This window comes from Panulirus ornatus, chromosome 23 (genome assembly GCF_036320965.1).
Source record: "Panulirus ornatus isolate Po-2019 chromosome 23, ASM3632096v1, whole genome shotgun sequence".
NCBI lineage: Eukaryota > Metazoa > Arthropoda > Malacostraca > Decapoda > Palinuridae > Panulirus > Panulirus ornatus.
The window spans coordinates 22,229,737-22,373,915 of NC_092246.1; the positions used below are offsets into that span (position 1 = coordinate 22,229,737).

Consider the following 144,179-nt stretch of genomic DNA (forward strand, 5'->3'; position numbering starts at 1 on the left):
AAGAGGCATTTCAAATTATGTCAAAAGAATTACTGGTAATTATGTGCATTAGGGAAATCCTGTTTGGGATGGCACAGGTGTGTATGGCAATATTTGTCTCATGAAATATCAACGCACTGTGCACAATTAAAATCAAGAATTACTAATTTGTACATACACAATGTGTGTGTGAATCAACCCAGAAGCTGTATGGATTCCAGCCATCTCATGCACTGTAAATGGGAAGAGTTAAAGATAAAAGAAAGCATTTTAAAAGAATATGATTTTATGAAGAGGTGATATTCAGGGCATTACTACATTAAAAGGGTACAGTTATATAAATACATCTACTGATCGAAAAATGAATAATCTAAAGATAGCCCCAGATGGACATCTGCTACTTTAGATACAACAAAAACCTTCTTTTCAAGTAATGCAGAGAGTGTTGGTGTCAGGTGACATGTATGTATGTACAGTAATGTCTAACTTAATTATCGGGCACTCCATGAAATTTTTTTTTGGATAATGGGAGCAGTGCTATGCCTCAAAAACCACATAAAAAAGTTGAAAACCTGATAGTGTACACATTTACAAGATCCTGCACCACCATCCACCATTTTCTTCTTCATCCTTGCTTTGTGAGGAACCTCTTCTAACAGACATTAACTGCTGCACATCTTCATCATCACTGGAAGATGCCCAGTCAGTGTCATCCTCTGAGGCTGAGTCAAATGCTGACCTTGACATTTTGTGAAGAACATTTGGACGAATAATTTCACCAGCCATTTTTTTCCCTTTTTTGGCTGGTTTACTGAAAGAAAAAAATAATTGATCTTACACTATGAAATTGACACTCTTTACCTAAAAGTGCCTTAAAAAGCCCAAAGGATTTTTATCACAGTGCTATGTTTTGTATTATTCAAGGTTCTTTGAAAACACTGGCAAGAAACTAGTGATGGTAAGAAATTTTTCCTTCCATGTTGTGGTAGTAGGTAACCTACAAAGACTAGTCTTTACCAAGAACTGCTTGATGCCAATTTCATTCAAAAGACTGAAAATCCTGCATTTTTGAATAACTACAAAACCATTCAGCAAATGGCCTCAGCCAATCATAATGCTCGTGTAAAACTGCATATGTAATGTGATTACAGTATTTCCTTACCCTTTATCCATCTGCACCCACACCTTCAGCAAGTGACCTCCTGTCACAATGATACCGGGTGATGTGCTCATGGTAAGGAAGCGCCCCTCATCCTTGTCAATGAGAGTGCATATATATCTGTCGCCCGATACATCCCGAACTGTGGAAAAGACAGTGCCTACAATGGAATGCTTGGAAAACTTAGATACTACTTCATTAAGTCTTTGGGTTCTAAAGATAACAGATATGTAATGATAAACTTTATGGAGCCTTGACCCATCAGGGAACATAAGGCCCGGATAACTTAATTTATCATTTTAGAAAAAAAAAATCATACAGTAGGCCTAAATATTATTGTACAGTGATCAGTACAATTATTTCATCACTGGGTATTTACTACACATAAGGAAAGGATAATATCTGTTCTTATAAGTAAAAATAATTTTCTTTCATTATAGCTTCAAAGAATCATACTCACAACTGAAAATACAGTGCAATGTGCAGTAACATATTAAAAAGAATCATTCTACTTCATTCTCTTCCATAAAATTCCATGCTTGTTTATATTCAGCATTCATGGTTTTTCTTCTTATTCTTTTTCTTACTGGTTATTATTGCTGAGGGACTCTTCTCTCCTAACTTTACCTCTCTTTGAGTAGAAACTTGTAGGTAACAGCATCAAAGGCTAACAGGCCTTCAGTTGTCTGTACCTCTTATATACTCTTTCCACACTTTCCACCACTTCCAACCACAGTTAAAACTCTCATTCACTATCTATGTACATTTATGTGATAAAAAAGAAACATCTGGTTTGCAAGGCTTTGTAAAAATGATAAAAGACTATAATGAAAATATTTTCAAAAAACTTAAGGAGACAACTGAATATCAAATCCACATACCATTGATGGAGGGGCAACCAGAATCTACGAAGTAAGATGCTGCTAGAAGGCATCCATCTGACGAAATTGCCAGACTATCTGTCATGCCAATGTCTCCCACATGGTTAACCAATCGAGACACATGGCCTGAATCAAAAACACAAAAGTATTTATTGCATTTTCAATTGTTTGTTTACCTCATGTCAACAATCACAACAAAAGTGCATAATTCATTAATAATACCTTTTTTTCTTTTTTTTTTTTCAAACTATTCGCCATTTCCCGCGTTAGTGAGGTAGCGTTAAGAACAGAGGACTGGGCCATTGAGGGAATATCATGACCTGGCCCCCTTCTCTGTTCCTTCTTTTGGAAAATTAAAAAAAATTGAGAGGGGAGGATTTCCAGCCCCCCACTCCCTCCCCTTTTAGTCGCCTTCTACGACATGCAGGGAATACGTGGGAAGTATTCTTTCTCCCCTATCCCCAGGGATATTAATATTAATAATACCTATAGTTCATTTTTTCAGTTCTCTTCCAACAGATGTATACTACATGAACAAATAACTGATGAAAGCATATCGGGATAGGAAGAACAACCAGGTGGTATCTCCATGAAAATTAGTTTTAAAGATGCAACAAAGTACCAACACAAATGCATCATGGAAAACTAGGAATTCAAGACATGGATACCTATCAAATGTCTCTGAAGGCTACAACCAGAAGTAAAGATAATGCAATCATATATCAAGCAAAGCTCAACAGGTCCAACGAATGCCAAAACAAGCAAGTGAAAGAGTGATGTCGCATGTCATTTGGCACTATTTCACCTTTTCACCATGACTACAAACCAGGGTGGAATGCTACATGGTTGTTTAGTTCCGATGAACAAGCATATACAAGTCTCATATGTCTTACAATGATTGAAAGGGTTAAATCCATTTGGAAAACACCTTATTTTAGGAGGCATGATGGTTTTCACCCTTACACTGATTGAAAACCATTACACTTGGTAAGTGCTTGCTCAATGGTTGTAAGCCTCTGTCCACTGGTGAGAAACAGTTAATATATGTGATGAAGGTGAAATCATGAATAAATGTGTTAAGTCTGTAGCTGCAGTGTTTTAAGACAATTCTATGCAAACAAACTTATTTTGAAAGACAGCTAATGAACTGATACCATGTTCCTTTCACTTACCCTTTCTCCAGTCCAAGATTTTAACATTTGGGCCACTGTCTCCTAAATAACATTTTCCATTACATGTTACCAAGGTAGCTAAATGTCTAAGTGGAACATAAGATGAGGATCCAGGTTCCATAATGAAAACAACTCTCAGGGCCTTGGTGGCTGTATTGAACCTCCATATCCCAAGCTCTCCATCAGCACTCCCAGCATATATCTTGTCAACCTCAATCTAGAAAGGATATATAGTATAAATATACACATTAAGGATATATATATATATATATACTGAAATATAGGATTACATACTCTGTATACAAATGCTATAACCAAATGCAATTTCTAATGATTACAGAAAGAGAAACAAGGTAACTGAAAAAGCAGATAAAAGGGTATTAAAAAGAATGGGGGAGAGGTTATGGGAAATATTTAAATTCATATGGATTTGAACGTTTATGAGAAAATATGACTCTCTATATCTGTTCTTTCAAGCCTGTTTTATTTTTTGTCTTGAAGAAAAAAAAAAAGCCCTACTACAAAAAAATAAAAAAAAACTAAATACACCTTTATTAATCAAGATCTGCTATATCTAAAAAGAAGGTAACAAAGCAGGAGTATGCATCACAAAATTTAATATATAAATACAGACTAAAAAACATATTAACGGCATAAACTCTAAATACACAAATGTCACTGATTCAAAATTGAACTTACACATAAGCCAGTGACTTGATTCTGGAAAGCATTAACAAAAGCAAGTCGCTGACCACTAGCAACACACCAGACCTCCAGCTTTCCTCCTTCTGTTCCTGTCACCACTCCCCATGTTCCACACCTGATACATGTGATGCCATTATATGTATAGACTGAACCAAGTTCTTTCCCTGAAATAAACAGAAACCATTTACAGTACAATGTATTTTTTCAATGACTGATTTTAGTGCAGTCCAAGACTGATCATAGTCTACCGTACACCAGCGAAAAACAGGCTTAACTTAAATTCAGAATTTGAGCAGCATGGAGTACCTGAACTACATCCTGAAAAGCTCAAATTCACATTGTTCCTATCATGCCAAGAGACTGTTTCTAGAACAGCTTGCATCATTTCCCTAAAATCTAATACAGAATTGAGTCCAGAAATATCAGTCACACAATCAGACCAGGGTGTGTATACTGCAGATGGAACTAGGGGAGCTAAAGTTATCCCCAAAGGGTAGATGGGGAGCACTAAGGAGTGTGTGGAAAGAGAAGTCAGTCTGAGATGACAAACACGGGTGTGTGTGATGATACAGTTGTCCCAACAGTGTTGTTTAAAAGTTAGGCATAAACCATATATTAAAAAAAAAGTTAAGATGAGGGTTGATGTATTGGAAATAAAACATTTAGGAAATTATTTGATGTGAGGAATGTTGATCATATAAGAAATGATAAGGTAAGGGAAAGGTGTCATTTTGAGAAGAGTATGGTTGAAAGTACTAAGAAGGTGTTCTGAAATAGTTTTGACATAAAGAGTAAGTGAGGAGTGTAACACTCCTTTCACATATAGCACTAACAGGTAATTACAGAGAAGTAATTAAATACATGTTAATGCAAATGCACACTACTGTAAAGCACCCAAAATAATAAAAAGATTATTCTAATACCAAGTTTTCCTGAGTGGACACTATTGTAAAGCAGCCAAAATAATGACAAGATTATTTAATGAAAACTTTTCCGAAGTAGACACTTTACTGTTAAGTAGCGACAACAACTGCCCTTGAAGCTAATCATTCATGAACATTAAATACTCCAACATATCTACAATGAAATGTCTTTGAAACACCAGACAAAAAAGTAAACGAACCTGACAGAATATCCCAAATCTTCAGTGTACAATCCAGACCCCCAGAAACAGCTAAAACACTGGAGTCCGATAAAATTCTTCTCTGGAAGGATGGTAATTCATCATAATCTGCCTGTTAAAAGAAAGGAAAAATGAAATATGCAACCACATCTAACATAAAATATACTGCTGTCCTGCAATACTACCTATATAGGATCTCCTCCAAGCAGTCCTAACTTTACAGTTTCATACACTCCATGTTTATGCCCCTTTCAGCCACAAACTCCCTTGGCATGTGCTTCAAAATGAATATGAGGCTCTTCATCTCCAGCTTTCCCCTCTCATATTCACTGTTTCAGTCTCCTATTCACATCTACCCCTTCCATGTCTAAATAAGCATTCTAAATATCAGTTTTCATTACTACTTCTTTCTTAATTCTATTCTACATCCTGACATTCTTATTTATCTTTCTATCTGCTCTTAATCAACAGCTCTGTCTTAAGAAATTAACCTCCACAGATTAATGCTTTTACATGGGTACTATAAAATCTTCTTTCTCTTGTGTTGCCAACTCCAGTCACACAAAAGTCCACTTTGAAACTGGGACTTATATGGAATATAGAAGAGGGCAACAGAGCAACCTCTCTTTCATTCCTATAAATCAAGATGGGCTAGACTATGCCTTTCACAAAATTTGCCTCACCACCAAACTTATATCCTTACAACTTATTCAAATAGCTGGTAACTTGTTCAAGCCTTAATATAAATACTATCTTATATGATACACATTTATCATAACATTTCCAAATATGAAAAGATCCTATACTAACAAATTTTCAAGAACTGGATGCATATCTAAGTACCTTTTAATAACTTTAAGTTGCAGTATACCAAAAGTCATTTGATCTAATCCTTCTAACCACAAGAAATATTCCTACCTCAAATTTAGCTAAAACAGCAGTAGCAATAGATACAGGCAAAAATGAAACTGAAGTAACTGCTGATGTGTGTCCACGCAGACTCCTTTCTTCCACTGTGTTACCCACCCGCCAAACACGTACAGTTGTGTCGCGACTGTCAAAACATAAAATTATCCACATCAGTCAAATATAACATCATCTCCTTACAATTTGGCTTTGATCTATGTCAGAACATCTAATCCATTCCCTCTTCAAAAATCAGATAGTCCATGTCAATTTCTTTCCAAAATATTTGAGGTCCTTAATATGAAATTTTCCCCTACACATCTTATGTCAACAGATTTCTTCTTGGTGCCATTTCACCCATCACTTTTCCTAAAGTAATTACAATCTATTCCCTGTCTGTGTCTGCTTATCATATCTACTGGAACATTTATCAAATTCATCAGGAACTCCTACCAAAGCTCTTTAAAAAACCTAAGATTTAATTCCTCAGACTGAAAAAAGTTCACTGAGCAAGCGGATGACAAAACCAACAAAAAAATAATACATACGTTGTATGTGATTTTCATAAACATATGTAGACTTAATACACCATAAATACATTCAAAGACGAGAAATAAACACAACTATTTCTCATACAATACAAATCAATCCTAAGAGGCAAAGCACCGAAAGAATCATTGTAAGATTCAATACACAGGTTCTCCCTACAAACAGCAAACATGTACACAAATGAGACATATAAAAAAGGGTCCTGGTTAAAAAAAGAGCAGACTGACTTGAAAGGAGATAGAAATGTGCAGCAGACTATCTCATGTGGCTGCAGTTCACTCTGTAATATTGGGAAAAAAAGATATGGAAGATACTGACTTTGCACTGAAAAGATCATACAAAACAAGAACAAAGGACCATTAATAATTGGAAGAGTAACTATTTCATGTGCACAATCCAAATCATGGACCTCAAGTAGTGCATGCCTGAAAAAAAAAAGTATGACAAGAGCAAATATTATACAAATTGAATGAATCTGAGTTCAGTAAGCCATAAATTGTCATAAAAATAAGTGATCAAAATAACTTCATAACAGTGATACCCATTCTTCATACTGCACAGATGGCCACTACACTAAACTTCAACATAGATTTAAATGCATTCCCATGCATTCTGTTCCAAGAATACAGTACTGGAACTCTTGTCTTGAAAGAATTGTACAACATTACCAAGGTCACTAAATATATGGGTAAAAGCTTTTGCTTTCAGTCTTTCTTGCTGGCTTTTAACATTTGCCACTAAATAAACATTCTAAATTGAGATAGCCTGGACTCTGGTGTACTCCCTGAAAGTCTACAGCAGAATTAGAGAACCTTATTCACACAAGGACAAGCAAATCAGTTCTAAAACATTACCGACCAAGGGCATTAACATCACACACGATCAAAATATTTATGAGTCCTTAGATGTAAACTGACTGACTTCTGGAGATCTAACAATATTTACAAAAAAGAAAACACACAGCTTCAAGGTACTGAATATCAGGACTTTTTCAGCAGTTGATCACTACGGTAAAATTAAACAACCAATAAGGATTATATAAAGTCCAAATGCAGAACACACAAACTTTGCAAAATCCTTTAAAGACAAATATGAGCATGGTGCTATAAAATAATATGAAAGAGGAATAACTGGCAAAGTGGGATTATGGGCCTATAACTTCATAACAAAATGCAAAATGCTCACAACATACTGTTATAAATTTTGGGATTTTAATGCTGCTACAAAAAAAACCCTCTCTTCCTCAAGAAATTGTACATGCACCTCTCCTGTTCTGAACACTCATACCTGACATGAAAACATAAACCACAGCTTCCTATCAATTTCTAGAAATGAAACCATATCAACTAAGAAAATTCTGACTGCAGGAGACACTTACAAATTACATACAATCATCAAGCAGTCATTCAGAACACACTCTATACTTGCTACATACAAATAGATCTATTTTTCTAAGTATTTCTCACACATTCTTTAGAGCAAACACCAGATCCACACATCCTCTAACACTTTTGAAACCACACTGCACTCCCCCAATCTGATGTTCTGTACATGCCTTCACCCTTTCAATCAATACCCTCCCATATAATTTCCCATGAATACTCAACAAACTTATGCCTCTGTAGTTTGAACACTCATCTTTATCCCCTTTGCCTTTGTGCAGTGGCACTAAGCATGCATTCCCTTTGGCAAATCCATGTGTGACTCAACATCCTTGCTGAATTCAATCGTCATTATGCCTATATCTGATTTACTCTCTTCCACTTATTCCTTATATACATGTTCATTTCCCTCCCTCTCATCCATCAGTATTTGTATACATCCATATATATATGTGTGTGTGTGTGTGTGTGTGTGTGTGTGTGTGTAATTATGCCTACTTACCTTGCAGATAACACAAAGTCAGCCATACAATCAACTGATAAAATTATGTCATTATGTCCCTCGAGAATAAAGACTTCATATGAACTTTCCTTCCAACGGGACTTTTTTCTTTTTTCAGTCTCATCAAGGTATGATTCTTTACAATTTTTCTTTAGATTCTGGGGCTGTGCTTGCACTTGTTGTGGGCTTCCAATAACTGAATATTTTTGTTGAGTTTCAGAAGTTGATGTCTCCACAGTAATATCAGAGGCTACAAAAATGTCTTGGTCAGTGTGTGACTCAATCTGAGAGGAAACAGAAGCAGGTCCAGTGGGAATGGTTACTGGGTTAGGCGGGGAAATATAAGCAGATGATGCACTATTTAAGTTTTCTTTCTGCTTCTGTTCTGTTCCTGAGGTACTATTCAGCAGATCTATTTCCTGTGATTCTGCCTCTGTAAATTCTTCTTTCAAAGTAGATGTAGCAACACTTCTGGCTTTCTTTACATCACTTTCTTTCTTATTCAGATGGGCCCTGCACAAGGTGAAAAAACAAAAAATCAGGATACTAAGTATATGTTAACAGACAACTGTATCAGAAATGCAAATTTGACAAAAAGAATTCCATGCATGAAATATTTCTAATGTACTGTATTGTCACTATAGATAACAAGAAAAGTCTTAGTTCAACAATATTTTGAAAATACATAATCTTCTATTCAAGTTTGCACATCTACATTTCTATGTGCACTATCGCACTATCACATAATGTCTTCCTCAGTTTTGCATATTTCTGTTTCTATGTACACCAGTATAAATATTCCTCATCACCAGCTGACAGATACCACATCAAGCCTATCTGAGCTCATAAAGAATATTAGCAACAACAACCATTTCTATACCATCTTGAAGATCATCAATATCCAATAAACTGTTACCCCAGTATCTGTGTAAAGATTGTCTGTAATTTCCCCATCCCTTTTCTGCACCCTCTCTGTTTACACCGTGTATCTTCCATGTACATTTCAGAATTTGGCTGTAATCAATTCATTAAGCAATTATTCATTAAATACTAAAACTCTGTGAACACATATAAATGATTTCTGAAGTCAATTTGCTTTAGTCCTCAACTTTCAGCTAATGGCTCCACCCTTCTCATGCAGACTCCTTCCTTTTCACCTGTATACCACAAATCTCCCTCTCACAAAATTCCAACCACCACCTTCCAAAGTGAATATAACACCACAGTACCATTTCAAATGCTTCTCAGAAAGTTTAAGACTGCCAATGATAAGCAGCAAACTTGTCAGTCTCAATCATCCTCTTATTCAATGGGAATACATTACATTAAGTCAAATATTCATTCTTAAAATAGCTAACACATTTATTTAAATGCAAAGTAAAGTAAAGGTAACATGACTAAAATAAAGGTCCTTGAAAAGACTAAATTACATGTGTCACTGAAATTGGATAAATTGATACAAAGATCTATTTGTGCCTTCAAAGTTCATCTGGACTTATCACTCTTACCCAGAAAATAAATCATATTCCAATCATCTTTCAACTGAATTCTAAAAAAACCATTCTTGTAACTAAACAGAAAACAAGTGAATTAAATCTAAATCTGCAGTCCTACCCCATCCGTTTCATGACATCGGTTTCATCTGGATGATGTTCTTCCAGCAATCTGCGAAGCTCCTTTCGAAGATTAGTCTTCTGCTTAACCTGAAACACATTTTGCAAATTTAAGAATGTGTGAGACATAATGAGATGTTGTGATACAAAAGTCCTCCTGACTATCTCCAATAATCACCTACATCTCACTTGAAAGCTCAGAAAAAAGCTACTGCACCACCCTTGGCAACCTTGCCATCATTACCTCCAGATATCAAATAGTTCTTTTCACTGGGTTGTGGTGAATCACCATAACTGTTATCAAGCGGACAATGTCTGAGCTTAAACACACTACTACAGAGTAGCCCCATCCCAAACACTCTGTAAATCAAGAAACAATAGACTACCACCATACTGTCTGCATTAAGAATGTCTAATTACTTCAGTGTTTTCCATCACTCAATGTCTACACTGTGTGTATTTTTCCCTTACTTTTAACTTCTGGATGCAGCCAAGTAAGATTTCTAAATAACTTTAGAGATGTGGTACTGTATGCAGATTACAAAAAATACAACTTGGAAAACATCTGTCATCTTAAGTGAATTTCAGAAACATGGGATAGAACAGGTGCACATAGAATCATATGAATAAAAACAAGTTAGAAATAATGAATGGGAAATAACTGATAATTACACAAACTAATCAAACAAATAAATCAAAGAGAAATTGTCATAAAATCAAAAATATTTTCTTACGTAATGTGAAATACATTAAATCAAGACTTCTACATCTAATTATACTTCATGTATGCTGATTCACTATAGATACTTACATATGCCCTGATTAAATGAAGGCACAGTGTTAATATTCTCTACCACGCATATTTGAGTTCCATAGCTGCAGTACACGGACAAAAAACTTCTCTGGTGGAATTTATCTATTTGTTTATCTATCCACATCTTGTGTTGCCTATTTTTCCCTCTCCAGATCATAATTGTGATTTCATAAATCTCCACTAACCCCTCTGCCATCTTGCATGTAATGCATATATCATAAGCATATTTTCATTTCGGCAAAACACTCATGACTTTCCTACCCAATCTACCTTTTTCATAATTTTAACCTCTGAATAATACAACATATAATTTCAATCAACTAATTTTACTTCTACAATTGATGTGGAAACCTTACAGGTTATGTGCGCACAAAAGAGCTAAAATGAGAATTCCTAGGTGTAGGTTTCCTTCACATTCCAACAGCAAGGTTCCTACGATGACTTCAACTCTTCTTTCTATTAAGAAACACTCAAGTACTACCTTTACAACACTCAAATACTACCTTTACAACACTCAAGTACTACCTTTAAAAAAGACTCTTCCCTAATATATAAATAATTCCATAATTTTCATATATTTTTTTTTTTTATTATTATACTTTGTCGCTGTCTCCCGCGTTTGCAAGGTAGCGCAAGGAAACAGACGAAAGAAATGGCCCAACCCCCCCTCATACACATGTATATACATACATCCACACACGCAAATATACATACCTACACAGCTTTCCATGGTTTACCCCAGACGCTTCACATGCCTTGATTCAATCCACTGACAGCACGTAAACCCCGGTATACCACATCGCTCCAATTCACTCTATTCCTTGCCCTCCTTTCACCCTCCTGCATATTCAGGCCCCGATCACACAAAATCTTTTTCACTCCATCTTTCCACCTCCAATTTGGTCTCCCTCTTCTCCTCGTTCCCTCCACCTCCGACACATATATCCTCTTGGTCAATCTTTCCTCACTCATTCTCTCCATATGCCCAAACCACTTCAAAACACCCTCTTCTGCTCTCTCAACCACGCTCTTTTTATTTCCACACATCTCTCTTACCCTTACGTTACTCACTCGATCAAACCACCTCACACCGCACATTGTCCTCAAACATCTCATTTCCAGCACATCCATCCTCCTGTGCACAACTCTATCCATAGCCCACGCCTCGCAACCATACAACATTGTTGGAACCACTATTCCTTCAAATATACCCATTTTTGCTTTCTGAGATAATGTTCTCAACTTCCACACATTCTTCAAGGCCCCCAGAATTTTCGCCCCCTCCCCCACCCTATGATCCACTTCCGCTTCCATGGTTCCATCCGCCGCCAGATCCACTCCCAGATATCTAAAACACTTCACTTCCTCCAGTTTTTCTCCATTCAAACTCACCTCCCAATTGACTTGACCCTCAACCCTACTGTACCTAATAACCTTGCTCTTATTCACATTTACTCTTAACTTTCTTCTTTCACACACTTTACCAAACTCAGTCACCAGCTTCTGCAGTTTCTCACATGAATCAGCCACCAGCGCTGTATCATCAGCGAACAACAACTGACTCACTTCCCAAGCTCTCTCATCCCCAACAGACTTCATACTTGCCCCTCTTTCCAAAACTCTTGCATTTACCTCCCTAACAACCCCATCCATAAACAAATTAAACAACCACGGAGACATCACACACCCCTGCCGCAAACCTACATTCACTGAGAACCAATCACTTTCCTCTCTTCCTACACGTACACATGCCTTACATCCTCGATAAAAACTTTTCACTGCTTCTAACAACTTTCCTCCCACACCATATATTCTTAATACCTTCCACAGAGCATCTCTATCAACTCTATCATATGCCTTCTCCAGATCCATAAATGCTACATACAAATCCATTTGCTTTTCTAAGTATTTCTCACATACATTCTTCAAAGCAAACACCTGATCCACACATCCTCTACCACTTCTGAAACCACACTGCTCTTCCCCAATCTGATGCTCTGTACATGCCTTCACCCTCTCAATCAACACCCTTCCATATAATTTACCAGGAATACTCAACAAACTTATACCTCTGTAATTTGAGCACTCACTCTTATCCCCTTTGCCTTTGTACAATGGCACTATGCACGCATTCCGCCAATCCTCAGGCACCTCACCATGAGTCATACATACATTAAATAACCTTACCAACCAGTCAACAATACAGTCACCCCCTTTTTTAATAAATTCCACTGCAATACCATCCAAACCTGCTGCCTTGCCGGCTTTCATCTTCCGCAAAGCTTTCACTACCTCTTCTCTGTTTACCAAATCATTTTCCCTAACCCTCTCACTTTGCACACCACCTCGACCAAAACACCCTATATCTGCCACTCTATCATCAAACACATTCAACAAACCTTCAAAATACTCACTCCATCTCCTTCTCACATCACCACTACTTGTTATCACCTCCCCATTTGCTCCCTTCTCTTACGCACTTTATTTACCTCCTTCCAGAACATCTTTTTATTCTCCCTAAAATTTAATGATACTCTCTCACCCCAACTCTCATTTGCCCTTTTTTTTCACCTCTTGCACCTTTCTCTTGACCTCCTGTCTCTTTCTTTTATACATCTTCCACTCATTGAGTGGGATATATTTCTTACAGACGTATTATCTACTTTCACATTTACTGACACCAGTGGTCATTTTCCTTGATCTTATTAACCCTGGTCATTATCATCTTGGCAATTGTCATATACTGCAAAAAATCACTCATTTTCCAAAACCATTAAAGATTATGGGAGTTGAACTGATAAATCATCCAGATGGCCATTATGGAATATCCTAGATATATAACAATCTTGAGAAAATAAGGATGATAACGTCTACTTCTGTTAACTGGTCCTAAAACAACCTTCAGAAACATATGAGATGTATCTAATGACTTATTTGTGCAGCAGGTTTGAAAATCTCACCATTTTGGGAAATACAGAAAAAAAAAACCCAATTGGCATGCATAATTCATGCAATTGGCATGCATCATTCATGTTCATGGAAGTAGCAGGTTTCCATAAAGAAAATTAAACTTTTTCAAAAACTTATTACAAAGTTATATTTGAACTAAAAAAAAAAAACAGACACAAAACATATCTTACCTTTGAGAGTTCCTCTTCATTCAAATCTCTGTCCACAAGATTTAAGTGCTCAATTTGTCGTAATTTCTTCCGAATTTTACGAATGGTCTTCTCTACTGGGGACAACAGCCGCCCCTCCATCGCGTTTGTTTATTTACACGTCTGCTCGCCAGCGCCGTGACGTCATGGAGAGAACAGACAACAAAAAATTCAGAAATGAAAAAAATAATACCTAAACAAATTAATATATACATAGACTAAAAGTTCTTTCTAAAGGTGCTTTAAGAAAGTAGTCGAACATCTTATTTCTTCTCTCCCCTAAATAAAGAATTTCAATGAAAAGTTTCAGGTTCCTCACTGTTTCTGAGAGACATGCTTTCGTTTGTTGACCTGTTCCTTCATGTAATCATATCTCACTGCGTATTCAATTCAGTCAAATACTTTCTGGAGTAAATATATGCATCACTCATATTTTCCTTGTTCCATCACTCTTTTACTTTTTCCTTATGTCCCACTCCATCACATGAGCGCTTGATGTACAATTTGGCAGGATGATTCTAAGAGGAAAGTACGTTTGCCAAGTAATCTAATAAAGTAGAACTGTGTTTAACCTGAATCACAGTGTTAAGCACTGCAACACTTTGGCTTACGATGAATTGCATCAATTCGTAAGAAATGTATCAAAAAACATATAAATGTAGGATGGCGTGTGGCTTGAATCATAAGTTCACACTTTATCCTCTTCGTGAAAATAATGCTATCCCATTTAGTTTTGTATTCTATAGTGCAATTGTTTTCAGGAATGGTTGTCTACCTTCCCTCGGAATGGGAAGGATGGAGAGAGAAATGAAATATCGTTACCAGACCAATGCCGTAGTAATTGTTATAAGGGAAGTGGCTCATGGGCGAGATGCTGCGGCTGATGCACGACCAAAGAAGTAAGGCAAGAGACAATGCCAAGGTCCCGCAGTAAAAAAGGAGACTGTCCATTTCGTGATTGCGATGCAGCAATAAGTGATGCTGAGATCGTACATGAGCCACAGGAGGGAGAAGGCGTTGCCGAGGTCCATGGCTGTGCTGCAAGAAGGAGACAGTGCCGATTTCCCACAGCGGTGCAACATGAAGGGAGAGCCATTGCTGAGGTTCCTGTCAAAGGTCATACGGCTAGATATGTTCACAAGAAGTTTCTGTACCTGCCACGGTACCTGTAACTAATCTACTGACGACCAAGGTGACATTTAGGTCTCGTTGCACTGTATATAATTATAATCAAAATAAATTTTTTAGTTGCTTTATGTGAAAGGACGAAGGTTTACCTATACTGAAACCCAATAGAGAAGATTTAAACCCTATAGAGATTTATAATATCAATTTTAAGTGGATCACTGTCGTGTATATTTGATGGTAGAAATTTACTTCTTGCTCTATTTTTTTTCTGGTGTCTGGCAATGTCCTTTCTACAAATATGTATGTATGCACAAACAGGTGAGGCGACTATAGTGCCACATGCAAAACCAGAGGGTAACTTGAATAAATAGTGCTGCTATTACGGAAAATGTAGCAACAGCAGATTGCATTGTCTGGGGAGTGCACTCCTGCGTCGGATTATCACTCGCTTCCATAAAGCCTTGAAGCGGAGTAACTCCAGTGCTTGCGCACTTTAAGCCCTAGCTCCGTTGGTTGGTTGTCCAGTACATACCAGCCAACAGCTGAGAGTCGGAAGTTGTCCAGCTACGTTTACTGGGATAGTAGGGCAACTATTATTTGCTTTGTCGCTGTCTCCCGCGTTTGCGAGGTAGCGCAAGGAAACAGACGAAAGAAATGGCCCAACCTACCCCCATACACATGTATATACATACACGTCCACACTCGCAAATATACATACCCATACATCTCAATGTACACATATATATACACACACAGACACATACATATATACACATGCACACAATTCACACTGTCTGCCTTTATTCATTCCCATCGCCACCTCGCCACACATGGAATAACATCCACCTCCCCCCTCATGTGTGCGAGGTAGCGCTAGGAAAAGACAACAAAGGCCCCATTCGTTCACACTCAGTCTCTAGCTGTCATGCAATAATGCCCGAAACCACAGCTCCCTTTCCTCATCCAGGCCCCACAGAACTCTCCATGGTTTGCCCCAGACGCTTCACATGCCCTGATTCAATCCATTGACAGCACGTCGACCCCTGTATACCATATCGATCCAATTCACTCTATTCCTTGCCCTCCTTTCACCTTCCTGAATGTTCAGGCCCCGATCACTCAAAATCTTTTCCACTCCATCTTTCCACCTGCAATTTGGTCTCCCACTTCTCCTCGTTCCCTCCACCTCTGACACATATATCCTCTTGGTCAATCTTTCCTCACTCATTCTCTCCATGTGCCCAAACCATTTCAAAACACCCTCTTCTGCTCTCTCAACCATGCTCTTTTTATTTCCACACGTCTCTCTTACCCTTACATTACTTACTCGATCAAACCACCTCACACCACATATTGTCCTCAAACATCTCATTTCCAGCACATCCACCCTCCTGCGCACAACTCTATCCATAGCCCACGCCTCACAACCATACAACATTGTTGGAACCACTATTCCTTCAAACATACCCATTTTTGCTTTCCGAGATAATGTTCTCGACTTCCACACATTCTTCAAGGTTCCCAGGATTTTCGCCCCCTCCCCCTCCCTATGATTCACTTCCACTTCCATGGTTCCATCCGCTGCCAGATCCACTCCCAGATATCTAAAACACTTTACTTCCTCCAGTTTTTCTCCATTCAAACTTACCTCCCAATTGACTTGACCCTCAACCCTACTGTACCTAATAACTTGCTCTTATTCACATTTACTCTTAACTTTCTTCTTTCACACACTTTACCACACTCAGTCACCAGCTTCTGCAGTTTCTCACATGAATCAGCCACCAGTGCTGCATCATCAGCGGACAACAACTGACTCACTTCCCAAGCTCTGTCATCCCCAACAGACTTCATACTTGCCCCTCTTTCCAAAACTCTTGCATTCACCTCCCTAACAACCCCATCCATAAACAAATTAAACAACCATGGAGACATCACACACCCCTGCCGCAAACCTACATTCACTGAGAACCAATCACTTTCCTCTCTTCCTACACGTACACATGCCTTACATCCTCAATAAAAACTTTTCACTGCTTCTAACAACTTGCCTCCCACACCTTATGTTCTTAGTACCTTCCACAGAGCATCTCTATCAACTCTATCATATGCCTTCTCCAGATCCATAAATGCTACATACAAATCCATTTGCTTTTCTAAGTATTTCTCACATACATTCTTCAAAGCAAACACCTAATCCACACATCCTCTACCACTTCTGAAACCACACTGCTCTTCCCCAGTCTGATGCTTTGTACATGCCTTCACCCTCTCAATCAATACTCTCCCATATAATTTACCAGGAATACACAACAAACTTATACCTCTGTAATTTGAGCACTCACTCTTATCTCCTTTGCCTTTGTACAATGGCACTATGCACGCATTCCGCCAATCCTCAGGCACCTCACCACGAATCATACATACATTAAATAACCTTACCAGCCAGTCAACAATACAGTCACCCCTTTTTTAATAAATTCCACTGCAGTACCATCCAAACCTGCTGCCTTGCCGGCTTTCATCTTCCGCAAAGCTTTTACTACCTCTTCTCTGTTTACCAAATCATTTTCCCTAGCCCTCTCACTTTGCACACCACCTCGACCAAAACCCTATATCTGCCACTCTATTATCAAACACATTCAACAAACCTCCAAAATACTCACTCCATCTCTTTCTAACATCACCACTACTTGTTATCACCTCCCCATTAGCCCCCTTCACTGAAGTTCCCATTTGCTCCCTTGTCTTACGCACTTTATTTACCTCCTTCCAGAGCATCTTTTTATTCTCCCTAAAATTTAATGATACTCTCTCACCCCAACTCTCATATGCCCTCTTTTTCACCTCTTGCACCTTTCTCTTGACCTCCTGTCTCTTTCTTTTAAACATCTCCCTCTCATTTGCATTTTTTCCCTGCAAAAATCATCCAAATGCCTCTCTCTTCTCTTTCACTAATAATCTTACTTCTTCATCCCACCACTCACTACCCTTTCTAATCAACCCACCTCCCACGCTTCTCATGCCACAAGCATCTTTTGCGCAAGCCATCACTGCTTCCCTAAATACATCCCATTCCTCCCCCACTCCCCTTACCTCCTTTGTTCTCACCTTTTTCCATTCTGTACTCAGTCTCTCCTGGTACTTCCTCACACAAGTCTCCTTCCCAAGCTCACTTACTCTCACCAACCTCTTCACCCCAACATTCTCTCTTCTTTTCTGACAACCCATACAAATCTTCACCTTCGCCTCCACAAGATAATGATCAGACATCCCTCCAGTTGCACCTCTCAGCACATTAACATTCAAAAGTCTCTCTCGCGTGCCTGTCAATTAACACGTAATCCAATAACGCTCTCTGGCCATCTCTCCTACTTACAGACCAAAGGGAAATCCCCAGGACTGAAGCAGTGTCCATCATCTGACTGCAGTCCTCTGCTTCCTTCGGGCGGCAGCACTGTGCGACCAAAGCCGAAGCGTCTACCCTTGTCACGGGTTTTCACTATCAACATGTAGTTAGGTCGGTTTGCCGACAAACATCCCAGCACAGCACCTGTAGATAGACCTTCCCTCACTTCACACTACTAACTGGCAATAGGAAAAAAAAAAAATGGTGATGCACTTCCCCATAACTCCACTTACTATTTGGAGTAATTGTCGATGTAGAGTTCCCATGATGCCAGAAACACTGGTGTTTATAGCCTAGCATGAAAGGTCTGGGTACTTCCAGGAGTCTTTTTCCTAATGTTCCTTCACACTCCTTGCCTGTGGTCATCATTCATACCCCATAGTGTGAATAATTTTCGTGCCTGGCACAACTTAAGGGTTGCTCCACAGCCCATCTAACCTAGTTCTATTTCATATCGAAAATGGGTATCCCAAAAGGCCTAAACACTTCACACCATCAGTATATCAAAAACAACAGACATCAAGGCAGACACTTCCTTCTGAACACATCCCAAGCCATTATAAGAGTTTGGCCCCATGCCTCATCCCTACTAGAGCACTCCATGGAGCCCCAGCAACTGCCAATAACTCACGCAACAGTAGCACTAAGAGAACTCATCAATAACCCATCCCTCCTGCAACACAGCCATAGACCCTCAGCACGGCTTCTTCCTTTTTGTAATATACCTATGGGACTTCGGCTAACCTCCTTCAGCATAAGTATGAAAATTTGGCCTTGCTTCCCCCTTCCACCAGCATGACCATGGGGCCTTGGACCTTCTCCTACAACATGGGGCTGTTTAGGGAATGCCTCTATCCTCCTGCAGCAGCATTACAGGACCAAGACAACACTTCTCTCATGCAGTACAACAATGGGACCTCATCAATGCTTCCTTTCTCTTACAGTTCAAGGATGGAACAACCATAGCAATGCCTCTACCCTTCTATAGCAGCTCCACAGGACCATGGCTACCCTCCCACACCTGCACCGAAGGACCATGGCAATGCTTCTCCCTTCCTACAGCAGCACAACGGGGCTATGGCAATGCCTCTACTCCTACAGCAGCACCATGGAACAGTGGCAATGCCTCCTCCCTTCTGCAGCACAACCAAATGATCTTGGTAATGCCTGCATCCTCCACTAGCACCAGCACCATCCAGTGGATTTCAGTAGTCCTACTCACCCTCCTGCAAGATAATCACAGTGCCTCAGCAATGTCTCCAACCCCCTGCAGCAGTACTACAAAATCATAAAACTATTTGCTTCTGTAGCAGCACCTTGGGACTCCTTTCTCATGTCTCCTCTTCCTGCACCAATATTGGCTATTGACTAAGTATCTCGTCTAATCACTGCACACCCTTGTACATATCACAAAAGCATTAATGTGTGACGACTTTTTCTGTGCCCCTTTCTCGATCATCACATAAAAAAGAGAGTTTAGAATAACACCACACAGGAAGTAAAGGCAACAAATGAAAAAATATCACAAAATGATCAGAGTCAGATGGGACTAAAACATATGAAATACACAGTAAGAGGTCAATAACAATTGATAATAAGTGGTGCAATCTATGGTATGTTGAAGATACTAATACAGTGACAAGTCAGCAAAGGGAGATAATCCATAGGGTATTGTGGTATAGGTTGATTTGGGTTGAGAAAAAAGGTAAGTACAATTTCACACATTTATTCCTGTTTCTACTGAAAATTAATTTTAAAATTAAGAGGTCTGTTACATTTCTACATGAATAAGAAACCCTAAAAATGAAAAAAACAAATGAAGAAGTTTTTGAACTTATATTTTCCATGTGAAGTGACAACAAAATCTGGTATAAAGTAAAAGTATGTATTATCTTGCCCCTCTCACTCTGCTGTCAATACTTAAGATCAAAATATAAACCCATCAACTTTTAATTTCCAGCTTCTTTTATCATACTGTGATTATAGATCTGATGAATTCATAACAATTATTCAAAAAATAATTGTAAGCCCTACCATTTTTCTGCAAATTAAGATTGAAGTAGAAATCACATGAAAAGCAATACTGCCAAGTAATATTTAATAAACATTATCCTAGAGAGAATTAACATCATGTAAGTAGAGATAATTACATTATGACCAGCTACTAACATAGCTACCTAACCTAGTATGCATTTTATTCAAAGCAACAGGATGCACTAACACTACAGAATGATCTTCAATATTTGCCACTTACTTTTATAGTTAACTAAACTGTGAGTGCCACATTTGTTCAGTCCTGGGTTTGCGAAAGCAACTGTTTTCATGCTCTAATGAGGAACTACTTGACTAATTTAACATATACAGAGCCTACAGAATAAGAAATATCAGAATATACAAGTTATATGTGTTGATAGTACAGAATACTGCATCCTTGGTGACCTAAAGCATGTGGATAAAAAAATACGAAAAAGTCTGTTACATTTACATTAACTGTGATAAACAGGCAATACAAATATAATTCATTTGTACATCCCTGAGCTAAGTTATAGATGAGTCAGTCATGTTAAGAACCTTACTTCCACACATACTGCATAAGTTATGTGCATGACATAATCAACAATTTCATGAGTCTAATATTCAAATAAAAAGGCAGACTTCCCAAAAGTAATATTCCTCAATCACACAAGGACATCATATATATATGGATGGTATTGCAGTGGAATTTATTAAAAAAGGGGGTGACTGTATTGTTGACTGGTTGGTAAGGTTATTTAATGTATGTATGACTCATGGTGAGGTGCCTGAGGATTGGCAGAATGCTTGCATAGTGCCATTGTACAAAGGCAAAGGGGATAAGAGTGAGTGCTCAAATTACAGAGGTATAAGTTTGTTGAGTATTCCTGGTAAATGATATGGGAGGGTATTGATTGAGAGGGTGAAGGCATGTACAGAGCATCAGATTGGGGAAGAGCAGTGTGGTTTCAGAAGTGGTAGAGTATGTGTCGATCAGGTGTTTGCTTTGAATAATGTATGTGAGAAATACTTAGAAAAGCAAATGGATTTGTATGTAGCATTTATGGATCTGGAGAAGGCATATGATAGAGTTGATAGAGATGCTCTGTGGAAGGTATTAAGAATATATGGTGTGGGAGGAAAGTTGTTAGAAGCAGTGAAAAGTTTTTATTGAGGATGTAAGGCATATGTACGTGTAGGAAGAGAGGAAAGTGATTGGTTCTCAGTGAATGTAGGTTTGTGGCAGGGGTGTGTGATGTCTTCATGGTTGTTTAATTTGTTTATGGATGGGGTTGTTAGGGAGGTGAATGCAAGAGTTTTGGAAAGAGGGGCAAGTATGAAGTCTGTTGTGGATGAGAGAGCTTGGGAAGTGAGTCAGTTGTTGTTCGCTGATGATACAGCGCTGGTGGTTGATTCATGTGAGAAACTGCAGAAGCTGGTAACTGAGTGTGGTAAAGTGTGTGAAAGAAGAAAGTTAAGAGTAAATGTGAATAAGAGCAAGGTTATTAGGTACAGTAGGGTTGAGGGTCAAGTCAATTGGGAGGTAAGTTTGAATGGAAAAAAACTGGAGGAAGTAAAGTGTTTTAGATATCTGGGAGTGGATCTGGCAGCGGATGGTACCATGGAAGTGGAAGTGAATCATAGGGTGGGGGAGGGGGCGAAAATCCTGGGAGCCTTGAAGAATGTGTGGAAGTCGAGAACATTATCTCGGAAAGCAAAAATGGGTATGTTTGAAGGAATAGTGGTTCCAACAATGTTGTGTGGTTGCGAGGCGTGGGCTATGGATAGAGTTGTGCGCAGGAGGGTGGATGTGCTGGGAATGAGATGTTTGAGGGCAATGTGTGGTGTGAGGTGGTTTGATCGAGTAAGTAACATAAGGGTAAGAGAGATGTGTGGAAATAAAAAGAGCGTGGTTGAGAGAGCAGAAGAGGGTGTTTTGAAATGGTTTGGGCACATGGAGAGAATGAGTGAGGAAAGATTGACCAAGAGGATATATGTGTCGGAGGTGGAGGGAACGAGGAGAAGTGGGAGACCAAATTGGAGGTGGAAAGATGGAGTGAAAAAGATTTTGTGTGATCGGGGCCTGAACATGCAGGAGGGTGAAAGGAGGGCAAGGAATAGAGTGAATTGGATCGACGTGGTATACCGGGGTTGATGTGCTGTCAGTGGATTGAATCAGGGCATGTGAAGCGTCTGGGGTAAACCATGGAAAGCTGTGTAGGTATGTATATTTGTGTGTGTGGACGTATGTATATACATGTGTATGGGGGTGGGTTGGGCCATTCCTTTCGTCTGTTTCCTTGCGCTACCTCGCAAACGCGGGAGACAGCGACAAAGCAAAAAAAAATATATATATATATATATATATATATATATATATATATATATATATATATATACTTTTTTTTTTCTTTTCATCCTATATATATTCGCCATTTCCTGCAAAACAAGGTAGCATCAAGAACAGAGGACTGAGCCTGAGAAGTAAAATCCCTACTTGGCACCCTTCTCTGTTCCCTCTTTTGGAAAGTAAAAACTGGAAGGGAGGATTTCCAATACAGTACAGAATTTATTTTAATTGTAATATAGTATGTCAACCCTCCATCAAGCAAGTGCTCTTTCAACTCCTAATAAGGCTTCATCTATACATGAGGAAAATCAGTTAAAAATAAGGCTTTACTGTTAATGACTAGATCCTAATATCACAGTTTACATAAGCGTTAAATAAATACCTGTACCAATAAATTAAGATAACCTACACAAGGTAGGAGTTACCAGACTCTATTTGCATGAGGTTACACCACAAGCAGAAGGTCGCCTTTGGTGAGGTTGTATCTCCATCAATTGATGAATGATAGTACAGTGCTGTTGAGAAAATTCTTATTCCAGAGGAGTCCATCATCTCTATGCAACAGTTATATTGCAGGAACCCTGTAAAGGTGTCCTTAGGTTACATAATCAAAAATTATCAAAGGGCACACTCAGATGACCGGCCAGCACCTTGGTTTATCATAAAACCCCAGGAGGGAGTTCAATCATCTTGGAGGCTACACTGATTTGAGGAATAAGGGGAAATGATGGATTCATTTGGAGTGAGAATGCCCTCGTATCTGTCCAGTGATGCAAATACAGCCTAGATGAAGATGATTTCTCACTTGCCTTGTAATCCCTTGTAGAGGGAGACTGATAATACCACCAACACCTTTGGTGTTCATTTATGAATAATGAGGTACTAATTTCATTGAAGTTTAAAATCACATACTTGGTGCATCTTCTTTTAGATAAAGATTTGGTTGATGAATGCTTAAGGAAAATTGTTAGCTCTCCCCTTGTGACACATCAGACATTAGCTAAAGCATTTGGTCACTGAACTCTTTTGTAAAAAAGCTACAATTTCAGGAGCTCCTACACCCCACTTTGGTCTCTCAAAATCTCCTCCAAAATAAGCCAAGATCTTGTGTGGTACAAGATTTTCAGTTTTTGTTGAAGGATCTGTACAAAGTTCACACATCCTACGAAAGATGTCTGTCATTCTTTTGACAATGTCTTCCTTATCCCATGTTAGCCCACATTTTCTCTTATGTTCTAGTTCCCTTAAAAAACTGTTTTTAAGAGCAAATGGACAAGGAGCAGGAATTTTCCAATACCTAGAGTCCCACCATGTAAACCTTTTCTTGACATGCCTAGGCATCCATGGCTCAGCCTTCATACAAGAAAGAAGCCTCTTACAAGCCAGATATGTGCGGCGCTCCTCAGCCTCCAGTTGGCTTAATATTGATGCCTCTGCTCCTGCAAAGGAAAGCCTCCAATGGCCATTCTCAATATTTGTAAGGTATAATTCATTCACCTCACTTGGGGTAAGGAATGGCTTAGTCACTTCCTTAAGCCATGGTACCTTCATCACAGGAACCAGATCAATCCCCACATGAAGAAGTGGGAACTCCTGTCCTTGCCATGCAAAAGCCAAACCCAAGCCAACCTGTGTCCGAATCAGACCAGGTGGTACAAGACTCAGGCGATGATCTTGGAAATGATAATCCCTGAGAGCTTTTTCTATGGAATGAAAAAATTTTCTTTTCCAGTTTGAGTTCTGGAGGAGTTTTTTGATATCCCCATTATCAGTGTGAACTTCAACACTCTGAGTATGACCTCTCAGCAGAATTTCTTGCTTGGATAAATTGACCACTTTCACTTTTATGTCTGGGAGGCCTTTGATGACATAATTTATATCATATTCATCTGGAGCATATAGACGAGTCTCATCTGCGGCACTACCAAGAAGCTCTAGTTTTCCTTGAAATTTTGGGTTAATGCAAGATACCTTTCCCATAATAACATTCAATTCATTCATTACAGCATAACGCACCTCTGCTGCTTCATCCTTCTTGAAATCAATAACTCTGTTTTGCATCAGAATATCAGTCAAATTTAGAGACTGAAAGTGGTATTTGATAGCTTCAATGCGGCTGTTGGCAAGCCAAGGTTTTTCATTTATAGGTATGTGGTCTCTGAGTTTTTGATACTGCTGTAAATATCTTAAGAAATTATTTCTCACCATAGGTGGTGTGTTACCCACTCTGCAGAGATTTATGGCACAGTGTAAAGACAAATATTCAAAAGCTTGGTCATGGCCAAACATAGCAGCTAGATGACTTGGATAACAACCAGATTTATCAATACAACTACAGTCACTGTAGGCAATTCTGAGCAAAAAAGCAATGAGAGATGTGTGACCAAAGGCAGCAGCTTGGTGGAGTGAGGTAGTGCCTGTTAGAGAATCCACCACAGTTTTCATATTCACTCTACCTATCTTCACGAGAAAGAAGGCTAGCTGCACTAAGCCTAACTGTGATACTAACAAAAGTATCCGGCGCATGTCAAATTTTGTAACACTGACTGTTTGTTGTTGGTGTGAGATGTCAGACCTATGGTAAGCTTTGAAGAGCTTACTCTGCAGGCGTAAAAGAGAGGAAATGGCATTCTTATCCTCTTCAGCCTTTGCCTTCTCCCTCTGATGGTTTAAGATCCTTGACTCCAGATCGTAGATTTCCTGCAAGTATATAGAATGATTATCTAAAAGGAGAATCTTGTTATCAGTGACAGGATCAAAAAGAAAATAAACTGATGAACATAGGATTTCATTCAAGGATAAATAAGACAGATTCAATCAAAAGACATAACTCTCATGCTTATGCTGATATCATTCCTGAAAGTCAGTTATACAAAGCCTGGATGGTAACACACTAACTCTATGAATGAATTCATATTTTAAATTTCAGTTCAACTTTACCTAGTATCTTTACCACTACAGAAATTAACTCTTATTAATAAGATGAGGAATAATCATGCCCCTCACTAACTCTTTATGGTATACAGTGAGAAAAAGGCTATGTACTGATTAGATACTGTTTTAGTAAAAATTGATAGTCAGGACATGCTTTCTAGGTTTTGCATGAGAACACTATAATACAAACCTTCTCTAGTGTTTCCCTTTTACTCTTAGGAAAGAGATCCCTCGGAAGCGTGCCAGTGATGTCTGGGATGTACAGACTGCCAGAGGTCTTAGCGAAGTGTCTTGCTAACTCCCAGTGATTGGCCCTCAGAGCTGCAGTAAGAGGTGTGAGCCCAGAACACTCATCTATGCTGAAAGGCATCACTCCAGCTTGCTCAAGGAATACTGCAGTCATGGGGCAATTTGCTTTTGCTGCCTCCACCATCACCCTTAGGAAATAATTATGATATCAATACTGGAGTCATGGTTCAAAGATATAATTGACAAGATTATATTCATATTACTAGTGACAGTAACTTGGAATGTTTATCAAAGTTTCATAATAATAAGGAGAAGGAATAAGAATGACTGTGCCTTCAATACCATTTGCTAACTGATTAGGTGAAAAAAAAACTTACCGAGGTGATGGTTTTTGTGAACGTGAAGCAGGAAGGCTGGGCCAGCATGCAAGCCATGGGTGAGGTCCCTGCAGTGTTATCAATATGCTACTGATCCCTTGATACAATTCATTAAAGTTGTGACTACTTGCCCGTCTTGCCTCCTCCTCTAGCATATGCTCAACAGACTGGTAGAAATAATGATACCATATCTGTTATGCCAAATTTCATACCATAATGGAAAAATGGACATGTAACCAGTATGAGAAGCCCAGCTCAGGATCAATGAATATGGCATTAGGCATCCATATCCAATGAGTATCATGTACATTTTATTCATTTAAGAAAAAGGTTGCAAATGCTTTCACTGGAAAAAAAAATGTGCGGAAGCAACAGTACGACTGGTGTGATTACAAAAGTCCTGTAAAAAGACATTCAAGATTTGTCCAAAGAGCCAAGAAAACTAAAAACATTTCAAAGGTAAAGCAGAGAAAAGGATAATATACAATGATACAGTTATTACCATGATAAGTATCATTATTGATATTAATAGAGAGAACAAGGAGAATGGGTTACCAAATTGGAATTGGAAGGATGTAGTGAAAAAAACTGAATAACTGGGGCCTGAACATGCAAAAGCATGAAAGGCATGCACAGAATGGAGTGAATTGGAATACTGTTATATGCAGGGCTCGACATGCTTTCAAATGGAACTAATCCAGGGTATGTGAAGCTACTGGGGGACACCATGGAAAGGTCTGTGGGGCCTGGTTGTGGATTGGGAGCTGTGGTTTCGGTGCATTAAACATGACAGCTAGAGAATAGATGTGAGTGAATGTGGCCTTTCTTCATTTGCTCTTGGTGCTACTTTGCTAATATGGGAAATGGCAATCAAATATGAAAATTCAAATGTGATATATACTGTATTTTCTAAGCAGTGTTCCTAATACCTTGATTTCATAGTCATAAAAAGTTCACACTACTAATTTGCCCTTTATGTTTTGATTCACATTTTCAAAATATTCAGTATGAAGAATCACTCACCCTAGTTACCAACATTTTGACAAATGTTGTCACATCTGGTGAGAGCCATGCCAACTGAAGGAGGTTGAGTCCATATGTGACAGGGGTGAGTGGTGCTCCTGCTGCCACCAGAAGTGTCAAGATCCTGGGTCGATTCCTAGTAACTGCGAGAACTAAAGCATGTGTTGGAAACTGACCAGTGGCCTCAAGGGGTGATCCTCTTACCAGCAAACAGCAAGCATCTTTCACATTATCACTGTAACAGATGACTTCCAGCAGTTGGCCATAGAGTTGTTCATCATCTTCAACAGACTGTAAAACCATACACACAATAAAAAGTTCCTTGCAGTTGATATATTCTGGTAACCTTGTATCACAGCAATCTTCAATAGACTAATACAACACAATGCACACACAATAAGCATTCTCTTAGAGCTGTTACATCTGGCTAACCTTGTATCACAGTAAACAGATTAATGGGACTTGTAGTGTTAGCAAATGTTCTTAGCTTACCTGTTTGGATGGAGGATAGGCTACAAGAAATCATTAACAGTAATGAAAGATTATAAGGCTGTGCTTTCATTTCTTGAAGAAAAATCATCATTTTTGATATGTGAAATTAAAAGAAAAATGTACTGCTACAATTTGTGGAAAAATCTCACTATATCTCTTTCTCAACCTCTCCATAAATAAAATAAAATGAATTCTCATGACTATCAATATCATCTTACATGTGTCTGTTGCATGAGAAAGCATATCATACCAGAGGAGAAGTCAGAGCATCCTGGATGAGATCAGCCACCTCCCAGTAGCCAGCTGATTGTGCTAGGTTCATAGGGGTGCGACCATCATGAGTGATGGCTCGAGGGTAAACATAGCAGCCTTCCTCCAACAAGACTTTCACAGTCTTCTTTTTGCCATATTGTGCTGCTATGTGCAAAGCAGTGAAGCCTTGTTTGTCTTGGTAGTGGCCATCTCTGATGTTCGGGATTCTCTCCTTAAGCTTACCCCACTCACCCTCACTTGCCCAGCGAAGCACAACTTTCTCATTATCATCATAAATGGCCCGGCTATCATCCTGCCAAAGAAAAGGCATATCAAGGACTACACTTTTCATGACCAGGCATCTTCCTTTCTTACTCTTACTTTCTTTTTCCAGAAGTACTAGTTACATACAAGGACTCCCATCAAGGTCAGGCTCTGGACAGATGACACAAGGCATAAAATGATTCCAGGCATTTCTCCTATACCCATAAATCAAGGTGCTATCACTGTTGAACACGTTTTTCTACTCAGTAAATTTACCATCTCTCTTATCGTCTCAATTGCTAAATGACTTCATTCAGAAGACGTTATTAAGAGTAATTGTTAATTCTTGAGTTCTGGAAAAGGTAAAACAGTACAGAAGTAAAAAATTATATCATCTTGGTATTCTGATAACAATGAACCTTCAAAATATTCATTTACAATTTTTTTTTCCCAAAAGATGAAATAAAGTAAGGGTATATTTTCACCAGAAAAAATACTAGGGTTAAGTATATAGTGAGGGTAAAAACTACATTCATAAGGTATATATCACCAAAACTATAAGAAATCATCATCTTTTTCAATGTCATACTAAGATCTATGTGGAAAGAATGCTGAATCAGTTCTCGTTAACTGATTCAGTACCTTGAATGTCCTTGTAGACACTGGTTGAGAATCTAGGACAACTTTTGGTAACTTGCTGAAGAACCAGTGAGCATGGCTTTGACCCCATACATCTGCAAGGATGGCTGGTGTACGTTCCTTATAGTCCCTGACAGTTGGATCCAGTTCATAGTTCAGCAGTACTTGTGCTGCCTCTATGCAACCTCCCAAACCTGCTACATGGAGGGCTGTCCATCCTGCAAATGTTTGGGCATCAAGGTCACAACCAGCTTGAATCAAAACATGAATGACATCAATCTGGTTCTTGCGGGCAGCCTTATGGAGAGGAGTGTAGTTGTTGTGGGTCCTCGCATTCTTGTTTGCACCTGCCTGGAGTAGCATTGTTACACACTTAACTGCACCAGTCCAAGCTGCTCTGTGCAAAGGTGTCTGTTCTGAAAGACAATAAATATGATTCTAAATAATTTCATTTAAATCTTTCACTATCACACACAGACCTATAACACTGCTATGTATGTTACATCTCACAAAATCATTCATTAATGATTTCATTCATACCATCATACAGCATAAAACACACAGACTATATTACATTTCTAAGTTAAGCTACAAAAAAGTTCAGTTTTAACTGAGATTTTTGACAACCTGAACTTTAAGAAGCCATTACCCAACATTTAGGCAACAAGACAATCTAACATACTGTATTCATCCTTGGTGGTGGCCTCAATGTTGCCATGATGCTGTAGCAGCACTCTCAGTGCTGTCTCGTGACCCATCTCAGCAGCCACATGCAGGGGTGTCCTCTCTTGCGATCCACGATCATCTACAGAAATCCCCTGCCTCCAGCAAGCGAGGTATCAGATGGGCGTGATTCCTGGCAGAAGCTTGGCACAAAAGAGTGCCCCCTGGGCAGTATGGATCATCATGGAAGAGTACATGTGGGTCTGCACCAGCACGAAGAGCCTTATCAACGCCTTCTGAGTCTCCAGTTTGTACTGCTCTCACCAGCTCCTGCAACATATGCTAGATGAGTCATCTGGAGGAATGATGCCAGTCAGTACATGGTGGTCTCTATATAAGGAGGAAGGTTAAGAAGGCAAACCAAAATAAATTTCAGGAGTGTCTCAACTATGCTGAAAGAATGGATAGACCTATTTATAATGATAAACTGTCTGGAAATAAATGGATGAGATAATACACAAATAAGCATATTAATCAGTCCTACATAAAGGATTAATTACTGAACTTGAAAAATCCACTTTCATTTCTTAAAGATAGCAGAGACAAAATATCTTGACAATGATCATTCAACAGAATGTCTAAGAATGAACTCAGTTAACCTAAAATACTAGGTACTTGACTTCCTATTTGCAGTGAATGTCTTGTTTTCCAACCTAGTCTCAAAAGAAACGGCTTGATCTTCTTAAGTATGTCTGAAAGAAGACAGATGATACCACAAATACATCGTGTCCACAAGCCTACTATGAACTACAATGGCACCAAATACACCACTCTAATTGTACCCCATTTAGGTGTAGCAAGAGACCTTTGTTGAGACAGACATCAAATGGTATGTAAATCACACCAGGCAGATTTGAAATTGCCTTTCACGAGACATCAGCAATATCAGTCTCAAGATTATTAAATGAATGTTCATCTTATAATTCTAACTTAGTGAAGCCTGGAGACCGGTTTATTGTATGTCATTTGGGATCACCAGCAAACACAGCAACTGAGTACTAATGAGATTGTAACCACAATAAGAGAGAAACAATTCCTCAGTGCGTAAGTACACTGTTTGAAAAGATATTGCAGTATGAGTATTAGATGGAAATGATGATAGAGACAGAATTGGCTCTCCAAAGTTACAGTCTCTTTGAAATCAGAAAAAAATGGAATTCCACAACGATTTCTGAGATTAACCAAAGCACACTTCGTCTTACTAAGCTACTATGCTAAAGCTGATCAAGGCTGGCATTCCATGGATGATTATCTTTTAGTTATATTTAATTACTGTTATTATGAAAATGACAGTGATATGGCCCAGCAATGCTAGCCTAAAATAATTCAAGGGGGAAGTACAACACAGCTCCAGAGATCTATCACTTCCACAGCCAGATCACAATCACCCTGCATCAGTCAAATCTGGCACCAGGATAATTCACTGATAGTTTCCAATACGTTTACTAACAAAATATATTCAACAGAGTGACTACGACCATTTATAAAATATAGTCAACAGACACTGACTACGACCATTTATAAGGTAATGAGTTTTGGAGAAGGTTGACTCTTGTGTATATTACAGTATATCATTCCTAATACAATTGTAACCTCAGGTAATAAGAACCAAGAACCTCGCGTGCCTTCCTCGATTTAGTAAGCCATTCCACACAGGTAATTTCCCTCAAGTTTTGTAAAGGGCTTTCATTCAGTTTCATTCATACGCAGCAACAATCGAAAGGGACCATATATATATATATATATATATATATATATATATATATATATATATATATATATATATATATATATATATATATATATATATGGACACTGGTGGTGTAAAGGTTAGCGTTCCTGAATGTGAAGCAATCACGGGCCGCCCAGAGTCGAACGCTTCGAACCCTAGTTACAGCAGTCGGTCCACAGTCAACCCAGATGTTTATCCATCCCCTAATACGGGGTTATTAGTTGAAATGGGTACCTGGCTTACGCTAAGGTATATAATTTGCTTTAAATCACTGACTGTGGCAATTCAGTCCGCGGGAGTATTAGTAAAATAGAGTCAAACAAGATATTAGCAAAAGTTCTCTAATACAAACTATATGTGTTTGAAAGCGAGTGTTCTTGGGGAAGCATAGACGTCATGAGTGGGTCCGTCACTGATGGATTACTTATCAGTAAGGATTTTAACGATTGATCGGAGGACTTGAGCCTCCTTTGGAATAAGAAAAGGTTATCTCATGTGACAAGGTGAGATTACGTTTATCGCTTGTGGTGATACGAGAATGGTTTTCTTGATTAGATCTCGGGAGCCATGAAACTAAGAACGCCTGATATTGTGTGTTTCTTGATATTATTTCTGACTTTTTCCTTAATATTTGAATAAATCCTCCTCAGTCTACATCCGGAAAATGTTGCTTTCAAAAATTCAGATTTTTCATTCCCTTCCCAAATGATTATTGAGAGGGCTTAATTTCTTATCTTCATTAGCCACTCTGCAGATAAGTGTAGCCTGTGAAAAGTGACATTTAACACAATCCACATCTTGACAATTTATAATTGATATATCCTGCTAAATAGCCTGGCTTCATAAACTGTTGAATATATATATATATATATATATATATATATATATATATATATATATATATATATATATATAAACTAAATTATGATTCTCATCACGCAGGAGATGAGTGTGGTGCGTACTGCGGTTCTTGTAGTGCGCGGCGCCTGCCGGATTGAGCTTGCGTGCAGGAGTGCCGCGGGCGTGGCCGTAGGTCCCTTGTTGATACAGCTGCTCCTCATGACGGCCGGAGGCGATGACCTGCGCCAGTTCTGCCGAAGGTGAACATCGGAGATGGGGTACCAAGAGGAACCTGCCTGGAGAAACGTCAGGAGTCAAGTTGGGACTTCTACTGACGGAGGAAGCGCCCTAAGGGCGGCTTGAGCCTAAAGTCACTTGGCCACGACATTAGGAACTGGAGTGGCACATTTGTTGTCGGGAGCGAGTCCTTTGGTGATGCCACGGGTATATAAGAAGCAGGATGATCAGGTCATGAAGGCGGTCTGGGAGGAGAGGTAACCCATAAAGGGAAACTGGAGACGTCGCAGGGCGTCGTAAGGTGCAGAAGTGCGGCTGTATTTGACCTGCCCACCGGACGTCTTGTGCAGGTGTCATGGAGCTATAATGCAGGTGCAAACGTAGGTACGGCCACCACCAGCTGCTCATCATTTCTTTAGGAATCAACAAGTTACATGATGTATCACGCGTGACCTGCCACCACGTCAAGGTGGCAATGTAGAGCGATATTGGGTCGCTACACACACAAACTATATATATATATATATATATATATATATATATATATATATATATATATATATATATATATATATATATATCACCAAAGAAATGGCTAAACGAAGAAATCAGCATTACTACTGAGCCAATAATCAAACGAATATCCGCAGTGCAGTACTGTGAATGTTATATAAGGATAAAATACACATACTTCACTTCGTTAAGAAAAGAGAATGACTCTCACGTCTTCATCAACTATTGGATACTAAAATCATCCAAAACACAAAAGTTAAACAATTTACCTCTGTGAGACGGCTCACCCCCACGGTCATCTCAGTGTATCTGGGTGTCTGTGATCTGGTAAAACCCAATGGCGACAGAAACGTTCAGCAGCAAAGGTCAGCGAGCTGCGACGTGTCCCCCTCAGCCTGCAGTGGACATTTACAATCGTCAGCCCTTCTTTGTCTATTAGTATTCTGTAGATATAATGACATTTAGAATTAAGCTCCCTTTCATTATTAGCCTGTCTCATGCTCTGTTCCATCTACAGTAGATTTTCGTCATTCAGATTGTGACATAAACTATATGTAAATACTAATAATGTGATCTAATGTGATTATGAACTTACAGTGTAATTCAGTCCAGTACACATACCAAACATCAACTAATTACGAAGTAAATGAATTAATTATATATCGTGTTTGCAAATCACTATCTTTAAAGAGTAAAACATTCAGTTATCTATACTGTCTACTAAGAACAATTACCTCTTACTCTCTAATATAAACAACCTAATAAACAATCCATCAATGCGATTTACATACAATCAGTCTAAACTTAGAACCACACCATTCTGTGCAATAAATCAGTTGTCCATATGGGTTGTAAACCCGTTAATTACCCAAACGTACCGTTAATCAAGTAATTACCTATCTCGTGCCTACTTTGTTAAATCATTATCTTCTTTGATTAACCTAACTTTCATGGCAGGCTCCAATCACAAAGTCCTTATCAAGGTTAGAATTTGAAAGGCATGAGAATCTAAAAAGAATAAAAAAGAAAGTAAAACAGTAAAGATATATATATTTTATTTTTTTATTTTATTATACTTTGTCGCTGTCTCCGCGTTTGCGAGGTAGCGCAAGGAAACAGACGAAAGAAATGGCCCCCCCCCCATACACATGTATATACATACGTCCACACACGCAAATATACATACCTACACAGCTTTCCATGGTTTACCCCAGACGCTTCACATGCCTTGATTCAATCCACTGACAGCACGTCAACCCCGGTATACCACATCGCTCCAATTCACTCTATTCCTTGCCCTCCTTTCACCCTCCTGCATGTTCAGGCCCCGATCACACAAAATCTTTTTCACTCCATCTTTCCACCTCCAATTTGGTCTCCCTCTTCTCCTCGTTCCCTCCACTTCCGACACATATATCCTCTTGGTCAATCTTTCCTCACTCATTCTCTCCATGTGCCCAAACCACTTCAAAACACCCTCTTCTGCTCTCTCAACCACGCTCCTTTTATTTCCACACATCTCTCTTACCCTTACGTTACTCACTCGATCAAACCACCTCACACCACACATTGTCCTCAAACATCTCATTTCCAGCACATCCATCCTCCTGCGCACAACTCTATCCATAGCCCACGCCTCGCAACCATACAACATTGTTGGAACCACTATTCCTTCAAACATACCCATTTTTGCTTTCCGAGATAATGTTCTCGACTTCCATATATATATATATATATATATATATATATATATATATATATATATATATATATATATATATATATATGTGTGTGTGTGTGTGTGTGTGTGTGTGTGTGTAAGTGTATAGGTATACGGTGATTTTAAAGAAAGCTATCAAATCTAGCGGAGTAACATACCTATTATATTAAGGAAGAACAACCAAAAGGTATTTGAATTTACTCCCCACAACACATATAAAATGAATTAAATAGCAATACATCTTTACTGTAGCCACTCTATATGACCCATACCAACTCTCACCCAAAAATCTCTCTGGCCCGGAAACTAGAATTACTAATTTAATTAATCTAGTACGTTTTAAATGTAACGCTGGCAGCTGTAGTAGTCCAAGGTGTAGTCAGGGCATGGCTAGGCTAACACCATGAAATGATTCAGGCGACGCTGGATATACAGTCAAAACACTCAAGATGTGGTATGACGTAACATACCTATGTACATGTCAGGAACATGCAAGTGTGAGCCCTCCCAGCACCGCACGTCCCCCCACAGCTTGGTACAAACGTTATCACACATGATACCAGTGATAGATCGGCACCTCAGATTCACCAAAGGAAATGCTGAGGTTTCTTGCTTAGAACAATACTTATCATACATCATCTCTAATTAATGGTTGCCATGAAAGAAATTGAAAGATTGGCGTCAATAACTGTATTAAAATCCATTCCCTAATTATTCTGCGCAAAATATGTTGTTTTTAAAACTACAGAGTCCGTGTGTTGCTGGATTTATTTCCGGAGACAGGCTATACCTTACTTATTTTCCTTTACTTCCAATAAATTACCGTTGTTTTGTCTTAAAGAAGTAACAATGGTTTTTATAAAAGATGTAATGCTGTGGTTTATAATCGATCCATAACAATCAAACTCATCATTATTAAAGTACAGAGCTTAATGTCAGAACTTCGGTTAAACGAAATGTTTTGTTGAAATTACAACTAAATGTCAATACAATAAAGACTTCATATAAGAAACCCTTATGATATTAACTAAATGACGCTGTAAACTGCCTGAGCTCATGAGACCAGGTCAGACAACGCTTTAACAAGAAAATCGCACCGTAACAAGTGCATAGAGGATTATATGAACGTACATAATCTCAATCGTAAACAGTAAGATGTTACATACCTTGTTGAATGTTAAAGATAAGATTCTTAACTGTAACCGATGCATTACTGATAGACAAATCTATCCACGTGCGACGCTATAATTCTTGTTCCAACTACACGTCTTTGTAATAGGAAATATTTTCCAGTAATAATTTTTTTATAAGCTCAATAATCATAAAAAGCTGGAAATCCACACCAGACTAAAATGCGAACGGTTTATTTTGTAGAATATTCATTAACGTCATTATTCTAGCTTTTTGTAAGGCTAAATATCGATATACATCATTCGATATAGATTTTGGAGATCATCCGCACATATTTATATATCATTGATGCTGCAAGAAATATAAAATAAGCATCATGCATTTATCCTTAATTGATATTACGAAAGCCAGGCTCATATCTCTTGATATAATAAGTATTGTACGTGACTAGAAGCAAAATTCACAGCTAAAATCACTAAGACAATCTAGAGATTATAACGAAGGCGTACGATACCACAGCGATACCGCAGCGATAAGAAATACTCGTTGATAACCACCATATCAATTCCGGGTTTATCATCGATCTCTCACCTAATCCCTGCACTTTGTGTCAAACTTTTCTTTGCGTGTTTGTTAAGATTGGCGGAGACTGAGTCTGGCACTGGCTTTGGTCATGTCAGCCTGGTCTCGGTCGCGCCATTATTAATAACTGGTTGGACGTGTGTGCTCTCGAGGCGCCGCCATCACTGACAGGGCTCTTAGGTAGATGTATGTGTGTCTCTCGTGTAAAATGTGTAGAACTACTTCATCCTAAATAAAAACTGATTCACAATGACGAACTTTGACGTAGATTCCTTACACATATTGTCGACTGCGCAGTCAAGGGCGACGGCCGGAAGATGACTCAAGGGCTGTACGTACATGGAGGGAGACGCGCATCCGAGACTGGGCCATACCAGAGAATCTATCAGTAAACTTGTACACTTAATCACGTACTTTTCAGAAGACCAATCATTTTTATATAATCATCTATGAATATATGTACATAAGAAACAGCTAGGATATAACTGATTTTTCTAACAGATTATAATTACTAGAAATTAGAAAAAAAATACTTTTAATTCTTTGTGTGCGACGTAGTTAGTTCAGTCAAATAATGACAATTGTGTCTATGCTTTGCCTATGACTGTAGGTTAATCAAAACTTCTTTTAAGTTTGCGTTTTTCCCCGAAATCTTAGTTTCATGTCAATACCTTATGCTGGCCATCACTCTCGTTCCTTAATATGAGAGTTTCTTTCATGTAATTTCAAACGGAAAGCACAATTTCTCATTATCTATTCAAGCACAACAGCATTTCTAAAGTGGTAAAGAATTTGGAATCAATTATCGATATTATTAAGTTTATTATCGTAGCACTTCAATCCTGCAATATAAAGCTATCATCAAATTCAAGTTAAAATATATCCTTTGTAAGGCTTTACGTGAGACGTATCTTTTAGTCATTTAATAAAAGAATAAGCAATGAATATTTTATCACATCACTTGACCCTTTAAACTACTATAAGGCGGACGGCAACTTGCCAGATATATACATAAACTGCCTCACAAGGTAACATGTGTCGTCGTAATTTACCTTTAAACTAACCTAATATAAAAGTACATATTTTAGATGTGAATGATACAAAATCTGAAAAAATCTGAAATTACCATTAATCAGTTGGTGGCGATGAAAGCCAGCAATAACACATAGCGCACTATATATGTATATGTTCTAAACAAAGTCACTTCTTTCGTTTCTCTATGAGGAAGGCGATTAACACATAAACCTCAACACAGCACAACACAAACTGACGGAAACTTTCCTTAGCAGTATGTTAGTCTCTTGCGCTTAAACACGTCAGTTATCGTTTAGTGAACTACCAAAATGTTCTTTCCTGGTATCTTTTAAATATGTCTTACTCTCTGATATTTCTTATGTTCGTGTCATTTAGCATGTCATTGATGGGTATTTATGACCGACTCTCTCAGCAAATTTTTGTAAGCTGAAGAAAACTTGGTAATCAATATTTTGAATATTCACGACATGGCAGTTTTCCATGAGGGCGATGCGAAACGTTTCGCGTCGCGGTAACTCCATCAATATTATGTAAGACGTCATGTCACATTGCCATGCACCTCTTGCCTTTCCAAGTATAAGACATTGGATTTCGTACAGATAACAATGCAATATCATATTTGCCTAGATGGCTCTGAAATGAGTTTATTATTTCTACGGTTGGTCTAACGACAGTATGAGGGGTATATATATATATATATATATATATATATATATATATATATATATATATATATATATATATATATATTTTTTTTTTTTTTTTTTTTTATACTTTGTCGCTGTCTCCCGCGTTTGCGAGGTAGCGCAAGGAAACAGACGAAAGAAATGGCCCAACCCCCCCCCATACACATGTATATACATACGTCCACACACGCAAATATACATACCTACACAGCTTTCCATGGTTAACCCCAGACGCTTCACATGCCTTGATTCAATCCACTGACAGCACGTCAACCCCGGTATACCACATCGCTCCAATTCACTCTATTCCTTGCCCTCCTTTCACCCTCCTGCATGTTCAGGCCCCGATCACACAAAATCTTTTTCACTCCATCTTTCCACCTCCAATTTGGTCTCCCTCTTCTCCTCGTTCCCTCCACCTCCGACACATATATCCTCTTGGTCAATCTTTCCTCACTCATTCTCTCCATGTGCCCAAACCATTTCAAAACACCCTCTTCTGCTCTCTCAACTACGCTCTTTTTATTTCCACACATCTCTCTTACCCTTACGTTACTTACTCGATCAAACCACCTCACACCACACATTGTCCTCAAACATCTCATTTCCAGCACATCCATCCTCTTGCGCACAACTCTATCCATAGCCCACGCCTCGCAACCATACAACATTGTTGGAACCACTATTCCTTCAAACATACCCATTTTTGCTTTCCGAGATAATGTTCTCGACTTCCACACATTCTTCAAGGCCCCCAGAATTTTCGCCCCCTCCCCCACTCTATGATCCACTTCCGCTTCCATGGTTCCATCCGCTGCCAGATCCACTCCCAGATATCTAAAACACTTCACTTCCTCCAGTTTTTCTCCATTCAAACTCACCTCCCAATTGACTTGACCCTCAACCCTACTGTACCTAATAACCTTGTTCTTATTCACATTTACTCTTAACTTTCTTCTTCCACACACTTTACCAAACTCAGTCACCAGCTTCTGCAGTTTCTCACATGAATCAGCCACCAGCGCTGTATCATCAGCGAACAACAACTGACTCACTTCCCAAGCTCTCTCATCCCCAACAGACTTCATACTTGCCCCTCTTTCCAAAACTCTTGCATTTACCTCCCTAACAACCCCATCCATAAACAAATTAAACAACCATGGAGACATCACACACCCCTGCCGCAAACCTACATTCATATATATATATATATATATATATATATATATATATATATATATATATATATATATATATATATATATATTGCATTAACTTACAACTTACAACTGATGCAGCCGTCATGAGACTACAGCTTTCCGGATAAACGATTGAATTCTTTCCTTCTATTCGTACCTCGTCCTGTTAACTCTTGATTTGCCAGTGATTCGTAAATCTATTTCCGGCTTCTTTGAGTATGAAACCCATACTTTTGGTGATAAGACTCTGACCGAATACCTTCATTTTAGACTGTAATTAAATTGATGTTGGTGTGAATTTCTCCATGTTTGTCATGAATACTTGTGACATGTTTTACGTAAAGTTTGTCTGTCAGTAGAGCAATGAAGCTCAGTGACCACTGGTGCGATAGTTAAAGGTGCATTGAATTGTGTAGTTAGATTCTGGTATCTTATAATATGATCTTGGATCGAGTGGAGGTGCAACATCAAATGGAAAGCGAATTGATGCACCTCTTAATCAAATCATCTGAGTCTCCTGGAATAGTTCGTATATTTCAATATAACCATCAAATAAAAGTGAGAGAAGTAAGTAGGATTATCCTGGACATTAGTATTTGATGTTTATTTACTTTGTCCAAATTTCTCTCGTTCATCCCCAGGACAACTCTCCTTGCTTGGCGTGATCTTTGACCTGAACCACAAGGGTCAAATCAAATACTGAGCCACCATAGCGGAAACTCGAACTCTCATGCTCACCGGTGTCAAAAAGTCGCACCGTCGTTTTTAAAAGTTAGGATGGTGTCGTTCAAGCACATTCAAGCCGTACCGTCGTGTTGGCGTTCACACGAGGTAAAGTCCCCACGGCACATGTACACATGTACATGTCGAAAATTACGAGTCACACCAACAACTCTTGACCCTGGTTTCTGTCGTCACCAACAAAACAAAACTCCAAAACAAACACCTGATTTAAACAGCCTATCTCTTTGGTTACTCCTTGAATAACAACGATTTTCTCATAATCCAAAGAACAGAGGACCCAGACTGAATAGGAATGCACAGTACAATTATCATTTATTCGATCTCTTTCGAGACTGAACACTCAGCAAGAGATGAGCTTCGCGATGCCATGTTTCACGCACTTATTGTCAGGCAAGCGTTAATCCGAGGTTAGGAATTGACCATTGTCAAGTCGCAGTATCCGGAGGAAGATAAAGGAGCTGATAACACCTCGGTAAGGTGAGGTGGTGGCCAACGATTGGTTGTTTTGTAATGCTGAACGATTGTATGATAATGTGACGTTGAACATTTCTATGGTAATGTGAGGTTGAACGTTTCTTTGGTAATGTGAGGTTGAACGTTTCTTTGGTAATGTGAGGTTGAGCGTTTTTGTGGTAATGTGAGGTTGAACGTTTCTGTGGTAACGTGAGGCTGAACGTTTCCGTGGTAATGTGAGGGTGGACGTTTCTGTGGTAATGTAACGTTGAACGTTTCCGTGGTAATGTGAGGGTGGACGTTTTTGTGGTAATGTGAGGTTGAGCGTTTCTGAGGTAATGTGAGGTTGAACGTTTCTGTGGTAATGAGAGGCAGAACGTTTCCGTGGTATTGTGAGGTCGAACGTTTCTGTGGTAATGAGGTTGAACGTTTCTGTGGTAATGTGAGGTTGAACGTTTCTGTGGTAATGTGAGGTTGAACATTTCTGTGGTAATGTGAAGTTGAACGTTTCTGTGGTAATGTGAGGTTGAACATTTCTGTGGTAATGTGAGGCTGAAGGTTTCTTTGGTTACAATGCAGCATTCAGGGTTGTGATAACCACCTGATACATGCTGTCACTCTCTTCACAATACTCAGGACAAACACTATACGTCATGATGGTGATGACGCTCACTATTACCAACAACCAATACTTACCATCTCATCTCAGGCGACATTCACTATCATCATCCTCAACATTCATTACCGTTATCCTTACAACACCATTACCATCCCCACAACGCTAACCATCACCACAATCATCCTTCTCCTCCTCACAACACTTCGTCAATCTCATATTCAGTCCATTCAGGAGTGTGATGCACGTCTGTCTTCCTCTGAAACTATTTTTTTTTTACAACATTTCTCAAACTTGTTCATCGTTTCCGCATCAAGAAGTACCGCTAGAGAAGCAAAGGACTCATTTCACACTGTCTCTAGCTGTCATGTGGTATGCACCGAATCCACAGGCTCTTATCCAAAACTTGGCTCCACAGACCTCTCTGTGGTTCCCCCAGCACCGTCGCTCCTTGTATACCATATTAATCGAATTCCCTCTATCCCTTGCACGCCTTTCACTCTCCTGCATATTCAGGCCCTCAGCACTCAAGATCTTTTCAATTCATCCTTCGATCACCAGTTTGGTCTCCCTTTTCCTGTCCCCTCCACTTGTCATATATCCTCTTTCTCAGCCTCTCCTCGCTTATTCTCTTTATGTTTGAACTATTTCTGCACACCCTCTTCAGTTCTCTCAGCCATACTCTTCTCATTACTGCACTTCTCTTTGTTTTAATACTTGAAGAAACCACCTCACACTACATATTGTCCCCAAACACTTCATTCCCAACAATCCACCCTCATCCAGACATTCTCATCTACAGTCCATGTCTCGCAACCACACATCTCTGGTACTACTATACTTTCAAACATACCCATTTTCCCCCTCAAGGGTAAGGGGTAAGAATGGTTTGGGAATGTCTCAGGAATAATGTTAAGGGTTGGTGTGAAGGCAAGAGCTAAGGAAGGGTTGGGTAAAAATGAAAATGGACTATGATAGATGGAGTGATTATTAGTCCTTATGGAGATGGCCATGAGATGGAAGGTAAGAGAGACACGTGTTTTGGAAGCAACTGAGAGAATGGGTCAGCAGTTTTGGTAAGAAATCGGGTATTAATGGTGGGTGATTTATATGAAAGAGTGGGGCAGTTGAGGGTATAATTGATAGGGTGGGGAGTGGCATGAGGTATTCAGTGAGGTGAATAGATATCTTATTCATTAGGATATTTTGTGCAAATGCACCTAAATCTTTGCTAAAACAAGCAAAACTACAAATAGAACCAAAAGTTGTGGTTCAGTTGGATAAGAGTTACTACATAATTTGGATCAACATGAGTTCAGTCAAGCTGATCCACTAACTGCAGAGAAAACTGTGAAGAGTCTTAACGACTGTTATTGAGTTTAAGTTGTATTAGTAACTTGTAATACACTGGCCTGGAATCAGCATCCAGTGCTAGCAGATGGCATGAGGCACACTTGCATTACTTACTTACCTTGGCTTGCAGAGAAATAGATGCCAACTTTGGCTGAGACGAATAACTGCAGAAGTGCCAAATTTAGCCAACTTACAGTCTATAGTTCAGCTTACATCATGAATGTCCCTCTCCATACTCCAGCTAGTTAAAGCATGCTTCATTTCAAGCGGTATGGTTTGACTATGTGCCCCAGTGATAGGAGAGAATTTTAGAAGCTGGCATAGGATTGGGATTTCCAGCCATGGTGTTTTGTATGCTGATGTAGCTTTTGTTACATTTAGAAGAGGAATGCCTACCTGTTTTTATTGTCTTTAGGATACTCCCTTTGCCAACCAACATACCTGGGGAAGGGAAGTGCAACTGGTAATACATGCTTATGCAAATATTTCGTTCTTTCTCTTGAAAGTACCTCATATCCCTTTATGAAAATCATGAAAGCTTCATGAAAGGAAATGCTTTTTCTTAACCTGCCTGATCAATCTTTCTTAGTGGGAGGGGAATTTTCTAATTTTCAGCTTGTGTCATGTTTTTTGCAAGTCATGATGTGATTAAAATCTACAAATTGTTTGAATAGAGGTTCTTCACCTTTTTCGTCATTTCAAGAAATGAACATTTTCTACCAGTTATAGAATCAAAATGTTAAGACAGATTCCTTCATTTTCGGGGATTTCTGTCAAGCAACTGAGGATGAGTGCATTTATCTTCACTGGTGAATTTGGAGAGCATCAAATATGTAATATACCAAAATCAATGAAGTTCTATCCCTTATGAACAATTCATAACAGGATTTCGGAAAAGTTTTTCGTTGTGCTCTTATATAAATTCTATATCCCAGCAATAAAGAAAGAATTGGAAAAAAGTAGTAGCCTTTCTTAAACAGAACAATCAGCACTTTTGTATTCTTTGCCCTTTCTAATCATTACTCTTCCTGATGATGCAGTTAAGGAAAATTTGGACCCAAGAAATGTATGTACAGCTAATACGAATTTTTCCATTGCCACAAGATGTCAGCTTTAGAGAGAGATGCACAGAAGCCACCCTCTTTGGACTGTCTTAAATCAGGGTTTAGAGGTTGGTTTTCTTCCTATGGTTTTCTATGAATTCATTAGTCTAAAGATTTCTTACTACCATAAAAGCTTCTTTGAGTACAAAAAGGGCACAACTTCAATCTATTCAGAAGCTTCATGATCAAAATAATGTACAAGTTGGCCTCAGTAGTCCTTAAATTTGGGAGGTTCAACACATGGGTTATTCAAATACTTTATAGGAACAGATATGGTCCTTCCACTTCCTCCAAGAAATTATGGAATTAAAACCATTCTTCTTTTTTATGGGTCAGTATAATAGTACAGGTAAATAAAGATGTGTCAAAATCAGTAAAAGAAATGGTTTGTTATTAACATTCCTTTTCCATTCTACAGGAAGACAGGAAAGATTCTAATTATTTCTTCACAATCTGCCTATACTCATAGAGAAATTACTATAAATCAATTTATACACAAATTCTATCTTATTTTTCATATCCAAATGAATCAATAAGCTGTGTGACATCCAAGTTTTATTAAATATCAGGTACAACAAAGGCCCCATTCCTTCACTCTCAGTCTCTAGCTGTAATGTAATAATGCCCGAAACCACAGCTCCCTTTCCATATCCAGGCCCCACAGAACTTTCCATGGTTTACCCCAGACGCTTCACATGCCCTGATTCAATCCATTGACAGCACGTCGACCCCGGTATACCACATCGATCCAATTCACTCTATTCCTTGCCCGCCTTTCACCCTCCTGCATGTTCAGGCCCCGATCACTCAAAATCTTTTCACTCCATCTTTCCACCTCCAATTTGGTCTCCCACTTCTCCTCGTTCCCTCCACCTCCGACACATATATCCTCTTGGTCAATCTTTCCTCACTCATTCTCTCCATGTGCCCAAACCATTTCAAAACACCCTCTTCTGCTCTCTCAACCACGCTCTTTTTATTTCCACACATCTCTCTTACCCTTACATTACTTACTCGATCAAACCATCTCACATCACACATTGTCCTCAAACATCTCATTTCCAGCACATCCACCCTCCTGCACACAACTGTATCCATAGCCCATGCCTCGCAACCATACAACATTGTTGGAACCACTATTCCTTCAAACATACCCATTTTTGCTTTCCGAGATAATGTTCTCGACTTCCACACATTCTTCAAGGCTCCCAGGATTTTCGTCCCCTCCTCCACCCTATGATTCACTTCCGCTTCCATGGTTCCAGCCGCTGCCAGATCCACTCCCAGATATCTAAAACACTTTACTTCCTCCAGTTTTTCTCCATTCAAACTTACCTCCCAATTGACTTGACCCTCAACCCTACTGTACCTAATAACCTTGCTCTTATTCACATTTACTCTTAACTTTCTTCTTTCACACACTTTACCAAACTCAGTCACCAGCTTCTGCAGTTTCTCACATGAATCAGTCACCAGCGCTGTATCATCAGCGAACAACAACTGACTCACTTCCCAAGCTCTCTCATCCCCAACAGACTGCATACTTGCCCCTCTTTCCAAAACTCTTGCATTCACCTCCCTAACAACCCCATCCATAAACAAATTAAACAACCATGGAGACATCACACACCCCTGCCGCAAACCTACATTCACTGAGAACCAATCACTTTCCTCTTTTCCTACACGTACACATGACTTACATCCTCGATAAAAACTTTTTACTGCTTCTAACAACTTGCCTCCCACACCATATATTCTTAGTATCTTCCACAGAGCATCTCTATCAACTCTATCATATGCCTTCTCCAGATCCATAAATGCTACATACAAATCCATTTGCTTTTCTAAGTATTTCTCACATACATTCTTCAAAGCAAACACCTGATCGACACATCCTCTACCACTTCTGAAACCACACTGCTCTTCCCCAATCTGATGCTCTGTACATGCCTTCACCCTCTCAATCAATACCCTGCCATATAATTTACCAGGAATACTCAACAAACTTATACCTCTGTAATTTGACCACTCACTCTTATCCCCTTTGCCTTTGCACAATGGCACTATGCAAGCATTCCGCCAATCCTCAGGCACCTCACCATGAATCATACATACATTAAATAACCTTACCAACCAGTCAACAATACAGTCAGCCCCTTTTTTAATAAAGTCCACTGCAATACCATCCAAACCTGCTGCCTTGCTGGCTTTCATCTTCCGCAAAGCTTTTACTACCTCTTCTCTGTTTACCAAATCATTTTCCCTAACCCTCTCACTTTGCAAACCACCTCGACCAAAACACCCTATATCTGGCACTCTATCATCAAACACATTCAACAGACCTTCAAAATACTCACTCCATCTCCTTCTCACATCACCACTACTTGTTATCACCTCACCATTAGCCCCCTTCACTGAAGTTCCCATTTGCTCCCTTGTCTTACGCTCTTTATTTACCTCGTTCCAGAACATCTTTTCATTCTCCCTAAAATTTAATGATACTCTCTCACCCCAACTCTCATTTGCCCTCTTTTTCACCTCTTGCACCTTTCTCTTGACCTCCTGCTTCTTTCTTTTATACATCCACTCACTTGCATTTTTTCCCTGCAAAAATCGTCCAAATGCCTCTCTCTTCTCTTTCACTAATAATCTTACTTCTTCATCCCACCACTCACTACCCTTTCTAATCAACCCACCTCTCACGCTTCTCATGCCACAAGCATCTTTTGCGCAAGCCATCACTGATTCCCTAAATACATCCCATTCCACCCCCACTCCCCTCCTTACCTCCTTTGTTCTCACCTTTTTCCATTCTGTACTCAGTCTCTCCTGGTACTTCCTCACACAAGTCTCCTTCCCAAGCTCACTTAATCTCACCACCCTCTTCACCCCAACATTCTCTCTTCTTTTCTGAAAACCCATACAAATCTTCACCTTAGCCTCCACAAGATAATGATCAGACATCCCTCCAGTCGCACCCCTCAGCACATTAACATCCAAAAGTCTCTCTTTCGCGCACCTGTCAATTAACACGTAATCCAATAACGTTCTCTGGCCATCTCTCCTACTTACATACGTATACTTATGTATATCTCGCTTTTTAAACCAGGTATTCCCAATCACCAGTCCTTTTTCAGCACATAAATCTACAAGCTCTTCACGATTTCTATTTACAACACTGAACACCCCATGTATACCAATTATTCCCTCAACTGCCACATTACTCACCTTTGCATTCAAATCACCCATCACTATAACCCAGTCTTGTGCATCAAAACCACTAAAACACTCATTCAGCTGCTCCCAAAACACTTGCCTCTCATGATCTTTCTTCTCATGCCCAGGTGCATATGCACCAATAATCACCCATCTCTCTCCATCAACTTTCAGTTTTACCCATATTAATCTAGAATGAATCCAGTTAATAATTGCCTTGAAATCTGTGAAATTGGTTCCATGTCTTTCATTAGTACTCTCTCTACAGCTTTAAATTCTGTATCATGCAAATTACAACAATATATCATTCAGTTATTATACTATATTTGGATAAGCACATTAATGATTCACATACAAATCTAGTGCAACTAATTTTTCTGCTTGATTAGTTACACAAAAGCTTTAGCAAATACTTTTTATAAATTTTGACACAAATACCAACAACATGATCTCGAAATATTCAAATGTACTATTATATTCCACATTTGATAACCTAGTCTATAGACTATAAAATGGTGCCATGGTTGGTCCAAATACACATCTGTCTAAAGTTATGTACATAAATTTCAGATTTGGATTTTGTATCTCTGTATATCATCACAGATATGTACATGATCAATTAATTTGGAATGCATAACTGTGGAAGCTCAGTGGTCTTCATACATGTCTAAAGACTTAAACTTTGAACAGACTGTACATCTGCCGCTTTATCTCAGTATAATATGATGGCCAATAATCATCATTACAATACCAAAGATGAGAGCAAAAAAATTAAGGAGAGGTAACTCCTAAATCAGTTACAGCTTTTTTGACATGATATCAATATTCAAAATTACTGCAGTTTTACAAAATGTGGTGCGAATGTAAAATTACACAATACTACAAAATTCTACAGTACTTCAGTGGTTGTCAAGCTGCACTCTTTTGACCCTAGTAGCTCTTTTCTTTCTGCCTCACCCACATGTGAATTGACATTCTGTCAATACACATACAATCTTTCCCTGACAAGCATAATGCTTAACAACATTTAACTTATATAACTCTTTCTTCGATGAGCACTATGTGCCAGCCCTGCCTCTGGGCAAAATAGCAAGAACAAGTTGTAAGAACATCACACAGGAGCATTAGGTAGAAACATTAGGTAGCAGCAGTAGGTAGAAACACTAAGTGGGAGCACTAGGTAGAAGTAGGTTGGAAAATTAGCTAAACTCATTAAGTAGAAGTAATCAGTAAGAACAGTAGGAAGGAGCCTCTGGAAACTGTGCTAAGTTGTTCTCTGCCACTGGCCTGTTAAAGGTGAGGTACTAAAGCTTAAGAAGTGGCACTGGAGTTCTCCAGTTATGAAGACTCTGTTATGGAGACTATTGCTGTTGCCACTCCCTTGTGGGAGTTCTCAAAGGGAACAGGCATCATAGATAGATAGATTGATAGATAGACTACAGAAAGGTTAATGGAGGTAAAGAAAAATCTATATGAAATCTGCTTTTATTCCCAATCCCTTTTATTACCAGATAAAGATAACACAGTGATACTTTGAGTAATATAGAAATTAACATAGGAAAACAAAACCAAAGGGGTATGGACAAAGTATTACAATGGCACAATAATTTCCATTTTGAATATTCATATCTAGTTATGCCTTATTGAAAAAAATACATAAATTCAGCAAATGTCTTAGATCTTCTTAGGAAGTAAAATCACTGTCAATGAAGGCAGCAGTTACAACCAAAAGATTAAGTGGCATGGAATGGTACCTCATAATACTTCCTTAGTAAGATTGATACTTCAAGATCTGATTCGTGGACATCTTTTGAGTTCACTTTGTAGGAATTACCTCCTTGCTAACTTATAAATTATGAATCTTGAGCTTCATTTCTTTAGTTCTCTGAATATATATATAATCTAGACAGAAAAAAGCTTCAAATAAACTTAGGAATTAAACTTGGTATAAAACAAAAAGACTTAAATTAGCACTGAACATACTTTACATAATAAAAATAAAAATACTAAAGTACAACCTATTCAGTCATGCCTTCATTCTGGTGTGTATAACCTATCCAAAGGTGATTTCAGGTCAAATCTTCAAGATATTATTGGGTTTAACATTAATTTTCTCATAAAATATCAGTATGATCAAATTGCTGCAAGCATTCCATCCTTAGTTGGTCAGATTTAAAAGTAAAACTACCTAATCAATTCATTGGTTCAAATAATTTTAATGCAATCTCATAAAAATTACCATAGTTTATATTCTGACACTCAAGATGATACTTTAAGTGCTTTTTGAAGTTTAAACGAGAGTTTTAACTATTCCTACGCATCTCTAAAGAAGGCCAGGCAGATTTAGAGACAAAAGAAACATTTACACTTGCGAACAACAAAATATCTTTGCTATGATAAAGTATTTTAGTTAAGTATATCAATCAGTTTCAGGTGCCATTTTCATATACTATGCTAGTGACTGAACAGTGGCCTTACAAAGTTCACAATATTTTCATGCATTACTTGGTAAAAAAAAAAATAAAAAAAATAAAAAAAATAAAAAAATGCACATATTACCCTTTTTGACACTCATATCAAACAATTTTAGTCTAACATAAATTCTGTACAAATGATAACAATAAAATTCCTTACACTTCAAAAACACATCACAGTATACATCAAGCATCAGCACTTAAGCTCAAACGAAGTAAAAAACAATACCACATGATAAATAATTGCATGATATGGTACGATATACTGTATGCATTACACTATATCACATTATAAATACAAAAAATTAGACTGATATAAAAACTAATTCCTGATAAATATTATGGGTAGCAAAGAAAAAAGTGTCACCCTCTCACTTGGCAGGCAGCAAGACACTCTATGAAGCTCGAAATATTTTTTGGACCTAAATACAATGATGTGAAAAAAAGGCAGAAGGGGGTATATTACAACATGTCCTCACTAAGTCCACGATCCTTTACATGTATCGGTCCTGAAAAGAAATGAAATCATACATTGTTACAGTATAACACAGTACCCAAAAATTTTCAAAGAAAAAAATAAGCTTTTGGGATTATTAATGAAATGTCAGTTAAGGTGTTCTAATTAACACCTTGGTATCCAGTATATATATATTCTTACGTCCTTAAATTCTATCGATCAACTTAACTCTGAGCAAAAGTAATCAATTGAGAGGCCTATTATTACAAAGCTGAATATGAATCAAAAGTACAAATGCTGAAAATAATCTGTTTCACAGTTTGAATTAAAGTGCAATCAGAAAACTGAACATTTTCCAAGGTAACTGCACAAGTCATAATCTATAAATTTCACACTAGCAACTATACTTAAAGTATCAGAAACTAAGAAACATCGAATAATTCAAGATAACATTAAGAGTAAATACTCTCAAGTAACATCACAATGGATATATCAGGACCTGCTGTGACTCCTGTACATCAAATATGATTATTCACATATACAGTTCATTAAATCAAATACCATATGTTTTACACCTGAAAATCACACATGACCCTAATGCACTTGACCCTCCTCTTCAGACAAATCATATGTTCAAGTCTTAGAGCATAAAAAAGTGCCCTTTTGTTGTAGTTATTGTATGATAGTCCTGCAATGCATGATGCAGTCATAGGCTATGTCTAATACTGATAATGAAACTATGTTTTTGAGGATAAAACTTACTAAAACTGAATCTACGAAAGGTACTAAAACAAGCAGAAAAATGAGTGTCGTGGTGAATGGGGTGATATTGTTATGTTATACCTATAGGTGTTTAATATCTTTAATATCTTTACCAATACAACAACTGTATTAAATCTCAGCTGGAAAAATACATAATGGAGTACGAACAGGAATGGTGAAGGGATAAGGAAAAAGGAAAAAGGAAGGTTTAGGTGGAAGATAACACTCAAAACATGAAACAGCAAAACTTTTAAAGGGTTATAAAAGATACTTTGGAGGCGTCTCTACAAAAAGGAGGATGAAAAACCTAAGTAATCTCTGAATATGAAGCTTGCTTCTCAGACATGAAATGTAGGTCTGGGAAACCTATTTTTGTCAAGATGCTGAAGGGTTTATTAATATGCATCTGCATATGAAGTTACATGACAGTACATTACATGTCAGCTGAAAACTTAATTTGGATGTCATATTTAACAATGGTGTGGACATGCATGCATATGCAGATGTGGATGTGAACACCGAGGATAAAGGAATAGTTCTTCTAATTTCTATCGAGAAACTAATAATAGTGAAAAAGGAAAGGTGGTGTTGGTGTCAAACAGGAGAGTTCATCAGGTAGTGAGCCTCAGCCATCAAAAACTATGAGGTTATCTAGCAGTTTAATTTCTTCCATGTTAACTAAGATGGCACAGGCAACTGAATGTCCTAATTAAAGCCATCTCATTTATGCTACATGTATGTATTTATGTATATGAATATGGCATATGAAAGGCATAAGAAGGAGCCAGGGAAAACCATGGAAGGTCTGTGAGGCCTGGTTGTGGATACACATATATTTCTTTCCCTCTTTCATACTTGACTGCTACCCCAACTTTAGTGGGGTAGAGCCAGGAGCATCCATTCTCGAGCTGTCATGTGTAATGCACTGAAACCATATCTCCCTATCCACATCCAGGCCCCACAGAACTTTCAGGGGTTTACCCCAGATGTTTTGTATGCACTGGTTCAGTCAACTGTCAGCATGTTGACCCAGTATACTAAAGTGGGTGGTTGGAAATCCTCCCTCTCCTTATTACTTTCCAAAATAAATAACAGAGCAAAGAGCCAATTAAGGATTTTACCCTCTAAAGCTCTGTCATCTGTTCTTGGTGCTACCTTGCTCATGCAAGGGGGTTATTTCATGTGTGGCGGGGTGGCGACGGGAGTGAATAAGGGCAGACGGTATGAATTATGTACATGTGTATATATGTATATGTCTGTGTGTGTATATATATATGTATATGTTGAGATGTAAAGGTATGTATGTGCGTGTGTGGATGTGTATGTATATACATGTGTATGTGGGTGGGATGGGCCATTCTTTTGTCTGTTTCCTTGCGCTACCTCGCTAACGTGGGAGACAGCAACAAAGTATAAAGCAAAGAAACCAATTCACACATAACTACTTACTATTAAAGAGAACAGAGAACAATTTCAAACTCTAAATAACACCATAACTAACCTAATTACTGAAAGACAAACTGAAAACTGGCATTCCTTCCAAGAGAAAGTGAATCACAAGACCCACAACAACCAACTTTGATATACACCAGTCCAGCCCCCAACTCATGCAGCACTCCTGACCCATTCCAATGAAATCCTTCATACAAACACAGAAACATAATCACGAACACTACTCAGTAATCAGCCTCACATCAACCACACCCCTGAACAAGAAAGTCATGAAAAACCTACACAAAATTCAATCTCCAATTTGGTCTCCCTCTTCTCCTTGTCTTGTCTAGTTCTAGTGCATATATCCTGTCATTTATTCACTTACAAATAGTCTCATTATAGAACCCCAAGACCCCTTTATGTGGCTCCTGGAGCTTCACTTCCAAAATCCTCAAGCTCTACAATGGAGTTCCCAGGGAACAGTTCTTTGTCCATTCAATCCCTTACTATATTCTCTAGTCATCCCCTGCACACCACAATGAGAAAGTCCTCTCATAAACAGATGGCCTCAAAATCACATCATAGCACCATAATGATACTTAAGCAATAACAAACATGCAACACCACCATGCAATTAAAATATCTGCTCACATGAAATGGAGCATCTACATCACCACAGAAACCCTCTCTTAATATATTCACCTGAGATGGACATGAATCCAACCTGAACCCTCCCAAAACCGTGTATGGTTTACTGCTTTCACGCAGCAGAACTCCTACCATACTTGATATCACATATGACATATACTTACTCCCCTCACTAAGAACATCAACATAAAAGGCCATAATCAGACTTACTGCCCTCAGAATACTTACTGGTACCAGCTTTGGTTAAGAAAAAGAATCCTTTAACATCAAAAAAACATTCATCTGCCCCACCCTAATCTATATCTTACCTGCCTGGTTATCATGCCTGTCATATAAAAACATAACAAAACTGTAACCCACAAAATACAAGATCCTAAGAACAATAAATGGATGCCTAGCTACCACAAGCATTCAACACATGCACAATGGAACAAATATATTTCCAACACAATCTCACTTCAATATGTCCAGCAGCCAATTCTTTGCAACAGCGTTAGACCCCTCCCACCGAAATCATACCATAACCAACTACCAAATATCAAGCAGAAACAAAAACTAACCCCAGCTTCACAATCTAGCAATCTATAGTTACAAGTCACCCCTACCCATACAAACAAAATAGCATCTAAATGCATACCCAATAAGCACCATGTGAACACCCTCCAAACCCAATCTTAATTTATACCTCATCACATACATGCAACCAAACCTAAACAGCTTGGGCATGTGCAAATGATATTTTCTTGTCTGCTTTTTCTACACAACTAATCTCTACAATATGAAAAACACTGACTGACATATCACAGGACCTGTTATGCCCAAGACACAGCCCTCATTCTGAAGACACAGAACACTTACTTCTTAAGTGTCCTGCATCTACCTCATGCCAACAAACAATACCTAACTTCTTGCCCTAAGGTCCCACTTGGTGGATGTAGCCAGTTTCCTATGTGCCACAAGAACGAAAGGTTCCTGGGATAGTATGGTATTGCTGGACTCCACCTGCATGTTACTTCACCACAAGTTTAAAGTCAATTTTGGCAAGGCTGTATCAGCACCAGTGGATGAAAAGGAGTTCAGTGTTGTTGAGGAGCTTCTCATTCCATGATCGTCCATCATTTCCTTGCTCCTGACTGAATGCAGTCTTGAAGCTGCAGGGACCCTCTAAAGAGGGGTCCAGGGGTTGTTATAATAATGATACTAAAAGTACTGGTCTCTGCAGCAAGATGAGGCTTTTGTCTTGGTTTATATGAGAGACAGCATTATAGTTTTCTTCTGTTTGGAGAGGCAGTGAAGTACACAATGGGTGAATGCCATCTAAAAGCTGGCTTTGAAAATGTAACAAGGATTTGTTTACAATGTATATCACTGGTAACTAACAACCTTAAGGACTGAAAGTGTAAATATATCTTGTTAAATGGAATATTTCACATGCAGTAGTCAGTCAAACAAGTCCTTAAAATGGGTTTAAGGCACTTTGTCTGCATCTCCCTGAGAAGCACAAAAGACATCAAAGTATGTTCAATATGTTCTAACTTTATGGACAATACAAAATATCTTACTCTTAAGAAAAACAAGCTCAGCTGCCATTACTGGCAATAACAGTAATCTTCAGTCAGCAAACATGCAAACATAATTAGCAGGAAAAACAATAAAAAGACACTAAGCAAAATAATTCCTGACTGGGGTATGAGAGTTAAACTTATATATCCTGATACGAAGAATATATATATCCCATGGGAGGTATGAAATCTAACTATTTTTTCCTCCAATATATATATCATGCATATTAAGAAATTTGCATGCATTAAAAAGCATTATTCATGCACATGCAAGGCTGTACTTACTAGGCTAAGTGTTTCATCATTTTCTCTGAAGAGTAAAAAAATAGTACATGGTTAGTATCTAAGCCAATTAAAGACAAGTTAAAGATATTCTACATACATATAGGAATATTTAATATGCTTAATAAATGAATATTACCTTACCTTACCTTCCTGCCCTAGAATCCCCTTTCAAGGGGACTCATGCTGTGCTCGAGGGAATGGCCACATACATGAGGCAGACCACAGTTCAAGATTTGTGGTGATACTATGTATAAGTCTGTATGAGGTGAGTTAAGGACAACTGGGGACTTAGTGTTCAATGTCTACACTTTGAAAGTTGCATCTTGGGTATGAAAGGTCTTGTGATATAATAAACTAGTGCAGACCAGCCTTGGAGCTGCAGGAGTCCCTAGATATTGGGTTATGGGGCTGTTTCCTGTGGGGCAGGGTGGTGCCAAGAATGGGTGAAGGCAAGCAAGTATGAACATGCACATGTGTATATATGTATATATCTGTGTATGCATATGTATATGTGTGAATATATATTGATGTGTATAAGTATGTATATGTGTGTGTGTGGGCGCTTATGTATATGTATGTGTATATGAATGGATGGGCCGTTCTTCGTCTGTTTCCTGGCGCTACCTCAATGACTCGAGAAAGGGCAATCAAGTATAATAATACTAATACTAATAATAATAATAATAATGATACTAATAATGCATAATGATAATAAGAACGGATATGAGCATATATGGCCTTTCTTCATTGGCTCTAAGCACTACCTCTGTATGGCAGAGAAAGTGTGATAGAATGGATGCATCTTTTATGTAGTTTAGCATGGAAACAGAGGGTAGTGCCTGAGGATTGGGTGAAAGCTATTATTGTTCCTTTATTCAAAGGAAAAGTTGCTAAAGATGTAAAATGTAGCAATTATAGGGGTATAAATCTGTTAAGTATACCAGGAAAAGTGTATGCAAGAACAATAATTGAAAGAGAGATGGAAGTGATTCAATGTTGAATAAGTGAAGAGTAAGTGGGTTTTAGGAAAGGTAGGGGATGTGAAGATCAGATTTTTGTAACAGAGATGACCATGGAAAGGTATTTAGTGAAGGGTGAGTTGTATGCAGCTTTTATGGATCTGGAGAAAGCGTATGACAGAGTTGAGTGGAATGCGTTAAGGATATATGGTATAGAGGGACAACGTTGGATGGTGTAAAAGCCTTCTATAAAGGAGCAAAAGCATGTGTAAGAGTGGATGGAGAGCTGAGCAAAAGTTTTGGGATACATGTAGATGATAGGCAGGGCTGTGAGATATCAACATGGCTTTTTGATATATATATGGATAGAGCTATAAGAGAGATGAAAGCAAAACTAGGGAAAAGGGATGCAGAGATGGAGTGTAGTGGTGAGATATGGTGGCTAGTGGCAAGCCTGTTTGTGGATGATTCGGTGTTGTTTGCAGGGAGTGGAGAAAAGTTGCAGAAGGTTGTTAGTATGTTTTATGATGTATGTAAGTGTAGGAGACTGAAGGTAAATACAAGTAAAAGTAAAGAAATGGTGTTTGAAAGGAAGCGGAGTGAAAGTATAGATTCTGTAAAACCATACAGAGTGAAGGAAGACAGTGTACTAAACTGTGTCTGTCTATCTACCTATCTATCTATCATCATTCTAGTTCACTTTATCCTGTACACATCTTTCACCTTCTTGCATGTTCAGGCCCCAATCGCTCATAATCTTTTTTACTCCATCCTTCCATCTCCCCACTCCATGCTCAGGCCCCAATTTCTCAAAATCTTTTTTACTCCATCCTTCCATCTCCCCGCTCTCCTTATTCCTTCCACTTCTGACACTTACATCCTCTTTGTCAACCTTTTCAAACTCACTTTCCAAGTGTCAAAACCATTTCAGCACATCCTCTTCAGCTCTCAACCATATTCTTTTCATTACCACACCTCTCTCTTACCCTTGTATTACTGACTCAATCAAACCACACCACACCACATGTTGTCCTAAAATATTTAATTTCCAAAATATCCACACTCATCTGCAAAGCCTCGCCTCCATATAACACTATATCTTTAAACATATCCATTTTTGCCCTCTCAGATAACAATCTCTAAACGTATCTAGAACATTTGCCCCCTTACTTACTTACTCTATGACTCATTGCTGCTTTCCTGAAAAATATTAATTTTGAGGGTTGAAGAGGAAAACTTAGTGAGATCTTTAAAGGTAATGATATATCTGCTCCTGTGACTTTACTGTGCTCTGTTACAAGTTGGAAAAGGAAAGTTTTTTGAATACATTAGAAGAATCAATTTATCCTCATTTCTATTCCTCCATATGAATTCAGAGTTTCTGGTTAATTTCTTGGCAGCTAAAATTCTCCATAATTAAGATTTTTCTGTCTCAATATGTGCAGTCTGTAAGAACCATCTACTATTAGTTCTTGAAACTTCAGTTTGTCTTTCAGTAGTAGAGCTGAAACTCTCTTCCTTAATCTTGTCTCTCCTTCCATATATCATATATTCTTCATGAATAACCTACCATACCAATGATAAGCAATTTTCTTTGGCTGCTTAATACTGACTGACAATTATACTCTATTTTGAAAGTGATCTTTACAGCTTTATCTCTATCCCAATTACAAAATTTCAATTCTTTTTGTTTTCATATTTTCTGGAAGTTTCTAGCAATCATCCTAATTCCCCTCTCTGGCAATTCTTTCCTCTTCATATAGGATGTAGTTCTTTCCTTGGCTTCCACTCATCAGTCACAGTAATTTCTATTTCTGTAAGAAGGTTAAGCATTAGACATTGCCTGATTTTTGCTTTCATTTCTATTGTTCCTACATATTTAAAGTGTGGTAAGGGGGATGAGGCAGATAAAACTGATGTCAGGTCTACATATGCAATGGCAGTATCAGCCAGAAGTCCTTTCTTCTGCCTTGGTTTTGTTCTTAACATTTTCCTTGAACTCTTTTGTTTGTCTTATTCTCTTCTCCCTACTTCTCTCTTCCTATTTTTCATTACATCTTTCACTCCTCTCTTGCTCTCCTTATTTTCATTTCCTGCTTTATATGTAATGCCATACACACAGCATTGGCCCACCCATAGTTAGGACAATGTGGGTTTGAGTCCTGGGTGCAACAGATAGCCCACATCCAACACAGGTACTTGTTCTCTCCGCAGAGCTGGCTGATACAAGGGTACTTTGCTTATCTTGGGGTGTATGTGTTTATACATACATAGGAGTAAAGACATGGTAAAATACATTTGGTACAAGGATGAGAAGATGGGTAAACACAAGAGTAAGGCTCTCTCACTAACACACAATTCATACACAAGAGTAAGGTTCCCTCACTAACACACAATTCATAATCAAACACAAACACACACACATAAACTATGGCTATATATGAAAAGAGTATGTCATGGCTGAAATCTCTGAAATCATTCAACTTACGTTACAGCGTAGGGTACTGAAATCAAGGTCAAGTAATGAAGGCATAAGACATGACAGTACTGCAATACCAACAACTGCAAGTACTGGTAAAGCACGCATGGTGTCTGGTGTACTGATGTATGCATTATTACAATTATTGTGGTAGCAATTTTTGAACAGCAATCATAATGCCAGCAAGCTCCAGCATAGCAATTGCAATTGTAAATACATCAATAAAACAGTTATGAAGTATGCTGTAATGGTGCTGAAATCATAACTTCTGATACAATGCTTAAAATTACCAATACAGCAGAAATAAGAGCAGCAATTACCAGTATCATAGATATGCAGAAGAAAAATGTAAAATGATAATACATGACAAAACACTGCTAGGATGCAGAAGAAAACATAAAATGATAATACATGACAAAACAAAAGATAAAGCTGTTACGGAATGGAACATTAATCAATTAGAAAACATGCATGGTATACATTACATGCATTAAGTGTGCCATACCATGCATCATTAGAGCAAACAGACAAGATTAACATGTACCACAACAGGAGGCAATATCTACCATGCAACATAAAAGCAAAGATACTATGGTTGAAATTAAAAAACTAATTCAAAGCAATGCTGAAGCCACAAACTATTCTTTTTCCATTTAACTAAAAATCAATTACTATTTTTCCATATGATTTGAACAATTATCACCTACATCATTTTTTCTTAAGAATCATATTCAAAGAATTCTTATATATCACTTTCTACATTAAACTGTCTGATGTCAGTTTTTTCAAATGACATTTTAAATGACATATCTCAAGTTGTAAATCAAATGAATCTCATTATATACATCACTAATTCTTACTCAGTTTCAATCATCTAAACAATGAAAAATTCTTGCTGCTAATACAAGTTTTCAGAGCCACCATTGCCAATCCATATCAATCCACCACCATTACTAATGCTATTTCCCAAACTTTCACTGGACCACCCTAGTAATAGGAAAGGGATTTAGAAGCACCACAATTAGCAAGCCAATACGATGCCAAACCTAACTGGCAAAGGTTAGCAGAAAATGGCCCAACCCAAGCAAACTGGTGAATGTAACCATTACTCCAGTACCTGTAGAGAGGATATGACATTGTTGGCCAGGCTACCCAGACGGCCTGCCACCTTGGTCACACCTTGCCGCACTGATTCTCGAACCTCATCCAAGTCTGGAGCCTGTGGGGAAGGATGGACTGGGATGATCCCACCATACACAAATCTAGTGATTTCCTACATTTATTTCCTCTGTCAGAAGATTTGTCTTCTGATGCATTTTTTGAATGCCTTCAGCAAATATAAAATGTCTATTTTTGTTTAGTACTCCTGCAAAATAGCCATAACACTGTGTACTACATATTATCTACTCTCAATAAATTAAACACCTGCAAAATACTCCTAAAGACCCAAAACAAAAAAATATAAAGTTGCCTACTTAAACAAAAGTACTTTAACTTTATACTTTGCTTCCTAGTATTAGTTTAACAATAAAATTACTTAAATTACCTTTGTCCTTACCAAAATCATAATGTTAATAACCATCAATACAGCAGAAAACTTTCCTTAGGAATAACCTGGTCTTCATATGACAGCAATCTCCACATCAGTCTCTCAGCTACAAAAGTAGATAATGTAGTGTTTTATGTTTTAAATAGCTAAACATATACTGTAAACTGAACAGTATTCAGAGACAAGATGAGGAAACAATATTTCCTAATGCATTCCCCACTCATTTACTAAAATCCTTTTAATAATCTTTAATTAATAGGTGAAGAATACTGCAAGACAGTGTTCATCAGACTCCAGAGAGTTTTATTAGATATATAGTTCCATTGTCCCTTGGGTAAGGGAGAAAGAATTCTACCTCTGTATTCCTTGCATGTCATAGAAAGCAAATAAAAGGGGCAGGAACAGAGGGGCTGGTAACCCCTCCTCTCTATTATTTCAATTTCTGAAAGAAGGAACCGTAACACACTGGTGCTACAACTAAAATATGTCTTTTAAGATGTAAACATGTGATATTCTACCTGGTCTCGAGGCTGTGTTTTCTTTGAGGTGGGATACTACCACCATAATCTCTTTTTCAGTAACTTAAAAATTGGACAGCATTCTCATTAAACAGATAAAATATGTCATCCTCAATCAATCAATTTTTGTACTGACATCCTCAATCAATCAATTTTTGTACTGACATCCTCAATCAATCAATTTTTGTACTGATCTATTGGCAACAAGCTTATTCTTTTACGCTATATTCATAATTCAGTTTGATTCTATCAACACCAATCTCAGCTTCTCTATTCTTTGCTTTGTTCATGTAAGAGAATAACACTTTTGGATAATATTTCCCACCTATTATTCATCTTCTCTTTATATATTTGATGTTCTCGTGAAAAATGAAACCAGTTCTTAGTCAGCATTCCTTATTCATTCTTCCACCACTTCTATCCTCACCTTACTTTCTGCTAACATTGCCTTTTCTTTCCACTCTCTCTAAGACATCCATTGTTCTATCTTTTACTTTCCTATTTCCTCACAGTTTCTTTTACCTGATCTTAAACTCAGCTTGAGGGTATCTATAATGTTCCTTCTAAGAACTACCATAAAGGGGTAGCCATGGCAAAAGAGCTTCCACTTATCCCTGTCCTTAGATGACTCCCTCACAAACACTATTCAACATATTCTTCCACCATTTCTCTCTCTCCAATATTCTTGCACTCTATTTCCCTATCCCTATTTCCCATTCCAATCTATCTTTTTGAATCAAACTCAAGTTCTTTAGGTTGTGAGAATCCTCGTTTTCTGTATTTGAGCAGTAATTTGTAATCCTATAATTCATGAAATGAACTGATATATATTACTCTGTTTACTAAATGATTATTAAGAGGCCTAGCAAATTACTGCCCTTGTTGGCATTCAGTTTATTTATATCTATTATCTAGTGTTTTATATATAAATCCCCATCCATAGAAAGTTCCCCATTTTTCCAATTCTATGCATCCTCTTTTTAATCTACACGTTCACCTTCTACATTGCCAGGCACTGCTAGGAAACAGTCACAGAAATAGCCTCATTCAATCACATCCTCTTTCAAGCTGTCATGTATAATGCACTGAAACCATAGCAGCCTATCCACAACCAGGTTCCAAAGACCTTTCTGTCCTTTCCTCCAACTGCTACACATACCCTGATTCAGCCTACTGACAAGTTCTTCCCTGTTCACCACATTGCTTCAATTCACTCTATCCCTTGCATGCCTTGCACCTTCCTGCATTTCAGGTCTAGAACCTTCAAGGCATATAACCCCATTCTTCCATCTCCTCCTTGGTTTCCCTCTTTTCCTTGTTCCTTCCACTTCTTACATTTACACCAGTCACAGTCATTCTCTCCTAACTTATCCTCTCCATATGTCGAGACCATTTCAGCACACCTTCTTCAGCTTACTCATATATACTATGTATCCAAGTATCTCATTTCTTTCATTACCATAGCATTCAACAACCTCATTTGATTATAATTTGAGTCTGTCTGGCAAATACTTTAAATGCCTCTGGAAAAGAAGCAGCTTCAAGGCTGAGCTGCATGATGGGAATAATTAAACCAAAATGAAAAGATACTATTGGCCTAAGTCTTGTGTTCCCTTCGATAATGGTAATAAGTGATCCATCAAAGAAATTCTATTCCGATGCCTGCTTAGAAATCCAGTCTCTGTACTGATCTTCAGCAGGGGATAGTGTCAAATGCACTTATGGTGGTTTAAGAGCATATAGTACACCCACTCATATTCTATTTTCTCCCCATTCAGTGCATCATGAGATTCCTCAGGAATAATTAAACAAAGAATCTTCCCTCTGAACTCGTATTGACTTGCATTTCTGTAATTTTCCCTTGCAAGTGCTTATCTTTTGCTTCCTGATCACCTTGTCCAGCATTCTACAGACTGAGCATGTATGTAACAGTGGGCTACAGCTATTGATTAAACAATTACTCTCCGTCAGTCCTCTGGCACTGATATCTCTGGCATTGAATTTCTACATGTCATTTCATTTAGAAAGTAAAGGTTTCTGCATACCTGCACATTTCTTGGAGTTTAGTGAATAAGGCTGTACACCTTATACAGGTCAAGAACCTTAATAAGCTTACTTATATCTTATCTCATGATCTCAATGCTTTCCATGGTCTCTCTCCCACCCTATCCAGTATGTGTTGGAAATAATGTATTCTCTTCTATGCAAATATATTCAACCTTAACATTCAACGGTTAACATGTTTCTTTTTCTTTCAACAACCCTTCACCCTAGTATCTTTTCGTCTCATGATAAGGTTTTATATGACACTCTGGTACTGATAAATCTTCAACACTGATTAAAATTTTCCATTGGCCTTGTTCATTGTTAATTTCTCTACCCTTCCTTTCTTATTTTAAGGTACTCATTATCTGCTCTTCCAAATCTTTTGAATGGTGACTGGGGGGTGAGCAATCTATATTTTCATCACAGCATGTCTCTACATTCCTTGCCCTTTACGAATGTGTACAACCATGTCTCTCTCTTCTCTGATTTTCTCTCTATCTGTATTTTACCACTAGCACCTACCTACTGGCATTGTAAATGCAGACTTCACTTTTTGTAACACTCTTCCCTAACCAAGACCCTGAAACTGCATTTACCAGTTAGTGTCCTTTAAGACACTGTTCAGTTTGAGTTTCTAGTTCCTTAGTAATATCCTCACAAACATCCTCACAAACTGGGTGGTGAGCAATCTATATTTTCATCACAGCATGTCTCTACATTCCTTGCCCTTTACGCATGTGTACAACCATGTCTCTCTCTCCTCTGATTTTCTCTCTATCTGTATTTTACCACTAGCACCTACCTACTGGCATTGTAAATGCAGACTTCACAGAACTTTTCGTAACACTCTTCCCTAACCAAGACCCTGAAACTGCATTTACCAGTTAGTGTTCTTTAAGACATTGTTCAGTTTGAGTTTCTAGTTCCTTAGTAATATCCTCACAAACATGTTTAAAACTGAGCTTCATGAGATCACTTTCCCTATGTGGGATGCATACCTCATTTCCTATTTCTAGGCTATTGGACAATCAAATAAATCCTAGAGTCAATGGTGTATCAATCCCTCTACCTTTACCACATTCAGAGAAGGACTTAGAATGATCAGATAAATTTTAACAACTAAAACTTACATTTGTTTCTCTGTTCTGTCCCCTCCCAGATGCAGTTCCAAGTATTACAAGATGATTTCCTTGGCTTTCAAAACTTTTCTATCATCTACCTCCCACATCACTCTGATTGTATCTTTATTATCATCACTAAATATTTAGTCAGGTTCAATGACTTTCCATATTATTGTGTATTGTACTTCCAAAACATTTAGCCAAACTTTTCTTAGTTACTTTTTTTTATATAATATGTGAAATGATCATCAACTAGTGGCTATAGAGACTACAAGAAGGACCAAATCTACTTTTCTGTCCCCTTTCCTTCTTTGCTACCATGTTTTCTTTAGAAAATACTAGATGCAAGTCTATCTCCTCAGTGACTTTTGTACACATCATGTAATTTTTGTGCATGTGATGGCACTCTGAACAAGGCATTCTCAATTAACAGCCTTTTTTCAGCATACAATCTGACAAGCTACACACAATTTTCATTGACACTGGGTACTACATGCCCCCAAGCATACCCTCAATTGCCACATCACCCATTCTTTCATTAAAATCTCCCAACACCAATACTCAATGCCTTGCATCAAAGTTACTGATGCACTTGCCCAGCTCTTTCCAAAACATTTGACAATCTCAACACCAATACTCAATGCCTTGCATCAAAGTAACTGATGCAATTACTCAGCTCTTTCCAAAACATTTGACAATCTTCTTCACTCCTCCAACTACCAAACAAATCAGCACTGACAATTCCCACATCTCATAATCCAATTTCATCATCACCCATATCAGTTTGGAACTCACTTCCTTATACTCTTACATACATTCCCAGAACTCCTTCTTCAGTGGAGGTACCACCCTTTCCTTAGTTTTTGCCCTCACACTAAACCTGATTTCCCTGAAACATTCTTCTTCTCCCTGAGCTTCGTTGCACTCAAAGCTAGAACATCCAGGTTCCTCTCACCATACATACTACCTAGCTCTCACTTCTCATCCTGGTTATGTCCACTCACATTCAGAAACCCCAACATGAGCCTTTCAGGAAGATGAGTATTCCTTGCTTGGCTTTTGTTTCCACTCTTAGAAATCTAGATATGAAGAAAGGGGTTTCTGGCCCCCCACTACTGTTCCTTTTGACTGCCTTTTAAGACATTCAGGATATATGACACAAAAGAAAACTTACCCATAACAAAATCATACATAGTGCATTGTGCTAAAATGGATGTTCTGAGATGTGAAATAAGAAAAGTAAAGTGGGGGAGAAAAGGGAATATCAAAATGAGGCATAAAAGAAGGGAAACCCCTGATAAGAAAGAGATAAAAGGAAAGCTCAGACAACTTAGGTACATGAATATAATAGATATGGGAAGGATGACCATGACAATGTGTATAAGCAAAGTCCCCAAGGAAGTGCCACCATTTTGACACAGGAATGTTGAAGTAATGCCTGAAATCACCTTACACTCTTGAAGCTGGGACTGATGGTCTCCTCCAATTCACTCTATTCCTTGCCCTCCTTTCACCCTCCTGCATGTTCAGGCCCCGATCACACAAAATCCTTTTCACTCCATCTTTCCACCTCCAATTTGGTCTCCCTCTTCTCCTCGTTCCCTCCACCTCCGACACATATATCCTCTTGGTCAATCTTTCCTCACTCATTCTCTCCATGTGCCCAAACCATTTCAAAACACCCTCTTCTGCTCTCTCAACCACGCTCTTTTTATTTCCACACATCTCTCTTACCCTTACGTTACTTACTCGATCAAACCACCTCACACCACACATTGTCCTCAAACATCTCATTTCCAGCACCTCCATCCTCCTGCGCACAACTCTATCCACAGCCCACGCCTCGCAACCATACAACATTGTTGGAACTACTATTCCTTCAAACATACCCATTTTTGCTTTCCGGGATAATGTTCTCGACTTCCACACATTTTTCAAGGCTCCCAAAATTTTCGCCCCCTCCCCCACCCTATGATCCACTTTTTCATCTTACCAACACTAATTATGTTACACAGTATCTTTTCCTTTCATATGTCATATAATGATCTTCCATTATTTCCTTACTTTTCCTTAATTTTCCCACTTCTTTCAAAACTCTTGGATTTTTTGTTGCTTCTTTCTGCTTCTGCCCCACTGTCATCAAAAGTTTTTCCTTGATGAGGACTTCTGTCTATGACTAGAGTATGGTAAGAGGGGTTCATGTGTGGATGATATGTGGAAATGATGGTTCAGAAATATTTTCGATTTTCCTATACATCAACCAGGTTTATATTGATCCCCATCTATAATTAGTAACACTTATCTTTGTTGAAGACATGTTCATCTTACCCTCTTCGAATATTTTCTCTAATCAACAGAGGCTTCCATCTTTCAATTTCATGAATAAACCTCTCCTAAAACTATATGTAGCTTAAAATCCTTATTCCTTACTATCTTTATTCTCCTAATCCCATAAAGAGAACTGTTCTAGTTTCCATTCAATGTAGGGAGGAAGCCCTGGATTTAGTTTGTTCAGTCTGGGGTCTTAAATCTGGCTGTGTAACAAGCAATGCATACAAACATTTGATGGCACCTATCAACCCTGGCCAGCCATGTAACTGACCTGAGGTATGTTTTGTGGAGTGTACAAAACATACAAGTGTGCTAAGATACCAAAAAAACTGTGAAAATATCATAGTTAAGAAGGGTTACCTGCTCTTGATTTTCAATATTATAATGTAGCTGGCAATATAAACTTAGTGGAAACAATGCCTAGTCAACATTTTCTAACTTTTGGCTTAACCTACATATCACTGGCTGAGTACACACCATTATCACTGTTCTGTGGCATGTCTTCCATATTCTTAAAAACATTCCATTTTCACTGATAAGTGCAATACTGACACCTTCATATTTCCCATCAACATATCACAGGTATGCAATATGAACTGAACCATTCTTTCACACCACTGTTTAGGACTTAATGAAAGAAAAATATACTACTTGATAAAATCTAAGTGATTTTTCAGTAACAAGATTTTTTGTAGTTGGAGACTCAACTCTGCACTGATAGTGTTCAAAGGATGCAAGCTTTCTCTTTTTTGTCAATTTAAGGAACAGAACTCATACACAGAAAGCCCAAACAACTCAACACAGTATCACCCCCAAACACATAATCCTTCATATGCCAGTCAATCTCAGCCCTGGAAATAAATCAAAGGAATTCCCAGGCTGATATCCCCTTCTTTAAAAAGTAAATCTTCTAATCTGTTTCTAGTATTCATTAATACATACAGGACATACATGCATATCTCACAGTTTATGAAATTAGAAAATGATCCATGACTAAACTGCTTTTAAATTTTGTGTATGAAATGCACTGCTATCTCATTTTCTTCCTGATGCAAGCAGCAAAAAATGAAAGTATCTTTGTGATTCCAAATTTGCAACTTCTAATGGCTTAAAGGTAAAATTATAAATTCCAATTAAATTTTCACAAATATCTGCCTGACAACTAGCAGAATGCAGAATGTAAGGGAAAGAAATGTAAACACTCAAATTACAAAGATACAGTTCTGTTAAGTACACCTGGTTAGGTGTATGGAAGAATGGTGACTGAAAGGCTGATGGAAAGCATGGAACACTAGATTGGACAGGATTAGTTTGGCTTCTAGAGGGGTAGAGGAAATGTGGACAATGTATTTGGTTTGAAAAATCTGCTTGAGAAACACTTGGCATTTATGAATCTGGAGAAAGTGGAAGGTGTTTAGAATATATTGGGTAAATGGAAAGTTACTAGATGCAGAGAGGAATTTTTGCCAAAAAGTATAAATGTAAGAATGTGAGCAGGTGGGAAGGGAGGAAGTGGCTGGTATGTGGGGAAGGAAAGTTTGCATCAAGGCTGTGTAGTGTCATCATGATTGTGTAGTCTGCTCAATAATCGGGTGGTAAGAGAGGTGAATGCAGGGTCTAGGGTATGATGGGGTGGTGATGGATGGAAGGGGGGAAATGATATGTTAATCAGTTTCTGTTCACAGATGACATGGTACTGGTTGTACACTCTACACAAAAACTCCAGAAGCTGATGACAGAATTTGGAACAGTGTGGGGAAAAGGGAAAGTTGAGTTAACAAAAACAAGGTAATGAGGAGCAAAGCAGCATACACTTCCCTGCTATGGTAGGTAGTACAGCTCTGGGCTGCAGTAGCCTTAAAAAAGAGCTCATGGATAACACAAGAGCTCTTATAAAAACTAGACCTAGGGTAATCATAATCATATAAGTAAATACTCATTGGAAATAGTTTACAAAAATGGTGGTAATCACCCCTCTCTACAAAATTTTCATATATGGCTTGTATGTATTCTTCCATCTTTAACTCGCTAAAAAATATGACGGCATGTTCCCTCTGAGGACAGGATTAACTCTCACAGTTGGCTGGCTTTAAGTTTGAGTTTACATGCCCTAGGAAGAGTGTCACCAGATGACCATTACCATGTGGTTACTATGTAAATTTTCATAGGCTATAATTAGTATGTCTACTGAGGACTGCTTGTTTGGAAAGGTGGCTGTGATGGAGTAGTTTGGCTATGCTACATGTGTCCAGATGTCTTATAGACAAGATGAGAAAGCTTGTGTCCCTCAATTGTTGTCAAGTGCAGAAAAATTTATGAAAAAATTGTCTGCAGCTGTCATGCTCACACTGCACAAATATTTCATATTATGCTAATGCCTCATTATGGACACCATGGAAGGAAGTATGGAAGATGAACAGGCAAATGTAGAGATGTAAGAGAGACAACTAAAGTTGAGCTTCTGCTTTATGGGCTTCCAAAAAAAGAGAAAATAATAGTGTACATGCATAAAGAAAGCACAAATATACAGATTATAATTCAAAATTAAAATGTACAGCCTAGTTATTGCCAGGTTAGGGCACAGCTTTAACTCTTCAATCCACTTGTCCATTTGGGTGAAACTATGAATAAAAAAAAAGGGGAATTCTCTACATATGCTACAGACAATACCAACACTGAATTTCAAATTTCATATTTACTACCAGGAATGATAACACAGGTCAACTTGGTGATTTCCACCAACCCAATCAGGCTAAAAGGCAGGATAATATTAATCATATGAATGATCAGTTTATATACTTAGACAACTGGACAACTGTTAATGTCAGGCCCTGCCAGTGGCATTCATAAAATATGAAATTTAGGAGTAAAACTGGATCACAGGCACAAGCAAGATGATGTAGTGCTCCTTAAACATTGAACCCACCTGTAATGATCCTCCACTGTACTGCTTTGATGTTTGGCCTCCACCAAAGAGATCAGCTGAAGAGATGGACGTTGATCCCTCATATCGGGCAAGAGTTGACCGCATTTCTGCACTAGGATCACGTTCCTGGAAGAACATATCTGACGAGATGGCCTTTGCGTTACCAAACTTTTGCTGAGCTTGATTGTCTTCTACTGGAGTGTATTTGTGGTTGGCTGATGTGGAAACTGGAAAGAGAAAGGATTATCATGATAAAACAGTCAAGAGATACAACTCACCTTTGGGGCTTTACATTCACTATGTTACATTTAATTACACACTAGTCTAAACCCTGAAGTATTACTGTCAGATTCTGCAACGTCCTCCTAACATAATGAAAAGGATAAAACTGCGATGGTAAGCTAGTTAATTTGTATATGAAGCCTAAAGCTGTGTCCAATTAGAAGTAGTTAAAAATCTACTGTAAAACAGACCTTTATTAGAGGACATATTTCCCAAGCTAGAAGACGAACTAACTCCAGATGAAGAATTACTGTTCTTTTCAAATTCATTATCCCATGATGAGGAAGGTGATTTGCTGGTGAGAAGATCATCAATACCTGAGCCTTTACCACTAACAAAGCCATAAATACTTCGGTCTTCAAAAGGACTGTCTCGATACCTGAGGGTTAAAGAAAATTAAGTCATTTGCAGATCAAATTCTTTCCTGCAACACGATTTCCCCACTTTCAGTAGCATATACGTTTTTGGAAGATTTACCATGTGCTATGTAAAGCAAACTTACTTTAGGTGAAAACAGTTTTCTGAAAAACTTCCACTGCATAAATTGGGATGCATTCTAGGGTCAAGATTTCAACTCCCATATTACTTTAAGATTGCCAAAAAGTTGTTTACATGACATCTGCAAAGTTATTGCACTGTGTTAACCATACAGTAATGATACCACAAACATTTAAGAGCAGTTGGTGTGTGCAAGGGTGGTGGAGGGTGTGGTAGTGATGAGAGATGTTGGTCTTTGTTTTCTGTTCTGCTGGTATGCTTAACCACTTGTACTGTACTCGGGTATAATAGGAAATATCAACATGAATCATCAAAATAAGTGTATATGATTTGTGATAGAAAGATAGCTAATAAATGTACACACTGTCATAAATACTTAGCCTACATCTTTACAAAGAAAGCTTTCTTGTCTGTCTCAAAACACCATAAAACATTTGATTTAGTCTCCATACTATTACTCTTTGTATTCAATTTGCATCATTGCATTTTTTCCGCTCAGTATACATTTGTAATTCATTTTGGCTGGGTTAATCACTGCATAAAGTAAATCAAGGGCAAAAGAAAGTAGATGCATCACTCACATGGGCCACTAACTGTATTAAAACAAGTAGCACTTGGGGTCCAGTGTATCAAGGCACATCAATTTTGAGAGTGTAATAAGACTTTGTTAAGAAAGCTGATCAGATACTATCTTAAATGAATCAACTGCTTAATATTTCTATCACACTATGCATGACAAGGTTAAGTGGGGTTATACCTTTATCATCTATTATATCATTCTGACAACAATCAATTATCTTAACTTTCTTCCCAACTTAATGGGGTGCACCAGGTACAAATGATCTCTAAACTTCATCCAAATGATTCCCCAGTCCATATCCAGGGTGATGAAATGAAAAGTGGACTTCTAACCTTATCAAAAAGATTCTTCCCATGTAATGTTATGCTCAATCTATTCTGATAATCAAGTACTGCACACACAACAAACACAAATATAACCCCCAAATCTAAAATACTTGGAATTCTGGTTTATTGAGATATTTATTTATTTATTATACTTTGTCGCTGTCTCCCGCGTTTGCGAGGTAGCGCAAGGAAACAGACGAAAGAAATGGCCCCCCCCCATACACATGTATATACATACGTCCACACACGCAAATATACATACCTACACAGCTTTCCATGGTTTACCCCAGACGCTTCACATGCCTTGATTCAATCCACAGACAGCACGTCAACCCCGGTATACCACATCGCTCCAATTCACTCAATTCCTTGCCCTCCTTTCACCCTCCTGCATGTTCAGGCCCCGATCACACAAAATCTTTTTCACTCCATCTTTCCACCTCCAATTTGGTCTCCCTCTTCTCCTCTTTCCCTCCACCTCCGACACATATATCCTCTTGGTCAATCTTTCCTCACTCATTCTCTCCATGTGCCCAAACCACTTCAAAACACCCTCTTCTGCTCTCTCAACCACGCTCTTTTTATTTCCACACATCTCTCTTACCCTTATGTTACTCACTCGATCAAACCACCTCACACCACACATTGTCCTCAAACATCTCATTTCCAGCACATCCATCCTCCTGCGCACAACTCTATCCATAGCCCACGCCTCGCAACCATACAACATTGTTGGAACCACTATTCCTTCAAACATACCCATTTTTGCTTTCCGAGATAATGTTCTCGACTTCCACACATTCTTCAAGGCCCCCAGAATTTTCGCCCCCTCCCCCACCCTATGATCCACTTCCGCTTCCATGGTTCCATCCGCTGCCAGATCCACTCCCAGATATCTAAAACACTTCACTTCCTCCAGTTTTTCTCCATTCAAACTCACCTCCCAATTGACTTGACCCTCAACCCTACTGTACCTAATAACCTTGCTCTTATTCACATTTACTCTTAACTTTCTTCTTCCACACACTTTACCAAACTCAGTCACCAGCTTCTGCAGTTTCTCACATGAATCAGCCACCAGCGCTGTATCATCAGCGAACAACAACTGACTCACTTCCCAAGCTCTCTCATCCCCAACAGACTTCATACTTGCCCCTCTTTCCAAAACTCTTGCATTTACCTCCCTAACAACCCCATCCATAAACAAATTAAACAACCATGGAGACATCACACACCCCTGCCGCAAACCTACATTCACTGAGAACCAATCACTTTCCTCTCTTCCTACACGTACACATGCCTTACATCCTCGATAAAAACTTTTCACTGCTTCTAACAACTTTCCTCCCACACCATATATTCTTAATACCTTCCACAGAGCATCTCTATCAACTCTATCATATGCCTTCTCCAGATCCATAAATGCTACATACAAATCCATTTGCTTTTCTAAGTATTTCTCACATACATTCTTCAAAGCAAACACCTGATCCACACATCCTCTACCACTTCTGAAACCACACTGCTCTTCCCCAATCTGATGCTCTGTACATGCCTTCACCCTCTCAATCAATACCCTCCCATATAATTTACCAGGAATACTCAACAAACTTATACCTCTGTAATTTGAGCACTCACTCTTATCCCCTTTGCCTTTGTACAATGGCACTATGCACGCATTCCGCCAATCCTCAGGCACCTCACCATGAGTCATACATACATTAAATAACCTTACCAACCAGTCAATAATACAGTCACCCCCTTTTTTAATAAATTCCACTGCAATACCATCCAAACCTGCTGCCTTGCCGGCTTTCATCTTCCGCAAAGCTTTCACTACCTCTTCTCTGTTTACCAAATCATTTTCCCTAACCCTCTCACTTTGCACACCACCTCGACCAAAACACCCTATATCTGCCACTCTATAAAATATAAAAGTATTTTCTGGTAAATGGTTCACATGGGGCTGAAAAATTTGGTATGTGAAACAGTGACACACACAAACTAAAAGGGATACGGTGATATCAATTCTCTTACAGTAAGGCTGGCTAATGACAAATACAATGCTCAGACTTTACAAAAGACTATGAAAGCAGTAGAGAATCAAATAGAAACATATGAGTGTCTGTTCAAAGCTAAAGTGACATATGGGCATTAGTTACTCATAACATGCAAAATCGAGTTGTTACATATCAAAGTAACAATCTATCATGTGCTAGCTAACAGGTATGAGAGAGAAAGAAAGAAACAGAATGAATTTGAACAATGTGGTATACCAGGGTCGATGTGCTGTCAATGGACTGAACCAGGGTATGTGAAATGTCAGGGTACCATGGAAAGGTCTGTGAAGCCTGGATATGGATAGGGAGCTGTGGCTTTGGTGCATTACACATGACAGCTAGAGACTGAGTGTGAATGAATGTAGCCTTTTTGTCTGTATTACCGGTGCTGCCTCGCTGAAGCATAGGATAGCAATGCTCTTTTCCTGTGGGGCGAGGAAGCGATAGGGATGGATTGAAGGCAAGCAAGTACGAATATGTACATGCATATGCATGTAATGACTACGTATGTGTATATGTATGTATATGTTGATATGTATATGTATGTATATGTGTGTATGTGGGCATTTATGTATATATATGTTTATAAGTGCTGTGGTTTCGGTGCATTGCACATGACAGCTAGAGACTGAGTGTGAACAAATGTGGCCTCTGTTGTCTTTTCCTAGCACTACCTTGCATGCACTTGGGGAGAGGGGGATGCTGTTCCATGCGTGGTGGGGTGGCAATGGAAATGGATGAAGGAAGCAAGTATGAATATGCATATGTCTGTGTATGTATAAGTATGTATACGTTGAAATGTATAGGTATGTATATGTGTGTATGTGGGCGTTTATGTATATGCATGTGTATGTGGGTGGGTTGGGTCATTCTTTTGTCTGTTTCCTTGCGCTAACATGGGAAACAGCGACTAAATACAATAAATAAATAACTATGTTTATATGAGTGGATGGGTCATTCTCTGTCTGTTTTCTGGCACTACCTCGCTGATGTGGGAAACACCAATCATGTATAATAAATAATAAATTAATAATATATATGTTTATTTATCTATTATACATAATTGCTGTTTCCCAAGTTTATGTATGATAAATACATAAATGGAGGCCTTTACAGGGGAAACGTTATCTGAATGGATAATCCATTTACTTACTTTCTTTGGATATGTTGCTGCTCAGTTTGGAATTTCATAAACTATGCCAAATGAAGAAAGCAACAAGCTGATGCTTGGTTGAAGTCTTCCATAAATGTAATGGATATGATATGATAATGAAAATGAGAAATCAACAAAAAGACCTTACTTAGGCGGACCAGATGAGAATCGAATAATGGTCTCAAAGTCATCCTCAATTTCTTCATCTCTAAAGTTTGAGTTGCTATTGTTGCTGCTGCCACGGCTGGAAGACTTGACTCCAACAGGTGTCTCTTGTTCAATAGTTTTCATCTCTCCAAACATGCTGTGACATGCTCCACTGTAAATCATATGAAAAAAAACTTCAAAAAAGACAGTCACATATTCCTTCGAACCATCACTAAATAGATTTTCTACATTTTCAAAATAGCATCAACATGAATATGTGGTTGCACTTCAGATATCCCCTCCAGTTAAGTTCACTAACTTCAGATATTTTTATTTTGATGTGTTTTGCTTTCTCTAATTTCTGGAATTAAGCTCTAATTCTAAGTAACTGAAGCTTGAGCAAATGACACTTCAAGGCAATTGCATATCAATCACCATATGCTCCTTTCATATTTCACCAAAAGCCAGTAATAAATGGCTTACCTTCGAGCACCAAGTCCCATACCAAGACGCTCTGCCTGTTGTGCTTTCTGAGGATCAACTCTCTTCATTCTCTCCTCTTCACGCTTACCAGCCAAGCTCATGTCTTCATAAGCACGTTCCAATGTCTGCAGCTGTACATGATAAAACTTTTAAACCCTGTTTAGATAAACCAGAATTTGTTACAAGCAATCATCACTAGCCCATCCTTAGCTAGTACATTATCTATAAAATCTATGCACCCTTAGGAAGAAAACATACTCTCCAACTGAAATTAATGAAGTCTAAGCATAATGCACCTGTTAAAAATCAACACCTTGAAGGCCTTCCTTGAAGAGTCATGCCCTAACAACACTTAACTTGACTTCAAAATACCCACATCAAAGATGGAGACCCTCAAGGCATCTTGCAGAAACTGTGTGAATAATTCTATTCATACATATTCGCCATTCCCTGCATTAGCGAGGTAGCGTTAAGAACAGATGACTGAGACTAATATGGGAATACATGCTTAATATAATTCAGGGAGTTTTGTAATAATACATGCAGATCAGAGGGATGGTTGGAGAGGATGTGGGGCTGGAGTGCCAATACACTATTAAACAGGGATCTAATAAGACCCCTGGATCCCCAACCTCTTACTCCACTGAATTATAAAATGGTCTGGTGGCTCTATGTCATAAGTATTTCTTTATGCATTTCGTATTGTTATTGTTATGGAATCTGGCCAACCTGCTCAAATGTACTTAGATGTGAGACTTGAAAGACACTCTAAATTTGGACAAGTCCTTTCAAAGTATGTATAAACAACTGTGAGATTGCTTCAATGGGATGCAAGTCTTTTGTGAGACTGTAAGGAAAATTCCATCACTGCTTCACTCCAATTACCATTCTACCTACATTCACTATCCCTAGGATAGCGATGAATCTTGGGGTGAATTTATGTTCTCCATTCACAATAATCTTAAATGAAAGGAAATAAAGTGGTGGTGCACTTTGGCATGAAAGTGTGCTGTGCATCACAAATGGAAAAGTAAAATTAGCTTTTCCTTTCTAGCAAGACACGTGAAAAAAATCATGTCCAGATTTCAATTCCAATTTCTTCCACCTACTGTCAACCACTTGGGATTTGGTATACCTTACATAGACCTTATAGTACAGAGATTGGGGTGAAAATTTGTTGTACATCCTCTGTGTCCACTGGACCTACTTCTTAAGGGTGGATGATCCCCATGGGAAAGAAACCTAAGTTTTATTACCAAAACCTTTTCAATAACAGCTATTAGACTGGGCATGGTTTGAGGGTCAAAGGTGTGTGACACATCATAACTGATTATGTGGAAATTTTTCAGTGTCTGATTTTCCATGCTTTTCTGATTGGAGAATCAAACCAACATAAAACAGGGGATCCAATACAAAAATCAGAAGCAGTGTCATTGTTTGGAAGCTAATCAGACACTTTCAATGCTAAAAGTGAATTTATTGTAGGAAACTTAGTGTAGAATATTTTGTGTATTGGCACAAAAAATCATGCAAGATCACATGAGCCTACAACAGATTTTGTATTCATGATATCTAGTCAGGTCAGTCATCATCTTACTAATTTTTTCAATTACCTATACCAACAATCATAACAGCTTTAGTGCTATATAAACTGGACATGAAAAAACAACCTTTGTCATGATCTGAGTAGCATTTGAGATACGAAGTCTTCGGTAAATAAATGCTACAAGTAGGTCTATCTCATTATATCCTGACCTCAATCTACTACATAGCTATGGTAAACAAAGTGATTCAATCTTTACAAAATAAGGACTTTTTAACTTGTTACTATCTTAAGTAAGAACTGTGTAGACTGTCTTGAATGTACACAGACTAAATGAGAAAAATTTTTTTACAGAAAACCTTCAACAGGATGGAAGCAACGTTTTTATTATCATCTGTATCTGAGCACCTTGAGAAAAATACTGAAATATTCAACCAATGGAGGTAATCCTTACATACCGACTGTTGCTGCTCTTCCTTTGAAAGTTCTTTGGCTTCTTGTCTAAGTTGGTCATTGCGAACAGCCTCTTTTTCAATTGCGCTGAAATCCTTCTTTACTCTTTGAGCTCCAAGTCCTCCTGTTTTCTTTGCTCCTAACTGTAGGAAATAAGGAGTCTTAAAAAAATACTTCACAAATGTGAAAGTGTTAGTGGTTCACTTGCTTTGACTACTAAAGAAATAGCAAGGGAAACTTAAGGAAATGGTCATTCACTCAGTCATTTCTTTTTGATTATCAATAGCTAGGTCTATCACATTTTCAGACTCCAATCTATCCTTCAATATATGCAGTCTTTAATTTCCTCATTTTCTTACAGCTTCTGTTTATAGGTATTTCTACTGCATCTTTTTCTGGTTTTATACTTTTACTTTTCCCCTTGAATACACTTACCAAGAACATTCTTTTCCTTCTCAAACTTTGCATTAAAATACAAGTAGTAGATACATGTCGAACATGTAAAAGCCACACTAACTAATCAAAAGATTCCTCTGGCATATATTTTAACATTACAATTTTAAGGCCTGGCAAGAGTCTACAGCAGATTTTTAATAGGCAATTTACTCTAATGAAGAAATATGCAGATATCACATTTCAATAGGAAAAATGATCATGTAGATGACAATAGTTTAAAGAGGTGGCTGAAAATTCCAAGCAGCAACATACACATCTACTCCTAAATGAGGATACTATTACAATACAGTTCAGAGAAGCAATACAGTTCTCTGCACTACATGAAAAAGAATAGGACTGCCTGAACCTTTTCCTGAACCCTGTCTCAAGCTGATGTTTTACATACAGAAGTATTTAGCATCTCATATCTAAGTTTTATACTAGGTAAAAAATAAATGGGAACAAACAATATGTGTATAGAAGGTGGGGCTGCTGGACATATCATGATTCATATGATGTGAAGTTTACCCATTTTCCTATATTCATATTCATTTCAATCTTATCAGGTGCTGGTGCTCAACACTCACTGCAAACCACACTTAAACTGGAAGGTGCAAGGTTAATTCAACAGCATCATTCTTGAGTATTTGTCTATTCAACCAACCCACAAAGTGATCAGTATGTCTGGTGTATGAAAAACTACTTATGACTAGTGTGCATTAACCTCTCAGCTGCTGGTAAAGTATAAAATATTGGTAATCAATGATTACTAAGTTTGTTTCTGAAACATGGAAAGTAGGTCAGAGTAACCTACTTTAGTTGGGATGTTAAAGTGCTTATTAGTATGTATTTGCATATGAAAATTCATGATGATAAATCAAATCACATCTGAGAACTTGGAAGTAAAATATAATCACTATGTGGACACATATGCAGACATGGACATGGATAATGAGGTTGGCTATACAGCTCAGCTCCTCCTCTAATTCAAAGAGGTAAACCAGAAATGTACAATCACTAATAAATGCATATGTATACCTCTATCATACATGCCATATCCTAACATTCATTGCATTCCCTATCTAGTCACCCTTCCACAACTCTCATTCTTTGTCTTCTCTACTAAGTTTTACAATATAAAAACCAAATTCAAAACAAAAATTTCCATGAAAGTGGAAAGGTGATCCAACCCTATCAAAATCAGGCTATGTCAAATGAGTACCCTGAATAATTCAATGGCTCAAGTACAGTATATGATCTTAATCTTTTCTTCTGAATCAAATATGGTTTCCTCTGCTTTTTTTCCTTATTTCACTCATATAAATTGATGTGCTGTCAATGGACTGAACCAGGGAATGTGAAGTGGCCAGGGGAAAACCATAGAAACATCTGTTGGGCCTGGCTGTGGTTTCGGTGCAGTACATATTACAACTAGACAATGGTGAGTAAACATAGCCATTCTTTGTCTATTCTCAGCACTACCTTGCTGATAAGGTAAACAGCAATCGAGTACGAAAGAACAGAAATGTATATATATGTACATCTTGATCGATTATGAAACCATAAGATCCTTCTTACGAGCTTCTGCAACCCCAAGACTGCACTACAATCAGTAGCTGGGAAATAATGAACTCCTTTCAAGCAATTATTTCTTCTATGGGTGTATTTCTTTCTTTCACAGACAATTATACAACCTTCCCAAATGTGACTTTTCAAATGTGTTGTAACTTCATGCCTTAGTTCTGCCCACTGACAGTTCATCTCCTACTCTAAAAAAGAAAACTTTTCCAAGTCTCTCTTTGCCATGCCTGCCTCTAAATCTCCTAAATATTCAGATCCCAACAACTCAAAGTCTCTTTCATTCTATACTTCCATATCCATCTTGGTCTTCCTCTTTCCCCCTTCTCCTTCCACTTTCAACATGTGTGACCTTCTATAAGTATAGTGGCTAAAACTGAAAAGCATACTCTAACTTGGGCTTAATATATTATGCGAAAAGTTTGTTAAATATTTCCTCATTCATGCACCTGAATGTAATTCTAATATTTGCCAAACAACAGTTTGTCTCCTTTACAGTTTTCCCGAGGTGGGGTTCTGGTGATAGGTTAGATAAAAGTCAACTCCTAAGACCCTCTAACACACAGATTTCTACTGGGTAATAATAGTATTGAGGCCTTCTTTCACTTTGTCCATCCTCATTACTTTGCATTAGCGAAGTTGAATTCAACAATCATACATATGACCAACTTACAAGTTCAGCTAGGTCTCTCTGCAGGTTAACAAAATCATCACTCTTTATTTCTCTCATGACCTTGGCATCATTCCAGTGATTCAGGGAAGTCATTTACAGAGACCAAGAACAGCAATGGTCTCAGGATTGAGCCCTATGGCACATTCTCAGATGGCTCCTCTAATATGCAACCTCTGTTATCACCCATTACAGTAAGTTTCTTTCCAATGATGGAGTCGTTCTTACTCCTAACGGTGTGAGTGCACATGTGCACTCACTCATATATCCACATGCTTATGTGTATGTTCATCTATTATTGAAATGCCCCTAACAATGGAGTCTGTAGGCTGGAAGTTGCTTTTTCTTCTTTTTACCCATAATCTTATGAATAAAACTCTGGGTAAGTCCTAAAAGCCAGGGTCAATCTTGCAAATGTTGACACAATTGTTTTTGGTTTTACATTGCTGTGAATCATATATGTACCTATAACTTAAATGAAATATTTGACAGAAGAATGGACAATGTCAAGGTAACCCCGAGGCAATGTCAACAACAGCAATACGATACAAGTACCAACTTTAGCTGAGAGGTTATGTAAATAACATGAATGACAGTGCATATGACCGATATTCAACAGCAAGAGCATAAATGTATTATGAGTAAAATAATGACTCGGAAATACAGCTGCAAAGGGAGAAGTGAAATAAAAGACAACAGCAATATCATAGAAGATATCTACATACACTCAACTAATGATCTTGCTACTGCATATCAGAATTTTCCCCTTACATACTGCCCCACAAATACTACCTTCTGAGCTGAGCCACTGGAATCTACCTGTACACAAAAATTCTCTCATTAGGCAACACAGACAAAATTCAATGGTACACTTACTTGTAAAGGGTTACCCAAAGGTTAATTTGCCTACATAAAATTTTCTGTATCTAAAATAAATTACTTTATGATACAAATATGGCCTTTAGAATTATGAACTTCTATTCAAAATCAAATAATATTCAGTTTTTGAAGTCTAATATACATTTTCTACGGGAAATTCACAACTGATTAAACAACCTAACCTGAGAGAAATCTAATGAGTCACCTTTAACATATGAAAAGTCTGAAAAAGCAGTTATAACCTTATATTTTCTGTAGATATATCTTCTAGCTTATGCTACACATGACTCATCATTTCTTAAATATAACCCTTCAATACCATTCAGGCACACACAGTCATTACAAAGATGGTTTCCACATATCAAAACAAAATAGTAGTTAAGCAGCCTGACTCATTCATTCACAATAATACTGCTATTTTAATGGAACAGATTAGTGTTTAAGTTTACCAATGAACTACACTACTACTAGGTGTCTGAGGAGGCACACATAAATGCTTGGTGATCTCTAAATAGTCTGCAAATACCCAGTCAGTAAATTATCTTTCTGGAATGACTTATATCACCAATGTACAAAACAAACTAAGCCAATTCCATATTTCTTATACCTAACTGTCTTTCCTGCTTCAGCAAAGTATTGTCAGGATCAAATAATAATGGCCTCATTTGCATAAATGCATTCCCTACCTATCATTACATTATGTGCCTACACCAGGCACAGATTACTCTATGCTTCACCTGGAAATGTAAAATGCCCTGGTTTAGCCTACCAACATTATGTCACTTCCCTTTCCCCATATCCCAACTCACTCCATCTCATTCTATCCTCTTTCTCTTCTTAATATTCAAGCTCAAACACCTAAAAGTCTATTTTTCCTCCATCTTTCTACCTCCTCTTTGTATTTCCCCTTCCCTTTCCCCTTACCACTTGAGACATAGATTCCCACAGTCAGTCTTTCTTCATACAAACTCTCCATATGTCTGAATCATTTCAGCACATCCTGGTTAGCCCTCAAGCCAAAACATGTTCTTTACCACACCTGTCTCTGACAGAGCCATTTCTTATTTGACCAAACTGCCACATGCAATATACTAAAACAGCCATCCTTTCCCATTCTTTATGTTCATGGTTCATACCCTGCATAAATAGAAAAGTCACTCCTATACCTATAAACTTACCTATCTTTGCCCTTCAAGTAATTGATGTTTCCTTCCACAAGCTCCTTAATGAGCCCAGAACCTGTGACTTGCTTCTGCCCCCATGTTTCCATCTCCTGACAAGTCCACTCCTAAGTAACAACAGCACTTCTACTGGGTCTTCAAATAAATTTGCATTGAAAATATCCTCTCTCTTCCCTTTGTTGCACCTCACAACTTAACTTTTGTTGATATTTACTTTTAACTTTATCCTTTCATGCACTCCCTAAACTATATCAACAGCTTCTGGAGTTCCCCTATGGTCTGCATTAGAGATGTGTAATCTATAAAATGCAACTAATTTACTTTCCATGCCCATCCCACTCCCAGCAAATGTACATCTTCCTCTTGCCCTGTCCCTTATTTCTCACCATCCCATCCATAAAACACATTAAACATCTATGAAGAAACAAGTATTAAAAAAGAATTGGAAGCAGATTAACACTTCCCAAATTGAAAAAAGATATAAGTAATGCAAAAATCAATGTACTTTCTAAAACTCATACAAGGATATTGACAAACTCACTTTAGAGGCAGGTTTCCGTTGACCTATTGTAGACTTTCGTGGTTGGCTTGCAAGTTTTTGTGCTTCGCAGGCAGTTATGTTTAATGCAGCTTCAATGTTTGGTGCTGGCTGCGATTCTTCTGGTAACTCCTTTGTTCCATTACTTAAACTAGAACTCTGAGAAGACAATGAGTGTAGTTACCCATGAATTATCACATCTCTAAAAACTACCTAGTACAAAGTTGAAAAGAGTGATTCAAATCGATTTAGGCAGGGGTGTTACCATGGTGCAATTGTAAAAACTATACATACTCCTCCTAATGTCCCCTTTCAATGCTAGCTACATCATTCAGCAACAGTGACTCAGCTAACTTAAAATCTTTATTCAGTATTTTTCAATGGGAAGATTACTGCCATTCCTTAGGCAAAATTTCAGTCACTGCTTTGTATGAAGCAGAAACAAGTACTGGAAGAATACAACAATACATTCCCTCTTCCTCTAAGACTACTATTCTTATAATTCATGGTGCAATTATCCCTGTTTTGAGGACATTGAGGCAGGGGAACTGGTGTGTCACACTTGGAAACCTCTCCTTCCCTTAACTTCCATTTAGCCTTCAAATTTACCCAAAATCAAATGAATTACTCTAATGCAAATCACTTCCAAACTGGAGAAAGTTATAAACTCTCTTCTTTCACTGACAGGTCTTTTTGCTCTTTGGTCACAGGTATCTCTAGTAACTTTTAGAGATCTACCTTTCCATTAATTTCCCATAAAAACCTAACTTTCCATCAATTTCCCATAAAGACAAAACAAAACTTGTAATAACATGTTTTCTTTATAATTCTACTTTGGATAACCCCTACATTCCCTCATCCACTGATGCCTACCTTAATGATAGGGGAGAAAGAATACTGCCTACCTATCTCATGTGTCACAGAAAGTGACTAAGAGGGGCAGTAATGGGAGCCTGGGTATTCTTGCCTACTGTATTTCTTTCCTATATGAGAACAAGGAAAGAAAAAAAGATCTATTTTTCTTCTTGGGCTGTCATCTGTTTTGGAAAGTACCTCACTCATGTAAGAAATAGTGAAAATGATTGAAAAAAGAAAGAAAACAATCTAAATTTATGACAGGCAATGAAATATGTTTTGTCATTTAAATAATTTCATGTGTTAAGCATATCGTTATTATATTCTAACTTCAGCATAAACAGATAATATAAAAATTACTCATATCTAGTTCTTTCTAAGACAAAGAAACATTACAGGAGGAACTATCAAGTACCTTTGGTGCAGTAAATTCAGGCAGGGGTGGAATTAGGTCTGGGGACGCAGGAGCTGCATTGCTGACATGATCATCAAAGAAATCAACTTCTTTCTTTTCTTCTGGAGCTGTACCTTCTGGCTGCCCAATATCAATATTAACCTGGGGAAGTGTAGTCTATGACAACTGATGATCCTTAAAGCGTACATGCCATGAGGATTCTTAGATAGTTTACCCGCTCACATTACAAATCATATGAATCATGTTTACTGCTGTGATCAAAGTAAACTATGATGAAAATGATGGAAAAGTTCCAAGTGTTAAAAAAAAAAGAAGATAATATTCATGAGATGTATGTGCATGAAGATGAATATATCATAAACAATTTACAAAAAGCTCATTCTTAATCAGGTCAGAGTTAACCATTCAAAAAACTACCCTAATATGATGATACAGTGAAGTAGGTGAGATCAACAAATGCTGTTTGCTGTAATTCACTTATAAGACAGTGTTGAGGCATGTTTATAATGCTAAAGTAAATGCAATTTTTGCTAATAAAATTCACAAACAATGATACATATCTAAATACTTTATTCATGGAATTTACACAAATGCTTTAAAAAAGAAAAATATCTCAGCCAATCTCACTTCATTAAAAAATCTATAAAAGAATCATAGCTTTAAGGTAATGACATGTCACTAGGTATACATAATTAGAAAACAGAAGATGAGGGGTTAACATGCAGTACAAACAGGTGTAAGACAAATCCAGTCAATGTCATTTACCTACATAAACATAATAGACATTGTGACCAACACAACTTCCATATAATTAACATTATGAGCAAAACAACCATTGTCTATATATTGAAATGTCTGCACAACTTAAAATACTTTTCATAGTTACATTCCTCATATATTAATTATCAAATCAATGTACTGTATTCATTTATATTTCTGTCTACCACACAACTTACACTATCCTTATTTTCTTGATTTTCATAATCAATCATACAATTATGTAATGAATACAGGCAAAATAAAAAAAAAATCCATTATCATTGATAACAAATGATGTATGAATAGCATCTTCTAAAAAAATGTGGTCTGAACATACTGTACCCCTAAAAGAGCATTTTGTATACTTAATGCATCTTTTAATGGAATCTGTTTGTATTACATATAAATATTTACTTTGCATAAGTAGGTTCTGATTAAATACGACAGCTAAAGAGTGGATGTGCACAAATGAGGCTGTTGTTCATTCATCCATCCATTTCTGATGTAACCTCACTAAGGTGGGAAAGCAACTGTGTATAAAAAATATGGTGTCTGGTGAGAAACACGCAAACAACAGGCAGCTGGAAATATGTTTATCAAACCATTATTGCACAATATTCCAAGCTTCCCTCTTTCAAACAAAATCCTGAGATGTCTAATTTCTTCTTTCATACCTGTTTGTAGCTTCGAACATTAGTGAGGTAGTGCCAGGAAAAGATAAAGAAAGAGGCATAAAATATGAGGATGATTTTCCTTACAAGATGAAGTGTAATTTCCCTTTATAGCCTAAATACAAAGGAATATACTGACTCCATGTGAGAAGTAGACACATCCACAGAGATAGAAGATGGAAACATCATGGCAAGCAACGGAAAAAGGCTCCATGCTTCTTTCAAATACTATACAGTGACATTTAGTTATGGCATAAACAAAGTGGATGATTTCCCTAACAAAATTAAGTGCTGTTGTGCCTTATCACCTAGCTACACCAGAATGCATCAGCTAAGGGCAAGTTGTAAACATCTCCACTGTTAGAGAAGATGAATCATTTACAGCATGCAATGGAACATGTTCAGCATTTATTTTGAGCAGAAAAATGAGACATTTAGTTACAGCATAAAGAATATGGTTGATTTCTCTAACAGAATGAAGTGCAATTTTGCCATATTGCCTAGGTACATTGAAGTGTGCTGACTCTGGGAGAGAAGTAGATACCTGCACTGAGAAAGTAGGCAACCTAATCACCTCATGTAATACATGATAAGCACTTCATGGCTACTCACTGCACATGTAATATTCATAGCTGCAATCTAATTGCAGCATTCCCTCTACTCACCATATATGCAAGCCACAATATGCATTTTTGGTTAAATGATTTTCAAATACTATTACTTTTTGTGCTATGTATCTATATCTTCTAATTTTCTGCCTCATAATTTAATTTGTATATACATTATTCTGTGGTTTACATGAAGAGCATACGTACTCCTTAAATAACAATCACTCTTCACTAAAAGTGTTTAAATAATTCATATTTCTTTTACACCACCATTTACTTAAGAGTTCAAAAGATAAATTCTAAATGTGATAATCATTTAGTTTAAGAGTTATACTTATTTCAAAACAACTGAACTTACACTGCATTTTCTGGTGTGTTTACTTTTGCTACTTATCTAGTTCTCATCTGGAGCACCACACATGAGGAGAATACAGGGTAAGGAGGGATGATTAAGTAATTAATGATACATTATGAGATGGGTGTGGTAGTAAGAGAAATATGTACGAAAGAAATGAAGAGCGTGTGCTGAAATGGTGTGGAAATGTGGAGAGAATGAGAGAGGAAATGATGGAAAGATAGGGTATACATATTAGAAGCAGAGGGAACAAAGAGGAGGATGAAACCAAGGAAGAGGTGGAAGGACGGAGTGAAAAAGATTTTGAGCAATAGGGGACTAAACATGCAAGAGGGTGAAGGGCATGCAAGGAATACAGTGCACTGGAACAATGTGGTGTGTATGCATATACATATACATACATACATATGTGGATGTGGAAAGGGAGCTGTGGTTTCAGTGCATTATACATGACAGCTAGAGACTGAGTGTGAACGAATGTGGCCTTTGTTGTCTTTTCCTAGAACTAACTCACGCACAAGCGGGGGAGGGGGTTGTTATTTCATGTGTGGCGTGGTGGCGATGGGAATGAATAAGGGCAGACAGTATGAATTATGTACATGTGTATATATGTATATGTCTGTGTGTGAATATATATGTATACATTGTGATGTATAGGTATGTATATGTGCATGTGTGGATGTGTATGTGTATACATGTGTATGTGGGTGGGTTGGGCCATTCTTTCGTCTGTTTCCTTGCGCTACCTCGCTAACACGGGAGACAGTGACATAGAATAGATAAAATATATATATATTTATTTATTCATATTTATTTTGCTTTGTCGCTGTCTCCCGCGTTTGCGAGGTAGCGCAAGGAAACAGACGAAAGAAATGGCCCAACCCACCCCCATACACAATGTATATACATACACGTCCACACACGCAAATATACATACCTATACATCTCAATATACACATATATATACACACACAGACACATACATATATACCCATGCACACAATTACACTGTCTGCCTTTATTCATTCCCATCGCCACCTCGCCACACATGGAATACCATCTCCCTTCCCCCTCATTCGTTCACACTCAGTCTCTAGCTGTCATGCAATAATGCCCGAAACCACAGCTCCCTTTCCACATCTAGGCCCCACACAACTTTCCATGGTTTACCCCAGACGCTTCACATGCCCTGATTCAATCCACTGACAGCACATCAACCCCGGTATACCACATCGATCCAATTCACTCTATTCCTTGCCTTCCTTTCACCCTCCTGCATGTTCAGGCCCCGATCACACAAAATCTTTTTCACTCCATCTTTCCACCTCCAATTTGGTCTCCCACTTCTCCTCGTTCCCTCCACCTCCGACACATATATCCTCTTGGTCAATCTTTCCTCACTCATTCTCTCCATGTGCCCAAACCATTTCAAAACACCCTCTTCTGCTCTCTCAACCACGCTCTTTTTATTTCCACACATCTCTCTTACCCTTACATTACTTACTCGATCAAACCACCTCACACCACACATTGTCCTCAAACATCTCATTTCAGCACATCCAACCCTCCTGCGCAAAACTCTATCCATAGCCCACGCCTCGCGACGGGGCAAAGTGAATAAATAGATAAATATATATAGGGGAGAAAGAATACTTCCCACGTATTCCCTGCATGTCGTAGAAGGCGACTAAAAGGGAAGGGAGCGGGGGGCTGGAAATCCTCCCCTCTCATTTTTTTTTTTTAAATTTTCCAAAAGAAGGAACAGAGAAGGGGGCCATATGAGGATATTCCCTCAAAGGCCCAGTCCTCTGTTCTTAACGCTACCTCGCTAATGCGGGAAATGGCGAATAGTATGAAAAAAAAAAAAAAAAAAAAAATATATATATATATATATATATATATTTTTTGTTTTGTCGCTGTCTCCAGCGTTTGCGAGGTAGCGCAAGGAAACAGACGAAAGAAATGGCCCAACCCACCCCCATACACATGTATATACATACATCCACCCACGCCAATATACATACCTACACAGCTTTCCATGGTTTACCCCAGACGCTTCACATGCCTTGATTCAATCCACTGACAGCACGTCAACCCCGGTATACCACATCGATCCAATTCACTCTATTCCTTGCCCTCCTTTCACCCTCCTGCATGTTCAGGCCCCGATCACACAAAATCTTTTTCACTCCATCTTTCCACCTCCAATTTGGTCTCCCACTTCTCCTCGTTCCCTCCACCTCCGACACATATATCCTCTTGGTCAATCTTTCCTCACTCATTCTCTCCATGTGCCCAAACCATTTCAAAACACCCTCTTCTGCTCTCTCAACCACGCTCTTTTTATTTCCACATATCTCTCTTACCCTTACGTTACTTACTCGATCAAACCACCTAACACCACACATTGTTCTCAAACATCTCATTTCCAGCACCTCCATCCTCCTGCGCACAACTCTATCCATAGCCCACGCCTCGCAACCATACAACATTGTTGGAACGACTATTCCTTCAAACATACCCATTTTTGCTTTCCGAGATAATGTTCTCGACTTCCACACATTCTTCAAGGCTCCCAGAATTTTCGCCCCCTCCCCCACCCTATGATCCACTTCCGCTTCCATGGTTCCATCCGCTGCCAGATCCACTCCCAGATATCTAAAACACTTTACTTCCTCCAGTTTTTCTCCATTCAAACTTACCTCCCAATTGACTTGACCCTCAACCCTACTGTACCTAATAACCTTGCTCTTATTCACATTTACTCTTAACTTTCTTCTTTCACACACTTTACCAAACTCAGTCACCAGCTTCTGCAGTTTCTCACATGAATCAGCCACCAGCGCTGTATCATCAGCGAACAAATGACTCACTTCCCAAGCTCTCTCATCCCCAACAGACTTCATACTTGCCCCTCTTTCCAAAACTTTACATATATATATATATATATATATATATATATATATATATATATATATTTTTTTTTTTTTTTTTTTTTTTGCTGTCTCCCGCGTTTGCGAGGTAGCGCAAGGAAACAGACGAAAGAAATGGCCCAACCCACCCCCATACACATGTATATACATACGTCCACACACACAAATATACATACCTACACAGCTTTCCATGGTTTACCCCAGACGCTTCACATGCCTTGATTCAATCCACTGACAGCACGTCAACCCCGGTATACCACATCGCTCCAATTCACTCTATTCCTTGCCCTCCTTTCACCCTCCTGCATGTTCAAGCCCCGGCCTTTGTACAATGGTACTATGCACGCATTCCGCCAATCCTCAGGCACCTCACCATGAGTCATACATACATTAAATAACCTTACCAACCAGTCAACAATACAGTCACCCCCTTTTTTAATAAATTCCACTGCAATACCATCCAAACCTGCTGCCTTGCTGGCTTTCATCTTCCGCAAAGCTTTCACTATCTCTTCTCTGTTTACCAAATCATTTTCCCTAACCCTCTCACTTTGCACACCACCTCGACCAAAACACCCTATATCTGCCACTCTATCATCAAACACATTCAACAAACCTTCAAAATACTCACTCCATCTCCTTCTCACATCACCACTACTTGTTATCACCTCCCCATTTGCGCCCTTCACTGAAGTTCCCATTTGCTCCCTTGTCTTACGCACTTTATTTACCTCCTTCCAGAACATCTTTTTATTCTCCCTAAAATTTAATGATACTCTCTCACCCCAACTCTCATTTGCCCTTTTTTTCACCTCTTGCACCTTTCTCTTGACCTCCTGTCTCTTTCTTTTATACATCTCCCACTCAATTTCATTTTTTCCCTGCAAAAATCGTCCAAATGCCTCTCTCTTCTCTTTCACTAATACTCTTACTTCTTCATCCCACCACTCACTACCCTTTCTAATCAACCCACCTCCCACTCTTCTCATGCCACAAGCATCTTTTGCGCAATCCATCACTGATTCCCTAAATACATCCCATTCCTCCCCCACTCCCCTTACTTCCATTGTTCTCACCTTTTTCCATTCTGTACTCAGTCTCTCCTGGTACTTCCTCACACAAGTCTCCTTCCCAAGCTCACTTACTCTCACCACCCTCTTCACCCCAACATTCACTCTTCTTTTCTGAAAACCCATACAAATCTTCACCTTAGCCTCCACAAGATAATGATCAGACATCCCTCCAGTTGCACCTCTCAGCACATTAACATCCAATATATATATATATATATATATATATATATATTTCTTTTTTTATACTTTGTCGCTGTCTCCCGCGTTTGCGAGGTAGCGCAATATATATATATATATATATATATATATATATATATATATATATATATATATATATTTTTTTTTTTTTTCAAACTATTCGCCATTTCCCGCATTAGCGAGGTAGCATTAAGAACTGAGGACTGGGCCATTGAGGGAATATCCTCACCTGGCCCCCTTCTCTGTTCCTTCTTTTGGAAAATTAAAAAAAATTGAGAGGGGAGGATTTCCAGCCCCCCGCTCCCTCCCCTTTTAGTCGCCTTCTACGACACGCAGGGAATACGTGGGAAGTATTCTTTCTCCCCTATCCCCAGGGATATATATATATATATATATATATATATATATATATATATATATATATATTTTTTTTTTTTTTTTTTTTTATACTTTGTCGCTGTCTCCCGCGTTTGCGAGGTAGCGCGAGGAAACAGACGAAAGAAATGGCCCAACCCCCATACACACGTACATACACACGTCCACACACGCAAATATACATACCTACACAGCTTTCCATGGTTTACCCCAGACGCTTCACATGCCTTGATTCAATCCACTGACAGCACGTCAACCCCTGTATACCACATCGCTCCAATTCACTCTATTCCTTGCCCTCCTTTCACCCTCCTGCATGTTCAGGCCCCGATCACACAAAATCTTTTTCACTCCATCTTTCCACCTCCAATTTGGTCTCCCTCTTCTCCTCGTTCCCTCCACCTCCGACACATATATCCTCTTGGTCAATCTTTCCTCACTCATTCTCTCCATGTGCCCAAACCATTTCAAAACACCCTCTTCTGCTCTCTCAACCACGCTCTTTTTATTTCCACACATCTCTCTCACCCTTACGTTACTTACTCGATCAAACCACCTCACACCACACATTGTCCTCAAACATCTCATTTCCAGCACATCCATCCTCCTGCGCACAACTCTATCCATAGCCCACGCCTCGCAACCATACAACATTGTTGGAACCACTATTCCCTCAAACATACCCATTTTTGCTTTCCGAGATAATGTTCTCGACTTCCACACATTTTTCAAGGCTCCCAAAATTTTCGCCCCCTCCCCCACCCTATGATCCACTTCCGCTTCCATGGTTCCATCCGCTGACAGATCCACTCCCAGATATCTAAAACACTTCACTTCCTCCAGTTTTTCTCCATTCAAACTCACCTCCCAATTGACTTGACCCTCAACCCTACTGTACCTAATAACCTTGCTCTTATTCACATTTACTCTTAACTTTCTTCTTCCACACACTTTACCAAACTCAGTCACCAGCTTCTGCAGTTTCTCACATGAATCAGCCACCAGCGCTGTATCATCAGCGAACAACAACTGACTCACTTCCCAAGCTCTCTCATCCCCAACAGACTTCATACTTGCCCCTCTTTCCAGGACTCTTGCATTTACCTCCCTAACAACCCCATCCATAAACAAATTAAACAACCATGGAGACATCACACACCCCTGCCGCAAACCTACATATATATATATATATATATATATATATATATATATATATATACATATATATATATATATATTTTTTTTTTTTTCATACTATTCGCTATTTCCCGCGATAGCGAGGTAGCGTTAAGAACAGAGGACTGGGCCTTTGAGGGAATATCCTCACCTGGACCTCTCCTCTGTTCCTTCTTTTGGAAAAAAAAAAAAAAAAACGAGAGGGGAGGATTTCCAGCCCCCCGCTCCCTTCCCTTTTAGTCGCCTTCTACGACACGCAGGGAATACGTGGGAAGTATTCTTTCTCCCCTATCCCCAGGGAATATATATATATATATATATATATATATATATATATATATATATATATATATATATATATATATATATATTAAATCTAATAACCTTGCTTTTATTTACATTCGCTCTCAACTATCTTTTTTCACACACTCTTCCAAACTCATTCACCAACTTTTGAAGCTTCTCACACGAATCTGCCACCAAATAGGGTAAAAGAATACTTCCCACGTGTTCCCTGCGTGTTGCAAATGACGACTACAAGGGGAGGGAGTGAGGGGCTGGAAATCCACCCTTCCAGTTTTTACTTTACCAAAAGAAGGAGCAGAGAAAGGGGGCCAAGCGAGGATTTTCCCTCTTAGGCTCAGTCCTCAGTTCTTAATGCTACCTCGTTAATGCAGGAAATGGTGAATATGTATGAGGTACCTTTAAGAACAGAGGACTGAGCCCAAGACGGAAAATCTTCAATTGGCCCCATTCTCTGTTCCTTCTTTTGGAAAAGTCAAAATGGGAGGGGGAGGATTTCCAGGCCCCTGCTCCCTCCCCTTTTAGTTGTCATTTGCAATATGCAGGGAACACATGGGAAGTATTCTTTTTCCCTATTTGGTGGCAGATTTGGGCGAGACACTTCAAAAGTTGGTGAATGAGTTTGGAAGAGTGTGAAAAAAGATAGTAGAGAGCGAATGTGAATCAAAGGTTATTATGTGTAACAGGGTTGAGGGACAAATTAGTTGGGGTGTCAGTTTGGAGAAAAACTGGAGGAAGTGAAGTGTTTTAGATATCTGGGTGTGGACATGCCAGCAAATGGAACCATGAATTGGAAGTGAGTCACAGGGTGGGGAGCACTGAAGAATGTGAGGAAACAAAAAATGTTATCAGGAAGGGCAAAAATGGTTATGTTTGAAAGAACAGTAGTCCCAACAGTAACAGATGGATGCAAGGTATGGGCTAAAGATAAAGCTGGCTCAAGATAAAGCTATATGGAAGAGGGTGGATGTGTTGGAAATGAAATGTTTAAGGACAATACATGGTGTGAGGTGGTTTGATTTGATTAAGTAATGAAAGGGTAAGAGAGATGTGTGGTAATCAAAAGAACGTGGTTCAGGGAACAAAGAGGGTGTGCTGATATGGTGTGGACATATGGAGAGAATGAGTGAGGAAAGGTTGAGAATGGTGAGACTAAATAGGAGATGGAAGGGAAACAAAAAGATTTTGAGCAAGCAGGGCTTGAACATGCAGTTGGATGAAAGGCATGCATGGGATAGAGTGAACTGGAATGTTGTAGTAAACCGACGCTGACAAGTGCTGTATGGACAAAGCATATGAAGCTTCCAGGGTAAACCATGGAAAGGTCTTTGAGGACTGGTTGTGGATAAGGAGCTGTGGTTCTGGTGCATTACTCATGACAGCAAGAGAAGGGATGTGAACAGATGCAGTCTTTCTTCATCTGTTCCTGTCACTGGAGAAAGGAGAGAAAGAATACTACCCACTCACTCCTTTCCGACAAGCATATCCTTATAGTTAGTCCTCTTCACGCGTCCTATCCATATGGACATTTCAGCTCTCTCAATCATACTCGACTGACTATATCTCTCTTAAACTGCAATTTCTTACATGAACAATCCTACTCACATCACATAATATCCTCAGGTATTTCATTTACAACTTGCCCACTTTTTTCCACTCCGCTGTATTCAGGGACAAAGACTCCTACCCATGCAACATAACTGAGAATACTATATCATCAAAAATACCATCTATGCCCCCATAGACAGTGACCTATTATACAATCCTCAACGCACCCAAGATCAGCGGCCCCTCTGCGACCCTGGGATTCACTTCCCCATACTTCCATCTGCTTCAAGGTCCATTTACACTTACCTAAAGCACTTCACTTCCTCTAGGTCCTATCCATTCAAACTTACACTCAAACCAATGTAGCCTATCCCCTGCTAAACATCACTGCCTTATGTTTATTCAGATTATCTCTTAATTTCCTCCTTTCACACACTCTTGTAAGCTGACACCAGCTTCAGCATCTTCTCTCTCACGTCTACCACCAGAAAAATACGATCTGTAAACAGCAAATGACTCATATTATAGTCCCCCCCCCAAGCATACAGTAGACTGAAGATGATGACAATATTTCATTTTTTCTGTGATTGTTTGCCTTTCCTCATCTCAGCTATGCTTGCACCTGTAAAAGATGGCTCAACCTTTCAGGAAAAGTGCTCATCTGTCTTCATTTGTTCAAGTTTTAGCAAATTAATGGAGAAAAGGAGGATTTCTAGCCCAGCACTTCTGTTCCTCTTAGATGCCCTCTACGAAAAACTGTTGATACACAAAGAGCATTCTTTCTTCCCTATCCTCATATATAATACTACTAATATTATAATAATAATAATAATACTATGCAAAATCAGCTGTATCTGCCCAGTCATTGCACAAACCATGGTACAGAAGATATTAATTGGGAGCCTTTTAAGCAAATTTGTACAATGATGTATCTAGTTCCCACATTTTACTCATTCTATAATATTCCTGCCCTAGTCTGTTTGCTTATGCAGAAGGCTACCATACCCTACTTTGCTACTACCACTTCCTCCCTCCCTGGCAATTATAATTTATATAGCAAAATGGCATTGCCCAGTTAACTAACCAAACATCCCTACCATTTTTTCCTCTTCATAACTGCCATACTACTAGCACAACCTTTCTCTTCAACAACAAAAAATTTTTTTCCCCAAAAATATATCAACCAAGCAGCTAGAAATTTTTCATCCTGACAAGGAAATGAAACAATTACCAGCAACTGTTCATGGGGGTTAGTCATTATACATCTGGCAACTTACTCAATGTGTTTAAAGACAGAAGACAGGACCACCTCTTCATAGTATACATTTGGGCTCACAAGAATACATCATAATCAAACTCAATGTGATAAAAATAATTGTCATATGACCTTTTCATTGCTGATAAACTTAACAGTGGTAATTTTCAATGTAGATAAGGTTAGTACTGGTAAGAACAGTCCTTGTAGTGTACTAATCTTTTAACTTTTCACAGTCAGCTTCTACTGACATGGATAATGGAAACCTGCTTGATGAATTGTATTGGAGCGCTCTCATGCATAACTTATAAAATCATAATCTGCTATGCTGGGATGATTGGGCAACAATGTAATGTACACTGTATGAATAAAGTGGTAGAGGATGTGTGGATCAGGTGTTTGCTTTGAAGAATGTATGTGAGAAATACTTAGAAAAGCAAATGGATTTGTATGTAGCATTTATGGATCTGGAGAAGGCATATGATAGAGTTGATAGAGATGCTCTGTGGAAGGTATTAAGAATATATGGTGTGGGAGGCAAGTTGTTAGAAGCAGTGAAAAGTTTTTATCGAGGATGTAAGGCATGTGTACGTGTAGGAAGAGAGGAAAGTGATTGGTTCTCAGTGAATGTAGGTTTGCGGCAGGGGTGTGTGATGTCTCCATGGTTGTTTAATTTGTTTATGGATGGGGTTGTAAGGGAGGTAAATGCAAGAGTCCTGGAAAGAGGGGCAAGTATGAAGTCTGTTGGGGATGAGAGAGCTTGGGAAGTGAGTCAGTTGTTGTTCGCTGATGATACAGCGCTGGTGGCTGATTCATGTGAGAAACTGCAGAAACTGGTGACTGAGTTTGGTAAAGTGTGTGGAAGAAGAAAGTTGAGAGTAAATGTGAATAAGAGCAAGGTTATTAGGTACAGTAGGGGTGAGGGTCAAGTCAATTGGGAGGTGAGTTTGAATGGAGAAAAACTGGAGGAAGTGAAGTGTTTTAGATATCTGGGAGTGGATCTGTCAGCGGATGGAACCATGGAAGCGGAAGTGGATCATAGGGTGGGGGAGGGGGCGAAAATTTTGGGAGCCTTGAAAAATGTGTGGAAGTCGAGAACATTATCTCGGAAAGCAAAAATGGGTATGTTTGAGGGAATAGTGGTTCCAACAATGTTGTATGGTTGCGAGGCGTGGGCTATGGATAGAGATGTGCGCAGGAGGATGGATGTGCTGGAAATGAGATGTTTGAGGACAATGTGTGGTGTGAGGTGGTTTGATCGAGTAAGTAACGTAAGGGTAAGAGAGAGGTGTGGAAATAAAAAGAGCGTGGTTGAGAGAGCAGAAGAGGGTGTTTTGAAATGGTTTGGGCACATGGAGAGAATGAGTGAGGAGAGATTGACCAAGAGGATATATGTGTCGGAGGTGGAGGGAACGAGGAGAAGAGGGAGACCAAATTGGAGGTGGAAAGATGGAGTGAAAAAGATTTTGTGTGATCGGGGCCTGAACATGCAGGAGGGTGAAAGGAGGGCAAGAAATAGAGTGAATTGGAGTCATGTGGTATACAGGGGTTGACGTGCTGTCAGTGGATTGAAGCAAGGCATGTGAAGCGTCTGGGGTAAACCATGGAAAGCTGTGTAGGTATGTATATTTGCGTGTGTGGACGTGTGTATGTACATGTGTATGGGGGGGGGGGGGGTTGGGCCATTTCTTTCGTCTGTTTCCTTGCGCTACCTCGCAAACGCGGGAGACAGCGACAAAGTATAAAAAAAAAAAAAAAAAAAAAAAAAAAAAAAAAAAATGAATAAAAGTCATTCAAAAAATCATGATCCAGATAATTGAGCATACATATAACTGGATGTCAGGTATACTAGAAAAATAAATCATAAAATAATATATAACAGACATAAACAGAAATCTGCCACACCTGGGCTTGGCTTGGCTGTAACTTATGAATCTGGAGTGGAATGATGCCCAAAACCTTGCCAATAAATAATTTATGAGAAAACCTCCCATGTGCAGAACAAATTTTGGAGTTACAAAATAAACTGTGCAAGAAGAATCCATGCAAAGTGAACCAAAGGGGGCTGTAAGTTAGGGAAGGGTGTAGTTTCAAGCTGCAAGCAGCCTCTGTCACTGTAACTGCAAAAGGTCCTGCACCAGAACCTATGAGTTATCATTTAACTCAACCAATTCTAATGAAAAGCTATAAAGTGTCTCTGCCAGTTAGCATGCTGTCTCCATATGCCTGGCAAACTTATAGAGCAATCAGAAGATGGGTTTGAATTGCATAGGGTAAAAGTAAATGACACTAGAGGAGAGGAAGACTGGAAGTTATTTATCAAAACTGAGCTAAAAATGTGCAGGTGAAGTAAGTGGCATGAAGTAGAGAGGATATGGACATATGAGAAAGGCTAAAGAGTAGTTGAGGAGTAAATAAACTTGCAGATGAAAGAGAAAAAGGAGTTTTGACTGTATATGCAGAGAAAGAATGTACATGACTGGAGCATGAAAGAAAATGAGTCATGAGAAAGGTAATAAAGCTGAAAATAAGGGCAGTAAATGCAAACAAAGTAGGTAATGAGGTCTATCAAGGGAATGACACACAATGGTTTTAGTTCAATTTTAAGTAGGGAAGACTGGAGGATGTGGAATGTTTTGGTACTAGGGGGTGGATGCAATAGTGAATTGAACTGTAAGGATTTAAGCATTAGAGAGCAGAAGAGGGGGCTAGGAACTGGGTGCAGCGAGGAGCAAGTCAAAGGGAAGGTAGAGTCAGTATGGGCAAAGTTCGGTAAAGTATGTATGAGGGTACAGTAATCTGGACACTGTTGTGTGAATTTGGGTCTTGATACTTTAATGCAGATAAATGGTAGAGGATGAACGAGTCGAAAACAAAATGCCCTTACGACAACATGTGGTGGGAGGCAAGTTTACATGAGACAGACAACAGGGGGCCTGATTGGCCCATGACTGGGATGTCTGAAAATAGAAAAGGAGTTTAACCTGACAAGAAAGTGTAATTCTGCTCAGCAGTTTTTTAAGTTATCACTGACTCCCCAATGCTGCATATTAGCCTTCTATCATCCCTGTTACCTCTGTTGTTTATACATTATATTTCTGGTGTTTTTCTCAGAGTATATCTGAATTTATAAAATATTTGTCTAAACAACCTTTGAAAGTATTTGCATTCACTATGTCTTTGCATTCACTATGTCTGATGGCAACTTATTCCATTGCTCAACAGACCTATGGGAAAAGCTTTTTCCCCATGTCCGTAACCATGTTTTCTTGTATTCTGAAAAGATGTTCATGATTTATGTTATCGAACTTATTTAGAATTTTAAACACTTGGATTACGTTAAGGGAAAAGAGAACAAATCGTTTTAGCCTCTCTCCATATGCCAGTTTTCTAGGGGATGGGATCAATTTTGTCAAGCGTCTTTGTAATTGCTCTAAGTTTTCCTTGTCTTTTTATAGTTTGGGGACCAAAACTGGACTGCACATTCAAGGTGTGGTCTTACTAGAGAATCATAGGGTGAGGACTGTTTCTGGTGTCTTGTAATCTATGTTCCTGGCAATGAAACCTAACATTTGATTGTTTTTTACATGCTGCTTGACACTTTCATATACTTCAGAATGTTGCTAATGATAACTCAAAGGCCCTTTTTTTTATTTACTTTAGTTAAGGAGTTTCCAAATAGTTTGTAGTTGTAACTCTTGTCTACAAAGTGCATAAATTTACACTTGTCTACATTAAACTTCATTTACCATCTGTCTGACCACTCTGTTAGTAAGATCTCTTTGAATCATTTTGCAGTCCTGCCTGTTTACAGCTCTACCTCCTAGTTTAGTACCATCAACAAATCTGGAGATCTTGGATGTGAGACCGAGTTATAGGTCATTAATGTATATCATGAAAAGAATGGGACCTAGGACCAGCCCTATGGCACACCACTTGTTACATTTAGCCAATCTGAGGCTTCACCGTTTAATACTACATATTGCTTTCTTCCGGCAAGCCAGTCTCTGATCCATGTGCAGAGTTCTTTACCGATTCTGTGTTCTTTGAATCTATGTAAAAGTCTCTTGTGAGTTAACTTTATCAAAAGTCTTTTGGAAATCTAAATGCACTACATCAGACGGTTCTTTTTCATCCCAATTCTGATAAATAACATTAAAAATTCCAATAAATTTGTCAGGCAGGATCTTCTATTGTGGAAACAGTGCAGGCTGTTTGATATAATTTTGTGATTCTGAAATGGGACAATTTCATCTTGTATTATTTTTTCCATCATTTAACCTAACACTGATGTAAGGCTAATTGGGTGGTCATTCAAGACACACATTGTCTTTTTTTATATACAGGAGTAACAGTTGATTGCGAATGGAAGTAGAGAGAATTCGTAATATGTGTAGTCTGTTGAGAGGCCTGAAAAGGATATGCTGAAATAGTTTGTCACACAAAAAGTAGAGGAAGCAAGAGAAGGAGATGGAAAGATGGAGAGAAGGCTTTTTTGTATCTGGGCCTCAAAGTTCACAAAGGTGAAAGGTATGCATTAGTTAGAATGAAATGAATCAATATGGGGCATTGAGCTGGGGGGGGGGAGACAATGTGCTGTTAATGGGCTAAACCAGGGTATATGAAATGGTCATAGTAATCAATCTAGTCTATGGGGACTGGATGTCAATAATTTGCTATGGTTTTAGTACTTTATACATGTAAGACAGAGACTGGATGTGTTTTAATGAGGGCACTGTTCATTTGTTCTTGATGCTATGTTACTGAAGCAGGAGATAAGTATGGAAAAACAACACTGAAAAAAATAATATCTAGCATCTGAATTCTTTATAAATTTATGACATTACCAGATACTCGTCAAGAAAAAAAAAATTGTTTTCGTATCGTCTAAGTTTCTTAACAACTAGGGAGGTTTTAAGAAAAAGACACAATAGGAGATCAAATCACTATACAGTAACTAGGTAATAAATTCTAGCAAACAACTCTGTTAAACCTCCCAATCCTAAGGTATGTAGCTCTTTATAAAACAATGTATGATATAGAACAAGCTGGGAAGCTGCAGGTACCAGAAGAAACTTTAACAATCACAATGTAGCACCACAATAGGCCATATTACTGACTCATGTAAGGTGACCTGACATCACTTTGTGGATGCTCCCATTGTTACCAAGACCATAAATAATGCTATTCAGAAAATTTTACTTGAATTCATATGCTCAGGAAGATTACAGCAATTTGCTGCAGTCTAAACCAGCATGATTCATAAATATGGCCTTCAAATTAAAGCAAACACAGTGCCACACTCAAAGAGCATAAACTTCCTTCTCTCACCACCTTAGGTTCAAGTTGAGTGGCTGATGGCGATGCAGATAAGCTTGAAGTGGACCAGGCAGCCAGGCCTACAGTGCTAGCCAGTCTTTGGGTCTGGTGAGGATCTAGTTCCATCTTGATATGGAAAAGAAATATTCAAAACAACTTTCCCACTAACAGCTTATAAAGAAATACGAAAAGATGGTGCATCACCTGCTTAAAAAACAGATGTAGCCACAGGAAGAGTTTATATTAGGATGCAATTTGTCGTTGTTCATCGATAGTACTGTGCACTAAGATAATCATTATAACTAAATGCAGAATACCTTTACTAGGCAGACCTTGTGACATACTTGAGTCAAAGGTGCTTCTCAAAAAGATTCTCCTTCCACCTTTTCAATCAAGAAATGTTGATATCTAAACCCACCATAGTCATGTTCACAGAGATCTAAAACAGCTATACAACCCAAAGATAATTTTGGCAAGGTTTTTAGTCCAAATTCACCTATGGCATAACTTAAAAAGCAACACATGATAAGGAATTATTGTGATCCTACAGCATGTATAATCAAGGTTTTAAAATAAAGGTAAAAACAAAAATTTTACCTACTAAAAGCTTTCACAAATTCTTAATTAATCATATGAAAATCTCTAGTTATGAAACAAATTTCTAGTTATGATACATTCACAAATTCTTAATTAATCATATCAAAATCTCTAGTTATGAAACAAATTTCTAGTTATGATACAGAGTGGGAATCATTCTTAAAATTAATATTTCTTAAGAAATAAAATCAGTCTGAAAAACATGAAAAAAAAAGTTGGTGAAACTTCCACACCATCCTCCCCTTGGAGACATGGTAATTAGCATTTCTAATAGAAAAATGCTAACCACATTCACTCTTTAGAAAATGGATTCTACTATAGTGTTTGGTTTTGATACACTTTAAACATATCATTCTAAAATCATTTATCAATCTGGACAGCATTATTATGAAATTTCACAAATTTTCAGTAAAAGAAAATATTGAAACTGGACATTCATAGTAAAAAAATGCAATTAAATATACTAAGCTTATTACCATGAAGTTCTTTTCTATCAAGCAATCCACTACACAAAGGATGTGCTATTTCCTATATTAAAAAACGACTAAGCTTATCACCACTAAGTTCTTTTATCAAGCAATCCACTACACAAAGGATGTGTCACTTTCTATATTCAAAAATTATTTTAAGAATTAACAGAAGTATCATCATCTTCATTTTCAATACAAAGACAAGGAAACATGAAGTATATTGTAAACAGCAAAAGTGAAGTGAAATGAAAGAATTACTATAGTAATAAAATAACTTTTGTGTTTTAATCAAGTTTACTGAAGCAAGACAAACTCTATATAATCATTAACCTACTTAAACGAAAAAATTTAAGTTGATTTAATAAACATCACTCAAGAACAGTTGTCCACAGAAATGCTACTACAAGACAAGTACAAGGACTGTCTTTTCTTTCACTGATAGTTTTTAAGCTTGAATCATATTATAAATGATCCACAATAATCACTGGCATAGTACTTTTCATCCTTCATTCATTCTCTCCTATCTGCAGCTATATGTCTCTCATATTTCTTTAAGCCAATCTTCTCACTGTATGTATACATGATGAGGAAAATCCTTTTCACAATTACTTGTTAAGTTAACCTATTGTGAAGAATTTTCTAACCAATTTTTCATCTGTTGCTACAGGATTCGTGACATTCAAAAATAGTTATGGGTGGCAAATACAGAGTTCAAAGAAATGCCTACACACCATACACTATAGAAAATGAATGTATTGGTAAACAGTATGGTGTCACCATGATTTACAAATATAGGGTAAGTCCTTGAGTTCTTATGATGTACAAAACACTCTATGAATCAGTTTTGTTTAAATTTTTGCCACAAAAAATACCACAATATGTGGGGAGAGGAGGGTTGATCATGTAAGGAATGCCAGGGTGTGAAAGAGGTGTGGTAGCAAGCTAAGTATAAATGAGAGAGCTGAACAGGGTATTCTGAAATGGTTTGGACATGAAGTGGAGACAGAATCCTTTAGCAAATATTCAGTTTATTTCAAAGTTTGTGAAAACAACTTGAAAGGTGCCCCAATATGCAAGAACAATTAAAGCCACCTTACTGTCCTCAAGAGGTCATTTAAGGTCATATAGCTAAAAAAAAGAATTAGAGCAAAAACAGGTCATAAGACTTCTGTACTGGTTTTACACTATAGCTGTGATATATGGTGATAGGAGGAAGGAGTGCTGGGTAGTTTGAGGGGTTTTGGGATGGATACTACATTGGTGAGTTTCTAAATGTGTGGAACACATTATGTAACCAGGAGTAGATAAAGATACTGTACCTGTAAATATCTGGACTGCAACTGGGACAAAACATTTTACATGGACGTCAGATATGCTATCAAGATCTAGAGTAAGGGAATTCTTTATGTTTCAAACTGAGGTCTGATTGTCAGCTGTAGCAGCTGCTTTTGGGTTTTGGTATGACTAATTTTTGAGCAGCAGTTCATGAGGATGATTGTACATTCCTTATAAGAAGCGATGTTGTTGATTTGGCTTAAGTTTATCTCATGTTTGGGGGATGGGGTCACATGCAGGGTATGAATTTTTTTTTGATAATTTGTCAAGAGTTGGGTGTGTTTGGTTTTGTGATTAAAACTTGTTCAGGAAGGAGAGCTAAGTTGCTATTTTCTTTTCAGGAATTAAGATGATGGTACTGCTAAGTTTGGATTCGCTCTATGGTATTTACTGATGGTGAGTAGTTTTGTCTGAGCATGTGTATTTACTTTATGAGGTCTGCAATCACGAGGCCTTTGCTTTCTAGTACACATTGTATCAATAATTTCTTTAATTTTCACAATAGATTTTTATGTTGAAATGCGACTTACTTCTAGTTTTTCACAAAACTATTATCATCTAATTACCATCTCACCTGCAATTACATATATCAAGGAAAAACAAGGATTAACCATAAAGAAAATGTATCAAGACTTACACTATAAGTAATCGCAAAAATTTCGATGATATTGTACAATATTTTGAAAATTTCTCAAACTTAGTAACTTAAGCCTCTATCCTGGTTTTATAAAGCAGGATATTTGAAGAGTGCTTGCCTGACAATAGCTTGAAACTAACAACCTTACCCTGGTCCCATGAATCCTCATGGCTTGTTGAGCCATCTGCAACAACTTCTCTCGGTACAGCTGTGCTGCTCGCGAATTGTACTTCTGTTGGGCATCTGACGTTGTGCAGTTGTGCTGACAAAAGAAAGTCCTCTGCAATGAAATTAAGTACATATTTCATTATTCATGAAAACTGTTAGGTTTAAAACATGAAAAAGAAAAAATGAAACGAATTTTCCCCTAAACAGACTGTACCCATAAAGACTTTACTTCTTTTCAAGTAAGATATTATCTATAAGGCAGGCTAATGCTGATTCCCTGAGACCCACCAATCATACAGTAACCATCTCTGACAACTAGCAACCCTCAGTCAACCATCCCTGGTTCATGGATATCACTGGTGCAGATGGCTCCCTCATTCATCAACCCATTTCATTCAACATCCACTGGTGTCTGTGCCTTGGCCCTATAAATATCAAGATTAAAAAAATTGTTTTTGGAAAAGAATACATAGGAAGAAAGGGATAGGAAAAAGAAAATGATGCACATAGGGATATGCATTTAGTGGAATAATACTTTTTCAAACTTAACATCTTTATCTTCCACACAGCAACCTAGAACCTTGTAGTTTAGGAAAAGGGCAAATAACTCTATTTTCCTTAGTTTTGATGGTGTTTACAAAGCATTAAGTGGGACTGCAATATACAAGTGAGATTTTCAAGGAAGAATCTGATCTAATTCAATTGCTTGGATCTCTGATTCAAGACTGGGAAGTAAAACAAGATGTGGAATAATAAAGACAATCTCAATTCCTGAAATAGAAAAAAGAAAAAAAAACTGGTTGTTACTACTGACAACAAGGGGAATAGGGCAAACCCTCAAGTCACGTCCAATTATTTCCAATCTGCAGGTCAGACAAAAGATGGAGCGCATCCTGGTCTGCTTTATAATAACTTTTTCCTACATCCTTATTTCCAACCTAAATTCTTCAACTCATTCTAAAAAAATGTGTAATTATTCAAGTGTTTTGATATGTTACATTACATGGCAAAAACAATGACTAACCTATTACAAATGAGTTATTCATGTGTGAAAATCATGTCATCTACCATCTCCCATTTACTGGTAAACAACATCAATAAAGTATATTTCAGTGACACAACTTACTGCATTAGTGTTGCCACCAAGCTGCATATTACGTAGCTGTAACCATGTCCAATTTGTGTCCAGCTGTGTTGACCTTACAAATGTCAAATGGACTCCTAGACTACGGTGTACAGCTGAGCAGTCAATGCATATAAATACTCCATAGGTCACCGAGGCCCAGGTAGGATTCTTGGCACTGCAGTCAAAACATACCTAAAATCAATTATGAAAAGCATTAGATTATTCTATTCAGCCTCCTCTCATCTATGGCAACAAAAACTTCAATATATAACAGCAAAAATGACACTAAGCATATTAATGACACATTTCTGGAGATTCAGATAACAGAATGAAAAAGAAGAGGGACATATGGAAAAGAGATGAAAAATTTTAGAATGAAATCAATAACCAAAGACTGTACAAGTAACGAAGAACAAAATCACTCCATTTCTAAAGCTAATACTGATGTGGAGTTCAACTAGACTTTAACCATTCATCCTCCAAACATCAACCTGAAGACTATATCACTCCTATTATTTGAAAGGACTCTGCTGATATAACTTTATCTCAGATCCATAAATTATCAAGATGGTGGTGCTAAAGAGAATTGTACCCAGGTGAATACTAATATTAGTCCCATAAGAATACTAATATCAGTCACTTAATAAGTTAAAGAGAATAATGGATATACACTCACCTGTTAACGAATACTAACCACAAATAAATATGAAAGTATAGTGCAATATCAGCAAGGACATGTACCAACACCTAACATACATTATCTAGGTCTTGAAAATTTGTACTAGGTTTTAGTAAAAGATGTTTTAAGTCTTTAAAATCCTAAAAAATCTTGATTAATTATCTGCTAAATTCGGCCAGAAACTTATTATATAAATCTACATTCCATGAAAGAAAACAGCTGTATACATTTCATTTCCTATTAACAATATTTCAAGCATGATAGAAGAATGAACAGTCTAATACACATAAAGATTCTCTTACATTGCAAGAACTTGGTGTCACTTGTTCTTCGCTTTAAGTATAATGCAATGACATGATTACAACAACATAAGTTTGTTATATATGACTGGTTGTATTTCACTACTGCTGCTTTTAGCGCTAAAGGCTTCTGGTGCCTGTCATCTGCCAGACTTACAGGCATCTTCGTGTTCTCTAAACTCTTCATATTCAACTTCTGCCACTAGTTGTAAAACAGTGCATGTTCCTCATCATATGAAATGTAGGACATTCGAATTCTTCAGTATATCCTGATAACAAGTCTAAGTTACTACTATGCCAAGAGTCAGTTTTACTGTTGACCTGAGAGAAAGATTACTTATTGCAGGACGTAGGCAACGACCTCACTCAACTCTCAAACTTACTTTATTTGTTGGTATGGACCTGAGTCGCTTGAATACAGCTTCAATATCACTTTTAGATGGTCCATTCTCTGCCATTTTGCTTGGAACTGACGTGTGTTTGTTTACGTCACCTGCTGCTCGGGAGGTCCGCCCACAGGTGGCAGCACCCGACGCGTCCCGCTAACTTTCGAATATATCAATAAATCTGTGTTATCTTTATATTAATATCATAAGCTAAGAATAATAATGTAAGTTTATTGTGAGAATATTTCGACAGTGTCTGCGTCTTTTTTTTCCAGCCTACTAAGATCACTGGAAGTAATATTTCTTTAGCAATCTCTAACAAATTTCCCCATATCTTTGACATGTGATATTTGAATATAAAAATGCAGGAGATACTCTCATACATCATGTCAGATGTTTCAAGTTCATATTTCAGCATGTATATATTGTAGCTTGGCGTGATTAATACTCATGATTGTGTATGTGGACCACAATAAAGACCACAAGGCCACTGGGAAACTTATATTTATGAAATTGCTAATGTAAAAAGGGACTTAAAAAGTGGCTGGTAGTGCGTTTGAGATTAACTTCCTGAAACTAAAGTGCTGTTCTGTTTAACAAAGGCCATGGCGACTATTCTGCAGAAGAAAGATCATGGCAGACATTTGCCTTCGTTTGTTTCTTCAGCTCTTCGGTTTCGCAATAGACGCATATGTGTTTCTCAACTTTTAACTTGTCTGTCTACAGTTCAGATATGGTTACAACGATGGAGGGACGTCAGAGAAGTCCAACAAATCGCCTAAATCCGTCAGTTCCCTTTATCCTCACGTCTTACTTCTCAGAATCCCCACCGAAATGAGTCAACAGTTAATGTCTTAAAGTCTGCAGCTGGGAGAAACGTTTTGCTATAGTCTTATTTCGTTATTTTTACGAAGCAAGGCATCAAGTTATGGGAATCTTTCTTGATAACCTGAAAAGTAGGTTTTTGTGACCTAAGATTTTTTTAAACAGTTTCTTGGAGGCTTCTTAGGAGTGTCTTGGTAAAGCTTATTCAAATATCACTGTGCATTCCGACAAATGTATGTACAGGGATGGTAAGTAAACAAGGGGAGAGCTTCGGAGTTTTATAATTCTAACGTTTTGGTTTGCACAGAAGACTTCTTTGGAAAACTTAGAAAGATACAAAGACACAAGTCTGTATATCACACAAGAGAGTGTACCTCGACGCGTCGGTGCTCCGCGTTCCTTATCTACCACGAGCGGCCGTGTTCCACATTTCTCTGCCGTGTTTCCCTGTTGTCTGTGACCGCCATTTTTGTCGCTTCCACGGCTTTCCTTGCTTGCTTGCTCAGTCCCTCATGCAGTATATTCGCCTCTTGCCACTGGTGGGTGTCCATACTTATCTATAGACAAGTAAGGACACCTGCCAAAGTGAAGAGCCGAAAAGAGTGCATGAAGGACTGAGCAAGTAAGTATGCGAAGGTGCTGCTCAGTTAAGAAGGGGAAGATGAACAGTACGAGAGGACTATGGGCCACCGTGAGCCATGCGCGGCCCCATTCAGGTTCGAATTCTGCGCGCGGCCCACTAGTCCATCAATAAGTTCCATGAATAGATCGCTCTATCAAGCGGTCTATTCATGGAACTCAGAGCCTCAAAGAATTTGGATGCAGTGGACGATCGAAGGCTGGGGCAATAATAGCTAACAGGGTCGTCTATTTTCAAGCCGGGCTGAACCAACCAGCGCTTCCATGAGGAGAGGAAGGTTTGGGTGCTTCGACGGAGGTGAAGTTGATGGGCCAGGATTAGGGGCAATTCAGAGGCGCACTACCTTTGCATGCGAGGAGGTATGTGCTTGCCCCGCCTGTAGCTGAGAGAGATCTCGGAGGACTGTACGTAATGAGGATTTGACATAGGGAAAAGGTTTAGGTTTGAGGTGATGAGTGGAGGATGATAAGCGGAATCATCAAATCTTGAGGCAGAGGAAAGTGTCGAAAATAACGGATGTAGTAATTGAATACTTAACTATAAATTGATCAGGTCGGAAAAAAAAGTAGAAAAGGTTAAATTATAAAAGTTGTTATGAGAGAATTTGGATAAGGATGAGACAGATCTATAATTCAATAAATCAAGTATAGTTTGTTCCCTTGAAAGTGTGTTTGCTTCAGCGCAGACAATTTTACAATGATCTAGAGCAGACAGTAAAGTAGGATGAGTATCACAAGGCCCTCACACCTTACTAGGTTGCCCTTGATGTGTCAGGCTTAACAGCCAAAGTCCAATGGAAGGTAAGGAGGCACGAGAGCGAACTCAAGGGATATATTCCATATGATTTATTAGTATATACAACATAAATACAATTTCAGAAACCTTTCACTCGGCGCGACTACTCATGGCATCAATCACACATTTTTTTTTTTACTGTATTTGACCATTTTTTTTAGCATCAGCACCATGCATATACATTTGGTTTATAAATATACCATGATATACAATGTGTGTATATGTGTATAAATACGTAAACATAATATCACATAATAGGAGGAATGCCCCAGTGAATGCCTCTATCTTTGCCAGTCCAATGTATTGGGATGGGAGATTGGGGGGAAGGGGATTTGCAGGTTGGAGAACCCTGTGGGATTGCCTGAAGGATATCAAAGACGGGAGAAGGATGCTGCAGGACTGGGTAAAGGGTTGGCTGCAGGATATAGGCCTTAGTATGAAGGGTACCCTAAGAAACTTTTAAGGATGAACATTTAAGAGATGTGAGACAGGATACAGGAATGACATTGGCATGGGTTGGTAGGATGTAGGATTGAGGGTGGGCAGGATGTAGGACTTTTTTGCATGGGAGGGTAGGATGGATGCAGGACGTTTAGCGTGGGTACTGGAAGGTAGGATGCAGACTCATAACGTGGGTATGGGAGAGTAGGATACAGGATTCTTGGCGTGGGTGAGCAATGATGGGAAGCAGGACTCAGCATGGGATGCAGGACTCTTGGCCTGGGTGTGGGAGAGTAGGATGTAGGACTCTTGGGGTGGGGTGGGGTGGGGGTGGGGGAGGTAACACACAGGTCTCTTAACGTGGGAGGGTAGGATCTAGGACTCGGCGTAGAATGTTAAGTTGCAAGACTTATGGCATGGGAGGGAAGGATGCAAAACTCTTGGCATGAGAGGTTAGGATGCAGAGCTCTTGGTATGGGTTTGGCACGTTAGGATTTTGGGGTCTTGTAGTGGGCGTTGGAGGGTAGGATACTGGGGGCTTGCCTTGGGTGTTGGAGGGTAGGATACTGGGGGCTTGCCTTGGGTGTTGGAGGGTAGGATACTAAGGGGTTTGACGTGCGTGTTGGAGGGTAGGATACTGGGGGTTTGACGTGGGTGTTGGAGGGTAGGATACTGGAGGCTTGCCTTGGGTGTTGGAGGGTAGGATACTAGGGGGTTTGACGTGGGTGTTGGAGGGTAGGATACTGGGGGTTTGACGTGGGTGTTGGAGGGTAGGATACTGGGGGTTTGACGTGGGCTTGATCATGGGGTTGTATGTAGGGATATAATAAACTAGATTGACTGAAATGTCTCAGGGGTTACTGACATATGTCAAGGGGTGACTAAGGGGTGACCTTTGGGTCAAACTTCTGGGGCTTCGGGCTTGTAGGATACTGAAGGACGTGGGGTGTTGGATGAAGGATGTGGGGTGTTGGGGGAATCAAGCGCTGGGGAAGGCTGAGCAAGGACGCAACTTGGAGACCGGCGAGCCATTAGGATTCAGAAGGGAAAAATATATTTACAAAAGATGTTGATGGGTTAGTAGGTTATTATCCCAGGTGAGGATGAGGATAGGCACCAGGAGGCGGGGAAGGATAGGAGGGATGGAAGTTGGTTTGGGGGTCGGAGATGGGAGCGCTGACAGGGCCAGCCAAAGGCTTCAACTTGCTGATGCTTTTCGTGGCGTCCTTGGTGCCCTTGTGGTTGTGTGCGTGCTTGCCATGCTTGCCGTGCTTTGTCTGCTCGAGCTGGGCGAGCTCGTCTGTCGTGACGATGTGGTAGACGTGGGCTTCTGGGTCCTGGTCGTCCTCAATGCCCAGGCCGAAGTCCAAGCGTCGGGGGTAGAGTATAACCTCGTCATCGCCAAGCGTGGGTTGCGATACGAGATGAAGGTAGATATCATTGATCTGACCGTCCCCTTCAGGAGCCTTCGCCCTGAGGAAGTCACGTAGATTACGATCCGAGGCGTCATGTGCGCCTTAGGCTGACACCGATTCGCCGATGCCACACTAAGGTGCCGAGCTATGAAGGTTCTCATCCAATGCTCTCGATATATCTCTCATAAGTCTTGAATATCATCTTATTGCTTGAAAAGTTGCCTTAAAATGTATTTCAAATATTTCACAAGGGTTGTGTCTACGTCATGTATACAGTAAACAGGAAGAAACAAGAAATAAAACATCTGGTGAGAACTGGTTGTCGGACCAGAAGGTACTTATCCTGTGTCATGTGGGAGCCCTCTCATGACCTCTGTACTACCCTTGTCGCTGGAGCCTTACAGGAGCCTAGGAGAGCCATGACCTCTGACCTGTGACCTCCCTGAGATGATCTTCCCCGTGAGGAAAGTTTAGTGCAAGAAGAAGGAAAGCACACAATTGTCCCTCTAAGCTTCAGTGGTGAAGAGAGGACAGGAAACAGAAGAATGTCATTCATAATTATACAATGCATGCCCGAGTGTTTTCAAAACAAACTAAGAATCATGCAGAAAAAAAAATAATTCTTTGTGAATTAATGTACAATTCTTGGTTGTATACATCTAATGAATTCTGATCATTAAGAACAAATCATTACGTGGCTGGGAAGACAAACAAGGAACTGTGAGGTCAGAACGGTTCTGGGAAACATAAAACGTGAGGATGGTCACACGTAAGGCAAGGGCGGCTGCTGGCGCTGCAGGAAAGAATGATCAAGGAGAAGGTTTGCGTCCAGGGGCATGACAGTGCGTCTAGCGAAGGACCAGGACCTTAGGGCGAGGGAGGGATCAGGACCAGCAAATGGTACGACTGGGAGAAGCATGTCGTAAAAGGATATGATGGAAGTAGTCAGCAGAAGGATCTGGATTAGAGAGGATATTCTCACGGGAGTACGGGCTTGGCTGGAGGATAGGAGAATAGTTAAGGGGATTTGGCAGGGCAGTTCTGCCACAAGGTATGAGGAATTGCTCAAGGAGCAGTTAGTGACGGGACTGGTAAAACTGGTGAAGGGTATCGTAATGACGGGGATGGAAGGGCTGGGATACGTCTTTACTTCATCCGTGAGGAGGTCTATCAAGTGACCTTCGTAGGGAAAACGGAATTCCAGTCTGTAATGAAATTGCACCGCACACAAGTCAGGTGGGCAGGATCTTCACAGAGAAGCTTAAGAGATGAGGGTAAGTCAGAGGTGGCTCGCACAGGGGGTGGGTCTTGGGCTGGGGGTTGGGGGGATGGTGGTGGTGGTGGTGGGGCCAGGATGGGACGGGTGGAGGTGGTGGTGGAGCCAGGAAGGGACGGGTGGAGGTGGTGGTGGGGCCAGGATGGGACGGGTGGAGGTGGTGGTGGAGCCAGGATGGGACGGGTGGAGGTGGTGGTGGGGCCAGGATGGGACGGGTGGTGGTGGTGGTGGAGCCAGGAAGGGACGGGTGGAGGTGGTGGTGGGGCCAGGATGGGACGGGTGGAGGTGGTGGTGGAGCCAGGATGGGACGGGTGGAGGTGGTGGTGGAGCCAGGATGGGACGGGTGGAGGTGGTGGTGGAGCCAGGATGGAAGGGGTGGTGGTGGTGGTGGGGCCAGGATGGGACGGGTGGAGGTGGTGGTGGAGCCAGGATGGGACGGGTGGAGGTGGTGGTGGGGCCAGGATGGGACGGGTGGTGGTGGTGGTGGGGCCAGGATGGGACGGGTGGTGGTGGTGGTGGGGCCAGGATGGGACGGGTGGAGGTGGTGGTGGGGCCAGGATGGGACGGGTGGAGGTGGTGGTGGAGCCAGGATGGGACGGGTGGTGGTGGTGGTGGGGCCAGGATGGGACGGGTGGAGGTGGTGGTGGAGCCAGGATGGGACGGGTGGAGGTGGTGGTGGAGCCAGGATGGAAGGGGTGGTGGTGATGGAACCAAGATGGGAGGGGGTGATGGTAGCGGAAGGCCAAAATGGGAGGGGTCGTTTTGGTGGAAGGTCATGGATGGGAAGGGTTGTGGGGCCAGGATAGAAAGGGTGGTGGTAGGACCAAGTTGGAATGGGTGGTGGGGCCAGAATGGAAGGGGTGGTGGTGGGGACAGGACGGGATGGGTGGTGGTGGGATCAGGACGGGAGGGGTGGTGAGGCCAGGATGGAAGGGGTGATGGTGAGGCCAGGATGGAAGGGGTGGTGGTGGGATCAGGACGGGAGGGATTGTGGGACCAAGATGGGAGGGGTGGTGGTGGTGAGACCAGGATGGGAGGTGTGGGGGTGCTGGATGGGAAGGGTTGGTGGTTTTGTGGCATGGGTGGATGGGTTAGTGGGGGGGGGGATCGGATGGGTTAATGGTGGGGATTGGATGGTTTAGTGGTGGGAATTTGATGGGCTAGTGGTAAAGAATGGATGGGCTAGTGGTAGGGATGGGATATGCTGGTGGTGGGGATTAGATGGGCTAGTGGTGGGGATTGGATGGGCTAGTGGTGGGGATTGGATGGGTTGGTGGTGGGAATTGGATGGGCTAGTGGTAAGGAATGGATGGGGTAGTTGTAGGGATTGGATGGGCTAGTGCTGGGGATTGGATGATTAAGCTGATGGTGGGGATTGGAAGGGAATGCTGTTGGTGGAGTAAGGCTGAGACACTACATACAGCTGGAGGCAGGAAGCACGCCAGTATGGGATGCTGGTGAGTGTATGTCAGGTGAGTGAATGTCAGGTGAGTGTATGTCAGGTGAGTGTATGTCAGGTGAGTGTATGTCAGGTGAGTGTATGTCAGGTGAGTGTATGTCAGGTGAGTGTATGTCGGGTGAGTGCATGTCGGGTGAGTGTATGTCGGGTGAATGTACGTCAAAGTAGCATCTCATTAAGACGATGTCTCGTATGTACATACGGATGTGTTAACGTGTGTTGGTCTCCGTGTAAACAGATACGAGTACCACTGAGAATATCTTTGATATGCAAGAGCAAACAGTTACGACAGCCACAGGCAGGCGTTGGGTGACGTCCTGCAACCAAGACCCAACCAGCCAACCTTGGCCTACACTCTTGTCATCCAGGGAACCAACAAGTCATCAACAAAAATGTATGAGGATTGATGTTGATGACTTGGTGGAACGAGACGCTAGTACTTCTGGGGTTCAGCTGGGTCAAGTATTGAGGTGTATCTATTTGGTCTAGCCTCTAGGGAAGCTGTCAGGCGTCAGTGGGAGCTCTGAGACGCTTGGGAGGTGAAGAGTTTCCCGGGGGGTGGGGGTGAGTCTGGAGGAGCGATGAGGATTTGAGAGGATCTACAGAGGAGTCAGGAGCTCTGTGGATATGAGAGGATCTACAGAGGAGTCAGGAGCTCTGTGGATATGAGAGGATCTACAGAGGAGTCAGGAGCTCTGTGGATATGACAGGATCTACAGAGGAGTCAGGAGCTCTGTGGATATGACAGGATCTACAGAGGAGTCAGGAGCTCTGTGGATATGAGAGGATTTAATAGAGAGTCGAGAGGAGCTCTGAGGATATGAAAGGAGTTCTGAGGATATGTGGTGGGAAACATGAGGAGGTTTGAGGATAGGAGAGGATCTATTGGGTAGTTGATGGGACGTGCTGAGAGCTGGGGAGATACGAGGGGAGTCTAGATGACCTGTCGGGAAGTGACATGAAATGAGGGGAGTTGAGATGATTTTCAGGAGGTTGATGTATTGTTGAGGTTGATGTCTGCGAAGGAGCCGACATGACATAACAAGCTGTATGGAGGACACGATGTATTCTGTGAGGAGATGACAGGCTCTGTGGGGGAGTCGATACATATTCTGGTGAGATGAGAGGACCTCTAGAGGATGGGGGTGACCTGTAGGGTGGGAATGAAGAACTGGACGACCGTACCTGATGTTCTCGTCGGGGATGTAGCCGGGGAAGGATACGCTCTCTCCTCCGCCAACCGCCTCTGCCCTCTGCAGGACAGCATTGGCGAAGATAACTAGCAATACTGCCTTCCACTGTACCGTCGGGGAAGAGACAAGAACAAAGAGTCATTACAAGATACACAAGATACCTGTGAGTGGCATAGGAATATATGATACACAGAGCAATGATTACTAGAGCGTATACAATACTAAAGCCCACCCCATCTTCAAGGAACCCTGGCCGCGACATGCCTTAAGTGATCCTTGTTACCAATTAGTATAGTAGCTAACAGGCTGACTATGGCAGGGTAATGGATGTACAACGTTGCCGTTAAGAGTTAAGTTTCACTGTACTCTGGACCTCACAATAAACTCATCCAGCCTTCTACATTTTACTCGGTGGGTTCCTGTTCCTTGACGAGATATGGGAGATAAATTCACAAATCATATCCAGAGTTCGTGATGTAAGGAATCCAGCCATATCAGCAAACGATCACTGTGCTAAGCTTAAGGCGTAACAAACTTTTTCTCCCGCCACACATTACCATATATCATAATATGAGAGTAAATTTGTTCTACAAATACAGCACTTTACATGGAAAATTGTCGCTGGCCTTTGTTATAACAATAGCAATACCTTACGACACTGGAAAGTAAATTGGCTTGTGCTTACCTCAAACACTCCACGGAACTACCATGTGGTAAAGTGATAACATAGAAGGAGATTGATGTATGATAGACAAACAACAGTGTGAGGCAGAACAGCCAGACCCACTTCATAAGTCACTACTCACGGCGATCGACTATGTGGAGATCGACCGTCACGGCACCCAAGGTCGGCTACAGTCGGAATAATGAATGCCACTTTCTACTTGCCTCTAAGCTCAGGCCGACAACAGAGAGTAAAGGATCACGTGAGACTGGCAGGTATACAAGGGGACCGGACACTAATGACTCGATGATGGGTAACGGATGACTCTAGCAAGGTCGATATGATTATCATCTTTAAACTCACTGGTTATATGCATATATATATATATATATATATATATATATATATATATATATATATATATATATATATATATATATATATACATATATATTGCTTAAAATCTTATGAATGATTGTCGCGAGTCATTCATGTTCTACAGTAAACGTTGTGGTGGTCGTGACCTGGGGTAAAGCTGTTTATGTACGTCGCTTTAGGCTCAACTAGCCAACTAAACGCTGCTCGCGATCCCTTACAATACTATATTTGATATTTCTCTAACAACTTTCACTTTGACGCTCTGAGGAATCTCCAATGACTTTCTGTTTTGTTCAGTAAACATCTAGCTTTATGCTTTGTCGTTATCGAAGTCTAATTCTCCAAAAATGCGTATTTCAAGTATTCATCTTATTTCTAAATTTATCAGAACCATGCAATGAAGTCAATATTCATTTCTTCAATGATATACTGCTGTGAATTTGTAGTGCCTATGATCATTCTAAAACAATTAAGACAAAGATTTAATATCAACCTATACATATCTTGATATAAATAAAGACTTATGGACGGTAACATAGTTGAAATAATTTGGAGAAAAAGTTCCACTATTTCTGATATCTTTCAAAGTATTGTATATATATCTCTCTCAGTATTATATATATTCTGAAGCATTATGAGCTCCACAATAATACTTCATAAAACCACAGTTTCTAAAATTCACAATAAATCATGACATCTAGTGTAGTTAACAACGTTCCACTAGTGAAGAAGTGAGTGATGATATACAGACGTCAGTAGTGTGAGTGACAGCACATGAAGTGATTGTCAAGTTCGTAAAATCTCTATTGTGAGAGATAAGTTGTGTTTGTAGTAAGTTATTCGTTTATAAAAAGAGGCACCACAGCTTACCATGTTCCTCAGTGTACCCCGCTTGTGAGCTGATGGAAGTCTTGGTTGAAACTGATGCCTCTCTCGCCTCCGCCCGGGTATTTATGTCCCCGCCGCGACCTCTGTTCCATCGAGGATATGGCAATTATGGCTGCTGCCTCCTCCCCCGCCGCCGTGTACACCTGTAAGTTCATGTGAACGTACACATGCGTGGGGACGCTCGCCGCTGCCCCATACCGGAAGACCCGCGCCGAGACTGACTCGGCAGGTCCCCCCGCCCAGCTCGCCTCCCATCCCCCGCCACCTGCAGACTCGGAAGTAAACATTTCCTTATCCCCGGGCGGGTCATAACACGGCAGTCTTACTCGCAACTAATGACCCAGTCATATATTCGCCTTCTCCATTCCACTTTGGACATATTACAGCATCCATAGAGAAGTCTAAAAAGCATTAGGAGTTGCTTTAAAACAATGGTCGAGCAGGAATACTCCACTTTCACAAGATGAACTTCAAGGGCGACACCACGTTGCCAAGTCGACCCGTGTACCAACGCTCATTACCAACTCCCTCATTTGTTTGTTAGTCCTCCTGGTATGAATGACTGATTCCTTGATCATCAAGAGAAAAAAACGCATTTTAGCCAAGGCGTTTCCCTACATAGTCTCAAAAACATAGAAGTGTTAGCTTCTGTGTGTATAGGAATCTATAAGGTAAACTGGAATATCTTGAGTGTCCAGAGGATTTTCAGCTTTTTGTGCACCTCAGCCTCATTCTAGTTCGTGTCTGGCCTTATCATTAATCAGTTCTAAGTATTTTCGTGGTTTATCTACACATCTAAAGCTATGATTTTGCCTTCTAGCTTCAGTAGGTCGTCTACATTCCACTATCAAGATCAATTTTCACATGAGTGAAAAATCTTTCACAGAAGTGGAGGATGAGGATGCCAAACTTGGTATTAGTGGATCTCACGCGGAGATCTAATGTCTTCTGTGTTCATGTTCCAGTAATAGTTTAACTTGATCATCGCCAGGGGCTGCGGTGGCTTGGTTATCATCACTCGTTATTGCTGGTGTAAAGCTGGTTTACAGCTGGGGTACGGACGTAACAAGTAGGGGATGACATTGGCCTCAGCTGTTTATCTCTGGTTCTTGTAGCACAAGGAACTGATCTTACAACATCGGAATGAACAACTATCCATGTAGTTGATGATCTATCTATCGAGTAGTGTCATCAATCATTCTAGCATAGCGGGAGGTACCCGCGGCACGAACTGTCTCAGGGCAGAGCCGTGCGTAACCCGTCACTTGGGAGGATTTGGTGAGAAGGGTCGAGCAAGGGCGTGTTCGCTTGTGTCCCAGGTAGTCCGGGGTGGAACCAACGCCAACGTCACGTATGACATCAACCCAGTTGTTGAGCGCGGTCTGCGTCAGGAACGATGGTGTAAAAGCTCTCTGGAACCTCTTGACAATCACGGCCAAGGACCTTGACCTGTGTCCTAGCTTTCTTTATCCTCATTTCTGTATTGATCTGGCGATCACCTCAAACTCCTTCCAGATGTGTATTTAAGACGTTGTCCTCCATACACACGCCCGCTGGCTCAAGAAGGTCACGATATGTATTGCAGTGGGTGCGGCCGAGGTATCTTGTTCGCCATTGTACTCAGGTCTCAGCTTACGTGCATGCATACAGACAGGCATGAACACGCAGATGTAGTACTACATATATACATGCTTGTAGAATACTTATATGTAAGGATATACATATGTATATTCTAAAAAACACGTATGCGTTTCAGACAGGCAGTGCTTGTGTTTGATTATGTGCTTAACAAGTCTATAAAAGAAACAAACATGAAGTCGTACTCCGAGAGGACGCACAGTCCTGGATGATACACAGATCCAATGATTTCTGTAAGAACACATATCGAGTACAAGGAATTCAGAAAGTATGATGCACGTCATTACTGTGGAAGGCTTTGTGAAAATTACAAAGGAGTAAAGTTGTGGTTACCTTCACCATCAAACACTAGAGGGATGGATGAAAAGAGCGAGATCTGGTTGAGTCAAAACACGACAGAACTGAAGGATGTGTTGTGGAGAAAATCAAGGTGGAACTCTGTCCAGCCAGGACTTCCGAGTGTTGAGATCGTGGAATAAATAGAGCAGAATAAGAGAGGAGGTACAGGGGAAACTTGTGGAATGTCATGGGCAAGGAAGGAGAAATCCAAATCTTTCCTTACACTAATTAGGAACAAATTGCTCTGAGGGAATCAGATGATGACACGTAGAGGATAATGTAATGACATGGGAGTAAATATATGACAGGTCCAAGATGGTAGACACTATAGCTTCAACACCAGCGAGCTGGAGTGAGGAGGTCTTGGAAAACAGTGAGGTATCTAGAAAAGACATAAACAGAACACTGAAGAGTCTTGATCTACATAAGGCTTATGATCCTCAAGTGTGTGAAGGCACTTGGTCAGCTGCCTGAGAAGCTACTTGAAATGTTTTTGGAGGGAAGCAAGTTGAGTTCAAGTACCGACCAATCTTTCTGACGAATGTGTGCTCTGTGAGGTACTGGGAAAAGATGATAATCAGAAAAGTGAAGAGAACTTGTATAAGAAAAGCTGACTGAGGGAAAACAAGAATTCAGGGAAAGGAAGTCGAGTGTAACTAAGATTTTTTCGACTTCTACAAGAGAGTGAGTTCTGATACAAGCACAATAAGACAACTGGGTGAACAGCGTATATCTGGACTGCCAGAAAATATTCATTTTACCTAGATGAGGATGTTAAGAAAGAAGCTGGATCATCAAGTAGAAACATAGGAGAGACTTTTTAGAGGAGTAGAAAATCACGTTTGTGGAAGGGTACAGAGGGTGCCAGAGGAACCTTTTCGAAATTGGTGTAGGTCACCAGTAGCAGGTCGCGCGATCCAGTTCTGGGAATAATAGCCATCTGCAGGAAAGTCAAATGTGAAAGACACTTCCTTCGACTTACTAGACAAGTTCCAACGTTGGTCTGATGCCTCACTTACAAAATTCATCCCAAGTAAATCCAGAATAGTAGGACACACTGAAAGATGGACTTGATTCGAATATACATCTACCATGAAATAAGCTGTAGGAATATGTGTGTGAGAGAGGAAATTGGTAAATGACACTGTACCTAAGCTGTTGCTAGAGCCCCACCTTAGAAGACCTGAAAGAGAGATAAACTATGTGCTGGTAAATGTTAGATTTACATTCAAGGACATAGAGAAAAAGATGATCAGCAAACTGGTCACATCCGACATTAGACCACCACCAGAATATGCTTCTCCAAGTCTGGTCGCTGCAGGTGCAGGGCCGCAACGAAGTGTTGGTGAAGGTCTAGAGGAGGACACTATGGATGGTACCACCATTAAGAGAGAGGACTCACAGTTAGACGTCAGAGATCATATGTTTGTCCACCATAAAAGAGGAGGAAGTAAAGTGGTACAGCATCGTAACCTTTAAGTTTTTGAAACGAGGAAAACTCTTCGTTTAGATGTGTGGCTTCCAGTGGTATGACCCTAGAACACGACGGTATGACCCTAGAAACAGTGGTATGACCCTAGAAACAGTGGTATGACCCTAGAACACGACGGTACGACCCCTGATACAGTGGTATGACCCTAGAACACGACGGTACGGCCCTTGGACACGATGAAATCTTGAATATCATTTCAGCTGGCATGTTAAATGTAAAGCAGGGAGGGGTTTCGTCAAGGGCTCGCTCCTCCTGTCACTTATACAGAAGCGAAGGGCTTCGTTAGGGGTTCACTCTAGCAATCTGCTGTGGCAAACTGTCACGAACACAACCAAAACATCTGTGCACCTATGAGATTTTGTACACGGAATGCCAAGGAACATTAGATGTTGAGGAACATTAGACGTTGAGGAACATTAGACGTTGGGGAACATTAGATGTTGGGGAACATTAGACGTTGAGGAACATTAGATGTTGGGGAACATTAGACGTTAGGGAACGTTAGATGTTGGGGAACACGGGAAATATGAAGTGTAGAACATCTGTACATTAACCGTGTATCATCATGACTCAGTTTCTCCAGGTTGTCCACCGGACCTTCACACAGGCCGAAACTTTGCTCTGAAGGGACATTAAGGTCAAGCTTTTTCGTCACTCGATGAGTGAAGAAAACTTTACCACATACACACACACACACACACACACACACACACACACACACACACACACAATTTCTAGAGAGGGAGGGAGGGAGGAAGGGGAGAGGGAGTGTGGTGAGATCCCCCCTTCCTCCCAGACCTTGCCATAATACAGCGCCCTTGACCTTGCTCTTGTATCCAGTTTTCTTCCTGAACCTAAATAATATTTCTCCTCTTGAGGAAATATATATAAAAACAACCCTACCCCTCCCCCCCCCCCACACACACACACAAACGTAGATGAGAAATTAAGATGAGGTAGACATAGGGAGCAGCGATAGATTCAATCATGCTGGTTATCTACACCGACACATGAACGGATGCTGATGAAGAAAACAATTACGATCCGATGAGGTGAAGGTCTGAGGCAGTTCCATCGATCTGTTGCTTCTTGTGTTTACTACGGTAACAAAAGGTAGGTGGTGAGGACCAGGTATCCAGGTGGCCTTCAGGTCGGGCGAGCGACGGAGGCCTGTGTTGGCCAAGAGACCATCAAGCAATGGATCAGGAACCCACATATCCTGTATGAACTGGACTGACCCAAAACTGGTGAAGGAGAATATGATTGTGTCTTGGGTAACGCGCCCTCGTGGTCACCTAGAGCAAAAACAAGTGAAATTAGTGATAGTGACGATCATAAGAGATCATAATCACGAAACTATGATCAATCATAGTTTAGTAAGATAATCAAAGGTGTATGTAAATTAGATGTTGAAGTTGATGTGTGCGACGGATATGGACGACTCGAAGGCGATGTTCTACGTTGACAACCACACACAAGGACGTGTCTGGTGACCCCTGATGGTTGGTGTCGGTTGCGTCACGAGCCAGGTCGTGGTAACCCAGCTCCCAGGCTTCAACCAGGAGCCGAGTGAGGTCGTGAGTGATTCCTCTCAAGTTCCAATCTTTTCCTCATCTTGTGTTTGTGCGACGGGCGCGTTCATAGGGAGGTGGGAGGCTCATCTATGTGGGAGACGATGCATCCCTTATGGAGTGTTGATCATGTTTCAAAGGAATGTTCGAACATGTACTGAAAAAAAAAAAGCTAAGAATCCTCAAAAACCATCATAATGTGATGGACATCTTCCCTCTCAGTTCCCTCCTGAAATGTTACTACAAAGGTAAGAAAAAAGGGAAAGAGAGATGAAGCTTTCTGTTGTAAAGGAAAGCCAGTGTTCTTAATTACTTCTTCATGACATACCAGCACATGACTCCTCTTTTGGGGAAGGACCTGTCCAATATGGCAAGTGCTTCCTTGGATCATGTAAAAACAAACGAGTCCCAAGAACGACAAATCCACCTGGCAAACACAACAGGAATGCTAATTCCATGTAGGGAAGTGCGGCAAGAACGTTGGTCGGTGGTAAGGCATGGCAAACAAGCATAATGCTGCCCAGGAGAACCTTCTCTGAATGTCAGATGAGACGGAATGCGACGAAACTACCTGATGAAGCGCTCCGTCACCCGCGCCATCCTTACCCGGAGGCATAAACCTATTACGCAACTCGACATTAATGTAATGTGCTACTGACCAGCGCTAGACGTTATCAGAAATAGATCAATGAACGGTTGATGGCGAGGAAGAAAAACTACATATGAGTAGCACAACACGATTCTGTTCCGGACGTTTTAAAATTCGCTGCCACGAACGCTACAGGATACGTCACGAAAGTTGCACGGACCACGAACGCTACAGGATACGTCACGAAAGTTGCACGGACCACGAACGCTATAGGATACGGTACGAAAGCTCCACGGACGAGTTGAGGTTCGTGCAGAATGTTGGGGGGATGTGGTGGTCAAGTTCCGGAAGGTTGTGTTGTGGCGGGAGTTGTGCGCTGTGGTGTATTGACGGCGGGGGAGGGCTCGAGGCTACCCACTGATCAGGAGGGTGTGGTCCAGCGCGACTGCTCCACCCTACCTATATCACTGTTTCATTTTTCCGTTCATTTCATCCATCACTTTTCTTACGAGGTTTTTCCTTGACATCTTTTTCGAACATGTGTCCTGATTAGCTTCGTATGTACAATATGTGCAGTATGTACAGTATGTACAATATGTGCAGTATGTACAGTATGTACAATATGCACAGTATGCATGTATGCACACCCCCTCCCCCAAGCTTGAGACAAGTACTCATTAGTCGACCATTCCCGAGGGGATGATGAACACCTGGGCCGACTGCCACATCCAAGATTCGTCGAACCCATGCAGGTTCGACCCTGGGCTGGCCCGTGCTGACTCATTCTCTATAACGCTTACCACTACACCACGGAGCTCGTGTGTGTGTGTGTGTGTGTGTGTGTGTGTGTGTGTGTGTGTGTGTGTGTGTGTGAACAAATAACTACAATAAACAGTTATATCCAGAAGAATTACGTAGTGTAAGATGGACACAAACGCCCTTCCTCCTTGTTGACCCACATACCACAGATATCTTCAACACATACAACCAGACATATATGGACCGTCTTTCCCACCACGAGACGTGATCAGTCGGTATATTCCTTATATCTTCATATATCTGTCGTCACATGAGTGTGGGTGGTGTGGATGTATGCTTTAACTTGATAATACAGCTGTTGTATCGTATATTACTGAACTGATACTGCTGTTATGAATGTATCATAAGATGTTGTAAATGTATCAAAAGATGTTATGAATGTATCATAAGATGTTGTGAATGTATCATAAGATGTTGTAAATGTATCATAAGATGTTGTAAATGTATCATAAGATGTTGTGAATGTATCATAAGATGTTGTGAATGTATCATAAGATGTTGTAAATGTATCATAAGATGTTGTGAATGTATCATAAGATGTAAATGTATCATATAAGCTGCAGTGATGATAAGCTGGTGAACCTTTCTGTGGACGTGTTCGTGGTGCACGGAGTTACCAGGGGGTTTATAAGTTTTCCTGATGAACAATAAAGTACGACATGGATACGATTATATAAGAGGTACTTTACATCCAGAGAGAGAGAGAGAGAGAGAGAGAGAGAGAGAGAGAGAGAGAGAGAGAGAGAGAGAGAGAGAGAGAGAGAGAGAGAGAGAGAGATGACTCCTCTCTGTGCTCTCCCAGGTCCGTGCGCGTGGCTCCTCCTCCTCCTTGCCTGCTCACTCATTCGAAACTCGTCAAAATCACAGATAAAAAGATAATTGATGGAATGTCGTGATCAGGATTTTTGCTGTTGCTGTTGTTGTTGTGAATGACGAGCGGAAAATGATATTTGTATACCTAAAGAGCCGGGGTGAGGGCATGCCAGTGGCTGTGTTGTTGTTACTCGTGCTGAATGAACTGTGAAAGCAACGTTCCACATTCCTGCCTTGAGAATGTTGTCTTTGTAATGTGAAGCAGTTGTAATACCAGTTCTCTCAAGTGCATGTCAAGTTTTGCATGCTCAGCAGAAGTGGTCAGTGTGGTCCTCCAGGGCCATCAAATTGGCTTTGATTTGCTTCAGAAATAATTTATGATATAAACGAGTGTCTTTTTTTATAGGTCGTCTGCACAAGTTCTGGGTATGGGAACGGAACAGACCCGCAACACCGGAACGGAACTACAGGAGAACGACGTGATGCGTCGATATCCACCCCACCATGGTGGATATCGACTCCTGATGTTCTTTCAACTACCCATCCTCTTCCCCGCCGCCTGCTGCGTCCACTAAGCCATCTCCTTCGTCCTCCTCCGTCTACTTCATCGTCACGATCGAGTTCCTTTTCCTCTCCATTACCATCCTGTCTTCTGCTTTTCCTCCTGCCGCCCATTCTTTCCTTACCTCAATTTCTATCTTCTTTTTCCACTTCCTTCCTCACCTGCTGGAGTGGGTGGTGTGGAGGGCGTGGCAGTGCCTGAGGCTCTCTCTCTCCCTGGTGGCGCAACTTACCCTTCGCTCTTGCCACAGCCAACAGCTTCCTCCTTCTGCTGGTGTAGCTTCCAGAACTCTCACTCTCTCTACGAGTGATAAGGAACTTGATGGTCACCTCTGACTCCACTGACAATCATCAGCCACTCCGGAAAGATAACGACCAGGAAAACTTACTCTTGATTCCTTATCTCTAAGACTTTCTGATCCCCTCTTCCTGATAACCCTGTCCTTAGTAACCCAAGTCTTATCTCTAGGTACACTATCTCGTTGACACGTTCTCTCTGATACCCCATCTGTAACTCAAGTCTGTGGGCCAGTCTGTAGAAGTTGTGCTGGTAATTTCATACCCAAGGGGTAAAGTCTACATTGCTCCGTTGATCGACTTCCTTTGCAGTGTTGCAGTTGCAGGCGCCACGCGTCCGGCAATAACCCGTGCGCGTCGCCCCGTCCGTCTCAACGCGTGCTACGACACACGTCCGCCACAGTGAGGATCCCCGGTATGGCGAATGTGTCGCCGTCGGGAGGGTGACGAGGAAGGATGAACTACAACTTCTGGTCCACAACTCTCAGTTATAACCCAGTTATAAGTAAAGACGCGTCAGCTGCCTGAGTGGTGAGGTGTCAGAAGATGAGGTCGGCTGCGATGTCTGTCATCAGTCGCCATTATAGAACTGTTTTGTGTAGCCATGCATGCGCGACCCAGACTATGTCACGCAGGTCCCCTCCCTCCCATGAAGATACTGCCGTCGCTAGAGCTCGGACTAAGGCACCGTAAAAAGACTCAGTTATCATCCTGACCACCTAACCACCCTGTGTCTGTAGGAGTAAATGTTTGATTTGTCTTTTATTACAAGTCTTGGATACAGGAGACATAGTCTTAGCCTCTTGCATCAGGGACGAGCTACAGGTAATGCCCAGTCTTTCCTGATATTCATATTATATGGAAACCAGTGAGGGATAAAGATTGTCTCATTTGCATACAGGAAACTGTCTTTCTTAACCCACTAGTCTTATATTCAGCGAGGCCCGTGGCTCGAGGAGGACCCGGTGGCTAATATGACCTGAAGTTCTTGTTGGTTCAGGTCAACCCACTGACGAAGACCTGTAGGGCATTATGACCTGAGTCACTTGTAGTGCTGAGGGTCTCATGACCAAGGAGAACATGACCCCCTACTGACCTCTGCAAGGTCGTCCAGCGGTTGATGAAGATGACTATCGCTGGACTTATTGTTGTTGACCTCTGGAAGGTCAGTCAGTGGGGATCCGAAGTATACAGGTCAAGAATTTCTGATGATAGAATTAATCTCTTGATCTCCGCTCTGGCCTGCAAGATGGCCGTGGCTGCGTTACATTCAAAGACACATAATATCATGAGATGAATATACCCGGTATGCAAATGAATATACCCGGTGTACAAATGTATATTACTGGTATGCAAATGAATATTACGGTATGCAAATCGTTGTCATGTGATCATAGTCAATGACGTAATAAGAGCTCATCTTTACTGGACTCACAGATAAGGAAATTACCTCATATTATGCATTTTCTCATGTGAAAATCATTTTACACTAGGCACTTTTATTTCATTTCCCTGTTACTTGAGTAAACAATGGTCTGTTACTAAAGTACACAAAGATCTGTTACTTAAGTAAACAAGGGTTTGTTACTTAAGTAAACGAGGGTCTGTTACTTAAGTAAACAAGGGTTTGTTACTTAAGTAAACAATGGTAGAAAATAAAGACGTTAGTGTTATTCCAAACATCTCGAAGGTTACAGGAGATTGTGGAAGTGAGGCATTACAACCTAGGATGAACTAGGACACGCTGAGACAACGTGTGCATGATTCTGAAGACCGCATGCGGCCTTGTTCACCCTGGGGAGAAAAAATCCTCATATTGGAGAAAAGGGGGGAGGGAGGGAGGGAGGGAGGGTTGGGGCTGGTACGGGTCAAGAGTGGGTGGCTGGTTGTGTGTGTGGGGGGGGGGGGGGGGGCGTAAGCGTTGCCTTGCCTTTAACCTTGTGTTGGCGCCGCGTTCAGTAGCTGTGGTCTGTAGGCGTCATGTTCCAACCTCCTCACAGCGTACCTGTGGAAGTGTCATATTTCACCGATGTTCACCCGTTGTCCTCATCATCTGCCGTCCTAGGAGAAAGTTCTACCCTAGATCCTAACTTGACCAAGATTCTAACTTATGATTTAATCAAGTTAATGGAGAATTGTGTTATAAAGTTAGTACAGTGAGTTTCAGTCGTGTGAATGAACCACAGAATGAATGTTTGCCGAGTTAAGGCGCTCATAAACACACAAACACACACACGCACACAGACACACAGATACACAGACACACAGACACACACAAACACACACTCTCACCTCCACAGCAGCGCTAGTGTCTTCACAGCAATTTGCAGAGCTGTGGGTCCACAGCAATGCTAGTACAGTCTCTCTACACCACGAGGATCACATCACCTCCACAGCATGACACGGGAAGCATTACTCACACCTCAAGAACACACAAGATCATCAACAACAACAATACAATACTTCTTTACGTCATCACCAACACAATATCTCCCTCACCAACGACAACACAAAGTCTCATCACCATCTCCGGCACATCAGCTCCTCATCTTCATCATTTAAGTTTTATCATCAACATATCATCACCATAACATCTCCAACACATACTCTCCTCACCATCATATCATCACCATAACATCTCCAACACATACTCTCCTCACCATCATATCATCATCATAACATCTCCAACACATACTCTCCTCACCATCATATCATCACCATAACATCTCCAACACATACTCTCCTCACCATCATATCATCATCATAACATCTCCAACACATACTCTCCTCACCATCATAGCACCACCATAACATCTCCAACACATACTCTCCTCACCATCATAGCACCACCATAACATCTCCAACACATACTCTCCTCACCATCATATCATCATCATAACATCTCCAACACATACTCTCCTCACCATCATATCATCACCATAACATCTCCAACACATACTTTCCTCACCAACATCATCACATGACCTCCACAACCTAACCAGTTTTGGGCGTGACCATCCATCATTATACCCCACACCCTCAGCCTCACTGGGGAGAAACCAGAACTGCTTCCACTTCCTCGTCTCCCCCTCCCCTTCCCGCCTCCACCTCAGGACTCCCCCCCCCCCCCACACACACACACACATAGCTATTCACAGCTGATTTCCTGACGGTTGATGTGCGGGAGGAGGTGGTGGGTAGGGAGGGGGCTTTCTATCTCCATCTATAGTGGTAGGTGGAGAGGAACCTTATTTACTAACCTGCCTCTATCTACAGTGGCGGGTAGGAAGGAGGCGTACGTACTATCATGTCTCCATCTACACAGAGTAGGAATTTAGGTTACGATTATCTGCCCTCCAGCAGATGACCACATCATAAGACCACCTGGTCTTCTGTTGTTCCCTTGTACTCCCGCGTACACGAACCTCGGCTGAGAGCACCTCCTCCTCCTCCTCCTCTAGCTCAGCCACGCCTCCGTCCCTCCTGCACGGGTCAGGTCATCACCTCCGCCTCGTCAGTTCCCTCCCCGAGGGGACCAACCAGGCTATAGGGAGGCGGTGTGTCTGGAATACATTTAGCAACAGCGGCGTCTCAGCTCGGGAGAGTTGAATTCCTCCTTTCCCTTAAAAATAACACTTTCTCCTCCACTCCAGCGATCGCTCTATAACCAGTCCTCCGCCTCCATCAACTCGCACCTGCGGTTGATCTCAGGATGGAACGAAGCGAAGGCTGATTCACGTAACAACTAGGAGGTCGCTTCTCTGTCATCACGGACAGTAGGTTTAAAGTTGACTTCTTTAGGCTTGGGTGAGGGCGTCGCCTGCATCACCAGCGTAGGTCAAGCCTGGCGTGAGGTTCAGTCCTCCTGATGGATACCTTAGACTGTAATGTCATGCATAACAACGTCAGCTTAATGAGGACTTTTCGATGAGGTGGTTAGGAATATCAGACCTACGGAATGCCCTCACAACACCGCCTGTGAGGGAGCATGATGCACATACCCTCACAGGTGTCAACTCTGCTTCTCTGTTGTGTTGTTCAATTTCTTGTGACTTTCAGAATCGATCTAGACACACGAGTATCACAAGTGGTCATACTGACTGAATTATTGTCAGTTGTTGCTAAATGTTTAGTCTGGCTTTAGATAAAAACAATGGCCAAAGACTAAAATATTTTGAAAGCCTTAAAGTATTTTTGTCTCTCTTTCTTAATACCTGATGATTATTTTGATAACAACTAATGATAATCTGGCAAACCTAATAATAATCTGATAATACCTAATAATCGAAATGACTCAGGTAATCGCTAGATCAACAGTTAGTGATTACTTTCCGTAAATGTACTTCTTAAAGCAACTGTGAAACACCAACGAATATTCAACAGAAATAGAACCCGAATGAGGGAGAGGCCACCCATTTCCCCTCACACCAGAGAATGGTAACTCGTTCAATGCCAATTACTCATCCTCTTACTTCCCTCATCCCTTATATCTCCTTATCTTTTGAGTCCCTCACCCTCATCTTATAAGGTTCCCATCGTTGCAGGGAGCAGCTGGACGTGGCTACCGTGCCCGGCTTACGTAGCGAGGAACAGCGGTCTTCGTATACCTCAAGAGTATCGTCCGGGGTCTCGACCAGGAACGCCGATCGCAACTCTATTGTCAGGTAGCCATAGGGAGCAACATAGCAGGATGTTGTTACATGTGTTGAGTCCTTACCTCTGTTGTTGTGGCAGCGGGATAAACGATGACAGCTCGGGGCGGAGAAAGTGTAAAACAGAGTTTGGTTGTGGCTGTAGTGACCTGGTGATGGTGGTGGTGATGGTGATGGTGATGGTGGTGGTGGTGACGGTGGTGGTGATGGTGATGGTGGTGGTGGTGGTGGTGACGGTGGTGGTGATGGTGATGGTGGTGGTGGTGGTGATGGTGATGATGGTGGGGCTGTGATGATGGATGGTGAAGGTGTGGAGGCGAGTGAGGCGGGTGGTGGGAAGTTGAAGAAAAGGTAAACATGTTGGTTGATTTCCAGAGACGAGATGGAGTGCCGCAGGGGGAGGTGTTGGTGCCCATCTCTGTTCGTGTGTCGGGTGTCAGAATGGCCCGACACCCGGACAGATGGTGACGCACAGCTGGATAGCAGGGCTAGGCTGTGGCTAGGGGATGGTGCAGCTAAGACAGGGCTAGGTGCTGGAGTAGCCTTGTAAGACAGGGCTAGGTGCTGACCAGGAGAAGAAGGGACTTAATAAAGTGGATGTAGGGGGATGCCATAGCGTTGAACCAGGTTCAGATGGCCTTGACAACATCTCCAGAGGAAGATGGGCGTTGACGACGCGTTGAGGCAGAAGGTGGTGGACGGACTCCGGCGTTGAAGAGGCTAGAAATTCCACGCCAACCCTTGCTAGTGTGCTCTATATTCTCGGTTGACCTCGCTTGCCTGTCTGGACTAGCAAGGTCACACACGGAGGCCAGAGTGGCGTCAGTAATAACCCCACGTAGTTATGACGCTCAGAGGAGTCTCGTTAATCAAGGATGGTTTTCTGGTAACCTCGTTATTAGAACGAGACGAGGTCTGTGTCGCAACTGCAGGAACTACGTTGTTAGAAATGGTAACGATCCCCCGGGGAAGCGATCACGTGAACTCACACAACCATTGACCTTAATGACGGGAGATGATTACTGTCACTAAGATGAGGTCAGATGATGACGTCATGATGATTACTGTTAGTAAGATGAGGTCAGACGGTGACGTCATGGGACATGTAGGTCTCTGTAGGTCTGACTATACATCGTGTATGATGTATTTCATACATGATGATACACGACGATGCAAGATCATCAATGGGCGTGGTGTTACGGAGGGTCAGGTGGGGTGTGGGCGTGGTGTTACGGAGGGTCAGGTGGGGTGTGGGCGTGGGTGGGAGCGGGGAAGGGGGAAAAATGTAATTTGGCACATCATCTCTTACTTACCAATGTTCACATCACGTACAGTGAACAGATAATCAAGCGTCACATCACGTACGGTGAACAGATAACCAAGCGTCACATCACGTACGGTCAACAGATGACCAAGCGTCACATCACGTACGGTGAACAGATAACCAAGCGTCACATCACGTACGGTGAACAGATGACCAAGCGTCACATCACGTACGGTGAACAGATAACCAAGCGTCACATCACTTACGATGAACAGATAACCAAGCGTCACATCACGTACGGTGAACAGATAACCAAGCGTCACATCACGTACGGTGAACAGATAACCAAGCGTCACATCACTTACGATGAACAGATAACCAAGCGTCACATCACGTACGGTGACAGATAACCAAGCGTCACATCACGTACGGTGAACAGATAAGCAGACGAGATAACCTCATGTGCCACATCTTGATCTAATCTCTTATCTCCCGGCCGTCAACATGAGTTTCAGTGTCACAGATTCACGTGTGGCCACAGCTTCAGTCTCCCTCATCCTCTCGTGCTCACATCACCTGACCTTCAAGTCTTCCATTATCAATTTATTTTTTTCTCCTCTCTCTCTCTCTTCCTTGTGGTGTCTTGACCTCCTGTCTTCCCTGCGTCACGCCGTCCACCTGCCACATCTCCCCTTCCTCCAGCCCTCTGGACCCAGGCCTCTGGATGCCTATCTGTTCAGCGTTGATATCTCTCGCGATCACCCCTTATATCTCCACGTCCACCACCAACGTCTGGTATACGTTTCGATATCACGAATGACTTTATCGCCAGCACGACAGAAGACCAGGACGTTGCTACAATATGAATGTTGTGTTCCTCTGTCAATAGCACGCCCTTTGAAATATGAGCGAAAGGAGAGAGTCACAGATGGATTCGAGGGGGGACGTTGAGCATGACGAGAGAGAGAGAGAGAGAGAGAGAGAGAGAGAGAGAGAGAGAGAGAGAGAGAGAGAGAGAGAGAGAGAGAGAGAGAGAGAGAGAGAGAGAGAGAGAGAGAGAGAGAGAGAGAGAGAGAGAGAGAGGACCACAAAGTGATCACCCAATCAAATTAGAACATGGCGAGTTGGGTACTGACACTTCTCAAAACGAGAGAAGCGCATCTGATGACGACACCGACATGAGAACTTCCTCTCACTAGACGGTAGCACTTGTGTCCACACCTTACCCAACACACCTGACATACAACCAGGGAAGCCTTTACCACCAGGAGTTATTGTTACGGTACCTGAGTTACAGGGACAAGCGGTAGTTATGAAGGTGTACATGTGAGATGTACCATACCTAAGTTAGGTACTGGAAGGTCCGGTGCCCCAAACACAAAAGGAAGCTAATTCCTTGCGGGAAAGACACGTCAGGTGGAAGGTGCAAATTCGTTCCATTGAAGATCAAAGATGCTGTATGAAGCATTTAAGAAACAGAGGCCAACGCTGTCCAGTAAGGAAATAGCTAAGTCCGCCTCTAAGACAATGGAAGTCCTATATAGATGTGGAAATTTCTCTTCTTCCGAACGTGTGCAGTGTTCATACGAAGGAATGATTCGTCCTTGTATAGAGTCCTTACTTGACAGGGTTGAGTCGAAAGCGGTCCTACTCATCGACTCCCCCAGGCGAACTTCAAAACTTGACCCACTTGCCCTGCGCCGTAGTTTGGTTCATTTTCCGTTTACTATAGGTATTACTATGGTCTTAGCTTCCGAGAGCTAGCTGCTTGTGTGCCCACACCGCTAAACTAGATCACACAATACACGGCAATCTGCTGTGTCACATGATCACTGTGTGGCCAGTGACATTCTACAGGTGGGCTGTTTTGATAACTGTTTCTTTTCTTACACCTGGAAACTTTGGAACTGTACCCTCTCATATCTCCCCCAATAAGTACAAACTGACACAGTTCAAAATACAGGTTTTCCGCTTCCTCCAAAATTTGTAGATACTTTCTCGTTTCTTTTTCTTCTCTTCTCATTAACTCTGTATATTTCAGTGAAGGCCTGGCCTTGATGTGGGCTTCTGTCCGTGACTGGAGCCTCCCACACAATACAAGACTCACCATACTACCTGTGGATAACATGAGAACCACAGGATGCTTCCTGCATCTCTTCCTAAGAAAACTGAACTCCCTCAGCCATGATGTCACTGACCATATAGGTCACATGGGATGCTATAAACGAATACCTGCAGCATCAAACAGCCTGGTAGACCAGCAGGTCCTCACCGGGTGAGGCCTGATCGCAGGCTGACCTGCAGGTGAGGAGTCAGGTTCCGGAAACCACCAGACACACACATCGTAAGGTCGATGGCGAAGATGAATATTTTGCGGTTATTGCTACAGTTTTACTGGGATTTACATATCAGCCAGCGAGTCTGTGGATCATCTCAGCTGTCAGAGATGGGTTAAAGTTCCTAATATGAGAGGAAGAGACTGCAGGGAGGCGACGGGCGTCATGCCAGAGGTGAGAGGCATCAGGAGAACAGTAGTCAGAGGGAGGGAGGCATTGTTTGCCAGGAAGGTCGACAACATTCACTTGCCTCGCGATGCCTCACCAACAATAATCATCACCAAAGTTAAGAAATGATTATTTTTAGATGAAATTTATATATTTGGTTATTGAGATCATGATCCTCTGGAAATGTTGGTTTAAACATGTGTAACATTTCATGATTTGTTCAGCACTGAGAGCGTAGCTTTGGCAATGCATTTACATCTATACTTTCTTGGTAATTTGCCAAGATGGACGTAACATTGTCAACTTTCTGTATATTGACGTGAGACACTGATACCATATCAGAGACAATAACAAGAATTTGAATAAAGAATTCAATGTCTGTACCCTCAGCTCCTCATTAATGTTATAGGTTCACAGTTGGACAACGATACACTGTCATATGAGAACCAGTACAAACTATCTATTATTCAAAATCTAACACCACAAAACTAGATGCTTTCCTAATAACATCACTTGAGATAATAGAACCCCTTTTCTAGATGGTTCAAAGAACAAATGAGTTTCAAAGTTCGTGTAGCTGAATCTTTCCACCAGATGGCAAAGTCAGTCAAAGGGTTCCAATACTAGATGCGTGTCTCCCCTCGAGCCACACATTGTATAAGAAGATGACACTTTAAGAGTGGCTGTATGGAGGAGGTACCGGTCATCCTTGATAGGAGACCACATCCAGTCCTCTCCACGGCTCCCATATGAAGAGGGAGTGGATAGAGGGTAGCCTGAGGGAAGGGGGACAGTCAGGGAGGCTGTGTTATGGAAGGTCGTGATGTGTGCATCTAAAGGTAGGTTGGTCGTGAAGTGTTGGGTTGGCTGACTCTGTCGTATATCCGAGGGTCGTACCGTCGTATCCAAGGGTCGTACCGTCGTACCCAAGGGTCGCACCGTCGTAACCAAGGGTCGTACCGTCGTAACCAAGGGACGTACCGTCGGACCCAAGTGTCATGAAGGCGTGAATTCAAAGCTTCATGACTCTACCTTCACAAGGACTTGTACGAGGCATCAGAGAGCCAGTGAGTCAGGTGCACCTGCCTCTGCTGCTCTGACAAGCACCACTTTCTCCCTGGCTCGTCACGTGACGTCCTGGCTGTACCTGCAAAAAGTGGACATGTACCGTGCGGGGATTTCTTAGTAACAAAGTAATAAAGTGATTATTTCCTAATTAAGGTTTTTACACAGTAATAACATGCTGGGACCACATTATTTCCTTATTTACTGAAGAAGTTTATGTGTATCAAGTTTCCTCGTCGTGCATAAGGGCGTGACTTAGAGTCATGCTCAGGGATCTACTAGATTTATAAAGTGTTTGGCACACGAAAACTGAGTTTCGTTCCCAACAAACCATCTGATCCGTGATTCAAGATTTATAATTGACGAGCTTCTGACTACATGGAAAGCCAGTAGGACGCCTCCCATCTCGTCGGAAATGCTTCTAGATCTTAGCTCCTCGCCCTCTCCTTGAGGTATCACCTCGAGCGGAAATAATACTTCACAAGGAGGACTAGGAAGATAACTGACGAAATCCTGATAGACAATATATCAGTTGAGCTTCGATGTAATCTTATGGCGAAGTGATGGTATTGATCGTCAGCGAATTGAGTCTTAAACCACGAACTGAGCGAGGCCACAGACTCATGATCAGCCATGTGTTGTGGTGCTACGAGAGGCCACATCTGAAGTGGTTCTACCCGACGACTGAACACACAGGTGACAGCCTTAGCTGATGACAACATGTTGGATACAATGGGTAGGTCAGCTTAGTCTCTCGATCGCTCGTTCAATGGAATACACTCTGAACATCTGTTGTCCTGCAGGGAGCAGAGGAGGATGTAAGCAGAAGAGGGAACAGATAAATGCAAAAAGCAGAGGAATAATGCAAGATGGGAGAAATAATGTGACATAAGGAAGTGAAGAGTAATGAGACTATGGGAAAGATTGTTGCAGTAAGTCAGATGATGAGGGAGAACTGGAAACTCAGAAAGACAAAGAAGGAAGAAGTAAGAAGAGGGAGGTGTGGGTAGGAAGAGAGGAAAGAGACAAACAGGTTGGGGTAGGATGACCCAGAGAGTATCTAGGTAAGAAAGTATAGCAGGACGAAGGAGAGTGAGACATATGAGCAGGTAGGCAGCAGAGCGGAGGAGTAGGAAGTCGTCAGCAGTAGACTGAAGCCGTGTGAAGCAGTCAGCAGTACTGGGAAACAGCAGGAAGTAGCAGGGGTCACATTCCTATCTAGCGGGAGCGGAGGAGGTACTTAGACATCAGGAGTTCCTGGCCTCTCCATCATCGCTGACTGCCTGGCCTGAAAGAAGACCCAGCGGCTGCCACTAATGCTGATAAATAAGACCCCACGAGGCACCTGGAGCCTATGGGGGCAACATCGAAGTACTTCGTATGAATCCAGGTGATGTCTAGGCCTCCCAGTGTCTGGGTTCAATAGGGTCGTACTGACGTCCGAGTCTCCATAAGTCATGCTTCATGCCAGCGATGATGGTGTGATGAGCGGTGTCTCTGGGCCGCGTGGAGACAGGAGGCAGCCATCAACGTGCTTACAGCGTGAAATGTGGCTAGAGGAAGGAAGGGGAGGTAGCGAGAGTTGCCGTGTGTTAGTACTGCGCGACCTTGTGGGGGCGAGAGAGCGCCATGCCTGTGGAACTAGTCTGCCTTATGCTTAACCTTTCGTTCACTTTAAAACGCGTCTAACATATCGTGCAGCATCAACGATTGCCCCGTGCGTTCTGGTTTCCATACGAAGGTGGTGGTGTAGGGCTCTGGCCTCCTCCAGGATCAGTCTGGAGTCGTTATCAACGATGTGTTTCCTCGTCGTCTACCGTCCGGAGTGACCCTAGAGTTGTGAAAATGAGAGACATCCTGACGCAATCTCATGGGAAGGCGAACTCGGAAGTGCTCCCGATGTGTGTGTGTGTGTGTGTGTGTGTGTGTGTGTGTGTGTGTGTGTGTGTCTGCGAGCGATACCTTATGGGTTTTGTCACATATCTTCGGGGGGACCGGACGTAGTCTCTGGAGAGCCTACGTTTTGGGCGGACATTTCGTGAACTATTGATACGTCGAGGGTTGGGCTTAGGTTGTGAAACGTGTTACCTCGTGAAGTCTTAACTTCCTGAACACATCGTGCTGGCCATCCATCCTCACCACACTGTAGTCTTACCTCCGTCCTCACCACACTGTAGTCTTACCTCACTCCTCACCACACCGTAGTCTTACGTCCGTCCTCACCACACTGTAGTCTTACCCCAGGAGTACATTTCGAAACGTCTAATTGCACAACCATTTGGAGGCAGCGTCTCATGTTATAGTAATTCTCCCACTCATACTTCCTCCTGCGATGCCAAATGGTTCATCATAGAGCTCCGTATGTGATAAGAGTCTCAGGTCGGTATGGAACAACAATAACATGACTTGGCAACTCGACAACCCCCCCGGTACCTGGGCAACTCTAAAAGCGACATTTTCCCGCCCATCGTTGAGCTCAGAACCGTCTCGTGGGGACTTCCGCATTGCTTGTGTGTTCAGCAGCCCACCCGTCTGTTTGGACGGGTTCTTTACGTTCGTCGGGTCTTCTGTGTACAGCAGCCCACCCGTCTGTTTGGACGGATCCTCTATCTTTACAGGCCGGTCTGTTTGTCTGTTCAGGTCGCCTGTGTTCATCAAGTTCTCTCTCTACCTGTACCGGTCCCCCGTGTTCACCAGGCCATATGTCGGTCACATCAACTCGTCTGTCTCTCTGTCTGTAAGGGGTTCTCTGTCACCCTACAATAGTGTGAGTGTAACGACACGTTTTTCAACCTCAATTTCGCATTAAATCTTCTCTTTTCTCTCTTATTATTTCCTTCTCGACTTACAGTTGTTTCTATCCTTCGTTTATCATCCATTATTTTTCTATCTAAGATTTCCTTCGTTTCTAAGCTTCCGCTGTATATCCCCCTTTTTTTTCTGTCTCTCTCTTGCTTCACACTGTGCAGGAGACCTTGTTCAGTCCGGTCCAGACACGTCTCAGATCCATCACATTGCCCACTTAGTTTCTCCATCGATCTCGTTTTGATTAAGTCAGGGTGAGCTGTGAGGTCCCTGTGATCACTTGTCTCACCTCTTCTCTCATCTCAAGGTTCCTGTTCACCTCCCGGTCATGTGTGTTCAAAAGATCGACTCTAAAGTTCACCTTCAAGACTCCACAAGTTCCTGTTTCTGTGAGCTGTTCTCCCGGTAAGGATTTTGATGGTAAGTTTCCTCATAAGATCAAAGGGAGATGAGTCATCACGTAGGGAGGTTAATAAAGATATGGTAAACTCTTTCTTTAAGTACAAGTAAATAGCTTGCAAACTCCTCTTCCACTTAGTCACTCGTTCATCGGAGACTAATGATAACCTTCAAGTGGTGTCCTGTTTCATCGTATAGTATAGCACAGACTTCTACCACAGACTCATGTCCTTTATCGTATATCTCTTCCTTTATCCATATATATCTAGCCTACAAAATCTGTCTCGCGTTTATCATGTTTTTTCATCTCTCCGCTTGCGTTTTTTGCCGCGCCTCAGACCACATAAAGACCTCATACCTACCACAATCCCTCACGTCGCTCTGAGTGTCTATTCTTGCGCAACCCCTCCCGCTTCGGACCAGAGGAATGGGTCGATCCTTTCCGTTCCTACGAGTATTTCCTCCGTCTGTTTCACCACACGTCTCTTCCTCGTCATGACTACTGTTCCCTCCCTGGCCGTGACCTTCTCTGGGTGGGTTATCATTCACTGAGCTGTGACTCAGCCCTCACTGTCCCATTATTCACTCATCTCTCATTGTAACTCCTTCACCACTACAATCATCTTCGTGGTGTTTCTCTTTCCACCACGATTATTCCTCCATGCGTTTCATCCCTCGCCACAATCATACTACCGTGTATTTCTTACGTTCCCACAATTATTCCTGCATGCATTTCTTCCGTAAGCACAAGTGTTCCTACTTGAATTTCCATCTTCGCCACGACCATTCCTCCATATACATGTAATGTTTCTTCGTTTATCTATTCACACCACAGTCATTCCTCTATGCTTCGTCTTCCTCAACGTGGCTAGCGCTCCATACAATATCAATCCACATTTATTGATCTTTGCGCATACATCCTCATGTTTGTTATTATTTTTCCTTCATTATCATCTCTCCTCTTTCCTCCGTTCTTTTTCATTCATCATGACATTTTCGAACCGAAGATGTTGGCTCAAACAACTTGGCTACAAAGCTTGCAACTGAGGGGCCGGCAGGACTTTTTTTCCTCCATATCTTTCCTTACTGCAATTATTCTGTCCTGTTCTTCGTCCCACAGTTTTTCAGAAGTATCCTCCACAATTACTGTTTTCCATTTTCATGTTCCTCATTACTAGTCTTCATTATTCTTGCGTCATCACATCTTTCTCCACAATAATCCATCCATGCACTATCGTCCATTGATTGCTCCTCCATGCACTTCACTCCACCATGTGCATAAATCCACAATCCACTACACTTACGCTTCCACGTAACTCCTTCCCTTCCTCACTTCCCATTCATGATTATCAATAAATGGAACGTCGTCCAGAATCATTATTCCATACAACTACCACAAACACTTCCACTCGACATGTCAGACAACACCAGATATTTTCACAACCTGGACTCTCTCTCTCTCTCTCTCTCTCTCTCTCTCTCTCTGAGGAAGATGACGTCGCATCTACCGCACTGTGGCACCTCACTGATTCCTATTTTCCCCTTCATGCCTTCACATCCCTCCCTCTCACGTCCTCACGTTCCCTAATCTATTCATCACTCATCCCTCCATCTTCATTCCTTATATATATCTCATGAATTCTCATTTTTTCTCGCTTTCTTACTTCATTTTCCCCTCACTTTTCCTCATATCTGCGTCCCACTTCCTCAATTCGTGTAATTACGATGTGCTCAGTTTCTGATGCCCTCATAATAGTACACCTCAGATTTTGCAGTGTACTCATCCACATGTTTGGTGATGTGTTTACATGTTGGCCTGACTGTGTAAAGACATGACACAGACACACCTGCCCTGCATCATCCAAACTGAAGATTAGGACACACAGCAATGTGTTCGCGAGATTATAGTGGCACCGGGTCGGGGAGCGGGTCAAGACTAGCGACATGGCAGTAATTCCATACAGAATGAGGGAAACTAAGACCTTGTGGCTGATGGGGTTCTGTGCATATTATCTTTTCTCCTTTTGTTTGCTATACAACCTCCGGATTTTGTTTCTTGGCTTTTTCATTTGTTTTTTAGATTTTTTTGTTTATTTTTCCCACTAAATCTTGTGTATGTGTCCGGCTTTGTTGTTGAAGTTAACTGAAGTTGTAGGGACGGCACCACTACGATGTAGGGCCTGGCCCATCCCCAGGGAGGGCCACGATGTGAGAAGACTTGGCCCATCCCCATGAGGACTGGTCACCCAGGAAGTACAGTGGTCCTGGACTTGCCTCACGTCTCGGACTTTCTCCTTAGACTTGCATCCCTTCATACACCTGCTCTGGTTGCTGAGGCCCTCGGCACCCGCCTTGAGGAACGCTGCTGGTGTGCTCGTCCTGATCAGCTCTGACTGCGTGATCTTGAAGGGCTGTGTGTCTCACTCCTCGCCCTCTCTGACGTAAGGTTCAGTGTCAAGGGATGTGGCCACTTCTGTAGAAACTTCTCCTCGATAGATTTTGATACCTGTCGAATCCGTATGACGTCGACAAGGGCACGTCGAATGACCCTGAGCTTGAATGGAGTCGAGGTGCTTGCCTCTGGTGATTCTGTGATCATGTGGTGTCGACTTGTTCGTCTCTAGAGACCTTGAGCTTACGTGGTGTCGACATACGCGCCTCGGGAGACCATGAATTTACGCTGCCGTTAGACTGGGGACTAAGATTCATGACTGGCACAGTTACCGCCATTGCTTCCGTAAGATCAAGGGTAAGACTGTATCGTCCTTCAGTAGTGATATATATAATTATTACCTTAACCTTAACTCACACGACCACAAGGGCGCTCTCCCTGTCTTGCCCTTACTTCGAGTCAATCGCTCCCCCAAGTCAAAGTGCCTGACGGAGACCCTGTCGAAATCTCACTTTAAGTCAAATCTCCCTCAGGTGCTGGACGGATTGATCTGATTTGTGAGCGGTAACACAAAAGAATCACACAAGTCACGAAAGGTATTCGTCAGATCTTAGTGGGGCTTTCGTAGTTGCTACAGAATTACTTCATCACATACATCAGACAGTCTCTCATGGATGAGGACGCTGGAGAACCTCACTTCGACTCACAGCTTCCCCAGCCTCCACCAACGGTGCCTTCCCGTGAACACTGGGGTCAGAGGCCAGGGCATGTATATCGGTGGTTGGCTGGTACTCCTCTCCTCTACCCCTCACTTACCCCTTCCTGTGAGGGTGAGGGGAGGCTAACCCCAGCATGCTTCCCTCCTCTAGGCCTACCCCGCCTGCCTATTGGTCAAGGTCGTGTGAGATACTGAACATGAAACTTCTGTCCATAATTTCCCACGAGCGATGGCGTCGAACACGACCTCTCCCGCTGCCCGACCACACACCCCTCACCAGGAGATCCTAAGCCAACACTAACCCCCTCTCTACGCCTCCCCATTCCTCTGGAAGACCCCTCTAAACGAGCCCTCCAAGACCTACCTCCTCCAGCGGTGTTGTTGTGTGGTCAGTCTTCACCACTGAGCAGTGTGGTCAAGGTTCCCGCCCACCGCCTCCTTACCCTGCCTCTCCTGCCCGTGGCTCTTCCTCCTCCCACCCACACCTAGCCATCCCCCCCACTTCCCCCTCCGCCCACGGCTGCCCAGTCCTCCACCCACACTACTCACCTCCTCGTCCTCCACCTTCCTCACATGATACTTGTTTTATTCGTAACGCAGCCCAGTTTATCCTCAGTCTGACCTGTGTGGCCTGTGCCAGTACTGGTGACCTAGCCTGACCTGTGTGCCCTGTGCCAGTGCTGGTGACCTAGCTTGACCTGTGTGCTCTGTCTCAGTACTGGTGACCCAGCCTGGTACAGCCATGTGCTTTCTCCCAGCGAGTCATTACCGTCTAGCGTTCTCACCAACTTTAGTAATAACTAGAAACATAACTTTCTTAAAACGTCCAAAGTTAACATCAGAGTTCAGGGGTCAGAGGTCAGAGGTTGGGGCCAGCTCTTTGCCCTAACTCAATCAATAACTCCCAGAAGGCATGAGCAGTTTATTTCTTTGTTCTCAGCAATTGTTTCTATATTTCATCTTTTTATTGATAATTTTGTCGAGAAGCCGAAGATCAAGGACTGAGGGGAGAGGACCCAAGACCCACTGAGCGTCGCACATCATCGTCGTCAGTCTGGCGTTCAGTGGGACGGGAGACCCTCCGGAAGATGAAGCCTTGTCAACAAAGACATTTCTCCTAAGCTTGAACAAGAGGTTACCTCAAGAACTAAAGAGAGGATGACTAATCATAGATCTAATGACATCGCGAGTAAAATGAATATTTGGCCAATTTCAATATCTATATTGCTTGTTCTAATGACTCAAGGATTAGTTTGGCCATATCTAAGGGAAAGCGAAACACATCATGAATGCAGCTGTCTGTGGCAAGTCTCGACCATCTTAACGTATGATAAGGCAAGCTGCTTTCACCATTAAGTCTACTTAATAAGGACAAGGTTGGTAGCTGCTGTTTCTAAACACAGAAACACGACACAACGTCCCTACTGATCTGTTTTCTTTATTTGTACACACCTCCCACTGGTGTATGGCGCCGACGGATAACCCATGATGACCTTTCAACGAAATGATCCAAGACATTGGCCCACTGAGCATAGGCTAGGGGCTGTGGGGCAGGTAGTGTGGGGCAGGTAGCGTAGGCCAGGGGCTGTGGGGCAGGTAGTGTGGGGCAGGTAGCGTAGGCCAGGGGCTGTGGGGCAGGTAGTGTGGGGCAGGTAGTGTGGGGCAGGTAGTGTGGAGCAGGTAATGTGGGGCAGGTAGTGTGGGCCAGGTAGTGTGGGGCAGGGGCTGTGGGGCAGGTAGTGTGGGGCAGGGGCAGTGGGGCAGGTAGTGTGGGCCAGGTAATGTGGGGCAGGTAGTGTGGGGCAGGGGCTGTGGGGCAGGTAGTTCAGACTCCCGTGCCGTCTGCATCACTATGATTGTTGACACCTCGACCCTAAAGATCTACTGCCATTGGCTGTTTTTTAGATTCGTTAGCCAATGAAAAGTCATCATTCAGTCACTCCCTCATAGGAGCGGGGGGGGGGGGGGGGGGGTAGGTCCCTACTGAGGGGCCTACACTGAATCTGACGAAAGTGAATCTGTTGTGAGAGAGATTCTCGTGACCCCAAAGCCAGGGCTACGAATCCTGATTCACACGAGGCTGACAACATCCACGAATACAGGTCAATCTAGAGTTTACATTTCAGAATTTCGTGATACACACACACACACACACACACACACACACACGTGATTGTTTCAAGTAGACCACATGATACACCGTCAATTGAAGAAAACATAAATAGTGAAACTTACGCGCCATCGAACCTGTGGACGAAAGTCACAACACAGGAGGTGACAACACGCGACAGATGCTGTTACCTTGAGGCCCAGACCCTCACCCCTCCCCCACCCCCTCCCCTCTATCGAGGGCCCGTGACCCTGACCTGACCTGGTGTCTGCTGTGTCAGGACCACGCCAGAAATTTCCCTCCACCACACAGGAACTGCAGGTATGTCTCTCCTGTAGCGGAATTCCTCATTTCCAGGCACCACCGACGTCCGTGGTGGATCCAGTGTGTGCGTGTGGTTGGTTCAGGCGGCAGGTTGTCACACACAGTGTGGGATGAGGCTCAGGCGATGGCTGGAGAGTGTCGGGAGGACCAGTGTTTTGAGCGCTTCTTGATGGACCTCTTGATGGTTGGTGCTCTGGTGACGGGAGAAAACTTGCATGTCCTCATCTGCAGCATTTGTAGAAACCTCTGTCGTGGGTTGGAGGACGAGCGAGAAGGACCAAGCTGGGGAGTTACAGCTGGATGAATTGATGACGTCGATGACAACGTGTTCCTTCCAGCTGAGCTGATGATCCAAGATGACACAGAGAAGCCTGGAGGAAGGGAACATCTTACAGGAGGCTATGACCTGACAGAAGAGCACGGGTTGGGACGGCGTTGCAAGCTAAGCTGACGATAGCTACGACTGTGGTCTTGATCTGGTGACATCTCTGTTGGTGACGTTGTTGGCTGTGGTCCAGATCTGGAGAGTCTGAGACGTGTTCCAGAACACGAGGTGGTCGGGAGAACTGTCGTCAGCGTCCTACCATCATCCTCCAGGCACATCCATAAGGGCGTCCTTCATGAAGAAGCCTGAGGGGGGTCACATCTCTGTGGTCCGTGGGAGACCTCAGGTAGGAGACAGGATAATGGAGGTGGTCCCTCGGAAGCCGTCCAGCCTGACGACGCCCACCAGGGACGTATGCAAGACGTGAATCGAGATTTCCCCCCGCAGGCCAAGGTTGATGGATGGCTTCGTTGATGATCATGTTGCTGCTCACTAGGTCGAAATCTTTGAAATCCATCGACGGTAGAGAGCCACAGAGGTCTTGTGTCTCTCTAATTTCTCCCAAACGGAATTCATTTTCTCACAGAAGTCCAAGAGGTTTGCGTAAGCATATGACCTCCTTTACCTGAATGTGTGTCGTCTCTAACTCTAACTCACTATAGGCAGTTTCTTCTTTTAAATAAGACATTCCTTTGCTTATCTTTCCAAGTGTTTCACAGACCAAAATCCGTCAGAGAGGCTCAGCTAGGTTTCAACGCAGCTTCCCTGTCTCCTTCCTTAAAGATAGGCACGACATTTGGCTTTTTGCACTCCCGTGGCAAACTTCGCCTTCCTCCAGCAACATTCTGAGCATTTCAAGCAGCTTGTCATGGGTAACTGGACAGTTCTTGAGGACATGTGGAGAAACATCATCAAAACTATGAGCCTCATATGAGGTAAACCACTTTCACGGTTTGTCTATATTTTCATAGCAATTTCAGTGCTTTCCACACACCATGTTTGTTTGTTTGTTTGTTTGTCTGTCTGTTTGTGTGTGTGTTTGTGTGTTTGTGTATGTGTGTGTGTGTGTGTGTGTGTGTGTGTGTGTGTGTGTGTGTGTGTGTGTGTGTTAGTGTGTGTGTGTGTGTTTGTGTTGCTACGTACGTATGCGTATAACGCATCTTCAAATCCACTGTGCATCATCAATCGATCGATTGTCCTGAGACGACAACATAAGAGCATCACCTCGCTACATATGAAGATGCTACAAGAGACCTCCACAACGTCCTTCAACTCTCTGTAGTGCCATCTAATTCTGTGTAGCGCCATCCAATCCTATGTAGTGTTCCTGGCTAAAAAGACAGACCCCTCCTTACGGAATATCAGTAGTACTTTGCGCCCCTATCGTCCCCCTTGCATAATGTATTACCGGAGAAGTGAACGACCTCTCCTCGCCATGTACAGTATTACCAGCCTGGCAGGTCAACCCCGTCCTCTCCATATACGGAGTGTTGACAGTGGGACAACGGTACCAGTGATGCCAACTTGGGGACGTCCCTGCTCTCCACGTCTCCCGCCTTCCCGCTGTGACCAGGTAGAAAGACGTGACTGAGCAGAGAGCTGGAGAGAAAGTGTGTTATAAACCTCCTTCCTGCGATCACCTAGCGACGCAAGCGCATTCCAGGTTGAGGAAAAATAGATAAAAGAAAGAACAAGAATCGAGGAAGCGTTGGTGTTGATACAATTTCAAGGACAGAGAGAACATGGTGATCAAAGAGCGGGGTAAGATGGAACAGATGAAGACCGATAAGACTAAGATGAAGGAAGAGAAGAGACAGAAGAGGACAGATCATAAGAATCACACACACAAAAAAAAATATATGTAAGAAAAAGTAGGAAAATTTAGAGAACAGTTGGTGGTAATGAATAGCAACTGCCAACAAATCTATTCCTAGTAGTTGGCAGTGCAGGCAGGTGTGTTGAGAACGGCTTGGCAGTGTTGGCAGAACTAAGGGTATCATGATACTGTTGGCAGAAGCCAAGGGTGGCATGATACTGTTGGTAAGATGAACCCCAGAGGCTGTAATCTTCTGCATGACTTCGTCTCGTTCATCGTCAGGAACGTATTTCCAGCTTCTTTTCTTCCTCCTTTATTATATCTTTTCTTCCCTGTCTATTGCTCGTTCTTACGTCTTCTGTGGATGATGAACAGCAACAGCAAAACTGAACACTCATCAGCTTGATCCGTCCTTCTGTGGAGTGCCGCTGCTCACACAACACGGCACATCTGCTTCATACACGGCAACGCTAGGCTTTGCAATTCGTTACGCTTTTTCTGTCTTTCGTAACACCTGCCACCTGAACCAGTTTAAAAGCTTATCTTTTTTTTTCTTACTCTAATTATTTGCTTATCTTTACCTTCTCTTCTTACTTGTCTAATTCTATCTTTTTTAATGTTTCACACAGCTGGAGAGGGTTGGTCAGCAGAACGGAAATCAACAACAGTACCAGCTGCCCCAACCTTCTCTGGAACCATCTATGCATGACGGGTCGACCCTTGAGCACGACAAGTACGACCCTTGAGCACGACGGTACGACCCTTGAGCACGACGGTACGACCCTTGAGCACGACGGTACGACCCTTGAGCACGACAGTACGACCCTTGAGCACGACAGTACGACCCTTGAGCACGACG

The 144,179-nt window shown here is 40.7% G+C and overlaps 4 protein-coding genes across 10 annotated transcripts; all 4 read right to left on the bottom strand.

The window, feature by feature from the left end:
* Nucleotides 1-247: 247 nt before the first annotated feature.
* On the bottom strand, nucleotides 248-14,082 carry LOC139756906 (uncharacterized). Its single transcript, XM_071676816.1, has 10 exons — nucleotides 13,926-14,082; nucleotides 9,973-10,061; nucleotides 8,359-8,871; nucleotides 5,938-6,073; nucleotides 5,020-5,131; nucleotides 3,891-4,060; nucleotides 3,192-3,408; nucleotides 2,020-2,145; nucleotides 1,142-1,280; nucleotides 248-790 (listed from the first exon to the last, which is right to left on the bottom strand). The coding sequence occupies exons 1-10, from the start codon at nucleotides 14,043-14,045 to the stop codon at nucleotides 568-570; spliced, it is 1,845 nt and encodes a 614-aa protein (XP_071532917.1). The 5' UTR covers nucleotides 14,046-14,082; the 3' UTR covers nucleotides 248-567.
* Nucleotides 14,083-20,190: 6,108 nt separating this feature from the next.
* LOC139756907 (uncharacterized) lies at nucleotides 20,191-37,797 on the bottom strand. Its single transcript, XM_071676818.1, is given in 10 exon segments — nucleotides 20,191-25,543; nucleotides 25,968-26,214; nucleotides 26,404-26,570; nucleotides 27,427-27,717; nucleotides 28,169-28,483; nucleotides 29,077-29,489; nucleotides 29,756-29,891; nucleotides 29,893-30,066; nucleotides 33,388-33,513; nucleotides 37,678-37,797. Coding segments are annotated over 9 exon segments (3,477 nt in total). The 5' UTR covers nucleotides 33,418-33,513; nucleotides 37,678-37,797; the 3' UTR covers nucleotides 20,191-23,839.
* Nucleotides 37,798-48,429: 10,632 nt separating this feature from the next.
* On the bottom strand, nucleotides 48,430-104,975 carry ArfGAP3 (ADP-ribosylation factor GTPase activating protein 3). Of its 7 annotated transcripts, none has more exons than XM_071676822.1 (14): nucleotides 104,851-104,975; nucleotides 103,490-103,681; nucleotides 102,344-102,475; nucleotides 99,172-99,282; nucleotides 82,584-82,724; nucleotides 81,317-81,472; nucleotides 76,038-76,175; nucleotides 74,037-74,167; nucleotides 73,555-73,725; nucleotides 68,981-69,168; nucleotides 68,508-68,734; nucleotides 59,134-59,235; nucleotides 54,579-54,603; nucleotides 48,430-49,939 (listed from the first exon to the last, which is right to left on the bottom strand). In XM_071676822.1, exons 1-13 carry the CDS (start codon nucleotides 104,923-104,925, stop codon nucleotides 54,595-54,597), a joined length of 1,773 nt encoding a protein of 590 aa, XP_071532923.1. In that variant the 5' UTR covers nucleotides 104,926-104,975; the 3' UTR covers nucleotides 48,430-49,939; nucleotides 54,579-54,594. The 7 variants fall into 7 exon arrangements, with proteins under 7 accessions (XP_071532923.1, XP_071532922.1, XP_071532926.1 ...); XM_071676821.1 differs by having other exon boundaries at nucleotides 99,169-99,282; XM_071676825.1 differs by lacking the exon at nucleotides 99,172-99,282.
* A 2,892-nt stretch (nucleotides 104,976-107,867) lies between these two features.
* On the bottom strand, nucleotides 107,868-115,019 carry LOC139756909 (uncharacterized). The gene is made up of 3 exons (XM_071676826.1): nucleotides 114,810-115,019; nucleotides 112,890-113,002; nucleotides 107,868-109,027 (listed from the first exon to the last, which is right to left on the bottom strand). Exons 1-3 carry the CDS (start codon nucleotides 114,810-114,812, stop codon nucleotides 108,643-108,645), a joined length of 501 nt encoding a protein of 166 aa, XP_071532927.1. The 5' UTR covers nucleotides 114,813-115,019; the 3' UTR covers nucleotides 107,868-108,642.
* Between the last annotated feature and the right edge of the window lie 29,160 nt (nucleotides 115,020-144,179).

What these genes read in the sequence shown, in the direction of transcription:
- LOC139756906 (XM_071676816.1), bottom strand. Translation starts at nt 14,045, where the DNA reads ATGGAGGGGCGGCTGTTGTCCCCAGTAGAGAAGACCATTCGTAAAATT. An exon ending in ATGAAGAGGAACTCTCAAAG is followed by an intron (nt 10,062 to 13,925) that starts GTAAGATATGTT and finishes AATGTGTTTCAG; the next exon opens with GTTAAGCAGAAGACTAATCT. An exon ending in GACTTTGTGTTATCTGCAAG is followed by an intron (nt 6,074 to 8,358) that starts GTAAGTAGGCAT and finishes ATGTTTTGACAG; the next exon opens with TCGCGACACAACTGTACGTG.
- ArfGAP3 (XM_071676819.1), bottom strand. Translation starts at nt 104,925, where the DNA reads ATGGCAGAGAATGGACCATCTAAAAGTGATATTGAAGCTGTATTCAAG. An exon ending in CTCAACTTGAACCTAAGGTG is followed by an intron (nt 82,725 to 99,168) that starts GTGAGAGAAGGA and finishes ACACTTCCCCAG; the next exon opens with GTTAATATTGATATTGGGCA. An exon ending in AGGAAGAGCAGCAACAGTCG is followed by an intron (nt 74,168 to 76,037) that starts GTATGTAAGGAT and finishes TATCATGTACAG; the next exon opens with CTGCAGACATTGGAACGTGC.
- LOC139756909 (XM_071676826.1), bottom strand. An exon ending in ATCCCCGACGAGAACATCAG is followed by an intron (nt 109,028 to 112,889) that starts GTACGGTCGTCC and finishes TGACTTCCTCAG; the next exon opens with GGCGAAGGCTCCTGAAGGGG.